This window comes from Rattus rattus, chromosome 2 (genome assembly GCF_011064425.1).
Source record: "Rattus rattus isolate New Zealand chromosome 2, Rrattus_CSIRO_v1, whole genome shotgun sequence".
In the NCBI taxonomy this organism is placed as follows: Eukaryota; Metazoa; Chordata; class Mammalia; order Rodentia; family Muridae; genus Rattus; species Rattus rattus.
The window spans coordinates 136582095-136726273 of record NC_046155.1 but is presented as its reverse complement, the minus strand read 5'-3'; the positions used below and the strand labels follow the sequence as shown (position 1 = coordinate 136726273).

At 45.4% G+C, this 144179-nt stretch overlaps 1 protein-coding gene and 1 pseudogene across 1 annotated transcript; both read left to right on the top strand.

Moving 5' to 3' along the window:
- The first annotated feature begins 28947 nt into the window (after positions 1 to 28947).
- Positions 28948 to 128847, top strand: Otud7a (OTU deubiquitinase 7A). Its single transcript, XM_032893474.1, is given in 13 exon segments — positions 28948 to 29043; positions 30184 to 30338; positions 63212 to 63394; positions 70357 to 70575; positions 102914 to 103015; positions 107205 to 107332; positions 107916 to 108031; positions 111712 to 111839; positions 113854 to 114003; positions 123017 to 123131; positions 123350 to 123434; positions 125680 to 126574; positions 126577 to 128847. Coding segments are annotated over 12 exon segments (2808 nt in total). The 5' UTR covers positions 28948 to 29043; positions 30184 to 30187; the 3' UTR covers positions 127113 to 128847.
- On the top strand, positions 88441 to 89266 carry LOC116894748 (annotated as a pseudogene).
- Positions 128848 to 144179: the final 15332 nt, after the last annotated feature.

Genomic DNA, 144179 nt, shown 5'->3' with positions numbered 1-144179 from the left:
GTTTCTAGTGCCTAAAGGAATAAAAATACAAATAATTAAATAAAAAAATAGTATAGATTGATCAGTAGTCTATGAAGTTCGCATGAAGTAAAAAGAGTTGTTAAGACAGTCTCAAGTCATCAGGATGGTGGCTATGCATGCCTGTGGCTGTCGTTTTCCCCCTTTTGTGTATTTATCTATTTATTTGAGCAAACTAGTTTGATCTGTTCGAAGACAGAGATGCTTGAACACTGAATGCTACTGGTGACTGATGTTTGTTTTCAACTGTAATAGGCCCATTTAAGCCCCGAAGCTGAAGCTCCCCAGCCGATCTGACTCACCAGGACTTGGGGTTTTCAGACTCTTCCCCTAACACTGTGATGGGGGCTGAAGGGCAGTGGCTCCTGTGTGGTTTCATTTACCTCTCCCTCGTTACTGCTATGGTTGCTTGGATTTAAGTTGTCTCTTAGTCATTTGAATTTCCTATAAATTGCACATTTGATTTTTTTATCAACCCGTGTGTCTTTTTTATTGGATATTTTATGTATTTACATTTCAAATGTTATCTCCTTTCCCAGTTTCCTCCCTCTCCCATCCCCCCTTCCCCTGCTTCTATGAGGATGCTCCTCCCCCTACCCACCTACTCCAACCTCAATGCCCTGGCATTCCCCTACACTGGGTAAATGAACCTCCACAGGACCAAGAGCTTCTCCTCCCATTGATGCCAGACAAGGCCATCCTCTGCTACATATGTGGCTGGAGCCATGGGTCCCTCCATGTGTACTCTTTGGTTGGTGGTTTAGTCCCAGGGAGTGTGGTGGGGTCTGGTTGGTTGATATTGTTGTTCTTTCTATGGGGTTGCAAACCCCTTCAGTTCCTTCAGTCCTTGCCCTAACTCCTCCACTGGGGTCCCCATGCTCGGTCTGATGGTTAGCTGCAATGGGGAGTGCCAGTCACATATTCTGAATCCAATCACTTCTTTACTATATAGTCTCAAAATTTTTCTCCCATTCTCTTACATAATAAAAATGTAAGTGTAAATGTAAATGTTACATGTTTTATATTTACATTTATACTTAAATTACATCTAAAATGTTGAGATTTGGCCATTTCCTGTATTAGAAGCCAGATAAATTCTGTACCATTTCCCCACATCTCAGTGCTTTAACATAGAGTATTAGTTAGGGTTTTATTGCTGTGAAGAGACAACATGGCCAAGGCAACTCTTATAAAGGAGAACATTTAATTGGGGCTGGCTTACAGTCTCAGAGGCTCAGTCCATTATTGTCATGGCAGGAAGCATGGTAGAATGCAGGCAGAAATGGCACTGGAGGACCTGAGAGTTCTACATCTTTATCTGCAGGCAGCCAGGAGGAAATGGGATGTGTTTCATACGGGGCATAGCTTGAGCATTTAAGACCTCAAAGCCCACTTCCACGGTGACAGACTTCTCTAACAAGGCCATATCTCCTCCGATAAGGCCACACCTCCTAATAGTGCCATTCTCTAAGGGCCTAGCATTCAAACACATGGGCTTATGGGCACCAAACCTATTCAAACCACCACATTCCACTCCCTGGCCCCTATTGGCTTGTAGCCATAACACATTACAAAGTACATTTAGTCCAACTTCACAAGTCCCCATAGTCTATCACAGTCTCAACAACGTTTAAAAGTTCAAAGTCTTTTCTGAGATTCATGTGCTCTCATCTATAATAACCTACAAAATCAAAGTCAAAAAGAAGATCACATACTTCCAACATATCATGACACAGGATATACATTACCACTCCAAAATGTAGGGAAAGTAGCACAGAAATACTGGACCAAACCAAGACCAAAAATCAGCTGGACAAACTCCAAATTTGGCATCTTGATGTTTGATGCCAAATCACTGTTCAGATCTCTAATTCATTTCATATTTGTTGACTGCAACACAATTCTTCTTCTTGGGCTGATGCTACCCCTATTAGCTGCTTTTCTTGGCTGGTATCCCATGGCTCTGGCATCTCTAGCTTCTTGGGGTCTCCAAGGCAATCCAGGCTTCACCTTCACAGCTTCTGGAACATTGCTTGTGCTGTTGCTATAACTCGTGGTGATCCCATGGTACTGACATCTCCAGAACGATGGGGTCTCCTGCTGCAACTGGGCTGTGCTTTCACCAATTGACTCTCTCCATGGTGCCATGCCTTAGCATCTTTGCATGACCGCTTCAGTCCTAGGACTTCATCTGACACTGAGACTGCCCTTTCTCTCCTGGTCTCACAATAAAACTCTCAGGCAAAAAAAAAAGCCTCAACTGTTCTCCATGACCCCTTAAAACCTTCAAAACCAGAACAGCCTGAGTGACGCTTACACATTACCAAATCTGTCTGGTACAATATTGGCCTTCACCCAGTGGCTTTTCTGGGTCTTCATGCAGGGATACCCCTCCTACACATCTGGCCTCAGAGACTTTCCTTAGTCATGGAGGGAGATCGCATAACCCCTTCTTCTGTCTTTGACTCTAAAGCCAGAGCTACATGGCTGACGCTGCCAAGTTCTGCTGCTTGTTAGGGCCAGAACATTTCCTGCTTATTCTGTTACATCTTCACCAGCTTTCTTCTTTAGTGATTTCCTTCACTGCTTAAGCTCAGCTGTTCCGGAACTTGCTCTGTAGAGCAGACTGACTAACCCATATCTGCCTGCCTCTGTCTCCTGAGTGATGGGATTAAAGGTGTACACCACCACACCTGGATCTAAGCTTTTTCTTTAATTCCTTTTCATTATAGATTTTGTAAGCATGATCACTATTCATGAAAGGCTTGTGTGGGCCGGGATCAAAAGCATGTGTCATCCCACCTCAAGATCCAGATCAAAAGCCCGTGTCTTCCAGCCTAAAGAAACAGATCAGGCGTGCCTTCCATTTCTGGATTGTAGTGCATTCCAGATGTAGTCAGACTGACAACTGAGAAAAGCCATCCCAGTCCATCACTTGTCAACTAAACACACTATCATACCTCCTTATATCCAAATGAAAACAGTAACGAGGTCATAATAATGCCTAACATCATAACTATCCCTCATACAACCATAAATGCATAAACAATAACCAGCTCATAATATCACCTAAAATTATATAACTATCTCCTGTACAACCACAAAAAAGTAGGAAATATAGAGTAGGTGGCACTACCCCTTGGGGGAACAAACTTTCCACAAGATGGAAGCTTAGCTGAATGGGATCTTGCCATGAGGTCACCACTCCCTTAATTCCATTTAATATCTTTAATCTGTTTATATACTTCAGCACAGGATTTAGCACCACTCCACTTCCTGATGCCTCTTTAACCCTTGAACCATACATTTTGATTTTTCTTTCTCAGTTTGCTCTGATCAAAAGGCTCTTCAAAAGAGTGAACCAAGAGCAGACTCTTTAATGGGCTGTTTTGAGATCCTTTACTAATAAAATTAATCTAAATCTCTTCACCTTAGTCTCAGGCAGACTCTTCAGACAAGGACAAAAAGCAGCTACATTCTTTACCATTTGTTGCAAAAGCAATCTCTAGGCAACATATTAAAATTCTTCTCCTCTAAACCTCTTAAGCCAGGCCCCCAAAGTTCAAACCACCCTAGCACTACTGTCTTCTGTGTTCCTACTAGTATGGCCCATTAAGCCCCACTTAAAGCATTCCACCACTTTCCTAATCCAAGGTCCCAGCATTTACATTCCTCCAAACAAAAGCATGCTCAGGCCTATCACAGCAATAACCCAATCCTGGATGCTAACTTCTTAATTAAAGTTTTATTGCTGTGAAGAGACACCATAACCAAAGCAACTCTTATAAAGGAAACATTTAATTGGGGCTGTCATACAGTTTCAGAGATTCAGTCCATTATCATCATGGTGGGAGATTTGACGTTGTGCAAGTGCTAGAAACAATGCTAGAGAAACTGAGAGTTCTACATCTTCATCCACAGGCAGCCAGAGGGACACTGGATATGTTTCCCACTTGGCATAGTTTGAGCTTTAAGACCTGAAAGCCCACCCCTATAATGACAAACTTCCTCTAACAAGGCCACACCTCTAACGTGCCACTCCCTATGGGCCAAGCATTCGAAAACATGAGTCTGTGGGAGCCAAAGCTATCCAAACCACACCTGCTATAACTCTGTATTCTTCCTCTGTTAACCCTGCGTGGTCAGAAGGGCTCCGTGCTCCACATGATTGCCTCGGTACCCCCTTTCTCCCTCCAGTGGCTCCACCCTGCCCTGTGTCCTCAGCCTTCTGCAGGATTCTGCCCACTAGCAAATGGGAAGACAGAGAAAAGCTGAGATCTGGGATGCAGTTAGGACCCAGACCAGGAAATGGCCACGTCTCCTTCTGGCTGCCTTCTTGGCATCTCTGTATCTCTCTGCATAAAACGTGAATGCTGTCCACTCATGAAGAGGCCCACAGTACACATCACTGACACTTGCAGTCTACTCTACCTTAAGGTCCCAAGCTTGCTCACCCATAGTCATCTTCTGACATACTTGTAGTTTTGTTTAACAAATAATAACAATAGACAAGAAACCGTTTTATTTCTTAATGAATCTCTATGGGACTTTTGAAATGTTTATTCATGAAAGATGGGCAACTCACTTTATGGATGAGTCTTCCTTTTGGGATTCCATGCACTTAAGATTCTCCACATCTGTCATTCTTTCAGTTAACAAAACTCTCATCCCCAAGTGACAGAATTCCCCAGCCTGTTTCACAGGACTGCCAGCACTTGATGCTGACACCAGGGAAGCTGTTCAAGGCTGTCACAGCTGCAGCATCTGGGTTTTCTTGACATTTTCCTCATAATCACAGGTTCATTTATCACATCTCTTCAAAGAGGGACAGAAAAAGGGAGGGTGCTATGTGTGTTTCTTTTGTTAAGAAAGCAAAATGTTTGTCACACAGAGTCCAGCAGGTTTCCTCTTGAATTTTAGGCATTCATGGGGAAAATGGCCATCTGAATGCTTTTAGAAAAACTGGTAGAGCATATCCAAATTGTCTTCATCAATTGCTAGCCATGATACATCACGTGATTGGGGGTGATGCAGCCAGGAACAAATGCAAGCAGGGTAATGAAGAGGAAAGTGGGCGGGTCTTAAGCGGTAGATCAAGCACATATGCCAGGATCATATAGCAGGTTTTCTCCCCTCGCGCATATATACATACACTCATTCAAGCACACGGACACACACCTCCTTCCTCTGGTCCTCCCCCGCTCCCCCTGCCATTGCTTTAGTCATTACGCTCCTATGTGAGACGGGAATTTAAGGAAGACTAATTGCTCCCAGGCGTGTCAGACCATTGACATCACAGCGCTACAGTCTCGCCTATAAAGTTCATCCCTGAGAACTATGCAGCTGAGTTATAATAAGCATCACCTAAAAATAACGTTGTTATGTTTGAAGGAAGTTACAACTTCCCATTGGACTCCTGTCATAGCTACCCTCAGATGCTTGGAACCCCATGGGCCGCAGGTTTGACATGTGCTCCCACTCTACTTTATTCCTCTATCAGAACTGTCTGGGAGCTTCTTGTTTATCCTTATACTTTATGAGCTGCTCCTCAATGGAAAGCTCCCATGACTGCATTCAAATGTAAGAAAAATCAGCATCCTTCAGAAATTGTCTCCTGTCCTCTGTTTAAGTTCTGTACCTCGGGGAAAGCATGTTGTTTTCTGAAAAAGAACAAAATAAATGTGTCTCTTGCTTTTTGTTGTGCTACCTTGCTTGATTCACAGACTATTTTGTTTTGGCTCCTATAAAATGGATTGTGCTTAAAATGCTTCAGTAACTAAATGGGGAGAAAAGTATTGATTTTTATGTCTTGGTCTTGTCCCAGCTATCTATTCCCTGTTTTCTGTTAGTCGTAAATTTCTCTGAATTGTAGTGGACCTACTAATGGTCTCATTATTAGTTCTGATCATTCTTATGAATTTAAATCTGTGCTCTTATTAGACAAAAGAAACTTACTTCTACCTCTTGATTTGTTTCAAGATGGTATCCAAGCAAATGACTTTTCATACCGCTTGAGATGATTGGATGATTTTCCCCAATTTCTGTTATATTTTGTCAGCATCAGAACTGTTTGTGCACTTGAGAGAGAAGAAATAGCAGAGAACTTAGTAAGATTTTTTTAAATGTGTTTTTCCATCATATGAGTCTGGAATGAGACCTCCCTGTGATGACTGTAGAATTTCTAGAAACTCCCTAGCACTTGAACCTGACCCTCAGCTCAGCAATCTCCTTCATTGAGGATCCAAGAGAAGAGGGTCCCCGTGGGTCCTGAGCCCTGCCACACCCAGGCTTCGCCTTGTCTTTGCATGTCTTTGTCTGCAGCTCAGATGCCTCTGCCTACCTTTCATTGGTAGCCCAGGTACATTTCTGAGTGACAGTTGTCTTGTTTTTTTTTTCTCACTGTTACTTCATTTCTAATTGTGACATCCAAAGCACTTTACTTTCATTTACCAATTATACCAAGGTTAAACATTTGTCATCACTGACTTGAAAGAATCAGGGTTTATATGAAAATCATAATAAAACCACAAATGCAGGTTAAGGTAAGTGCAGATGTTTGATGATACCAGGCTATGTCCAAATTTCATGTCCGTTTTCTCCTCATGCTTCACACGTCACAGTCCCAAGATAGAGTAGACTTGTGGGTATTAGTCCCTCACATGATGAAAGGACAAGAAGGAAACAACATGGGAGCAGGCTATACTGAACAGCCTGTCACATTCTGCCTGGCAAGTTGATGCTTCCTTATAGGACAGACTGGGTGACATCAGTTTCCTTCAAGTGGGCCATATTGCCAGCATAACTTCACTCAGGTTGGGATCTCAGGACTGAATGTGTTGCTGGCATTGACCACTCGTGATGCTTCCAGAGCTTAGAGTACTGTCTGTCTTCTCTGGAAGGCAGGGTGGTCCCTGGTCCCTGCTGAGTCATGACTCTGTCTGCAGTAGGCTGTAAGGTGGAGAGAGTGGGCAAGCTCCAGCACTGAGCAAGTACCTTCCCACCGCTTCGCTGGCCATGTCTGCATGGTTCACTCTCTTAACAAGTTCCTTAGCTTTCTCTCCTTCCCTAAAGCACATATGTCAGCTCCGTCTTAGAAACACTCACAACCCTTGGATACAGCCAAGGATACTTGCCTCGCCAGCACAGATGGCTGGTTCTGCCACTCTCCCACAGCCCTCATGGAAGCCCCTGGGATTGCAAGAGTTTATGTATTCTTGACTTTTACTCAAACATTCTAAGTTCTCCTCAGATTCTTTTCCTAGGCCATGGGTGTGGCTCCATGATAGAGCACATTTCTGGCTTGCATAGGGTACTGGGTGTGGCTTTCGGGCACCCAGAATGATAAAAATCAAAACAATGAAACCTGAGTTGGGGCTGGAAGTGGCTCAATGGTCAGATGTTCACCTAGTCTGTACAAAGCCCTGGCTCCCATCTCCAGGACCACCAAAAAAGACACACCCACAAAAATCTTATTTTAATTCTAATGCATAGAAATAAAGTTGTAGGTAATAGCATTATGCTTAATTCAGTCTAAGTTGAGTTGTGGTTATTTTCATTTCTACCCATCAGAATGGAGTAAGAACTTGAGTTTCAGAGGAAAGAGGATGTGCCTAGTCCTACAGCGACTGGATATGAGGGAGAGGGCGTAGTGGGGAGTGATACTCAGAGGAGGGCTTCCCCTTCTCAAAGAGAAGGAGAAGGTAGATTGGGAGGGACTTGTGTGAGGGAGTACCAGGAAGTGAGGATGTCAGAACTAAGCAGCGAGTCCCAAACAAATTACACCATACAGCAGGTCTCATATGGGAGGTTTATTGGGAGGGTGAAATAGAGACAACTTCTGGGAGAGGAAGGAGAGAAGAGAGGGGGGCAGGGAGAACAAGGCTTTTATTGGGCCAATGACGCATGCGCAAACAGACATGTGACCGAAGCCGTGGTGCATGAGCGACACAGAAGCGACAGACAGTGTCGTCTCTTGGGCCTCTAGAGATGACACGTCTCCTTGCCGATTCCCTCAAGAGCTGGCTGTAAAGATACCTAATTGTTGTGAAGCCAATTCTAGCTGTCCATGGATGTGCCTGATTGCCAACTGAGGAGGGGATGATATTGGGATATAAAGTGAATAAATGAATAATTAAAAGAAAAGAACTTGAGTTTAGGGTTTCCAGTCCCTTTTGTTCAATCCTTCATATTCATTTAGCATCTGGTATGACTAACTCTTGGTGATAAGACAGGTAAAATATGAGCCCTCCTTCCAAAAATGTTTGCACATGGGGGTTGGGGATTTAGCTCAGTGGTAGAGCGCTTGCCTAGGAAGCGCAAGGCCCTGGGTTCGGTCCCAAGCTCCGAAAAAAAGAAAAAAAAATGTTTGCACAGAGGACAAGGTAGGTCAGCTGGTGCGGCACCAGCTCAGTCACAGTGGAAGCTGTGGCAGAAGCCAGACCTGGGCTGTTGTTCCCTTTGTATCTTCAGCTAGGTACAAAGCAGAATAAAGTGACTGGACCAATCTCTAGCAGAGGGACCAACCTGCTTGGCAAGTTTGGTCGTAAGAAAAGCCCTTATTGAGGGCACAGTGGTCTAATTCAGACACATATTTCATACCTGTGTAATAGCTAGATTGCTTAGAAAATGAGACCACAGATCTTCCAGAGCAAGGGAGCTGCCAATATCTCAGAGCTAGCAGCCTCAAAGACCGCGGCAAAGCTCTGCCAAGGGTTTTCAAAGAAGTGACTATCTGGTAGGAAATCTACCCTAGAAGGTTAACCACAGCTGCAAGGGTGCGGGTCGTACACATCAGGACAGACAGCTTCATGCGCCTTAGCCTTCCTGAGAACACTTCCAGGTCCAGTCATTCCATCAGAATTAGTACCTATCATGCCTAGTGGGCTTTTTCTTTGGGGGGAGAAAATGGCTGGTATTCGTGTGAGTTCAAAGCAAGAAATGGATGTGTGTGTGTGTGTGTGTGTGTGTGTGTGTGTGTGTGTGATTCTATTATATATTCTAATTATATAAATACATATAAACATAAATACATATTTTGTATGTATGTATGTGTATGTATATGTATGTGTGTATGTATATGTATTGTGTCCACATGCATACCTGATGCTAGAGGAGGTCAGAAGAGGACATCAGATCCCCAGAACTTGAATTACAGAAGATTGTGAGTTGCCATGTAAAATGAACCTGAGTTTTCTAGAAAAATAGCCAGTCTTTTTAACCACGAGCCATCTCTCCAGACCCTCAAGATACACATTCAACTCAGGAAAACCAATACCTTTGTTTATAGAGTTGACACACATAATAGGGACAGGGAAGATATCTTTCGTAAATGCCTTGGCATAAAAACAACCAAAACAATATAAAAGGTAAATGTCAATTCATCCTATGGTAATGGAGCAGCTCAAATGTGCTATGGCCTACACATGTGCTTTTTTCGTAAGTAGAATTGTCAGTTGCATTAACGTTTTAAATACTTATAAACCATGGAACTATAAAAGGGATCTTTGTGATATCATCTTTAATCTATCATTACTTATGATTTTTAGACCTAAATCCATACACATCAAAGGACAGACAACTATAAATAAGATACTTTAATACATAGAGAAAATTAAACTCTGCAAGTTTGAACAAATGAATAGCGTACCTCTACCATTATCGAATCACACAGAACGGTTCTGCTGCCCAAAAATCCTCTTTGTTTTGTTCAATTCATTTCCCTCCTCTCAATTTAAATTTCTCAGTTACAAGGAGATAACACAAGGAAAGGGAGTGTATCAAAGCATAAAAATATTTTCAGTGCATATCAAAGAGGAAAGCTTTAAGTGATCTAGTAGATGAGCATAGAATAAAGACCTGAGCAGTGTTTAAAAGGAAGAGATGCACCAGAGAATCAGAAGGACACAGAAGATGAAACGATCTTTGCTCTGGTTGCATGAAAGATGCTCAGTTTCACCTGTAACGAGGTGTTTGAATAGAGAATAGAGTGAGAGAGTTCCATACCTATGAAATTCAGACTCATCCAGAGCAAAAGCACAAAGTTTAAAATATGACTGTATATCACACTATTTATTCGCCCAATAGGAGAATAAAAGATGAAGTTTAAGGATCCACTTAGAATTAAGGACAAGTCATGTGATTAAACTCAAAAATATAAGACAAGGAGGGACTAGAGCAGAGAGCACAAAATAGAAGTCATACTTCTTTGGATGTATATTAATTTTGAGATTCAACTAGTAATCCTTTGCTATTTTGTAAAACAATTCTACAAAATTAACTCTGAAAGTCTTTAGCCACAGAACGAAGCGACAGAAATCCTCAGCTTACTTTCTCTGTGGTGAAGTCACGTGGGGAGGATTACTCAGTTACATAAGAATACTTTGTCCACAGTATGATATCACAAAGATCATAGCAGTAAGGGCTATAAATAAGCACAAACTGCACACAGAGGGCAAGGGAGGACATTGAGTGTCTACTGTAGTGGGGAATTAGTTAAACCGCTTTGGCTCCCTGCGCTGAACCTGACCAAACGCTCTCTGGATTAGCGAATGAAAGATATTCATGCATGCACGCGTGCACGCACGCACCAACTAATTTTGATATGCCTTTACTAGCTCAATGGCCGTATATTTCTAATCCTCCCAGTGGCTAGCATACCTCCAGTATTCCTGGTTTAACACCTTCTAAATCTATGTTTTATCTTTGCTGCCCTTTCACCTTCTAGGCACCCCCCCCATAGGGCTACTTCCCCTTTCCACCTACATTTTAGATTATTTTTCTTCTGCAGTTCTTAAACCTGATCCCTCTTCCTCCAAGTCATGGCACTTCTCCTCTCCCTTCCCTCTCTCTCAGTCCCTTTCCCACACAATCTAAAAGTCCCGCCCTTCTCCCTGCCCAGTCAAAGGCCACATGGCAATTCTTTATTATCAGTCGAAGCCAGCTGGGGGCCAGGACCCTCAGGTCTGAAATCGAAGCTTTTGGGAGCCAAAATACGACAAAGCATTAGAACCTAATTCCAACAGTCAACTTCATCTCCTTCTACCCAAATCCTTTAAGAGAGGGACTCAAGCTAGACTAATGGCCAGCAAGGCCCAACAGCCCTTTTGTCTCCCTACCCCCTGACACACAAACTGTACTGGAGTTTCAGGGACATGCATGGCTATGTCTGGCCCTTTGGTGTTGGAGATTCGAATTTGAATTCTCAGGCTTGTACATGAGATACTTTTACCCACTGAGGCATCTCCCCAGCCCCTGTGATTGTGAAGTTCTGTAGAATTTGCAGGTTACATGGAATAACTGCGTAATATTCTGTCACTCTTGACGTTACTCAGAAATAAGGTTAGAGGTCAGCAAAGAAGGCCATATTTAAATAAATGAGATTAAGCGGAAATCCTGAAAGGGAAGGGATGGCTCATCAATTAAGAGGACTTGCTGATCTTACAGAGAACCAGTTCCAGTTCTCAGCACTCATAACCATCTACAACTCCCATTACAGGAGATCCAATGATCGTCTTCTGACCTCTGTGGTCACTACATACAAATGGTTTATAAATGCAAGCAGGCAAAGCACTCATACACGTATGAAATGCATCTTTAAAGAAAACACTGAAGTCTTCCATTTGAATTGGAAATATCAAGCAAACAAATTTTAATTAAATATATTTCCTAGCTGCACCCACTAAAAAGTCCTATAGACATTGACTAATCTAGCATCAGTTGGTGCACCAAGCTCTCAGACTGTGCTCTTCAAATCCATTCTCACAAGGCATATTTGTGTATACTATACAAAATGAAAAGCAAACCTACTCAGTGGACACGTCAAAATACCAGATTGCAGATCTGGGACAGTAGATGGGTAAGACAAACCTGAAACATCTCGTTACCTCCTGTCAGCCACACCAGAATCAAAACATTCCGACTCACAGCAGCACAGCCAACCTGAAGAGGTTTCACTGGCCAAAAGGAGGACAATTTGAACATCCATCAAAATGCTAACTGCATTTATTGAGTAGATTTAACTACATCAAGTGTATTCAGAACATGATGCAAAAATTAGGCTTTTTTTTCTCTGTGTAGTGCTGGTGGGGATCAACCTAACGTGTGCTAGGCGTGTCCTTAGAATGAGAAAGAAGGAGACGGAGGAGAAGGAAGGAGGAGGAAGGAGGAGGAGGAGAAGGAAAGAGGAAGAAGGAGGAGGAGAAAGAAGGAGGAGGGAGGAGGAGGAGGAGGAGGAGGAGGGAGGAGAGGAGGAGGAAGAGGAGGAGGAGGAGGGAGGAGGAGGAAGAGGGAGGAGGAGGAGGAGGAGGAGGAGGAGGAGGAGGAAGAGGAGGAGAAGAGGAGGAAGGGGAGGAGGAGGAGGGGAGGAGGAGGAGGAGAAGAGGAAGGAGAGGACGGGGGGAGGAGGAGGAGGGGAGGAGGAGGAAGAGGGAGGAGGGAGGAAGAGGAGGAGGAGGAGGAAGAGGAGGAGGAAGAGGAGGAGGAAGAGGAAGGGGAGGAAGAAGAGGAGGAGGAGGAGGAGGAGGAGGAAGAGGAGGAGGAGGAGGAGGAGGAGGAGGAGGAGGAAGAGAAAAAAAAACCAAAAAGTATTGTGGACAGTGAGGGAAGCTAGCAAAATCACTCAGCCGATGAAATAAAGTGAAAGCAGCTTAGCATGTGCCTTGCTTTTCATGCTTGAAGTCTATCACATACTGTCAAACAGCAGGCACTGGAAATTTCTCTTTAAGAAATCCAGCAAAGAGACTGAAGAGATAACTCAGTCAGTAGGGCCTCTGCTGTACTGCACAACCATGAAGACCTGAGTCTGGATCTCTAGCACCCAGGTAAAAATACAGATGTTGTAGTATGCCTTTAACTTCACCATTGATGCGGGTATGACACAGGCAAAGCTCAGAGGTTTGTTGGCCAGCCAGTATGGCTAAGTCGTTGAACTCTAGGTTCACAGAGACACAGTATCAAAATATAAAGTATAGTGCAATCCAGTTAAAGGAAAATACCCAAAGATCTTCCCAAGGCCTCAACACAAATGCACACTCTTGTGTGCACATGTGTGTGTGTGGGCACGGGCACACACACACACACACACACACACACACACACACACACACACACACACACAGGCAATATCCAGCTAATACATGAAGAGGGAATGACAGAATTACAGGCTTTACAAACAAACATGAAACGGGAACAGAGTGGCATGTGAGGCAATGACCCAGGCAATGGCTGGTCCCAAATTAGGATACTTGGGAGCAATTTAGGTCACTAATAGGAAAAGACAACACCAAAACATACCCATATTGAATGTTTATCTGACAGAGTCTTTGTAACCAATTGCTAACTTACAGGAAGTGCAAAGGCCACTAGACACATTAAGAACAATCAGGAAAACTCAGATGGTGGGAAACTCTCTAGGAAATATTAGGGTTTTTTTCCCAACAAACCATAAGAAAAAAAGATGAATTAAAACTTACAATTAAAATTAGTCAAACCAATCACAACCCATCATTCATTCTCAAATCCTGGCTCAAATAAGTGGGGAAACAGTTATAACACTTGAAATCACTGAGAATTTGCCCACTCTGGATCTTTTTAATTATTAGTCTCTTTTTTAAATTTTTTATTATATATTTCTTTACTTACATTTCAAAGGTTATTCCCCTTCCCAGTTTCCTGTCCATAAGCCCCCATTTCCCCCTCCCCGTCCCTCATATAGGTATTCCCCCTATACATCCCCTTATTGCCCTCCCCCATATTCCCCTGCACTGGGGGTCCAACCTAGGCAAGACCAAGGGCTTTCCCTTTCACTGGTGCCCCAACAAGGCTAATCTCTGCTACCTATGCAGTTGGAGCCCTGGGTCAGTCCATGTATAATCTTTCGGTAGTGGTTTAGTCCCTGGAAGCTCTGGTTGGTTGGCATTGTTGTTTTTATGGGGTTGCAAGCTCCTTCAACTCTTTCAATACTTCCTCTAATTCCCCCTAAGGGGGTCCTATTCTCAGTTTGGTGGTTTGCTGCTAGCATTGACCTCTGTATTGGACATGTGTCTCTGGATGTGTCTCTCGGGAGAGATCTATATCCAGTCCCTTTTGCATGCACTTTTTAGCTTCATTAATCTTATCTAGTTTTGGTGGCTGTAAATATATGGGCCACATGTGTGTCAAGCTCTGAATGGCCATTCCTTGAGTCGCTGCTCTAAACTTTGCTTCCATATCACCTCCTGTGGATATTTTCCTTCTTTTAAGAAGGAGTGGGAGCATCTGCATTTTGGTCATCCTTCTTCTTGAGCTTCTTGTGATCTGTAGATTGCATCTTGGGTAATTTGAGCTTCTTGGCTAATATCCACTTATCAATGAGTGCATACCAAGTGTGTTTTTCTGTGATTGAGTAACCTCACTCAGGATGATATTTTCTAATTCATTCCATTTGCCTATGAATTTCATGAAGTCATTGTTTTTGATAGCTGAATAATATTTCATTGTGTAGATGTACTACATTTTCTGTATCCATTCCTCTGTTGAAGGGCATCTGACTTCTTTCCAGACTTCTGGCTATTATAAATAAGGCTGCTATGAACATAATGAAGCATGTGTCTTTGTTGTATGTTGGAGCATGTGTTGGGTATCTGCTCAAGAGAGGTATAGCTGGGTCCTCAGGTAGTGTAATGTCCTATTTTCTGAGGAACCTCCAGACTGATTTCCAGAGTGGTTGTAGCAGTCCGCAGGTCCACCAACAATGGAGGAGTGTTCCTCTTTCTCCACATCCTGGCCAGCATCTGCTGTCACCTGAGTTTTTGATCTTAGCCATTCTCACTGGTGTGAGGTGAAATCTCAGGATTGTTTTGATTTGCATTTCCCTTATGACTAAAGATGCTGAACATTTCTTTAGGTGTTTCTCAGCCATTCGGCATTCCTCAGCTGTGAATTCTTTGTTTAGTTCTGAACCCCATTTTTTAATAGGGTTATTTGTCTCCCTGCAGTCTAACTTCTTGAGTTCTTTGTACATTTTGGATATAAGCCCTCTATCTGTTGTAGGATTGGTAAAGATCTTTTCCCAATCTGTTGGTTGCCGTTTTGTCCTAACCACAGTGTCCGTTGCCTTACAGAAGCTTTGTAGTTTTATGAAATCCCATTTGTCAATTCTTGATCTTAGAGCATAAGCCATTGGTGTTTTGTTCAGGAAATTTCCCCCAGTGCCTATGTGTTCGAGACTCTTCCCCACTTTTTCTTCTATTAGTTTGAGTGAATCTGGTTTGATGTGGAGGTCCTTGATCTACTTGGACTTAAGCATTTTACATGATGATAAGAATGGATCTATTTACATTCTTCTCCATGCTGACCTCCAGTTGAACCAGCACCATTTGTTGAAAATGCTCTTTCTTCCATTGGATGGTTTTAGTTCCTTTGTCAAAGCTCAAGTGGCTATAGGTGTGTGGGTTCATTTCTGGGTCTTCAATTCTATTCCACTGTTCTATCTGTCTGTCTCTGTACCAATACCATACAGTTTTTATGGCTATTGCTCTGTAACACTGCTTGAAGTCAGGGATGGTGATTCCCCCAGAAGTTCTTTTATTGTTGAGTATAGTTTTCACTATTCTGGATTTTTTGTTATTCCAAATGAATTTGCAAATTGCTCTTTCTATATCTATAAAGAATTGAGTAGGAATTTTGATGGGGATTGCATTGAATCTGTAGATTGCTTTTGGCAAAATGGCCATCTTTACTATATTAATCCTGCCAATCCATGAGCATGGAAGATCTTTCCATCTTCTGAGATCTTCCTCAATTTCTTTCTTCAGAGATTTGAAGTTCTTGTCATACAGATCTTTCACTTGCTTGGTTAAATTCTCACCAAGATATTTTATGTTATTTGGGACTATTGTGAAGGGTGCCATTTCCTTAATTTCTTTCTCAGCCTGTTTATCCTTTCAGCAGAGGAAGGCTACTGATTTGTTTAAGTTTATTTTATACTCCAACACTTTGCTGAAGTTGTTTATCAGGTTAAGTAGTTCTCTGGTGGAACTTTTGGGGTCATTAAGTACACTATCATACATTTGCAAATAGTGATATTTTGATTTCTTCCCTTCCAATTTGTATCCCTTTGACCTCTTTTCGCTGTCTGATTGCTCTGGCTAGGACATTGAGTACTATATTGAATAAGTAGGGAGAGAGTGGGCAGCCTTGTCTAGTCACTAATTTTACTGGGAATGCTTCAAGTTTCTCTCCATTTAGTTTGATGTTAGCTACTGGTTTGTTGTATAGTGCTTTTACTATGTATAGATATGGGCCTTGAATTCCTGACCTTTCCAGGACTTTTATCATGAAGGGGTGTTGAATTTTGTCAAATGCCTTCTCAGCATCTAATAAAATGACAATGTGGTTCTTATCTTTGAGTTTGTTTATACAGTGGATTACATTGATGGATTTTCGTATATTATACCATCCCTGTATCCCTGGGATGAAGCCTACTTGATTATGATGGATGATCATTTTGATGTGTTCTTGGATTCGCTTTGCAAGAATTTTATTGAGTATTTTTGCATCAATATTCATAAGGGAAATTGGTCTGAAGTTCTCTTTCTTTGTCTTCTACTCCTCTTGGGTTTATTTATTTCTTTTTGTTCTAGAGCTTTAAGGTGTGCTGTCAAGCTGCTGACATATGCTCTCTCCTGTTTCTTTTTGCAGGCAATCAGAGCTATGAGTTTTCCTCTTAGTACTGCTTTCATTGTGTCCCATAAGTTTGGGAATGTTGTATATTCATTTTTATTAAGTTCTAAGAAGTCTTTAATTTCTTTCTTTATTTCTTCCTTGACCAAGTTGTCATTGAGTAGAGCATTGTTCAACTTCCATGTATATGTTGGCTTTCTGTCATTATTGTTGTTATTGAAGACCAGTCTTAGTGCACAGTGATCTGATAGTATGCATGGGATTATTTCTATCTTCCTATATCTGTTGAGGCCTGTTTTGTGACTGATTATATGGTCAATTTTGGAGAAGGTCCCATGAGGTGCTGAGAAGAAGGTATATCCTTTTGTTTTAGGATGGAATGTTCTTTAAATATCTGTTAAATCCAATTGGTTCATAACTTCTGTTATTTTCTCTACATCTCTGTTTAATTTCTGTTTCCATGATCTGTCCATTGATGAGAGTGGAGTGTTGAAATCTCATACTATTATCTTGTGAGGTGCAATGTGTGCTTTGAGCTTTAGTAAGGTTTCTTTTATGAATATAGCTGCCTTTGCATTTGGAGAAAAGATATTTAGGATTGAGAGTTCATCTTGGTGGATTTTTCCTTTGATGAATATGAAGCATCCTTCCTTATCTTTTTTAATGACTCTTGGTTGAAAGTCAATTTTATTTGATATTAGAATGGCAACTCCAGCTTGTTTCTTTGGCCATTTTCTTGGAAAATTGTTTTCCAGCCATTTACTCTGAGGTAGTGCCTGTCTTTTTCTCTGAGGTGTGTTTCCTGCATGCAGCAAAATTCTGGGTCCTCTTTATGTATCCAGTCTATTAGTCTGTGTCTTTTGATTGGGGAATTGAGTCCATTGATGTTGAGAGATATTAAGGAATAGTGATTGTCACTTCCTGTTATTTTCGTTGTTAGGGGTGGAATTATGTTTGTTTGTCTCTCTTTTGGTTTCATTGCAAGGAAATTATATTCTTGCTTTCTGTATGGTGCAGTTTCTCTCCTTGTGTTGGAGTTTTCCATCTATTATCCTTCATAGGCCTGGATTTGTAGAAAGATATTGCGTAAGTTTGGTTTTGTCATGGAATATCTTGGTTTCTCCATCTATGTTAATTGAAAGTTTTGCTGGATACAGTAACCTGGGCTGGCATTTGTGTTCTCTTAGGGTATGTATGACATCTGTCCAGGATCTTCTGGCTTTCATACTCTATGGTGAGAAGTCTGGTGTGATTCTTATAAGTCTGCCTTTATATGTCACTTGACCTTTTTCCCTTACTGCTTTTAATATTCTTTCTTTGTTTTGTGCATTTGCTGTTTTAACTATTATGTGGCAGGAGGAATTTCTCTTCTGGTCCAATCTATTTGGAGTTCTGTAGGCTTCTTGTATGTTTACGGACATGTCTTTCTTTAGGTTAAGGAAGTTTTCTTCTATAATTTTGTTGACTATATTTACTGGTCCCTTAAGTTGGGAGTCTTCACTTTTATCTATAGCTATTATCCTTAGGTTTGATCTTCTCATTGTGTCCTGGATTTCCTGTATGTTTTGAGCTAGGACCTTTTTGCATTTTACATTATCTTTGACAGTTGTGTTAATGTTTTCTATGGTATTTTCTGCCCCTGAAATTCTCTCTTCTATCTCTTGTAGTCTATTTGTGATGCTTGTGTCTATGGTTCCTCATCTCTTCCTTTGGTTTTCTATATCCAGGGTTGTCTCCCTTTGTGCTTTCTTTATTGTTTCTATTTCCATTTTCAGTTCCTTCCCCTGTTTGGTTGTGTTTTCCTATAATTCTTTCAGTGATTTTTGTGTTTCCTCTCTAAAGGCTTCTACTTGTTTACTTGTGCTTTCCTGCATTTCTCTAAGTGAGTTCTTTATGTCTTTCTTAAAGTCCTCCATCACTATCAAAAAAAATGTGATTTCAAATCTAAATCTTGCTTTTCTGGTGTGTTTGGATATCCAGTCTTTTCTTTGCTGGGAGAACTGGGCTCTGATGATGCCAAGGAGTCTTGGTCTCTGTTGCTTCGTTTCCTGTGCTTGCCTCTAGCCACTGGGTTGTCTCTGGTGTTTGCTTGTCTTGTTGTTTTTGGGAGTGAGTTGGCCCTGCTGTAGGCCTCTGTGTCAGCACTCCTGTAGAACTGTTTTCCTGTTTTCTTTCAGCCTTTCCTGAGAACAGGTTTTCTGCTCTCAGCTGTGGCGGTGCTCCTGGAGACTGTCTTCCAGCTCTAGGCGTGGGCAGGAATCAAAGGGTCCTGCCCCTGACTGCTTGTGTAGGTCCTGGCACCACGTGGGCACAGTTGGCACTATGCAATTCCCTCTTGGGTATGGACTGTGGGCACAGGGTATGCTCCTCTGACCTCTCAGGAGTATCCACACTTCTGAGGTTCCAGCTCTCTCCCCTACGGGATTTGGGTGCTGGGAGCTGTTTGGCAGGATCAGTTTGGTCGTGGGCACAGACCAGAACCCCAGGTACTGGCAGCTGTCTGCTCCTATATCCCTCTGTCCAGAGGCACTGTACAGTTTCCCCTTGGACCAGGGATGTGGGCCGAGGTGTGCAGAGGTGGCAGTCTGCCCTGCGGCCTCGGGATGTCTGCACTCCTGGGTGGACCACTCTCTTCCCCACTGGATTTGGGTGCAGGGAACTGTGGGATGGTATCATTTCACTTCTGGGCAGAGCCAGGAACAGGAAGTACCCTGACCCAGAGGACTTCTGCCTTTGTGTTTCCTGAATCCACCAGGCAGGTCACTTGGTAGCAGAAAAGTGGGTCTCACCTCTGCTCTCAGCTGTGGCGGCACTCCTGGAGACTGTCTTCCAGCTCTAGCAATTATTAGTTTCTTAATTAGCATACAAAGTAAGGTCTTTCTTATGGTATTTCCATGCTACTTTGTTTTCGTTGGTCCACCTCACAATAGCCCCCATTGCACATAAATGATTCTTTTCAACCTCTCTCACTAAGACATGAGTCTACCCTCTCATGGTCTCACTTACAGCTCATAACATGCATGCATCCAGGATCTGTATATGAAAGAATTCATGTGATATTGGTTTTTCTGGTCTGGATTACTTTGACGAATAGAACGATCTCCTGCAATGTCATGATTTTGTCTTTACGCTGATTGAAATTCCCCTGTGCGTAGGCATCACATGTTCCTTATTCAGATGTTAGTAGATACCTAGGCTGATTTCTTTTCCTAGCATTAATGAGCACTAAAGCAAAAATATAAATATGCAAGTATCGTGATAGCACCTGAAGCTTGAGCGTGTTCCCAGGAATGGTATCACCTGGTATCCCAGCTGGATCACATGGTAGTTCTAGTTTTAATAACGTGAGAAACCTCAACACAGACAGTGATGTAGCATTTTGAGTTCCCAACTGTGTCTTCTGACTTCCTTCCCCCACATTATCTCCAGCATTTGCCACAACTTGTTTTCTTTCTTTTTTTTAATTTAATTTTTTTTACTTTATACCCCACTCACTCACCCCTCCCAGTCTCCTCTTCACACAATCAGTCCCCCATCTCCCCTCCCCTTCTCCTTTAAGTGGCTGTGGCCCCTCCTGGATAACCCCAAAAGCCTGACACTTCAAGTCTCTGCAAGGATAGGCCCTTCCTCTCCCACTAAGGCCAGACAAGGCAGCCCAGTTAGAAGAACAGATTCCACATACGGGCAACAGCTTTTGAGATAGCCCCTGTTCTAGTTATTTGGGACCCACAAGACGAAGCTGTACAAATTCTACAAATGAGCAGGGAGGCCTGTATTCAGCCTGGTATGTTCTTTGGTTGGTGGTTCAGACTCTGAGAGCCCCAACGGTCCAGGTTAGTTGACTCTGATGGTTTTCCTAACCCCTTTAGGCCACAATTCTTCCTCCTTTCTTTCATAAGAGTCCCCAAGCTCCTTCCACTGTTTGGCTATGGGTGTCTGTATCTATCTGAGTCAGCTGTGTGTGGAGCCTCTCAGAGGACAGCTTGCTCCTTTCTGCAAGCATAACGAGCATCATTAATAGTGTTAGGGAGTGGTGCTTGCCCATGGGATGGGTCTTAAGTTAGGCCGGTTATTCGTTGGCTATTCCCTCAGTTTCTGCTCCATCCCTCATGCCAGCATTTCTTGTAGACAAGATAAATTTGGGGTTGAAAGTTTTGTGGGTGGGTTGGTGTCTCTTTTACTCCACTCAGATTTCTGCCTGGCTATAGAAGGTGGCCTCTTCAGGTTCCATATACTCAGTCTAGTGAGTCACAGCTACATTGATTCTTGGGCACCTCCCTTATCCCATGTCTCTGTCTTGTCCTGGAGATGTACCCCACCTACCCTCCACCCCTTGTCGGTTGCAGATTTTCATGGCCATCTAGCCATCTCTCCTGTCCTTCTCCATGCCTGATCCTGAACGCCCCATTCCCTTCCTTATCCACCTCCTTTCCAGTTCCCCCCTTCCATCTGCCTGTTATGACTATCTTACCCCCCTGTGAGAGCCAAGATTCCTTGCTTAGGCTGCAAAGCTTCTGTAAGGCAAAGGACACTGTCAGTAGGACAGATTGACAGCCCACAGGTTGAGAAAGAATTTTCACGAACCCTATATCCGACAGAGGGCTAATATCCAAAATTTACAAAGAAGTCAAGACATTAGACACCAACAACCCAAATAATTCAATTTAATAATGGAATACAGAACTAAACAAAGAATTTTCAACAGAGGAATCTTGAATGACTGAGAAGCACTTAAAGAAAAGGCCATAGTCCTTAGTCTTCAGAGAAAAGCAAATCAAAACAACTATGAGGTCCCATCTTACCCATCAGAATGGCAAAGATCAAAGGCACAAGAGACAGCACATGATGGTGAGGGTGTGGAGCAAGGCTAATGCTTCTTCATTGCTGGTGGGAGTACAAACATGTACAACCACTTTGGAAATCAACTTGGAGACTTCTGAGAAAACTGGGAATAGTTCTACCTCTAGACCCAGCTATAACACTCCTGGGCATATACCCAAAAGATGCTCCAATATCCCACAAAGACACTGGCTCAGCTACGTTCATGACAGCTTCATTTGTGATAGCCAGAAACTGGAAACAACCTAGATGTCTCTCAACTGAAGAATGCATAAAGAAAATGTGGTATGTCTACACAGTGGAATGAATGCTATTCAGCTATTAAAAACAAAAACATCGTGAATTTTGCAGGCAAATGGATGGGACTTGAGAATATCATCCTATGTGAGGTAGCATAGTCCCAAAAGGACATGCATAGTATATACTCACTTCTAAGTGGATATTCCTTAAAATGCAGGTACCATGTTACACTCCACAGACCCAAAGGAGCTAAGCAAGAAGGTAGACCCGAGCAGGGAAGACTTAATGACAGCCACTGTGACAGGGGTGAGATGGAATCCCAAAAGTATCTTAATTTGCATTTCTCTGGTGGCTAAGGATGTTGAATACTTTTAAAAATATTCATTTGGGCCACTTGTGCGTTTTGCTTTTGAAAATAGTCTTCTCCATTCCTAAGCCCATTTATCAATTGGAATATTTAGGATTTTTGATGTTTGAATATGAAGTTCTTAAGTCTTCATTTTAACCATATTTCTGCAGTATAGATAACAAAGAGCTTCCCTGGACTGTGACTGTCCCACTCTGCTGATAGCTTTGTTACTGTGCAGAAACTTCTTTTTTTTTTTTAATTTTTTTTTTATTAACTTGAGTATTTCTTATATACATTTCGAGTGTTATTCTCTTTCCCGGTTTCCGGGCCAACATCCCCCTAATCCCTCCCCCTCCCCTTCTTTATGGGTGTTCCCCTCCCCATCCTCCCCCCATTGCCGCCCTCCCCCCCACAGTCTAGTTCACTGGGGGTTCAGTCTTAGCAGGACCCAGGGCTTCCCTTCCACTGGTGCTCTTACTAGGATATTCATTGCTACCTATGTGTCAGAGTCCAGGGTCAGTCCATGTATAGTCTTTTAGGTAGTGGCTTAGTCCCTGGAAGCTCTGGTTGCTTGGCATTGTTGTTCATATGGGGTCTTGAGCCCTTCAAGCTCTTTCCAGTCCTTTCAAGAAACTTCTTAATGCCAGGTGATTCCGTTTGCTAATGGTCTCGAGATTATTCCCTGCACGGTTGGAGACTTTTGCTGTGTCTGTGTGCTGAAGTATTTTCCCTGTGTTTTCCTCTGGCAGGCTCAACATTTCCAGGTTTCTGATCTGTTTGGAAATTGTTTCTATGCAAGCGAGAGACAGGGATCAAATCTTATTCTTTTGCATATGAATACAGAATTTTCCCGGCCTACTTGTTGAAGATTCTCTTTTGCTAGTGTGTTTTTCTTATACCTGTGACAAAAGTAGGTAGCTCTAACTGTGTGAGCCAATTTCCAGGACTTGTCTTCTATTTCCCTGTTTTTACACCAGAACCAAGGCATTTTGTCACTGTTGCTCTGTAGTATATATAATTTAACGCCAGGTATTATGGTAACCAGGACGTTTCTTTTTTTGGTTGTAAGGGACCTTTTATATTTTCATATGAATTTTATTAATTTTTCTAGTTCTATGGTGACTGTTAGAATTTTGATAGAACTGCATTGGTCTCTATTTTTTGGTAATATTGCCATTTTTATTATGGACAATTTGTTTATTTTTGAAATATTTTAATTTAGAAATAGAAAGCATGTTAGAAGGCTAGCAGGAAAGAGAACTACTAATTATATAGGTAAGTGTCTACTTCATGAGCTTCTCACAGCCTGGCTCATTCGCTGGTTCCCAGGATGAGGAAGTATTATGCCACCCACGATGATATTGTTTATTTACAGGGATGTGATATCAGTTTCTCATGAAAGCCATTGGATCCCATTATAGCGAATCCTATTGCTGTGGCCGTGGAAATTTCTTGGAATTCTCTCCTATCAGTTTTGGACATCTTTGAACCAGCCACCCTGAGTCCCTCACACACTGTAGATACTGCTCAACAACTGCGTCACCCGTTCCATGACTATCTGCAAGATGGTGATTCGAGATTGACACTTGTAGAATATCAGCTCTGCTAATCCATGAGCATGGAAAGTGTTCCCATTGGCTGGTCTGCCATTCAATTTATTTTCTTCAATGTCTTAAAGTTGTCACTGTGGAGGTTTTTCACCTCCTTGGCTAGAGTTGCTGTAATTTTTGAAGCTCCTGTGAAGGAGATTTTTTTTTCTGATTTCTATCTTGGCAACTTGCTGATGATTAGAAAATCTACTTATGTTTGTGTGTATGGTTTACATCTAGCTTCTTCACATAGTGTATGTATCTGAGAGTTTGATGGCATTCCTGGGCCCCTTAGCATATAGTGCCATGTTATATGCAGATATGAAACCCGTGACTTCTTCCTTTTCATTCCTTACCCGTTTGTTTCTCTCATTGCCCTAGCCAAGACTCAGCACTGAGCTGAAGGAGAATGGAGAGAGTGGGCACCCTGGTCTCATCCCAGCCTTCAGCAGTGCTCTCAGCTTTTCCTTAGTTAGTAAATGTTAGCCAGACGACTGTCACATGAGGGCTTTATTGTGATGACATATGTTCTTTCTAAACCTTGTCTATTATGGATGTTTATCATGAAAGCAGGTTAAACCTTGAGAAATGCCTTTTCTGCATGTGATTTCATGTGAGTTCTCCCCTTAGGTCTGCTTATGTGGCGTATTAACATTTGTTGGTTGGCATATGTTGAACCTACTTCTCATTCCTAGAATGAAGCCTATTTGATCATTGTGTATTATCTTCTAATGGTTTCTTAATTAAGTTTCGTGAGTACCTATTGAAAAACTTTGCTTCTATGTTAGCTAATCAGCTAAACTGGTTTGTAGGGTTTTGTTGTTGTTTTGTTTTTTCCTGATGTGTTTTTCTCTGGGTTTAGCTTGGCTCTCTAGACTGAGTTTGCAGTGGTCCTGTCTGTTTTGTGTCCTGTCTTCCTTTAAAGAGCATCAGGATGCAGGAGTGAGTCTGCGGGCCCTAGGCTTTGTGAGAAAGCTTCAACACCACTGCTTGTTGTGAGTCTATGTTGATTCTCTCTCTTTGATCCACTCTGGATAGATTGTATGTGTTAAAGAAGTTATCCATTTCTTCTAGATTTTCTGTCTTTTTGGAATATGTTTTCAAAGTGTCTCCAACAGCCTCTAGATTCTATCAGAACAACTTTATTTTTGTCTGTGATTTAATTACTTTGTGTCTTCTTTCTCTCTCAGTTTGGTTATGTAGCTAAGATTTGTCAGTCAGACTTACAGCCTTTTCAGGGAACTCTCTAATTGATTCTCTGTTTTGTTCTTTTAATCTGTTTCATCATTTCTGCTTTAATCTTTATTTCTTGCCATCTACTGCTTTGCATTTGGCTTCTTTAATTTTTCTAGTACCTTGAGTTGCATGATTAGATTATTTATTTGAGGTATTTTTGATTTTTTAATATGAGCATTTATGTCCAGAAACCTCCCTCTTAGAATTCTCTAATCTGTGTCTCAGAGGTTCTGGTCAGATGCTGTCATTTTTCTACCCTTAGCCTTGAAAATGTAGTACTGGGGCTATGCTTTAGAGTCTTTTATAAAATACTTATCTACTTGTAGATGAAATAATGCTAAAAGTTTCTTTTTCAAAATGATGTGGAAAGTGATATGGTTGAGCTTATGGAAGAAATAAGATTAGCTGTAAATTGATTACTTCCATAACTGAGTGGTCCATTGGTGTTTATCATATATCCTTTTGTCTGCTTTTATGCATATTTAATTTTTTCATTAAAAGATATTTTAGTTACTCTGTGTGTGTGTGTGTGTGTGTGTGTGTGTGTGTGTACAAATGTTCTATGAGATATATGTGGAGGTCAGAGGACAATGTAGAAAATGTCAGTTCCCTCCTTCTACCATGTTGTTCCCAGGTATCAAACTAAAGTTCTCAGCTTTAGCTGCATGCACAGAAACCTGTGTCATTGAACTTGTCCCACGTCCCAGGGACAGAACAGGCAGATGCCCTAAAGAGAATGTTGGCATCTGAGCTGAGATGCCATGTATCCTACTGTTTTAGTCAGAGTTTCTATTTCTGCACAAAACATCGTGACCAAGAAGCAAGATGGGGAGGAAAGGGTTTATTCAGCTCACACTTCCACATTGCTGTTCATCACCAAAGGAAGTCAGGACTGGAACCCAAGCAGGTCAGGAAGCAGGAGCTGATGCAGAGGCCATGGAGGGATGTTACTTACTGGCTTGCTTCCCCTGGCTTGGTCAGCTTGCTTTCTTACAGAAACCAGGACCACCAGCCCAGGGATGATACTATCCACAGTGGGTCCTCCCACCTTTGATCACTAATTGAGAAAATGCCTTACGGCTGGGTCTCATGGAGGCGTTTCCTCAAGGGAGGCTCCTTTCTCTGTGATAACTCGAGCTTGTGTCAAGTTGACACACAAAACCAGCCAGTGCACCTACCAGTGTCATCTGTGTGCCTGTGAGCCTCTCACCAGAACAGGTTCCTCCCTCGCAGAGTAGGATGGATTGAAACACGTGTGAGCCTTGTTGATGGTACTCTTCATAGAATGGATGTGTGCATATCACTTACAGAGCAGATCCTCAACAAAACACAGCTGTCTGGTTCAGTCCCATGTCACTAGTAGCAGTGATGGGGTGTGCTCATGAAACATCATTTTCTTTTGCCCTTTCAGCAATTTTGAGAGGCAGAGCTGCTCTTAGCCTCATTTTTCAGATCAAGAGAGCAAGGTTCTAGGGAGCCACTCACTTGCCCAAACCAGGCAGTTTAGATACAATGAAGGTTCCCAGCCGGTGAGCCATTGCCCCACCTCAGTGCTCCACCCAGTGCCTTTACCGACCCTGAAACTAAACTCCTCCCTGACTTCCCTAGCCCTTCCCTCCCTGCACTCTGCAAGTAATATCATCAGGAAGACCTACATGAATCCTGCTCCCACTAATTTGGTCAACCCTCACCTGAAGGTTGCAGCCTCTGAACATATTTCTGCAGGAGCAGGAATGTAAGTTCCTAGACTGCCTCCCAGCATCAGTCAGCAATTCTGGTTGAGTTCCAACACTGCCAGCCCCCACAGTCAAAGGCTCATGCCTGCCTTGAAAATGGTCCTCTCTTGTTCATCAGTATATATGTACTCATTTCTTTCTTTAAATAGTTGTGTGTGTGTGTGTGTGTGTGTGTATGTGTGTGTGTGTGTGTACTGTATTCGTATAATGGCCTGACCCCACACCCAACCCTCCCGTGCCACACTCAAATTCATGCCCTATTTTGTTTTATTTCATACATAAAATGTACCGTATTGTGTGTATACATTATATAAATGAATAAATATATAAACACAGCCTACTACAAGCCTAATACAAGCCACTTAGATTGCTTGTATCTATATCTTTTTAGGGCTGGCCACTTGATTTTTGGGTACTTCCTGGGAAAAAACTGATTCTTTCTCTCTCAGAAGTCATTAAAATGGCTGAAGTTATTCATTTAGAGGCAGACCTTGTGAGATTCCCTCAGCCTGCTTTGTCTTGCCAATGGTGCTGTCGTTGGCTCATCTTGTTTAAGCAGCCAGACTGTTGAGATTTCATGGGTGACACTTTCCCGTCATGTCTGGAAGGCACTATCTCGCAAGAGATGTCCTGATCTGGTTCTACAATCTTTCTGCCCCCTCCTCACCATGCTCCACAAGTCGTCATTTCAGGGGTTCTTGTTAGTCCCATAGATGTGAGGGGAAAGACCACTGACCCAAATCATAGCCAAATTAGTCAAAGCAAGCAGTTAATAAGCAAGTTTTTTGATTTGTGGACAAGGACTGGCTCTCCCCAATGGCAGGTCCCAAGAGATCAGTGTTGGACATGGGTAAGATAAGGGTTTTTGTAGTTCAGGAGTAAGGGTTTCAAACTGTGAGGCTTGGCGGGCAAATAGGCAGTGTGACAGGAGCAGAGCATAGCACACTGGTTATACAACCTCCTGAAACAAAGGCGTAGTTGCAAAGTGGTTAGGACAAGGTAGTTATAACAATGTGATCTTAATAACCTTTTGAAACAAAGGTGTGGTTGTTATTTGCTGGAATGGACAGTACAGAACCCTTTGTAGCTAAGGTTACAGGTAGAGCATAGCTCAATCATTGAGAAGCAAATTCAATCATAAACAGGAGTGAGTGTAGTTTAACTATGAAATGGCTTCAAGCCCAAGATGGAGGCAGGGTGGTTCATCATTCTGTTGGAAATACATTCTCTGGGGCGGGGCACATCGTGGTCAGTCGTTCTCTGCACTTCGGGCAGTTGCTAATGTCTATAATGGTCTCTATCTGCTGCAAAGAGAAGCTTCTTTGATAAGAGATGACAGCTACACTTATCTGTGGGCAAGTATAAGTATAAAGCAGTTGGAGACTATACGTGTTTAGGACAGTAGAAACTGGCAGTAGTAAGTTCCCCTCAATATTGTGTGACCTAAGCAGCCATGGTTAGTCATCTAGGTTTGTAGTATCAGGCAACAGTTTCCTAATACTGATATAATAGAATCCAATTACAGAGCTGTCGGTTACCGTCAAAGCATAAGTCCTACTCTTGTACCTTGGGATATTATAATATGCTGGTAGTAGTTGTGGTTCATAGGCATCACAACTAGGTACGACTATTGCTTGCATTCTTCCCTTGCATTTTCACCTTATTATAAAAACAATAGTCCTCAAGGAGGAGGCTTTAAGGTCATATACTGCTTAATACCTCCAAGTCTTACATCTGAAGTTCATAGTGGACATACCTTCAAATTCTGAGTCTACAATGGATATGAACTTTGATGAACTTATACTAAGTGAAATAACCTAATCATAAAAAGCTGAATACTATGGGTTTACTTATAGGAGTCAAATTCATAGAGGTGGGCAGTAAAGCAGAAGTTGCCATGTTCTGAGGAAAGTAGTAACTGGGAGCTGCTGTTTGGTGGGGCCGGTTTCCATTTAGGAAAATGAAATGTCCTGGAGGTGAAAGTGGATTGCGGCAGCCAGTGTCGCTGACTTATGCAGCTACAATGGTAGTTCGGATTAAGTGTATTGATCCAGAAATCACTAGCAAGGTTTACAATGGTTTTATCCCGTGAACATGATCCCAGGTGCTTGCCCAAAGAAAGTCAAGACCATTCTTTTCTGCCTGCATCCACTTGTGGGAGCTGGTGATCAGCTGGCCAGGAAGCGCCTGTGATAGCAACTGGCCTCACTTGAAATGCTCCTTGACAAAGAGCAAAGCACAGGAGAGGAGATACCATGCACTCATGCTCTCCTTTATCCCCAGGTGGCAGTGACAGAAGAGGAGACCATTGCGGCTGAAGCTGCGGTACATGAGGAGAAGGAAGAAGGAGTCTCCTAACTGGTGCCACATACATCAGGTCAACCCATGTCTTCACTTTCAGCCACACCAGTCAAATTGTACTCCCAACTGGGAGCCACACGCATACAAGACAGTACACATGGCTAACTCTGAGATTATGGTCTCCTGCCTGAGACCTCAGTCCCCACATCCTGGACAAAGGAGTGTGCATCTTCCCTTGTCACAGCAGTGAACACCCTGTCATAGCCAGCCACATAGGGCCAGTGTACCTGGCTCCAAAGAAGCAAAGCCTGCTCTCTGAAAACTCCCACTCCATTATTATAGGAAGAGAAGCAAAAGGTATTCATCACTAACACTGTAGTGTGTAAAAATAGCCACGTACTTGATCGTACAAAGTCGTGCACCATATGTCCTGGCATCAGTGAACATCCCATAAAGTCCCACATAGTGATAACTGTAATTCTGTGGATTCACAGTCTCTGCTACTCAACTCATTCATGTGCTTGGGGCTGACTTCCAATAAAACTTTATCTGTAAAAGCAAGGGCTGCGTTTGGCCCATCATCTACATGGTGCCGGAAGCATCTGTACTTTATCAGCCCTCACTGGCAACACAAGTAACTCCAAAGCCGCTTCCTCCAGGTGACACACACCCAAGGACTGCTTTCTCCAGCTGCTTCCAGCACCTGGGTTGTGTCCCCCACTGCTCACAGCTGTTCTGCTCAGAACATCCAGCATCCTGTGAATACAGTGGTATTGTCACTGTGAGTGTGAAGCCTCCAGGAGGCAGCAGACATTTTAACAGCCATCATGAATAAGTATGGAATTCCAGCCAGCCAGGACTGAACCCAGAGTCTCTCATAATAGCCAACAAATTAGCCTTCCGCATACTGGAAGAAGGAACAGTAGGTACCCAGTGCCCTGGTTCACAGAGCTGCAGAAGATCAATGCTTTACCTTTGATTTTAATGATGTAACGTCTTGTGTGTAAAGGAAGAGAATTATGCAAAGTCCAATTTGGAATAGGACAACAAAGGTGGTAGGGATTTCTCCTGCCTACTAGGCCTCTGAGGGTGTGGGTGTGGGTGTGTGTGTGTGTGTGTGTGTGTGTGTGTGTGTGTGTGTGTGTGTGTGTGTGTGTGTATACACACATATCTCTGGTCCATTGCATGGTGAGATCCCTTCTCTTGTTTCCTGCAGATGGATGGTCTCTAGCCTGCTTCCAAACCCGCCCTCGGCTGAGTGCTGGGCAGCACTTCTACATGATCCTATGACGCTTGATATGGACGCAGTCCTGTCAGACTTTGTTCGGTCCACGGGGGCAGAACCTGGTCTGGCCAGAGACCTGCTGGAAGGTATGTAGACTTCATTGTCCCCAAACCACCCATGTAGGCTTGGACATCTTTGAACAGGCATAGAAGGTAAGGTGGTCTGGCAAGGTCACTTGGACAGCACTTGCCCCTTGTGAAGTAAGACAGTGTTAATGTTGAGGATGCAGTTCTTTGACTTTGTTTGCTGTTATTTGGGGTAGGACATGGATTGCCAGCTGCTAATGTGCATACAGAGACGACAGTGTCAGCGAATGCTTCCAGAGAATGATTCTAACTAACAATAATCATCTTTAAGGACAATGTACTCAATGAAGTAGAAATTCTAGAACATTCAAGAATATGGTTCCCGTGGAAACTGTCTCTTCATATCTTTGTCTTAGCTGAGACACAAATATCTTCATCCAAAGTTATCAGTGAAAGAACCATCTAGTAGCCAGGAAATCAAAATGCACCTTCCAGCTTTTAAAGTACAGCTCTTATGACATAGAAAGCTTATGTCTGGTGTGCATGGGATATTTCTGCAGCCCTATTCAGCCATATTTATGAGACCAGAATTAACCTCGGTTCTTCCTTCTGGGATATGATGCTGTTAAAGCAAGGAAAATAAAAATCTGGCCATGGCCACTCAGGACACTCAAGCATGGGGAGCAGGGGCCTTGATCTTCCACAGCTAATCTGTCTTGGATGCATGTATTGCAGTTTGTGGACTTGGGAACCATCAAGCATTGTAAGCCACAGTGATTCTCAAGGTTATTTAGAGAAAACTAAATCACTCGTCATCTTCATGAACAAAGGTAGCCACTGAGAGTTGGAAGTTCTTGTTGGAGTACCAAGGGAATCTTAATGCAAAGTATCTTTGAGTTTTATTGCTGGGAAGAGACACCATGACCAAGGAAACTTAAGAGGAAAACATTTAATTGAGGCTTACAGTTTCAGAGGTTTAGTTGGGTTAGTCCATTATCATCATGGAAGGAAGTGTGGCAGATATGGTGTTGAGAGTTCGACATCTTGATATGCAGACAGCAGGAGACTGTATGCCACAGTGGCATAGCTTAAGCATAGGAGACCTCAAAGCCCGCCCCGACCGTGACATACTTCCTCCAACATGACCACACTCACTACAAGGCCACACCTCCTCACAGTGCCACTTGCTATGGTCCAAGTATTCAAACACATGGTCTTTGGAGGCCATACCTATTCAAACCACCATACAGGGTCTGAAAGTCCCCTCAGCCTCTCATAATTTTAACCCAGCTCATAATTTCAGCAATGTATGTGAGTAAAATGTGATGCTGGCTGCCCTGTCTCCATGTCATGTGAAGTCAGTCTCCTATACATCCCTGCTGCTTAGGCTACTACTGTAAGGAGCAGTCTAGAAATGAGCAGATTGGACCAGTGCTATAGGGCTGGTCCATGCCAGACTTCACTGCCTACCTCATGAGAAGTCATTTATTTTATTCCTTTATCCTTAGGGTTTTTTCTTTTTATGGATTTTTTATGTAAGTTTTCCCCAACTCACCTTTACAGGATGGTGGTGGCCAGGAGAAGGTACCCTAGAATCTGTGCAGGCGGCTCATGCTGCCATAGCCAGCGTCTTCATCTCATATCTCTTGTTTCCTCGGACACAGTCTAAGCACTATTACTCCTTTTCCATTTTTCTTCATTCTTTTTAAACTAAGATACATAGGAACTGGATTTTCCATGCTAATCTATACACTTTAGCATATGGTTGGATTCTGCGAGTATGCCTACTTTTGGACACAGGCTTTTCCTTGTGTTTCAACTGTGTTGTAATACTCAGGGCCTGCTATGGGAGGATAGCTGGGCTCTACTGGGAGCACAACGCCCTGGCTGTTGTTGATTGTGTTTTTATGCTAGTTTCTAAGCATTTGAGTTTAGGATGATTATAGGTGTAGGTGCTGGTTTCTGGATTTGGCTTTGTTGGGTGGGGGTTTTGTTCCTTGGTTTCTGTTTCCTCTCTGCATTTTTGAAAGTGTAATGGCTGTGTGTTGCCTGTTTTCCTGCCCTGCTGGTGTTGGAGACTGGGATACTGGGATGAGTTGGGGGAAGAAGGTTGAAGGAGAAAGTCTTTGTGATCCCTTGGTGATGAGATCAGAAAGGAAAGGGAGACCACAGGAGGTTTTCTACTACTGTGCTAGGCATGAGACTGGGAAGACTGGATCTCAGGAGCAGTAGAAGGGCTATGTATCAGCCTTCAGCCTACTTGTTGCCCTGAGAGGAGCAGCCCAAGGGTTAGCAATGGGTACCTGCTGGGGTTGGGGACTGGAACAAAGCAATTAGTAGGGGGAGAGAGGTTAGAAAGGAAGATCTGTGGGATCCACACAGGGTAGACTGCAACTGGTGTTCTGCTGCAGAAGTTGGAATGACACTGGGAAAGTTGGATTGGAGAACAGAAGGAAAAGAGTAAATATTTCTTCCAGGATGTATAGAGGTGGGGTGTTGTGTGTGTGTGTGTGTGTGTGTGTGTGTGTGTGTGTGTGTGTGTGTGTGTGTGTGTGTGTGTGTGTGTGAATAAGATTTGAATATTGCTTCTGATTAGGTAGTTTTCTTTCTTCTTCCCCAATCAGCTGACTATAATTTCCATAAAAGGTTGAATGGAAATGTGTATTGTGCCCCTAATCTCAGAGAAAGTGGTCAGACATTCACCTTAAGCAGAAAATGGCCTGGCCTGTAGGGTTTTGTATATGCTCTTAGTCCAGCAGAGGACATGCCAGAATTCATGCTGTGTTCTTTCAGATGTGCTCTCTGTGCTCTATGGAGCCATAGCAGTTTCTCCTTTCCGTTCACCTCCGCGATTGCACCACCTGCCCTCTCATAGTACTGCAGCCTTCCAGTGATTGTTTGTCTCCCTCCTCTGCTCTGGAGGACTAAATTGTTTCTAATGATGTCTTTATGTATTTAACACTTCTTTCATCCGTTTGTCAACCTCACATGAGCTAGAGTCCCCTGAGAAGAGGGAACTTCAGTTAAGGACATGTCACCCTCAGATTGCCCTGCAGGCAAGGCCGTGGGAATTTTCTTGACTTAGTGATTGGTGTGGAAGGGTCTAAACCACTGAGTAGTGCTGTCCCCAGGCAGGTTGTCCTTGTACAGAAACAAAAGCAAGCTGGGCAAGCCTAAGGAGCAAACCAGCAAATACACATTTTATTGAGAAATGTTTTGTCTATATTCATCAGAGATATTGACCTATAATTTCTTTTTTTTCAATTGAGTCTTTTCTGATCTGGGTTTCAGAGTAGTGCTGAATCAGGAAAGGAATTTGGGGATGTCCCTTCCTCATCTATTTTTCAGAATCATTTGAAGGATATTTGATGTTATCTCTTCTTTAACAGCTGGCAGAATTCTGCACTGAGTCCATCTGGCCTGGGCTTTTCTCAACTGGGAGAGTTTTAATTGCTGCTTCTATTTCACTGGTTGTTCTGGTCTACTTAAATTATTTACTTCATCTTGACTTAACTTTGTAGGTTGTGTATGTCTAGAACCCCTCTATTTCTTCTAGAGTTTGCAGTTTGCTAGAATATGATTTTTCTAAGTGTGTTCTTATGATTCTGCATTTCATCAGTGTCTGTTATAATAGCTCCATTGTACCTCTAATTTTATCAATTCTGATTTCTTCTCTTTTTCTTTTGATTGGTTTGGCTATTTTGTAAATCTTACCAGTCACTCCAAAATGCTAACACTTGGTTTCATTGTGCTTTTTGTCTTGTATTTTGTATTTTTCTTCATTTCTATTCTATTAATTTCAACCCGTATTTTGATTATCTCTCCCCACATACTTTTCTGGGTATTGTTCTTGTTTTTCTGGGATCTTTGCTGCATCATTAACTTGAGACCTCTCAAAGTTTTTGATATAGGCACATAACACTTTCCTCTTATGGCCACTTTCACTGTGCCCCATCAATCTTGGTATGTCTTCTTTTCATTCTTATTCGGAATTTTAAATTTCCTTCTGAATCTCTTCCTTCACCTGACTTTGAGTTAGTAGTGGGTTGTTTGAGTTTCCACGAATTTGTGTGTGTCCTTTCTTTTCTTTTGTTATCTTTATCTATCAATATTTAATACCTAGTTCTGAGACAGAATGCAGGATGTAATCTCAATTTTTCTATATTTGTATAGACTTACCTTGTGTAAATTGCCTGTTTTGGAGAACGTTGCATGGGCTGTCAAGAAAATATGTATGTCAGTGTTTTGATGGAATGTTCTGTAATGTGTTAGGTCCATTTGAATAATGTCATTTAACTGCATGGTTTTTCAGAAGACCTGACTATTATTGGGATTGATCTGTAGGGAGTTTTTTGTTTTGTTTTGTTTTGTTTTTGTGTTTTAAGATTGATTATATGTAAGTACACTGTAGCTATCTTCAGTCACACCAGAAGAGGGCAACAGATATCAATACAGATGGTTGTGAGCCACCATGTGGTTGCTGGGATTTGAAATCAAGACCTCTGAAAGAGCTGTAAGTGCTCTTTTTTTTTTTAAACAATTTTTATTGGATATTTGTATTTATATTTCAAATGTTATTCACTTTCCTGATTTCCCATCCATAAGCCCCCCTATCCTATCCTCCTCCCCTCCTTCTTCTGTAAGGGTGTTCCCCCTCCCCAATCACCCCCTTCCAGCCTCCTTGCCCTGACATTCCCCTACATTGGGCGGGGGGGCGTCTAGCCTTGGCAGGACCAAGGGCTTCTCCTTCCATTGGTGCCCAACAAGGCCATCCTCTGCTACATATGCAGCTGGAGCCAAGGGTCATTCACCTCTGTTTTTGACATGCTCTGTCTGAGCCTCTCAGGAGACAGCTATACCAGGCTCCTGTCAGCATGCACTTCTTAGTTTTATCAATCTTATCTGGTTTGGGTGGCTGTACATATATGGGCTATATACCTATGTGGGGCAGGCTCTGAATGGCCATTTCTTCAGTCTCTGCTCCAAACTTTGTCTCCATATCCCCTCCTATGAATATTTTTGTTCCCCCTTTTAAGGAGGACTGAAGCATCCTTGGTCATCCTTCTTCTTGAGCTTCATGTGCTCTGTGGATTGTATCTAGGGTAATTCAAGCATTTGGGCTAATATCCACTTATCAGTGAGTGCATACCATGTGTGTTTTTCTGTGATTGGGTTACCTCACTCAGGATGATATTTTCTAGTTCAATTCTATGAATTTCATGAAGTAATTGATTTCAATAGCTGAGTAGTACTCCATTGTGTAGATGTACCACATTTTCTGTATCCATTCCTCTGTTGAAGGGCATCTGGGTTCTTTCCAGATTCTGGCTATTATAAATAAGGCTGCTATGAACATAGTGGAGCACGTGTCTTTGTTGTATGTTGGGGCATCTTTTGGGTATATGCCCAGGAGAGGTACAGCTGGGTCCTCAGGTAGTGGAATGTCCAATATTCTGAGGAACCTCCAGAGTGGTTGTACCAATCAGTGCTCTTAACCACTGAGCCATCTCTCCAGCCCTGATCTGTGCTTTTAAGTCTAATAGTGTTTCTCTTATAAAATTACATGCACTTAGGTCTGGTATGTATATGCGTGTATATTATAATACACTATTCTCGAATTTTTCTTTTTCGAGGATACAATGGCCATCTTTGCCTCTTCTGGTTTGTTTCGGTTTGAAGTTAATTTTGTTGGACATTATAATGACCATAGGTGCTTATTTTCTTGGAATACCCTCATCCATCCTTTTGTCCCTAAGGTGGTGTGTGTAGTTGATCATGAGATGTTTATTGGAGGCAGCAAAAAGATGGAAACCATGTTCTAATGCAGTCTGATAGTCCTTGCCTCTCCATTAGGACTATTGAGACTATTAATATTAAGAGTTTTTGTTCACCAAGGTATATTAATTCCCTTAATTTGCTGCTTTTATGGAGTTCCATTAGACCTCTCTTGATTCAGTGTTCGGGAACTGATTATTCCTTGTCCTTTCTTGGATATGTGTATGTTTAGCAATATCTTCAGGCCTAAGTGTTCTTCCAATGTCCTCTCTAAAGCCAGCTTAGTAGTCACAAATTCCTTGAATCTGTTTCATCATGGGAAATTTTTCTTTCTTAATTATGACTGAGAGTTTTGCTAGTCTGGCATCTGTTGTTTTCTTTATAACTTGTTGAACACTGGTCCAGTCCTTTCTGGCTTTCGTGCTCTCTCTGTTGAAGTCTGCTGTGACTCTGATAGCCCTGCCATTGTACACGAGTTGCTCTTTCTTTCCTGATGCTTTTAATATTTGTTCTTTGTTCAGTGTATTTAGTATTTTGATTATTATATGGTATGGGTAGTTTCTTTTCTGGTCCTGTCTATTTGGTGTTCTGTATCTTCATAATCATCTCTTTTCTTAGATTATGGGATGGACTTTTTGGTTCTGTTTTTGTTTTTTAACTTTTTATTGATTCTTTGTGAATTTCCACATCATGCACTCCAATCCTTTCATATCTGCCTCCACCTTCACAACCTCCTCCACAAAAGAAAATAAAAAACAAAAATAAACAAAACATTTTTTGAAATCTTGTGGGAGCTGTAGTGTGTCACAGTGTGTCCCACATTGTACCCTTTTGTTCACACACTTTTACTTGGAAATGTTCATTGCAATGAGTCATTGGTCTGGTTTGAGGCCTCTGGTTTCTGGTACACCATCAATACTGAATGAGGACTCCTCTCAGATATCCTGTTATTGCCATGTGTCATGGAGATCCTGCAACTTTGGATCTTCAGAGCCTGCCCTTTTGCAAGTTCAGATATTGGGTTGGACCAACTCAAAGTCCTGGAACTGGGCCTGAGTGGTTGCTGAATTGGTCAGCCCACTATCTTTCTTACAGCCCTGCCACCAGGGCCAGCTCTACAGTGCTGCCCAGGCAAAGTGCAGGGCCTGCTCTCCTGAGTGTTATAACCAGTAAGGAACAGGGCCAGCTCACCCACTCTCGCCCTCACCATCTCACAGCAGATGAGTGGAGGGGCTCGTGCTCTTGGGACTGACTCACCCACACTCCCACCTCTAGGGCCCACTCTGCAGAGTGCAACAACCAGTAAGAAGTTGGACTAGCTCTCCAAATGCCTCAGCCAGTGAGAGGCAGGGCCAGCTCTCTAAAATGCCTCAGCCAGTAAGGAGCAGAGTCAGCTCTGCACAGCCCTTTGACATCAACATGGTCCCAGGAGGCAGCACAGACCAGGGTCATCCACATGGTCTTTAATGGTAATGTGGGCCACAGACATCGCTGTTGCATGGCCATGAACACAGACATGGCCCTCAGTGGCAGCACAGGCAGGGACTTTACCATGGCCTCAGGTGGCAGGGCAGGCTACTCACAACTGGGCTACTTCTCTTCACCCCTGGGTCTGTGATTCTACCTCTTTTCAAACTTCCTTTTCTCTTTCTCTCACATGGTTGCACATGAGAGTGGATCCCGACACAGGCAGGCCACACAGCTGGCAGGCCTCTGGGTATCTTCCCCTGTCCAAGCCACATGGCATGGTAGCAGATGGGCTGCTAGTGGAGGTTTTTTCCTATGTTTTTATAATTTATTATTTTAGTCAAAAAATACTATACAATATGTTGTGATCATTTTTCTTTCCACTTCCCCAGATCCTCCCTCTACCTCCCATATCTCCCACCCACCAATTTCTTCATACCACACCTCTGAAAAATGTCTTTTAAAATGCGTAAAAGACAAAAAATACCAACCACACACACATGCAAATATAAAAATTTTAAAATGGTGCCCAATCTGTGACAGCCAATTACTTCTGAGCATGAGGCCTGCTCAATAGTGTAGATGATAAGAAAACAACTTTCCCTTTCCCAGGAGATATCATTTATAATTAAATAGCTTTTTGGTTAGTGGTAGAGTTTTGTAAACCCTTCCCCCTCTCAGTTGTGGTATTTTGTATGGATTGGACCTGTGCGGGCCTTGTATGCTATCATAGACTCTGAACTCATATGCGAGCCATTCCTGTTGAAGATGCTGTTGTCTTGGAGCAACCACCAACCCTGGCTCTACCGTCTTTCTGCCTCCTCTTCCCCATAGATCCCTGAGCTTAAGGAAAAGTTTTATACAGCATATGATTTAGTACTAGATGTTCCAAAATATCTCACTGCACATTGTCTAGTTGTGGGCCTCTATGTTGATTCCTATCTATCATGAGAAGTATCTTTGATGAGGATTGAGTAATTCACTGACCTATGGTTATAGCAGTATGTCATTTCAAGTCATTCTATTGCTATGTTCCTTTAGCAGAATAATAATACGATGTTTCCCTATATGTCCCATGATCTATCGAATCTCAGGTTCTTGGCCATTTTGGCAGTGTCAGGAATGGGTTCCCCTTGTGGGATGGGCCTTAAATCCTGCATTATTTTTAAAGTGGTTGGTTGGTTCCATTACATGCCACTATTGTGCCAGCCAATATTGTAATCAGGTCACTGTTGGTCTCAGCGTTTGCAGCTCTGTGGTATTGCTGATTACTTTTCTCCTCTAATTGCATGCAAATAAAGCCAGCATATAACTGGGGGAAACAGTGTCCCAAATAGATATCTTATGCCCCCAAGTAAACCCTCCAATGAAAATAATGGCTTACACCTTGTTGAGTCATCTTTGAAAGGAGTCCCATAGAGAGCCCCCGCCCCAAGCATCATAAGCTATTCCCAATGCAATATGGTTCTGGTTATTCTCCATAACCTGATGGTAAGACCACCCCTGCTGAAGACTCAACTTCTTTATAATCAGTGGATCATGAAGAAACCAGACTGCTGCTTGGCTAGCAGCTTCGTCCCTACTAACTACCATTCATGGTGCCACGAGGTACTTTTCCTCATTGATCTTGTTGAAATATTTTCTACGGCTTTGACTTGGGTCTAACTTACTATTGAAAGGTTTGGCTTTTTCATAGTGTCCCAGAGTTTCTTTCATGTTTTTGTTCTTGGATTTGACATTTGTTTAGGATTTGACATTTCCTTGACAGAGATCCAATTCCTCTACCATGTCTTACAAATGGGATATGCTCTGTGCAATTTCATCCAATTCATTGTTACAGCTTTACTCTGGATTTTTTGTTTGAACCCCGCCCCCTTTTCCCATCATTTCAAGTTTTTATTCTGCTTTTTTCAGATATTCTATTTCTTTATTAAATTCTGTTTTATATCTTGAATTGTTTTTGCTATTTTATTAAACTGTCTGTGCTTTTGCATTTGGTAAAATTCAGAAAGCGAAGGGGCTAGAGAGATGGCTCAGAGGTTAAAAGCGCTGCCTGTTTTTCCAGAGGTCCTGAGTTTAATCCCCAGCAACCACATGGTGGCTCAGGATCATCTGTAATGGGACCTGATACTCTCTTCTGGCATGAGGGTGTACATGCAGATAGAGCACTCAAAATAAAGTAAATCTTTAAAAAGTCAGAATGCAGCATTTCTTTCTGGCGTTTCTTCACATCCTCCTTGAGTTCTTTGATCATGTTCATTATTGCTGTTGTGAAATCATCTTCTTGTATGCTATCTAAGTCATTTCCTCAAGTCGCATTAATTACTGTGTGACTTGAGCTGTTGTTGGAGACTTCTCTTGGTTATTCCTGTTTGTACTTTTGCAATGGGACGTAGACATCTAAAGTTAGGTTGTGAGTGTTGTTTCTTAGTAGAGACATTTTCTCTCTCTTTTGTTGAATGGGTGTTTGATATTCTGTTGTCTATAATCCCAACTTGTCAGGCTGCTACATGAGGTTTAAGGTTCACTCTTTGGGCAATACTGTGTCGATGTTCAAATGGAATTTCAGAAGTAGACCTGGCTAAGTTTGGCTAAATGAGTTTTGTAAGCCCAGGAGCAGATTTTCTGTAAAGTTAGAGAATTCCCAGAGTAATTCTTCAGAAATCTGGGCACATGGGTACTGGCAGTTACCCACATGAGTATGGGATTTTTTTCTACCTGAAAGGCAGCTGTGGGAACCATGGTCCTTAGATGGGTCATAGAAGTGGGTGGAGTTGTTGGAGTATGTCCTGGGCTAGAGATGAGAGCAAGGACACTCCTCAGGTGGATGGACCTTGTGGCACCAGTTAGGCTTCCCTACAAAGGGGTGCATATAGAGAGGGGTGCAGAAAGGCAAGACAACTACATGGTCATTAGGCAGCTTACAGAGGTGGATAAAGTTATTGGTTTGGGTCTAGTGCCGCTCCCTGAAGAGAGGAGGCTCTTGGGTTGAAGAGGTAGGTATAGTTAGCATTGGGAATCTTGTGTCTACCCAAAGAAAGAGCCAGATGTGTGCAATGGGATATGTGAAGTAGGTGGGCTAGCTGGAGTAGGGCCATGTGATAAGGGAAGTCTGAATCCCCCAGCTAGGGTTGCGGGTTAGGGAGATCTGGTGAGGATGGGGTGAGCAGCACAAGTTGAGCCTCCCTAACTGAGGAATGTATTCAGAATGGGACACAGAAAGGCAAGTGGGACATGTGGCCCCTAAGCAGGTTATAGGAGTAGCCAATTCAGCTTTCCAACTGCAGCCTCTGAATAAGCTAAAGAAGTAGTTGTCTTTCTCTTCCTGGAGTATCCTCCTTATTATAACGTCCTCCACATTCACCCATGCTGTCAGGAAATGCAGGATTTCATGTCTTATTGCCAAACAGTACTCTGGGGTGTGTGTCAGTATATCACATTTTCCCTATCTGCTCATCAATTGACAATGGGTAATTGATTACATTGTTTCTAGTTCTTCCTTGTGAATAGTGCCACGGTGAATATGAGGGTGCAGATGGCTCTTTGATATATTGATTTTGCTGCCTTTGAATACATGCCCTGTGGTGGGATTACTGAATCATATAGTGGCCATGTTTTTAATTTGCCAAGAACCCTCTGTGCTGTTTTCCATGGTGGTTATACTAATTTGCATGCCAGCTAACAATCTGAAAGGACTGTCATTCCCCTACATACCACACTGCTTTACTTACTTTATTTTATTTTATTTTAATAGCCATAATAGCATAATAAGATGATAGCTCACTGGGTTCGGGCTCGAGGTCATTTCCTGAGCCCCATAGCATCCCCTGCACTGCCTGATGTCCAGCTGCAGTTAAATAATGTGCATCAGAGTCACATGAAGATCGCAGGTCACGGCTTCTTCTCGATAAGTGAGGGTACCGTGGCTCCATATGCAGAGGGGTTCTTCTGGGCATCAGGGTATTTGGTGGTGCTGTAAAGGTTGAAATGTTCTTATAGGCAGGCCTCAGCGAGGTGTGTGCTGGGGAAACCTCCTTTCTGGAAGTTAGAAGGGCATCTGAAGAATCAAAGGAAGCTGTCGTGACAAAGCTGGACAGAGGGGACCTGGGCCTTCTCAGACTGCTATAACTTTTATAATTTATTTGTTTGTTTTTATATTAAAAGTTCAAAGGGGTAAAACCTGTCACAAGAATCACAGTAGTATACAAGAAGATCAGTTAAGATCAAGAGTGTTATTGTGGTACAGACTGTGGCTGAGAGTCAGGACTGGGACAAGACAAAGAGATAGAGACAGAGAAAGTCAACCAGGATCTGCCTCCAGATGGAAGGTGCCCCTGCCTGCCGGCTGCCACCTATCTCCTTTGTCCTTTACCAAGGACAAAGTCAGAACCAGTGACATTGTTCCCCCAAAGCCCTGGAACTCTGAGAAGTACATTTTCTGTTGGGACACCCGTGGCTAGATCATTTGTAAGCAATTCAGGTTTTCTCTGAGCTGTCATTCTGGAGTCAGGAAGGCCAAGAGTGTGGCACTGTGGCCTCTCCGTCCCTGGTTGAGGGTCTGAGAAGTGGCATGGCTGAAATAGGAAGGACACTAAGTACACCACGGTGGGAGAACATTGCACTTTGTAACAGCCTGTCCTGCTGACAACTTACCCAGTCCTTCCAGAGTGAGGCGTCCTTCCCGTGAGAAAGGTAGGGTGGAAAGATGAGCTGGCTGAGCCTCAGGAGATGGCTATACCAGGCTCCTGTCAGCCTGCACTTCTTAGCTTCACCCATCTTATCTAATTTTGGTGGCTGTATATGCATGGACCCCATGTGGGGCAGGCTCTGAATGGCCATTCCTTCAGTCTCTGCTCCAAACTCTGCCTCCCTATCCCATGCTATGAATATTTTTGTTCCCCTTTTTAAGAAGGAGTGAAGCATCCACACTTTGGTCAACCTTCTTGAGTTTCATGTGGTCCATGCATTGCATCTTGGGTAATTTGAGCATTTAGGCTAATATCCACTTATCAATGAGTACATACCATGTGTGTTTTTCTGTGATTGGGTGACCTTACTCAGGATGATATTTTCTAGTTCCATCCATTTGCCTATGAATTTCATGAAGTCATTGTTTTTGATAGCTGAGTAATATTCCATTGTGTAGATGTACCACATTTTCTGTATCCATTCCTCTGTTGAAGGGCATCTGTGTTCTTTCCAGCTTTAAGACTGCTATGAACATAGTGGAGCATGTGTCTTTGTTGTATGTTGGAACATCTTTTGGGTATATGCCCAAGAGAGGTACAGCTGGGTCCTCAGGTAGTGCAATGTCCAATTTTCTGAGGAACCTCCAGACTGATTTGCAGAGAGGTTGTTCCAGTTTGCAGTCCCACCAACAACGGAGGAATGTTCCTCTTTCTCCACATCCTCACCAGCATCTGCTGTGGCCTGAGTTTCCGATCTTAGCCATTCTGACTGGTGTGAGGTGAAATCTCAGGGTTGTTTTGATTTGCATTTCCCTGATGTCTAAAGATGTTAAACATTTCTTTAGGTGCTTCTCAGCCATTCGATATTCCTCAGCTGAGAATGTTTTGTTTATCTCTGTACCCCATTTTTAATAGGATTATTTGACTCTCTGGAGTCTAACTTCTTGAGTTCTTTGTATATTTTGGATATAAGGCCTCTATCTGTTGTAGGATTGGTAAAGATCTTTTCCCAATCTGTTGGTTGCCATTTTGTCCTAATGACAATGTCCTTTGCCTTAGAGAAACTTTGCAGTTTTATGAGGTCCCATTTGTCGATTCTTGATCTTAGAGCCTAAGCCATTAGTGTTCTGTTCAGGAAATTTTCCCCAGTGCCCATGTGTTCGAGATTCTTCCCCACTTTTTTCTATTAGAGTGTATCTTGTTTGATGTGGAGGTCCTTGAACCACTTGGACTTAAGCTTTGTACAGGGTGATAAGAACGGATCAATTTGCATTTTTCTACATGCTGACCTCCAGTTGAACCAGCACCATTTGTTGAAAATGCTGTCTTTTTTCCACCGGATGGTTTTAGTTCCTTTGACAAACATCAAATGACCATAGGTGTGTGGGTTCATTCCTGGGTCTTCAATTCTATTCTACTGGTCTATCTGCCTGTCTCTATACCAATACCATACAGTTTTTATGACTATTGCTCTGTAATACTGCTTTAGGTCAGGGATGGTGATTCCCCCAGAAGTTCTTTTATTGTTGAGTATAGTTTTCACTATCCTGGGTTTTTTGTTATTCCAAATGAATTTGCAAATTGCTCTTTTTATCTCTATGAAGAATTGAGTTGGAATTTTGATGGGGATTGCACTGAATCTGTAGATTGCTTTTGGTAAAATGGCCATTTTTACTATATTAACCCTGCCAATCCATGAGCATGGGAGGTCTTTCCATTTTCTGAGGTCTTTAATTTCTTTCTTCAGAGACTTGAAGTCCTTGTCATACAGATCTTTCACTTGCTTGGTTAGAGTCACACCAGGGTATTTTATGTTATTTGTGACTGTTGTGAAGGGTATCATTTCCCTAATTTCTTCCTCAGCCTTGTTATCCTTTGAGTAGGGGAAGGCTACTGATTTGTTTGAGTTAATTTTTTACCCCGCCACTTTGCTTAAGTCGTTTATCAGGTTTAGTAGTTCTCTGGTGGAACTTTTGGGGTCGCTTAAGTACACTACCATATCATCTGCAAATAGTGATATTTTGACTTCTTCCTTTCCAATTTGTATCCCTTTGTCCTCCTTTTGTTGTCTGATTGCTCTGGCTAGGACTTTGAGAACTATATTGAATAAGTAGGGAGAGAGTGGGCAGCCTTGTCTGATCCCTGATTTTAGTGGGATTACTTCAAGTTTCTTTCCATTTAGTTTGATGTTGGCTACTGGTTTGCTGTATATTGCTTTTACTATATTTAGGTATGGGCCTTAAATTCCTGATCTTCCCAGGACTTTTATCATGAAGGAGTGTTGAATTTTGTCAAATGCTTTCTCAGCATCTAATGAGATGATAATGTTTTTTCCTTTGAGTTTGTTTATATAGTGGATTAAGTTGATGGTTTTCCTTATATTAAACCATCCCTGCATCCCTGAGATGAGGCCTACTTGATCATGATGGATGATCCTTTTGATGTGTTCTTGGATTTGTTTTGTGAAAATTTTATTGAATATTTTTGCATTGATATTCATAAGGGAAATTGGTATTCATAAGGGAAATTGGTCTGCAGTTTTCTTTCTTTGTTGGGTCTTTGTGTGGTTTGGTTATAAGTGTCAGCGTGGCTTCATGGAAGGAATTGGGCAGTGTTTCTTCTGTTTCTATTTTGTGGAATAGTTTAGACAGTATTGGCATTCTATGAAGGTCTGATAGATTTCTCCACTGAACCCATCTGGTCCTGGGCTTTATTCGTTGGGAGACTTATAATAACTGCTTCTATTTCTTTAGGAGTTATAGGACTGTTTAGATGGTGTATCTCATCCTGATTTAACTTTGGTACCTGGTATCTGTCTAGAAAATTGTCCATTTCAGCCAGATTTTGAAATGGACAGATTTTGCAGTTTTGTTAAATGTAGGCTTTTGTAGTGGGATCTGATGATTTTTTTAATTTCTTCAGATTCAGTTATTATGTCTCCCTTTTCATTTCTGATTTTGTTAATTTGGATACTCTCTCTGTGTGCCCTCTGGTTAGTCTGTCTAACAGTTTATCTATCTTGTTGATTTTCTCAAAGATCCAGCTTTTAACTGGATCATCAGGAGTCCAGGCTGCTTTCTTAGGTATGGGTGAATAAGGAAGCAGGATGTGGCCCAGAAGTGGGGCCATACTAGAGAACCTCAAGGCCAATCTTTTGTAAGTTGCTAATAATCCTGTGGAAAGCATTTCAGTTAACCCATAGTGCCCTCCAACGTAGGTCAGAAACTCGGGTTCCAATTTTTTTTTATTCATTTAATTGGAAGTTTAAAAAAAAGAAGAAAAGAAAAAATAAAAACATTGTTAATGGTTGTTTCTATAGTACTCTTTATGAAAACTTTTGATTGACTTAACGTTGTAGCATTAGTGGGGGCATAGCTTGTCCTTCCGCATGTACTGTACAGATCAGGGTTATTAGCAATCTCACCCCTTCTTTCCTTGTGTCTGGGCCTTTGAGCTTCCTTCTTCTAGATGATCATAAAATATATAATAAGTGAGTTGTTACATCGAACCCTTTAAACATGCTATCATTTCTTTTCTCACAAATTATTAGTGAAAGAGAAGTTAGATTTCCCATTGGCTAGCTGGGGAAGGTGAGCTCCAGAGGCTCCAGGGTGAGGACAGAGAGCAGAGCCTGCCCACTGCCACCCACTCAGAACTAACAGCTGACCTCAGCTCAGACCAGCAAAGACTACACTCTGTCTACAGGAGCCATGGTACCCGCCCACTGGCTTCTGCGGCATCACAGCTCTTCACACATAGAGAGCCGCAAGCATATTTTCGATAATCACTGAAGGGATGGTTTATTAAACCCTTTTATAAGGTGGCTAATTAACCTTTATTTTTTCAAATGAAGCCATACTCCATAGACTGCAGAACTTCAAAAAATTAGAAGTGTGGCTAGCATCCATGTGCTAGACACTGTCTGGCCACGTTGCATATATTAGAAGTTAATTAAGAAGATTTTTGAAAGAAAGCCAAGCACATAGTTGCTAATGAAGCGCCCATCCCTACCTAAAGGGAAAGCAGCACTTGCAGTTCTGCAGCAACTGTGAAACTACCAGGTGTTCTGGCAACAAACCCCATGCCTTACCTTGGTCACTGTAGACAAGTACTCCTGAGCAAAGTGGCACGAACTCACTTAGGAAAACCAGTAATGGGAAATTAACATCACATGTGTCCTCTGAATGGTTTTCCAGAATTTTTGTGGAAAACAAAAAAAATGAAAGTGAATAAGTTAGATTTATATTCCTCAGAAAGAAGGGATGGAGAAGAAGCCAGGTATCTGCAGTCCCACCTAACTTGGTAGTCTGAGACAACAGGGTCACTTGGGCCTAGTAGTTCAAGGCCAGCCCAGGAGATACAGCAGCATCCCTGTCTCCTGTATTGAGCTACCCAGCTCACTGAAGTTTGTACTAATTGAAGTAACTAGATGAGCTAATCATTCAAAACTGAGAATTCTTCAGATCATCTATGAGGAAGTCTCTTTTCCTGGTTTCCTAAGCTTGAAAAACACATAATTTAGAAATCTGCTTCTGATTTATTTTCTTGGTCCAACTTACACAGAGGGAAAGCTGCTAATCACTTGATGGTCACAATGGCAGGTCACTTATGTTGGGCCCTTGAAAGTTTCCCCATGGTGTGGGAACAGCAGCTACTGACTGGGATCATTGTAAAAATGCTCCACGAGAAAGTGTGGGGGAGATGAAGGGAAGACCTTTTAGTAAAAGCCCCACTGTCTACCAGCTGTTTGCGGGATCCAGCTGGAGCAGAGCCACCTTGCTGCCCAGAGAGCATCTTAAAGGGCAGGCATAGAAAAGATGGACAGCTGTAGTGGAGGCTGAGGCCCCTGCCTGGGGACCCCTGAGTTTGAAAGAGCCCTACCATTCCACTAGGTACATAAGTGGCAGAGACTAAAGCCAGAGCCTTGTGCATACCAAGTGTGTGCCCTATCATTCAGCTCCATATCCAGGCCCAAGACTAGATGATTTTTAACCTAAGATGGCAAAGCAAAAATAGCTTCCCCATGACCAGACTTCTGAGACACTCCTCTGGCCTGGCCCCCATTCAAAACATGTTTTGGTTCGATAAAGGAACATATTCAAATACTCTTGAAACCTATCTACATCATGTGTGGTGTTTACTTTTGTGGCTGTAGTCAATTAAGTAGCTTTTATTTCCCTTATTTCCTTGCTTTTAGTGAAAGTTGTAACCCAAATACCATCACTGGCCTGCTTTCCCATCTTTTTTTTTTTTTTTTTTTTTTCTTTTTTTTTTTCGAGCTGGGGATCGAACCCAGGGCCTTATGCTTCCCTAGGCAAGGGCTCTACCACTGAGCTAAATCCCCAACCCCCTGCTTTCCCATCTTAAGAATGTCTGTCTCAACTTGGCTGCTTGAGGTTAAATGTTTCCTCCCTAGGAAGCCAACCACCACAGCTGGAAAGGTGGTAAATTCAGCAAAGTGTTTCCCTCACAACCACAGGGGCCTGAGTTGATCCTCATGTCCCACATTTAAAAACCAGTTATAGTAGTAATATATCCTAATAATCTCTGTACTAGGTAGGCAGAGACAGATGACCTGGAGCTCACTGGCCAACCAGCCTACCCTAACCAGTGAGCTTCAGCTCAGTGAGAGACTCTTCCTTAAAACACAGGTGCACAGCATCTGAGAATGCCCAATGTTCACCTCTGACTTACACATGCACTCACAGTCACACACACAGAGGAATGTATACAGAAAAAGTGGTACATCTACCCAATGGAGTACTACTCAGCAGAAACTGAAGGAACGGTCAGAGCCTGCCCCACATGTGGCCCATATGTGTGTATATGTATATGTGTGTGTACACACACACACACACACACACACACACACACACAGTCACCAAAACTAGATAAGATTAATGAAGCTAAGAAGTGTATGCTGACAGGAGCCGGATATAGCTGTCTCCTGAGAGACACAGCCAGAGCATGTCTGATACAGAGGCAAATGCTAGCAGCAAACCAGTGAACTGAGAATGGGATCCCCATTGGAGGAATTAGAGAAAGGATTGAAAGAGCTGAAGGGGCTTGCAACCCCATAAGAATATCAATGCCAACCAACCAGAGCTCCCAGGGACTAAACAACTACCCAAAGACTATACATGGACAGACCCATGGCTCCAACTACATATGTAGCAGTGGATGGCCTTGTTGGGCACCAATGGAAGGAGAATCCCTTGGTCCTGCCAAGGTTGGACCCCCCAGTGTAGGGGAATGTCAGGGCAGGGGTGGATGGGGAGGAGAACACCCTTATAGAAGAAGGGGAAAGGGATGGGATAGGGGGCTTATGTCTGGGACACGGAGAAAGGGAATAACATTTGAAATGTAAATAAAAAATATCCAATAAAATAAAAAAGAAGGAAGAGGGAGATGATGAGAATGAAGAAAAGGAGGAAGATGAAGATAATTACAATTAAGTTGGTTCTAGCACAATTTTTTTCTTGTCTATAAAGCATTTAACACCCCCACTCCCATACACAACTCATCCTTTTAAAGAAAAAAATCGAAAAGTAAGGTTGTGTAAGATTTGTTTTTAAACTGTGCGATGTCTTTTTTGTATAGTTAACACACTACCGATGTGTCTTTAGCTACCCTTGTCCTTGTGGTATTTTCAATGGCCACTAACCTTGCCTGGTACAGTCTGGAGATGTAAATTGTCATGGAAATTTAAAGCAGGTTCTTGTTGGTACACAGCACTAATTATATATGGGGACAGTAGTTTGGTGTTTGGTTTGGTTTGGTTTGGTTTGGTTTGGTTTGGTTTGGTTTGGTTTTTTGGGGGAGGGGGTTTTCATCTTCAGTTGCCTCTGATGCAGCTTATATGAAGATAATTGTTGTTCTGTTAACTGAATACCACTCTGTAATTGCAAAAAAAAAAAATTGCAGCTGTTTTGTTGACATTCTGGATGCTTCTAAGTAAATACAATTTTTTATTTAAAAAAGCTTGTTCACAAAGAGTGAAAAGTGAAAACTTGTAAGGCAACCTAGAATCGACCACAGCCTTACTGTGCAGCTGAAGGCTTCGGAGCTCTTGGCGTTTGCCTGTAAATATGCTTTGCTCTGTGCCTACAAAGAGACAGCCTCCCGCTGAAGTACTGACGGGTGAGATGATATGTGATGCATGCTGGGGCAGGTACATAGATGACAGCCGACGTGAAACAGGAGAAACCGTGAGTCAGTTCTTGTTAGAGCTGGGCTGTGGATTCCAGTGGAGCCATTGCAGTCTTGGAAAGATCCATGATAAAATGCCTAACGCCAGAACGACACCTGCCAGGAGGAGCATGGAAATGGATAAGCACACCTTAGTATATGCTATGGAGTACTCCTCAGCATTGAAAATAAATGACATCTCATTCTGAGCCAGAGTGAAGGTGTCAAGCAGTACTAATCCATTTAGCTGGTCCATGTTTTCCAGCACAAGGCTACCTGGTAGGCAAAAGTCTAAAGATGACTCCCAAGGTTCCTGTCCCCAGTACTGAGCCATATGCTGGCATAGGCACAGTGGTTCCCCTTGTCTGCATTTTTATTGTCCATATCAATGGCAGTTCAAAAATATTAAATTGTTGAAAATTCCAGGAAAATTCTAGTTGTTTCATCCCAACCAGGACATGAATCGTTCTTTTGTGTCTCACACATCATGGTATGAATGTGTTCACGTGACCTAGTAGTGACCCCAAAGCACAAGAGTAGAGATAGTGGCATCTGGGAGACAACAGAGAGACATGAAGCGCGTCCCGTGAGTAGAGAAGTAAAGGTTCCTGGCTTAGTAAGGAAGATGGAGGTTTCTCAGACCAGCTGTGAGGGGTCGGCATACCCACAGCTTCAGGCTTCTCCCACAGGTTTGGGGGACACATCTCCCTCGGAAGAAGAGGGGCTACTATAGTGACACAAGACGACTCTGGAATTAGGGTGATAATATTTTGGTTTTAACATAAATTACACCCTTATCTAGTGGACCCAAGGTAATGCCAGGGTTCTTAGAAGCAGATGAAGATGGCAGACACAGGGGAGGTAAGAGGACATGTGGTGTGACAGTGAAGCGACCCTCCATGGCTCCTTATCTATGGAGGAGGAACCACCAGCCTCGGATACGGCACATCCTCTAGAAGCTGAGCTTCACCGAGCTTCAGCTTGCACTGAAGCAGGAACTCAGTATCCCAGCCTCCTGAGATAGGGTCAGGCCTCAGAGCCGAGCCTCTTTTACCAGCATCCGGGAGGGACCACAATCCTGCGGACACCTGGACTTCAGCCCTGTGAGGCTTGGAACAAGGAGATTAACTGAAGCCTCTGGACAGCTGGCTTTCGGAATCATGAGAAAGTAAACGCATGTTGTGAGCCGCTCAGCAGCTGATAATACAGTAGGCAGGAGAAAATGACAGAAGGTCTGATGCGGAAGGGTCGTGGTGGCCATGCCGATAGGACGGCACTGTCCAGGTTGTACCTCTGCTAGTGGTGGACTAAGCAAGTCCAGCTGAGCACACAACTGAGCATTCAGTGTCCTACCAGCATTGAATCAAGGCTCAAGAAAATTAAATTAAGGAATGTCAGAACATTAACTTTACCAATGCAAACTGTCCAGTGTTCTATTGCCAAAATAAAATCCTGTATCCACAGTCCTACCCTGTGCACTCCAAGCACAGGCTGGCCTTCCAGGTCATCTACAGATGACATAACTTTGCAGGCCCATGGTATGGTCAGTCTTGCCAGTGTCTGAAAATGTAACATCCAAATGGCTACAGCACTCCCTTCCTCATCCAGGAGGCCCGAAGCCTGCAGTCACCTGTTATGGGCCTATTCAGTTGCTTCATTAACATTGCTCCTTGGGGGACACAGCCCTCTTGGTAAACACAGTCCTGGGAGAAAACACAGTTCTCCTGGGTAGACATGGTCTCCAGAGAAGAGTTGGGGGTCCCTTGGAAAGACATGGGGTCTCCTGGGTAGACGTTCACTCCTCGATGAATGGTCTCCAGGAGAGGAGCAGCATACTTGGTGGGCACAGCTTCCGAGGTACACATAGCCTCCTGAGTACACAGTCTCCAGGTAAATTCAGCCCCTGTACTGGTCACATCCCCCGTGATAGATAGAGCCTCCTGGATAGACACAGTTGGTAAATGTAGCCGCTTCTGTGGACACAGCCTCCTTGGTGGACACGGTCTCTCGAGAGGACTGTGCCCTCCCATTCCTTCCACAGCAGTTACACCACCTCTGCAACCTGCTGCTCCAAGCTCTCTCCTGGACAGGTGGGGAAGAGGGAACAATTGCAGCTGCCCCCAGATCCCACTTGATACTCGAGTGTGCCTTCAGTCTCCCAGCAGGATTTCTTTGATTCTGAACAAGCAGAAAATATCCTTAGAGCCCATCCGCCTTTCTGTTGTGTGGATGGGCTGACCACCCACGGACAGCTGCTAACTGTGCACTAGGCTTGTGGAGCCCTTGTGGGCTGGTCCTCTTCAAGGGGAGTCTTGGGCCCAGGCGTGAGGCTTGGACCCCAGTGGCCATCAGCAGCCTTCATTGCCTACCTTGTGATACGTGGACACTGTAGGAAGAGAGCTGGTAGGCTTCCAGGTGAAAACTGGATAGAAAGAGCTGTAAGGCGTTTCTTCCAAGTGACATATTAAGACGCCTCCTGGGGGCAAGCTTGGCAAGCATCCGAGACACATGAAGTGATTTATTTCTCGGATCTTCGGGATTTAGTGTGAGCTTACTGTAGTTTTTCAAGTCTGCCTGGGGAGTTTTAACTCAAACAATCTTAGCTGAACGGAATGTGTTCTTAAATCCCATGCAGGCTGGCAGCTTTGGATATACAGTAAGGACAGGCACTGCCCAAGGAGGGCCCTTGGCAGATACCCCTCCGAGGCCTCTGACAGCCTCAGCAGAGCTGCTCTCACTGTTCCATAGATCCAGATCCGTGCTGACAGCTGATTTCATTCTCTTAAGCTTTATAAGAATCGGCGTTTGGCTTGCTCACGAAGCACCAGTTGAAAATTAAAAGCCAGGAGGCCGGGTTTTGTTAGGCGGCCCTCCATCACTCACAGCAATACGAGGAGATCTGGAAAGAGGAAAGGCTCCTCTTGGCTCACAGTTGGGAGGTTCAGGGCAATCATTATTAGGTACCTTTGTTCTGGGCCTGTGGTAGAGCCTGGTCACATAGGCATGTCACAGAACAAAACTGACTGTCTCGCCAGCCAGGAAGCCCACACAGACGCAGACACGCTCACACACGCTCACACACACGCACACACACACACCCCTCCTCTGAGCATCATTAAGTATCCTAATTATGCCAGTTGAGTTAAAGACACTGATGCTGCTTCTGTTGCTGAACTCGGTGTGTAGCTGCAGGCTGGCTAAGAGGAGGTTGATTCAGCTCAGTGAGAAGAAGATTGAACCACAGGTTAATTACAGCTTTCTACTCCATGGCGTGCTGTTCCCACACACCCCCACCCGCACCCACCTCCACAGAGGGAGTTGTAGCGTAGCGTTGCCTGGACACCTGGGTGAACGGCAGAAGGGTGTGGCTGAGTAGGAGAGAGCCATTCCCTGAACTCACTCATTTGCCTTTGAAATAAAGTAATATTTTTTCCACCCATCTGAGACTTTAAAATAAAATTAGGTGTTTTATAAAGCTCTACCTGGGAGACTATCATTTTGGTCCTGCCGGCCTTGTGTGGTTTAGCTGATCCAAAGGTTGACTCTATGACCCCTTGCTTGGTTATTTCTTTGTTGGAGCATGAAATGCATTAGCACAAAAAATCTGCAACCTCCAAACTCAAATTTTCACATCTCTGATTCCTTTCGTGGTGCTTGGAGTCAGCGGCCTTCCACATGCTAAGCAAAGGCTCTGAGGCTGATCTACTCCTCCAGCCCTAAAGTTCCAGTTATCTTAAACACAGTCCAGACAAGCAGAGTTAACAACCTAGGCCATTGCTTCTCAACCTTCCTAATGCTGTCCCTTTAATACAGCTCCTCATGGTATGGTGACCCCCAACCATAAAATTATTCTGTTGCTCCTTCATAACTATAAACTTTGCTACTGTTATGAATTGTAGTATAAACATCTGTATACAAGGTACCTGATAGGCCAGGGAGCCTGCATGGATCTGCCCTAGGTCCTCTGCATACATGTTACAGTTCTGTAGCCTGGTACTTTTGTGAGACTCTAACAGTGGGGGTGGGGTTGTCTCTGACTCCTGTGCCTGCTTTTAGTATCCTCTTCTCCTTTCTCAGTTGCCTCATCCAGCCCTGATATGAGAGTGTGAGCCTAGTCTTTTCCCCCAATGTAATATCTTTATTGATTATTTGAGAATTTCACATAATATACCCTGATCTCACTCAGTTCCCAATCCTCCTAGGTCCACCCCCCTCCCCTACACCCTTGTGATGCCCCTCAAAAAAAGGAAGAAAGGAAAAATGAAAATAAGTACAATCGTGTTGACTCTATACTCATTGGAGCATGGTCAAATTCTCAGGGGCCAGCTCCTTAAAGAAAACTGAGTCCTTCCCCACCAGCCCCTCTTATGGCATGATTGGTTGGTATCCCTAGGATGTCTGCCCTTTTCTAAAGGGAAATGAAGGAATGGACCAGTGGGAGAGAGGAGGTGGGGAGGAGGGAATAAGAGGAGAGGAGGGAGAGGCAACTGTGGTTGGGATATAATATATGAGAGAAAAAGTAAATTTAAAAATAAGAGATTTGCTATGCAGCCCCTGTTATAACACACGGGTTGGGAACGTTAGAGCCTTTTACCTGGCCTGCTAACCTCACCCCAGGAACCGGTAAGACAGTTCTTAGCCTGGTGTTAGTTTGACTCCAAGCTCTCTGGCCTGGAGACTCTGCCTGTGAGTCTATGTCTACATCCTGTATATTGGCATATATGTACATACAGAAAGGAAAAGAGAGGGGAGCAGGATATGCTTATCACAGGGAATGGGAGGATTGGCACATGCAGTTACGGGGACTGTAGGGTCCCGTGATTTGCAGTCAGGAGGCTGGAGGCTCTCCCCTGCCAGGAGGGCTACATCCCTGCTAAGCATTTTTGTTCCACTCAGGTGAGAACTGGATGTGGCCCAGCCACCCTTGGAAGGCTTCCCTGCACCTACAGAGACCCTCACCCAGCGTCAGAGCTGTACCCAGGGTCACAGCCGAGGTGTGTCTGGCACCTTGTGGCAGAGTCAGGTCTGCAGGACAAATGAACTGTCGCAGCCCCTGGGTTCCTTTTCCAGTCTGTCTCTCCTGGGAGTCTTGTGCTTCTTCCCTTCTGAGGAGCAGCCGCCCTCTCCCTCAGGCCCCTGCTGTGCTTGCACCGGCCCGACTGTGGGCATCTTTCCAGAGAGTGCTTGTCTGCGAATCTCCAGGAACGCTTTGTGTTCTCCTGCCACCTAGTGGTCATGTCTGTATTTCCTTGCTCAGCCCCAGTCTCTCCAGGGCTGACACTTCCGTGCAATTCTCTGGGGAGGCTTTGCTAAACATCAGTCCCTTCTATGTGTTGCTCTCTTCACAGCCTTTCTCCTTCTCCTTGCTCTCAAATGACAGGTGTATAACCCCTATGCAGATTCCTTGTCCCTACACACACACACACTCACACACACACACACACACACACACACACACACACACACACACACACCCCTCAGCCGTCATTGGTCACACAGCTGTCCCCTGCATGCTCGGCCCCAGGTATTAGTTGATTACAAAGCACACAGTAGTTTTCGTTCGTTTTTATGTCATCAACACCCAGGAGTGTCTTCCTGTGCTAAGTGACCCAGGGCCAAATTCAAGCATAATACGCTTGTTTACATCCTTGCCTGTAGCGTTTGGCTATTTCTTTGGCTTCTATGAAAGTGTTTCTCCCTGCATTTGCACAGTCATGTAGACCAATTGTATTCTGAATGTGGAGAAGACAAACATGCAAAGACTTAAAATTATGCTATGCTTATAAGCCTGGGTGGGGATCTTAGGTATACTTTCTCAACATGGAAGTACATAGTACATAAGCACTTCACATTCATAAAACAATAAAGCAATCTGTGGAACTGTGTCGACAGAGATAGCATCTGCAATGTATATAATTCCAACCTGCCTTCCTCTTATTTAAGATACATAACCGAATTGAAACTTTTCATATCAAAATTATTTGTTTCTTTAGCATAAAATACACAAATTCAAGACTGGAGCAATGGCTCCGTGGTTAGAGTGCACATTCTAGCAGGAGACCTGAATTCCATTCCCAGCACCCGTGTCAGGCTCCTTACAACTGCCTGTGACGCCAGCCCCGGCAGGGACACCAGCGCTCAAGTGCTCAGACTCCTGCACATGCACACAATTGAAAATAAAGTGAGTCTTCCTATAGACCAGTTAATATACCAGTCATTAAGTTGTACTTCACATGGTTGCCAAATTGACAATTTCAGTACTTCCCTTAAAGATTGGCTCTAAATGCTTACCATCGCCATCCAGTGCTGAAATGTGTTCTCCGTTTCCTTTCTGTGTTATTTAATAAGCAATATAAAATGATTGAACTCACAGTTTCTTTTCTTTTGGTTTTTTCATTAAAGATAAAAACCAAACTGGGCATGGTTGCAGAACCAGTAATCCCAGTGCTTGGGAGGCTGAGGCAGAAGTTCAAGGTCAGCCAGAGCTACATTGCAAGACCCTGCCTTAGGAAAACATAAATAATGAAAAAGAAAATGAAAAGATTTGCTGTCCAGACAAACAAATCATGTCTATCAGACACATGGGCTTAAGCCCTGTGGATTTTCTTAACATCTGTGTGAGTTATTAGGAATAAAATGAGAAGATGAAGGTCACTCATCATCATGGGCTTTAGAGAGAATTCCAAGGAAATTTAAGTGTCCCTCAGTATGTGTGCATATGTACATGCATGTATTGTAGGCATACATTCAATATGTGTACATACACAGGAATTGGTATTGAGTGTCATATATTCGAGTCATTACTTACGTTGATGACATTCTGATTAATTCCATATGTTCTGGGTGTTTAGATGCAAACAACTGGTGTTTACCAAAAGCCACCCTTCTCCCTACGCACGCCCCTAGTACTCATTCCTCAGGCCCTTTGGACATCATGTGTCAACAGAATGGTAGAAAGAACAGCACAAACATTCCAGCCAGGCCTTGGCAGCCTGTATGGGGAGACATGGCCTAGGAAAGATAGCAGTGACCTACAGGAGAAAATATGCCCTCGAGTTCTTCCCTTCCTGGCTGAGTGGGCTGGTACGTTTTAGTTGACACACAATACCTGTGTGTGTGCATGCATGGATTCCTGGGTGACTGTGGAGCAGAGCCACTGCTAGCCTGGACTCCTGGGCTTAGCTGCCATGTGCAGAAGGAACTGACCTTTGGTCAATAAGCTAATGATAAGGGTGTGAGCTCTACTGATTACCACAGCTTAACTGACTGAGTTCATTATTTTTATTAAACACTAAGGCAGCTGCTAGGTCCTCTACTATGCATTGTAGTTGTTTAGTTTGGGGTTTCTGTGGGACTCCTAACAGTGGGAGTGGGGGTGTCTTTGATTCTTTGGCCTGCTCCTGCAACCCTCTTCCTCATACTGGGTTGCCTCCTCCAGCCATATATGGGGGTCTGTACCTTATTGGATCTTGTTATGCTGTGTTCAGTGGTTTCTCTTGGAGACATGCTCTTTTCTGAAAGGAAATGGAGGAGGAGTGGATCTGGGGGAGAGGGAAGGAAGGACAAGGGTAGGGAAATTGGGAGGCATGGAGAGGAGGCTACAGTAGAAATGTATGAGAGACAAATAAAACTACCAAGATGGCACCAAGTTATATGTAATGACATTATTACAGTATTACAGGTTTGGCTTTCGTTCTGTCAGTTGGAGTTTTGTTGTTACTGTTGTTTGTAGTGATGAGTATTGAACCCAGGGCCTTGCACAAGAGAGATGCATCTCCCAGTGTCACAGGGAGCTCGGTCAGGGCTGCCCGACCACTGATGGCTGTGATTCACAGGACGTGTCTCTGAATGCCTGCGACTCCCCACTCATCCAGCTCTCATGTAGGAAACACTGCTCTCTGTCACTGCAGGGCTGGCTGTTAAATACCACAGCCTTGTTCTCGCTCGATGGGTGTTTACGCTGCTCTCACTGTGTAAGAGCTAAGCGGAGACTTTCATTTAAATTCCAAGTGAACTCACTTGAAGAAATGGACATAGAAAAGCGCAAGCCAGTGGCTTCCTCCCACCACAGCAGCCCCACTGCCCAGTCTCTATTCTTCCTCCTCTTCCTCATGCCTTCTTTGTCCTTCTACATTGGGAAGAAAAAAGAACAGGATAGGTGGCCTCCCTCCTGGAGTAATGTCAGGATGAGCAGAAGCCATGTAACGCACCTAGCTTGAGTCTGCATATCCTTCCCTGAACATGTCCCTTCCCTTTTTCTCCTTGAGAGTCCACCCTCACCTTCATCTCCATTCTCACTGAGGAGGCCATCACAGACTGTCATACGTTTTGCTATAGTCCGCTCCTCGGCTCCAGACAGCCTCTGGTGTTTCTCTGGCACAGCCTCTGCTGCTTCGCCAAGTCATTTTTCCTACATGAACATTATCTTTCTAAACTGAAAAGCTTACTGTCTTAGTTTGGATTTTATTGCTACAAATAGGCAATAGTCACAGGAACCCTTATGAAAGAAAACATTCAATGGGGCTGGCTGAACAGATTCAGAGGTTCAGTCCATTATTGTCATGGCAGGAAGCATGACAGTGTGCAGGCAGGCATGGCGCTGGAGGAGCCAACAGTTCTACATCTTGATCTACAAGCTGTATCACTTGACTGTTGAGCATAGGGGACTTCAAGGCATGCCTCCAGAGTAACACCCTTCTTCCAACAAGGCCATGCCTCCTAATAGTGCCACGCCCTATGGGCCAAGCCTTCAAACACGTGAGTCTATGGGGGCCATATCTATTCAAACCACCACATTTATCAAATACCACTTTATCTAGAATGCCTTTGTTGCTCTTCTCCCATAGCCTCATCCTCCCACCTACAGCATCTGCCATCAGCCTTGCCCTCTCTCCCCCCTCCTCTTCCCAACACCCACTCCTTGTGACCTGCACAGCCCCAGCAGGGTGACTTGGCTACTAGGTTTGTCCCATGTGAGCTTCTACCCTGGCTCTTCACCAAGAGACTGCTCAGTCTTCTGGGTCTCAAGCTAAAGTGAGACTCTACCAGAGGCTTCTTGGATCATCCTCACAATCCTGGATAACCTCCCCTCTTAGGTATCCCAACGGACCCTGTGACCCTACATGGCACTCAGGTCCCACTGGAATTATCTGTCCTGACTTTCCCCCTTAGTACTTAAGAATGTATTAGACTGCAATAACAGGAGTATATAAGAGCTGATTGTGTATAATTATATGTACCCATACCTGTGTATGTGTGGCATTATGTGTATTTAAAATCAACAATTTTATGTATCTTTACACAGAGGTGACTGTATGTGTGCACACACATATAAATCATGGCCTTGCTTTACTTGTGTGACAGAGATGGACTGTGTAGCTGAGACTAGCCTAAAATACACTATGAAGCCCAGGCTGGCCTCATACTCATTATCCTCCTGCCTCAGCCTCAAGTCTGAGATTACAGGTGTGCAGTAACGTGCCCAGTAACAGAGATGAGTGATGGGCATTGGCAGTAGGTCATTCAGGCCCTCGTTTGTTAGTCTGTTTCTAGATGTTCCGGGATGCTGGACTTTCTTCGTGAGCACTCTCAGTTTGTTTGCAGGAAGGTCGCCCCTCCATACCCCACCATATTGGCATCCAAACTACTAGGAGTCAGGGAAAACCAGCATACAGCAGCCCTCCTCTTTAGCCTGGACACTTTCCAGTCAGAAGGAGGGCATGATCTCAAATGGTTTCCCTGGCCTGATCTGGCACTGTGAAATGAGTGTCGAGAAGTAAAGGAGGAGGTGCTGCACAGCAGAGAGGGCTGGGGCAGCCACATGACACAGAGGTGCTCGGAGGAGGGCAATAGGAGAAGAAGAGGCCAGCCAGAGAGTAAACAGAGGCTGGCCACATGGAATGGGGACAGGTGACTTTCTACTTGTCAATGTGGGTATCAGGGAAGTGGTGAAAAGTGCTGTGTCAGCAGAGTGACAAGACAAAAGCAAGTCACAGAGGATCATAGAGTGGACGGTGGGGTATGATGTGTATCTAGGACATTAAGTACTGTTTTTATATTTTAAGCTTCCCTGTTACAGTTACTAAGCAGAATATCAACATGGTCATTCAATTTCAAATGGACGGAACCAGCTAGTCTACAACCTGCTGGGAATCAGCTCGGACAGCCATTGGTATAATTTCCTTCTCTATGTTCCTATAAAAATCAACTGATCATATGCAGCAGATGTGCAGCTTGGGCTTCACATGGGTCCCCCAACAACTGGAGCTGGGCTGTCCCTGGCTGTGCTGCCTGACTGTGGATCCTGTTCCCCTAACTGGGCTGCCTGTCTGACCTCACTGGGAGAGGATGCCCCTAGTCCTGCAGTGACTTGATGTGTCTGGGTGGGTTGGTACCCAGGAGGAGCTTCCCCCTTGTCAGAGGAGAAGGGGGGCCTTATGAGAGGGGACTGCAGGAGGGAGCTACAGTTGAGATTTAAAATGAATAAATAATTATGTTAATGGAAAAAAGAAAAATATTTTCCAAAGAGGGAAAATTAGCTGATTAATTTTTATCAATATTGGTTAGGAAATGAGCTATTTCAGTTGACTCATATCTCTATTTGATAACTACACAGTTCAGCCAGTGCTCAGAATGCCTTCATGCTCTGCAGACAATTTGCCTGCACATGTTTTCCTTGGTTTGTTGGTTTTTGAAACTGACATACTTTGGAAATAAGCCTCTCGTGTCTCATAGGAGTTGTCAGCATACCCCAGGTAGGCATTTGTCCTGGCATTCCAATCCATTTGAGATCCGGGGGCTCTCGGAGGGTCTCTTGCTGCCTCGTGTCTGTGGAACAAAGTCCAGGATGGCAGAACAGCTTCAGCGTCTGACTGTCCTTCCCCCGGCTTGGTCTCTCTTTTCAAACCTGGTTGCTCTGGCTCGCTTCTCCAGATGAAGATATGTAAGAGGAGCTTCTCTGACAGGGCTCCTAGCTCGGGAGTAGAGTGACTGCCAAGCTTGTGAAGGTCCTGGGTTCTGTCCCCAGTGCTGCAAACAGATAATTAATTCATTAACCTTGCCTTATTCTGCACGCGTGTAATGCTGCTAGTTACAGGCTTCTACTCATGGTTCGGGGGTCATAGTAAATGTATAAGTATCTTGGGAAGCAATTATGACATTTAATCTCCCAAACAAAGAACATAATGAATGTAAACTCAACTCCCTAGTGTGCCGTTTCGAAATACTATGTAGCCTGGTGAGATAGACTGATGGGTATGTTTCCTACATTTAAGGATAGTCCTCTGTATTTTATCTTTGTGTTATATTTTATAAGTTATAAATGTATTTCATTAATACAATTGTGATATCCCTTTATGTTTTCTAATAGTTTCGTCATTACATAGAAAGGCTATATTTACTCAAGCTTGTTCATTTATCTCCAGTTTACTAGTCATGAAACGCTGTCTATGTCTGCTTTCACCATCCCTGTAAGGATGGAGGAGGGTACCCCACCCAGCCTCAGGGTGGAGTTCTCTCTGTGACGGTGAGCAGAAATGAGATGGCGTTCCTGAGACAGAGTTCTTCACTTGTGAGGGGGTGGAGGGAGCATTCCAGAATATCACGAAGTTTGCAGTGTGCCTGTTCATCCAGCTGGTGGCAAACAGGTTGTTTGCTGACATCTTAGAATCCAGCCTGCGGAACTGGAGTGTAGAACACCGGCTTAGTCTGTATGAGGCCCTGGGTTCCGTCCCCAGACTGTAGATCTGCCCACTTACAGCACTCTCGGCAATCACTTATGCCCGTGTGTTCAGGTCACAACCTTGTGGTAATCTCCCCCTTTTAATTTTTTAATTCCATATGTAATTCGTCCATGCCTAGAGCTTGCTTTGATTGAGCGTGCAAACACAGATGAGTGTTGCAGGAAGTCTGTTTGTGAATCAGGAGGCCCAGCACGTGGAAGTACCAGGTTAGTCCGGAAATAGAGGGATGAGAGGCATGGGAACAAGGGCCTTTCTTGTAGTTTCTGTGAGAAAGAGGGGACAGGGTACACAAGCATGTTTGGGATTGGCTAGTCTCAGTGTCAGCAGGCTCCAAGGGTAGAAGCCATGCTGAGTTGTAGGTGTCCTAGCATCGGCAGAGTGTAACAGCCCAGTGGAGGTAGGGTGTGCCATGGAGGTCTGCAGAGGGGAGCCCAACCTCTCCTCTCCAGGAGGCAGAACCTCACACACAGCCAACAGGGAACGGTGAACCCTCCTCTGTTGTGAATGGAGCCCAGCCAGGTTGCTTTCTTCATCTTATTTAATGGTTTAGGCTTGAATTCTGTGTTGTTATAAGGGCAGGATCATATTGGTGTTGGTGTTGGTGTTGGTGTTGGTGTTGGTGTTGGTGTTAGTATTGGTATTGATATTGTCTGTTGTTCGGTGGCCATTAAAACTAGCTTTGCTTTAGGTGTGAATTTTTTGTTTTTTGGCAGTGCCACATATTAAACCTAAGAATTTGGGCATGTTCCCCCAGTGTTTTGCCTGAGCTGCATCCACAGCTTCCACACACACACACTTTCTATTTTGAGGTAGTCTCAGGGAGCTACCCAGACTAACCTTCAACTCCCTTTTTATCCAGGCAGGCCTTGAACATGTAATCCTCCTGCCTCAGCCTACCAGGTAGCTGGGATATCAGACCTGCACCACCATGGGTCTCGGGTCTCTTACATACAACAGATATTCATTCTGTTTCCTCAAATGCTGTGTTAAGCCTACTCCCATGATGCTGTGGGAGACAGGATTGGTTGTATCAGGCATTCTACGAATATCAATCGGCATGTTTTCTTAAGCTTTTTATCTCAAAATTTCTTTCAAGTATTTAAAAAGCTTGCATCCACTTACCAATAGTTACTTTTATATCTGCTTTTTGTTCTCTCTTCTCTCTTTTCTTTAAACAGTTAAGTTCATTTCCTGTTGTATGTCTCAGTATTGCTCTATCCCTCCTCCTCTCCTCCCTCCCTCCTCTCTAATTTAGAACCCCTGAGTTCTCCAGCATAGATGGGCTCTTGAAGAGATCTTCCAGGCTGCATCATGTCATGGGAGGACTGTGTGTGACTGTGTGTGTATATATGTATGCCATGAGCATGTGTATATTTGTACATGTGTATACATGTGTCAATACATGTGTGTTTGTGTGTGTCTATATACATGTTTGTGAACATGTGTATTTTTGCATGTGTGTTCATGTGTGTGCATGTGCACAAGTGTTCTCATAAAGTTACCAGAATTCAGTTGTGAGGACTCCACACTAATGACCTAATGTATTTGTCTCCAAATGTTCCACCTCAGAACATTACTGTCAGATTAGGTTTCCACCCGCTTAGTACTTTGACATAGACCTGGGAAAGGGGACCATTTTCATTCCAGAGCCGCAGTCCCCAAAATCAGTATGTGGCATTGTGTGTAACGTCTCAGTAGTTCAGCCATGCTGCTGTTCCTCAAACCTGACCTGTAAGACTTCCCAGTTCCTTTTTAAGTTCTCAAACCAGTGCTCTGTTCCTGAATTTCCTCCTCTGGTACACCTCTCACTAAGCAGTACACTTGGTGGCCAATAGAGACATAATGTTTACAGAGGGTGTGTGTGTGTGTGTGTGTGTGTGTGTGTGTGTGTGTGTGTGTGTCTGTGTCTGTGTGTCTGTGTGTGTGTGAGAGCGCACACACGCACATGCGTATGTATGCTCTACGTTCAGACACTGCTCATCAACATGCTGACTGGCACCTTTTCTCCAGGAAAATCCTGGAGACATGGATTCCTCCATGTCTGTTATAATCTCTTGTCGATTCTCATCCACAGGTAAAAACTGGGACCTGACAGCTGCGCTAAGCGACTATGAGCAACTCCGACAGGTGCACACAGCCAACCTGCCACATGTGTTCAACGAAGGGAGGTGTGCCAAGCAGCCTGAGCGAGAGCTACCCCAGCCTGGGCACAAGGTGGAGCGGCCTTGCCTGCAGAGGCAGGACGATATTGCCCAAGGTACCAGGAAGGGGCTTGCCAGTGTGAAGAACAGTGTGGTCAACATCACCACGCGAGGCAACCCAACCCTCAGTGCCTTGCTTCTCACAGTAGGCTAAAGTGCAACATCTGTGGCCTCGTCTCCTCTGAAGTACAGGAGACTGTGACTGCAGCCTTTAGAGGCCAGTAGCCTGTTGGAGCTTCATTCCTGCTTTTTCTGACAGGCTTCTCTAGTCCTCCAGTTACTTCTCCAGCTTGTTCTCCGAGTCATTCAGTAGCAGATTCAGTGTTCTATGAGTTTATCTTTATTGTTCTTTTTCAGCATCAGACTAAGATACACTTATAACAGTGATTATATAAAAGGAAGCTTGAAGTTTTTGTCTCACCTCCTAGCTCTTGCTGTCTCACTAACCACTGATCAGCCAAGCCTATTTTCTTCTGCTGCTAAGCTTGCTCAAGATGCAAACACATAAGAGTCAAGGAGACGTGTAGTTTAGAAATCGCTTACTTTCCTGGGCAGTAAGGGCCAGTACATTCCCTTGGTTGCTACATTTTGTTACACTGTATATTCAGACCTTCTGTGTAAGTGACCACCCTGGTTCTTCTTGGAATTTTTGTTGCCATTTGTTTCCCTTGACTGCCCCCACACACATACACACATAATAAATATCCTGAGGTGGGTCTGTCCAAAGGCTCAGTGGGTAAGAACACTTGCTGCTCTTCCGGAAAGACCTGAATTCAATTCCCAGAACCCACCTGGCAGCTGACAACAATGTAAGTTCAGAGGATCTGGTGCACTATTCTGGCCTCATAGAGCACCAGGTACACATACATGCATGCAGGCAAAGCACTCATATGTGATTATAAAAATCTTTAAATAAATGCTTAGTCTTATACATCTCAGGCTGCTGCTTCCCTCCCCGCAGGCTGGTGCCGTGCAGTGAGCTTGTATGGTTTCCCACAAATGTCTTCCTGATGATGATTTTGCTCACTGCATGCAAACCCAGTGTTGTGCTCAGCTTCTGCCAGCTCTGCATGTGGCTATGGCTTTGCCTGGTTCCATATCTCGAAGGGTGGAGCCTGGGATCTTGTTTTAACTTTAATATTATGGCTTGCTTGCTCGGTGGCCTTCTCCTGTGCTGCATGCCTGTTTCCTCGTGTGGTTCATTTTTCCATCCATCAGTGAACTTTTTCTTATCAACTTATAAGAGGAAAGCACAGGATTTCTACCCATGCCCATGTGTATCTGGGTCACTTACCTTATGGCTTTGTGTGTTCAAAGAGTTTGCCATACAGCAATGTTAACATGATTAATGCCTCAGCGTATGTCCTCGTCTCTGGATTTGGAAATAAAATACATGGTTAATAAACCTTTTTCCTATTGTTTGGCAATTTAGTCCTCTGGTGTTTCCATCCATTTGAAAAATCCCTTATAAACAATAGCAAAGGCTCTATGCCGCTGTCTTCTGGAGAGAGTGCTACCTCCCTGGATAGCGATCAGATCACCTTTCCCCTCTGGACCAAATGCCATATTTTAAAGTTCCAGCCATTGCAAGATCTATTTGTGGACCCTGTGTGTGTAGCATGCAACTGTCTAGCTGTTCCCCTAGAGTCTCTCTGTTTCCTGTACGTTATTCTCTAATGCAAACCCCCTGCCTTTCCAAGCATGCTTACTACATTTATGTAGCTATGCTTCCATGTAACCCTTATTGCAATTCTAATTATAATTTAATGGGCTCCCATTTTTTCAAGTTGGCATGCTTCTTGTAGCCAATACTGTTGCTCTCCACATGTTTGTATTCTGCTAAGGCTAGACACTGGAGAAAGCAGGTCATTCTGTGCTTGCCTATCTTCCAAGCATCCAGATAAATACGCTGTTATCATCCCAGAGGAGTCATATCATCTAAGAGCACTTGCTATCTTGTTTACAGTTAGATATAATGATCTCTTGTTATTTGCCATTTTAATTAAAATATAATTATATCATTTCCCTCCTCCATCTAACCCATCTCATTTCTCTTCTCATTTCCCTTAAATTCATGGCCTCTTTTTTCTTTATTATTGATGTACACACACACACACACACACACACACACACACACACACAAATACATAAACACAACTGGCTAAGTATGTTTAGTATTGTTTATATATACATGATATCATGGCTGACCACTTAGTTTTGGATAACCTAAATTAAGGGGCCCATCCCTCCAGAGGAATAGTTCTCCTGTTCTGAGCATTGAATACAGAGAGTGTGTGTGTGTGTGTGTGTGTGTGTGTGTGTGTGTGTGTGTGTTACTTAGGCCTCATGTATACTAGAATTACAGCCCCAATTCCAAGTATAATTCTTGAAGGCAATTTACCGTGAGATTTTATTTTATCATCCAAAGCAATCTTTCTCAAGTGGGGATTTTAACCCATTTAGTTTACTTTAATATTTCATATCTATACCTCTCCTATGTATAGTGTATACCATATACACACTCTAACTATTTAAAAGTAGAAATACTTTATGTTGCATACTTCATTTGTCAAGCTTCTTATGTTTTTTTTTTCTTTCTGGATGATTGGGGTTCTTTTTTTCCTAATATTTAAAGGCTGTCTGTTCAACTTTTGGTCATCTGTCAATCCCCACTGTCCTTTTAATGCCCGTGTCTGTGTTTATGTTTTCTTTCTAAAATCTATAAGCACTTTACCTTACCCTAGGAACTGTGTGTGTCGCATGCTCCTAACCCCTCCCGCCTCCATGGCCCCACATTTCTGCTCTTTTCTGCTGCTTGTGTTTATTTAGGCAAAAGCTGGCTTCCTTACTTGTTCATCATGTGTGGTGACAGACATAGCTACAACCCCATTAGATCATAATGAAGCCAAACAAATTTTACCACCAAGCCATGCCATAAGACGTCGCTCAGGGTTTGGCTGATGCTGGTGGGAACAGACCTGCACTACTGGTTTCATGACAGTACAGTGTGTCATCATGTGTCCTCTTGTACATGGAAGCACCAATAATAATAATTGGTGCCAGCAGGAGTATCACCAGTCTGCATGTATTATTCCCTGTACTGTGTTTTCTATTGTTATCTTGCCAACCAAATGCTTTCCTGTAAGAGTCTGCCAGGTGACACTGGCTGCCACCTCAGCACTAACCCTGCCTCCTGGTGGCATAAAGAGGCCACACTGAAAGCCTGGGCTGGGCCACCCAGGTCTGTGTGAGGCCACTACAGGAAGTCACAGAGAGACACATTTCTCAGAAGGCATCTGTCCATTAAGAGTCAGGTAGCTACATTCATTTCCCTCTTGCAAAGAGAATGTTTCCCTTCAATTCTTACTTTTGCAGAAAACCTCTTAAGCCTTTAGTACCTGAAAAGGTTTGCACGACCTACTACAATTTTGTTAGTGGAACAGAACTCCCCAGCTCACATTGATTTCCTCGAATCTTCTATGACCTTCCTCGGTTGTCTCCTTGAAGCTCTTCACATCTTCTAAGAGACATGCTCACCCTGGTACTCTAACCTCCTTCTTCTTCCTGTGTGTTCCTGTGAGTCAGCACTTTCCCTCTCATTCCAAATTATTTCTTAGGATTTATTATTAGTGTTTCACGCTCCAATGTTCTCTGCATTTCTCTGAATACTTGGCTAGGTTCATTTATAAACTCAGTCTATTCGGCCTGATTCCTGTAATGTAAGGACTTTGTTTACTTTTTTATATGTGCCTGCCTTCCTCAGATGCTTCCTCCATTTTGCTGTGAGCACCTGGTGCTACCATTATCAACGCCTCAGACAAAATGCATCAGGAATGCCTCAGGCAAGAGGCAGGCAGCATGGGCTCTAGCTGGTCCCCAGCAGGGTGTGAAAGGGCTGCAAGCTGACCAGCCCTGAGTCTTTCACCTGTGTTTGACACACAACAGTTGCACATATTCATAGGGTGCTGTGGAGTTTCAGGACATAAGAACGATATGTAATAACCGCTGAGGGGCTAGCACGTCTGTCATCCCACGCAGTTTTCACTATTTGTCCAGAACACATTCAAAATGTTTATTCTGGTGACTTTGAAAAGTACAGTAAGTTGTGAACTGTGGTCACTGAGCTATGAAACATTAGGCTTTATTCCTCCTAGCCACGTTCCCAGGCACCAACCCCAGTTCCTCCCCTCCCACCTTTCGCGCCCTACTTTTTCACCCTGGCTCTACATAATCACTTTCTTTTGCCTCTGCCTGTGAGCCACATCTATGGATTTGCCTGGCTTATCTCACATAGGTTCCTCGGGTTCATCCGCACTGTCATAAGCGACACAATTTCATCCTTTTTATGAATTAGTCCCATTCCCTTCTACATACATGCTCATTTTTACCTATTCTGCTGACAGACACTGTGTTCCTTCTGTTCCTTAACTGTTGGGAATCACACTGTAGAGCATACGGGAGAACAGATATGTCACATGAATTCTCTTCTCTTTGGATACACATCCAATATTAGGATTACCGAGCTTTAAGTATTTAGACTTAGGCTTAACACTCCCCTTCCTTACAGTTGGGTTTCTCCTCAGGGAAACTTCCACAACTACTGTTATAAAAATTGCTTATTTCTAAGGGCAAACTCAAATTGTGGCCAGTGCCCAGCTACTGCATATTGGAGAAAGGAGGGGAAACAGTGCCTGTTGTTGTTGGAGTGCCTTGGTCATGATGTCAACGATATGAGCTATGTGCAAGACGCAATGGGGGGCATCTCCCAGTGACGGACAACCCAGACTTCCCATTCCATCTTTCTTATTCCTGATGGCCTCTGTGCTTTCATTTCTCTTTTTGATTTTCCTCAAAATATAATATAACCTAATCATATTGTTTCAGAATGAAATATAAGTGAATTGAAGCCATTCATTCTGAAGTATGCAATCTCTATACCTTTCTGTTCATTTGAATGGGAAAAATGGATGGGTTGTCAAGGCAAGCTTCTGCTTGCCGGTCTGTTTTGACAGAGTTGCATGAATGCCATTTCTGGCCGCTGATGTTACAAATGAGGCTATGTAGGAAGTCCCGCTCTGAGGAAGGCAATGGCTGCTATATTCCCTGCACCAATGATGCTAGCCTAAAATGAGGTGAACCACCTTAGGACTCAGGGTGTAACACTCGGGAGTTTGACACAGGATTCTGACCACAGTCTCACTCAAACACTAAGAGTCCTTTATCCCTAAAATGAATAAGAGGACTTCGGCTGTAAGAAGTCCCATCCACAAGCACTGACTCTGTAGTGACTGTCCCTACTTCAGATGCTCCAAAATTGTTGTTTAGGGCCAGTGTGCACCTGTAATCCCTGCACCTGAGGGCTGAGACAAGAGGAGGGTAAATCAAGGCCAGCCTTGGCTCTGTAAAAAAACACACTTCTTTTTATGTTAATGTTACCGATTAAACACTAGTCTCCTCTTTAAAGCATGTTTTACTGCACCAAGGGAACAGATGCATCCACTTTAGATTACCCAAGTTCCAATATACTTCAGACATCCTCCTCTGTGTTTCTCATTCTTTGGGCAGAAATTCCACAGAGAATAAAACAGAATAGACCATGGTACCAGAGATTTCTGGGACAAAAGAACATGCAGATGGACAGGAAGCATATACAACCTCCATCTGTGTGTCCCCAGGATGCCCGCATGGGAAATGCTCATCAGAGAAGCATAAATACCATAAACAAGTGTCTGGGAAGCCTGGCCACAGCAGAGCAACCTATGCAGGATGCTACTTGCTTTAAATTCATAAATGCATGAAAACAAAGATGGCCTCCCAGGTCCCACTCTGGAAGAGAAGGCAGCTCTGGGAGTGGAGTTAAATGGAGCTCAAGACCACAACAAGCCCTGTTGCTCTGTCAGTGGTCCCGCAACTCAGCTAAGGAAGAACCACACACCAGGTTTACTCCAGCAGCAGGCAGCCTGCAAGCTAGAAGATAAAAAGGCTGATGTGTGAAAGATGTGAATGTGAGCGTGTGTGTGTGTGTGTGTGTGTGTGTGTGTGTGTGGTATGCATTTGTGTTTCTATATGTGTAGAGTATAGTGTGCACATAGCTGTACCTGTGCATAGTGTATCCTGTGTATTCATGTTATATACTTACTTTGTAAATATTATATAGCATAAGCAGTATATGCGTATCCATGATTGTGCGTGTATAGCATGTACACAGTATATAGTACATTTCATGAGTATATGTTTGTCATATATGTATCCATATTTGTAGTATCCAGTACTCCAGTACATTTGTGTACCTGTGTATGTGTGTATATATGTATGCATATATGTGTGCATGTATGCATATATGTATTCATCTCTATGTAAACTATATAGTGTGTGCTTTGAATATGTGTTTAGAAATGAATGTATTGTCTAAAAATGTCATGTTGGGGCTCTAAAGATGCTTCAGTGGTTAAAGCACTTGTTGCCCTTGCAGAGGATTTCCCAGCTCCCACATGGTCGTTCACAACCATCCATACTCCAGTTTCAAGGGATCCAATGTGCTCTTCTGGCCCGCTCAGGCACCAAACACACACACATAGTACACATACATACATTCAGAGAAAATACACATAAAATGAATAAATCTAATTTTAAAAATAAGTAATGAAGTGTCCTGTGTATTTAAAGATATATTTACTAGTAGTTCTGTATAATGTGTGCACATATGTATGCAATGTGCATATTTACATGTAGGTGTGTATTTGTTTTGTACAATGTGTACATACATCACACTTATCTATTAGATATGTTTGCACATATGTGTGTTTACCATGTGTTCATACATGTATTACATGTGTATATGTGGAGGGATTTGTATGTTGTACATTCATAATGTATTTATCTATATCCATGTGATCTCATATGTGTGTGCATATGTGTGGGATATGCTGTGTGTACGCGAGGGCTCTAGCATGGCTGCATACACTCTCAGAGCCACATTTACATGGTCCCTGAGGCTCTCCTTTCTTCTCATCAGCAGAGAAGCGCCTTTCCCGGGGGATCTCCCATGCCAGCTCAGCCATCGTCTCCCTGGCCCGATCCCACGTGGCCAATGAATGCAACAATGAGCAGTTCCCACTGGAGATGCCCATCTACACATTCCAGCTGCCGGACCTGAGCGTGTACAGTGAGGACTTCAGGAGCTTCATCGAACGGGACCTGATTGAGCAGGCCACTATGGTAGCTCTGGAGCAAGCAGGTGAGTGTCGTCGACTACCTTCAGGTCCTGTTGCTTAGCACCCCTAGCCCCACTCACGCCCACCCCTGTGTAGCAGCCTGGTCCTCTTTCCCCGTTGAGCAGGAGGAAGATCGGGGTTCTTGGGATTTGCCATTGGAATTCACCATTTGTGCCAACCTACTCTAAAAATCATTGTCATGGAGCACTGGCTGGGTGTGGGCCCAGTGAGCAGGGGATGCTGGTGCCTCTCAGGTCATTTCCCTTCTTCCTGAATGCCATCTTTCCCTTGTAAATAGGCACTATTGCTTGGCCCTGCTTCTCTCTTCTGCATCCCTCATCCCCATGGGAGCTGAAGAAGAAGAAATATGGTTGAATTAGAAAAGCGGGAGAGCCTGTCACCTCCTATGTACATAGCAAGTCCTGTACCCAGACCAACAACTTCCCATCTGCAAAGGGGACAGCGCTGATGGCCAGGGGTAGCTCTGTGAAGGCAGGCATGTGTCACATTTTCTGACCGTCCCAGTCTTTCTGGCCTCCCAGTGGAGGAAACACAGACGTGGCTTGAGTCTCCTTGTGTCTCAGATGCCAGATGTGTTGTCCTCTTTGAGTTTTGCATGAATTCAGTTGACTCAAAGCAAATGTCTGGATAGATGTAAATTCTTCCTGAGACAAGGTAACACCATCATCATCACTTGCATTATAAACAATTGCAGAATTGAACATCAAAGGGCTTCTCAGATTTATATATGCAAAAGAGTATGTCCTTCCCAAGCACCTCCCAGGGGCTGCACTACCAGCATGTACTGAGAGCCAGTCCCCAGCAGTGGTTCCTGCTGCTTCTCAGGGAACAGCACTACAAGGCCTTCTGATTCCGACTTGGCATTCAGCCAGCCCTGCCATGCCAAGCCTCCATTTCCAGAGGCCTGACTATGGGGGTGACTTCTGGCAGCCTGTCCCAACAGAGAAGGGACGGAAACCTCATAGGTGTGATGTCTTAGCAGATAGCAGAAAAGGTGTTCTGCTGAGAGCTTCTGTCAGCAGTAGGCTACTAGGAAGTGGAATTCAGCTCTTGACCAAGATACAGTGAGCATTGTCACACATCTATATCTCAGAAAAAGATACGAGTGGGATCCACATGTGGATTGGACATTGGTAGTCAAGATGCTGGCATAAGAGAAGACTAATGAGATGGCAGGATTCAGAAAAGGGTACATGTACCAAGCAGTGTGCAGGGTTTAAGGACACCAAAGGATAGTGGCGTGCCAACTAGTAGCCTATTGAGGCCATTGCTACCCTTGTACCTTGCTCAGAGAGGAAGGATAAGTAATTTTGTGGAAAGAAACATGGCCTTGGGGAGAGAAGACGTCAGAGAAATAGACTCCAACCACAGTCTTCCTCCACCGTGCAGATTAGCCAGTACATCACACTGGCAGAAAGACAGTGCTCAGGTGACTGTGGACACGTCTGTTCAGGGCACACTCTGGTTGCAGAGCTGTGAGCACAAGCGTGGCAATGTAGGTCTTAAGGCAAAGAGAAAGCACACAGAGGGTGGATATCTTGGGCATTTTGGCCGGCTCACAGCTGCAATTGGGGAATTGTTCACTGGCACAAAAAGGGCTGAAGATCATGCTCTGAATAGGACCCATCACACCTCTGGCATCCTTCATATTGCAAACAGGACATGGTTGTGGAGCGGGCAAAGCAAAGTGGTCCCTGGGCCAATGCAGCATGACCTCACGCAGCCTGCCAACCGTCTGACTCCTCGGGACTTCTGTCCTCTGCCCTTAGTCAAGGGCTGCCACAAAACTCTCTCTGAATTCTGATTCTCCCAGCCCCAACACCTTTGAGTGAGGAATCCGCTGCAGCTCCTGCACCTTGGTTCTTACTATCCTACTGATGAGGGAGGTAGAGCTGAACCTTAAACACAGGTGACACGAGTTGAGGGGCCAATTCTCCCCAGCCCTATAATCCTGGGATTACAAACGAATTTCAACCCATGACTGGCTGACCTGGTCTTCACTGGCTAAATGAACCATCTGCGAGAGAAAGGGAAATGCTTTCCATGCGTTAGTAGCAGTCCTGCGGTTGAGAACTCAAGGATGCATCCTTTGTTCCACTGCGGGACCTTACCGTATCCACACATACCACTCAGAAGCGAAGAGTTTGGGAAGGCACAGCCCTCATCTGGGAGATGACTTCCACATGGACAAGGTGTCATAGGGTCCTTCAGTATATCTGTGGGCCAAAGGACAGAGACATGGCTATATAATCATGGTGTCTACAGACACAGGGGATTAGAGATAACATAGATATTGAAAATGCCTTAAAATTGGCACCACGCCTGCTCCCAATGGAGGATACCAGGACTGGAGGGGGTCTCCTGAGAAAGTCTGAGATTTGATGAAGGTGCCCAGGCTTTGAAATCGGCCTGCCCTGGCTCTGGTTTCCCATGAGCTGGTAGGGCTTGGTGAAAGTTGCTCAACCTTGCTGCACCTTTCACCTGAACATCACTTTAGTAGCAGCTGTCAAATGAAGACAGTCACCCCAGTTACACCTGGATATGCTGCCTCAAAATTCTTGTGCAGGTTAAAGTCTGTTTCCACAAAGCAAACAGATGAAACTCTACCCTGGAGCTGATCGTATTCTGGTATGGAAGAAAAGAGCCAGGCAATACATGTTAAATGAGTAGTGAGTGAGGGCTGCTCTAGAGATGCTAGGGGCCAAGGTAAGTGGGCATAGGTAGGAGGAAGGGGCCGGTACAAACCAGAGGGAAGAGGGAGCTTGGGAAGCGGACAGAACATACTATCCCAGGCTGGACGTAGTTCAAGAAGTAACAGGAGCTGTGTGCACAGGCACAGCAGAGGCTAAAGGAGTGGGGAAGACAGTCAAATGGATGAGATTCAGAGTCTAGGGAAGCACTCATGTTCTAGGGTCTTAACTGTAAGTGGAATATGCAGCCTCAAGAAGGTTTGGGGCAGGAGAGTAGCAGATCTTGATTAGCATCTCATGAATTCTGGGTATCTGCCAAGGATGGAGTGAGAAGTTGTAAAGAGGAAAATCGGGAAGAACGGGAAAGATGGGTGCTCTAGTAGATGATGGCAGCAATGGGAGGGGTGAGAAGTAGGTAGATAACAAAACGGAGTGTAAAACAAAACAAACCAGGGTGGGTTTCAGATCTGCAGGCCTTAATGAGGGAGTGGCTGGAGCTGTGATAGAAGACTTAAGTATGCCCAAGAAGGCTGCCTCTCTGTGTGAATAGGTGACATGCTGGCAGCAGACGGTAGTTAAGAGGCTTCGCTGTCAGGCAAAGCCCGAGATTCCTGTAAGGTTGCTGGAGAGTCAAACCAGTGACTCTGAGATTAGGGAGAGATCTAGGCTAAGAGAATCAACATGGGAGTTTATGGTGTATAGTAAAATTTGTGGAGCGGGTTAATCTCCGCAGGGAATCAAAGGATGGAGCCCCTGTCACCACTATGTGTAGGATGAGGATTCTGTATGATTCTGATGCAAAGACAAAACTAGTCTCCAGCTAGGGTTTTCCAGCACTGAGAGCCTATGAATGGGAGAAGAATCCAAAAATAGATGGAGAATGTACAATCTAATAAACTGAGAAAACCAGTGGCTAACAGCAGCAAAATTAAAAGGGAGGGAGCATGCCAAACAGGGAGGACCCATGATGCCATGAGCCATGTGCACTAGGAATTGCCCAGTGAGTTTGTCTGCGTTCTCTGCACTTCTATTATTTCTACATAAGTATAAGTGAGCTTTGTTTTGCTATAATGAAATACCTGGTTTAATCAGAATGCTAAAGTTAAAGGTTTGTTTTGACTTACCTTGGAGAACATCTCTGCCCATGCTCACGTGGTCCTTGTCTTAGTTACTTTTCCCATTGTTGCAGTTAAACATCCTGACAAAAGCAGTGTAAGAGAAAAGAGTGGTTTGATTTTAGCTCAGAGGTCTAAGGTTCTGTCTTTCATAGTCGGGACATCCCAGTACCTAAGCTCCAGGCAACAAGTCAAAATGTGTCCACACTCAGGGATCAGAGAGATGAACAAATAATTCAGCTAGCTTTCTTTTTATGCAGTCCAGGACCCAAGGCCAGGTTTAGGGTGTGTCTTGATGTCTTATCTCCCTCAATTAACCTAATGAAATTGTCCCCAGAGCCTAGCCTAATATGAATAATTTCATACAAGTATTCCTCCATGGAATTGCAGAATTCCTCTCGAGGGTGATAACAGATCCCATCAAGTTGTCATTCGCCTGTAATCATCACAACCCCTCCCTTTATCAGCTTGACACCCAAAGCTCACACCCTTAAGCCATTACCTTCTGTACCTTGCCCCCATAATCTCATGACCATCTTAAATAACAAGTAACGAAAATGCATGCAGTCCAATGTCTTTAAAATTTCCAACACTCTTTTTAAAGAAAACCCCGTCTCACCTAAGACTTAAGGCCGCCTCTTAGCTGTGTCTTCCTATAAAATCAAAAATAACTCATATATTTCCAGCATATAATACACAAGGTAAATAGCCCTATTTCAAGACAGAAGAATGGGGACATAGAAAGGAATGATCAGACCAAAGCACAACCAAAATACAGCAAGAAAAACACCGGATTCCACAGCTGTGCGGCTGTCTAGCAGCACCCCTCCAGCTCTGTTCCCTGTAGCATGTGTGTCCTTTCTCTTAGGCTGCCTTCACACCATCTTTCCTCAGAAGATGTCCTGACGTCCTGGCTTACAGTTCCAAGCTCTTCTATATCCCACTCAGGACAGGATCCATCACCCTAAGACCCATGGGCTCAGGCTTACCCAGAGCAGTGGCCTCAGTTCCTGTACCAGTTTTCTTAGTTATTTTTCTGTTTTTCATTGTTGTGAAGAAATATACAGCATCACAAAAGTGAGCTGTAGAAGAAAGGATTTGTTCTGGTGGAGATGTTGCACCTAGTCAAAAGAAAGAGCACAAGGTCACTACCTGCACAGAACCTCCAGGGACCTAAGACATGCAGACATGGAGCAAAGGACTGAGGTCCCGGAAAGCAACTCCCACAGAAGCATTTGAAGTGGTGTAAGAGGCCCTGGGTTGCGCTGTGCTCCTAAGATATGATGAGGAATCACAGGGACTCATGACAGGAGTTCCCCTGGCGTAAATAAATCCTCTTCATAAGGGATTGTCTGCTTCGTTTTCTTCCATGAAGTGCCTCAGTGGGTGACAGGCAGAACAGCATCTTACTTAAACTGTGTGATAAACATCGGGTGCAAATCGCCCATTGGTCGGTCCTGTCATCACGTGAATTTGAGGTACGTTGCTCAGCAAAGTCAGAACAAATGACCAAAGGCTCCACATGGCACATGGCCTCACTGGCCTTTGATGGTGTTCTTTTGTCACTGCCATCGCTGCAGGGGCTCAGGTGCTGAAGATTACCCCCATACCAGCTCGTGGGCCCCTTTGCCTGTTCTCAAGTGAATTAGTTATGTGAGGACACATGAATGGGAATGGGAATACTGAACCATGGACTCTTTGGGAAGCTCTCTAATTCCACTCCCTGTGTGAAGATTTCCCTTTCCAGGGTTTCAGGCAGATGCTAGAACAGCAGTGGCTGGCTCAACTTCTCCTAAGATGCTCCTGATTTACAGCCCCAAGAATTGGATCAACTGAGTAAGAGTCTGCTCTTTGGAAGTCAGCTTGAGTCAAGCCACTAGCCAAGCCACGGTCAGCCAGATGCTCTGGCTGGCTGCACCACCTGTAAATCCTATTCTACATTAAAAGTGTTTATTTTTACCCAGCAAGGAGAAAGGCAAATACTTTTGGCACCTTTCCAGTCTGTCATCCCCATGTCCTTCCCAATACCAAGTACTGGCAGAGAGCTGCAGGACAGAGTCACAAAGTCATAGGTGGGTAGGTGGGGTTCCAGAGCCCATCTCAGACCCCTTGTCCTGGAGGATCAAAGCTCAGGGACATAGGGCCCCCGGTGGGCAAGGCTACCCGCAACTCAGCATTGTGTCTCACCACAGTGAAGAGTCTTGCCACGGCCAGCAGAGTCGTCACCGTGACGGCCGAGCAGATGCTGAACATATTCCTGGTGCCCGTCTTCCCATCGCTGTCATGGAGGACAAGGAGCCCCAGACAGGCCAGTAAATGCAGGGACACTCAGAACCAGTTGAGAACATTGTCCTGCTCTGTCTCAGGGATCACTTTCCTTTGCAGGAAGCTCATGCTGGGAAGGTAGAGCCCACAGGCCAACTCAATAAGTAAAAGGGCCATGAAGGTTTCCACTGGGTTTCCTTGGCCTGGGCTGGTGGAGAAAGTCAACACCAGGAGAGAAAAGACAACAATGAGGACAGCAAGGGAAAGTAGGTGCATGGGTTGAAGATGGTACCTCTTGGAGGTATCGATGCAGTACAGGGAAGAACCCAGAAGGCTGGCAGCCATGAAGCTGGAGAACACAATGCCCAGTGGGGCCCCATGTGGGTCCAGAATGGGTGTCCAGAGGAAAAAAAATGAACATAACACTCTCAAACAGGACTTGTATGACACCCAGAGCAACACCCGGCAGTCAGACAAGAGGCAGCGCAGACCTCCAGCACAGGTCTTGGAGAAGGCACGCTGACGGTCATAATTCTCTCCCCAGTTTCAAAGGGTCAAGGCCCCAGCCAGAGCCAGAAGAGGGATGGCAGCCACATAGGGTGCTACAGGCTCCAGCCCCATCCAACTAGCCACAGCCTCGGCTGCCACACCTGCTACCACAGCCAGCACGTGGTTCCAGAAGGCGGCTCCGGCAAAGGTAGCTGGGATCCACTCAGCAGGGAAGTCATGCCTCCCACATGCTCATGGATGTACCAGGCCTCAAGGCTGAGAAGAGAGCATTAGACAGCTCACCAAGTGCTTGGCCTGCCAGCAGCACAAAGTAGTCTTGAGAGAGCTTGGTTATGCAACATAGAGTTAAGTGAGGGAGGAAAGGACACAGGACTTCTTACGACCCAGCCAGTCCACAACGGGGGAGGCCACTAGGCCGAAGAGGGCCGTGGAGGCAAGGCCACAGATGTAGAGGATAGCGATCTGACCCTCCAGGAAGTGGTAATGCTGATAGAGTTTATACAGGTAGGCGGCTTGGAGCCAGTCCGCAGCCAGGGCCAGAAAGTAGACTTGATAGAAGTCTAGTTGAAACTGAAAGGAGGGGTTGCTGCAAGCTCTTCCGGGGGGCCTGGCTCTGCATCTACAGCTCCAGGCCCAGCCAGGAGACCAGGAGACCCACAAAAGACAAACTGGCAGTCACCAGCATGGTGGGCCCCCGCCCCCGGACAACCTGCTGCTCTGGTCTGTGGGACTCCCTTTACACGTCCTGGCTCCAGGCTGCCAGGCCGCCCTTCCCACACTGGCTCCAGCTCCGTTCACGTTCCAGCAGCTCGCACGCCCCTCACAGCCTGCTTCCCGGAGCCAGGCTGGCTCGTGGCTACCGCCATGATAGCCCCGTCACATGACTAGTCCTATTCTACATATGTCTTTAGCAACAGCCAGGTCCACCCTGATCTTTGTGCAGCAATCAGGAGGTGTCTTTTGCCCTTATGAGTTTGGATGCTTCTCCATACACAGCTCTCCTTAGCTTCAAGGACACAGGCAAGAATTCTAGACACCACTTTAATACTACTGGGACAGGAATGGGAAGTAAATGGGCAGAATTGCTATTTGAATGTCTTTTTGGCCGAAGGGCACTGTATTCATTTCTGCTAGTTCATAATAACAAATTACTCCCACATTTAGCAGTCTGAAAACATGTTTACCATCTCATAGTTTCTGTCATTAGTCTGGTACATTTTAGCTAGGCCTGAGACTACACTTTTTCTCTGCAGACTGAAATTCTGAGGTCACTTGACCATGTCCTCATCCACTTCTAAGTTTCTGAACACAATTCAGTCCATTTATTGGGTGGCTTCTGTACATTCTGTTGTCTGGGAAAAAATAAATAAAAGTCCTCAAGTTTGGGGCTCAGCTGAACACGGGGGCAGACTGGTTTTTGTTAGGGGAGTTGTTTATGCCATAGACAGACAGCATGTTGGAGCTCTGAGGAGAGTTTAGACCTACAAAGCAGAGTGTGTGGGGAGAGGGTCCCTTCTCTTAGGTTTTCAGGGAAGGGAAAGGTTCTGAGCCACATGAGTAGTGTGTGGTACGTTCTTACAGTCAGGCTGCCTCTGATTTCTAAACAGAAGGACGTGAAAGGAGTTCTTGCATTTCGAGGAAGGAATGTGTGACCTTGAGGATGTAGGGGGATGGGGCAAAGGAACCGTTTATGTCATGTACGTCCATCACACCAGGTATGCCTCCAGGAACCCCAGATAGCTTAGAGTCTGGAAGCCTGGGGCTACACACAGTCAGCTATGAAGGAAGAGAAACACAAAGATGCACATGGGCAGATCCAGTCTAGGTGAACTTAATTCCTTAATTCCTAGAGCAGCGGTTCTCAACCTTCCCAATCTCTGCGACCCTTTAACACAATTCCTCATGTTGTGGTAAATCCCAGCCATAAAATTACTTTCATTACTACTTAACAACTGTAATTTTGCTAATGCTATGAACCGTGGTGTAAATATTTTTTAAGACATAGGTTTGCCAAAGGGGTCATGATGCATAGGATGAGAAGCCCTGTTACAGAGACTGCCTGAGAGGCCTAGGTGTATAAAAAAATGCCCTATGCATGACTCCCTGCCTGGGTCTGCACTTAGACAAGGATTCTCATGAAGCAAACTTACCGCTTGCAGATATACACACAAGAGACAACAGAAGGAAGCCCAGGATTCATGACAAGGTCTTCAGGGCCCATGGCAGATACAGTCTCACATGGTCTCAAGAGCTGAGGGACCTGAGAAAGTTGCCTTTTGTGGGTTTACTTGTCTAAGGTACTGAAGGACATTTGTTATAGAATGGGACAGCCAGAGCTGGTCTTACCACATCCTTCCATATCTCAGGATGCTGCCTTCTAGAACATTCTAGAGTTATTGGACATTAGAAGTGAGAACTGACTGGTTTAGTCAAAGACTACCTGGAAGACTGTCCTTGCCATCCAGCACTTTTCAAACTTGGATGGATGGATGGGTAGATGATGGATGGATGGATGGATGGATGGATGGATGGATGGATGATGGATGGATGGTGGATGGATGGATGGTGGATGGATGGATGGATGGAGGATGGATGCATGGATAGAGGATGGATGGATGAATGGAGGATGGATGGATGGTGGATGGATGGATGGTGGATGGATGGATGGAGGATGGACGGATGGGTGGATGATGGATGGATGGATGGATGGATGGATGGATGGATGGATGGATGGATAGAGATGGATGGATGGAGGATGGATGCATGGATAGTGGGTTGATGGATGAATGGAGGATGGATGGATGGATGGTGGATGGATGGATGGATGGATGGATGGAGGATGGATGGATGGGTAGATGATGGATGGATGGATGGATGGATAGAAGATGGATGGTGGATGGATGGATGGTTGGATGGATGGATGGATGGATGGATGGTAGATGCATGAATGTATGATGGATGTATGTATGATGGACAGATGGATGATGGTGGATGGATGTGGATGGATGGATGGAGGATGGATGGATTGGATGGATGGATGGATGGATGGATGGATGGATGGATGGATGGATGGAGGATGGATGCATGGATAGAGGATGGATGGATGAATGGAGGATGGATGGGTGGATGATGGATGGATGGATGGATGGATGGATGGATGGATGATGGATGGAAGATGGATGGATGGATGGATGGATGGATGGATGGATGGATGGATGGATGGATAGATGGATGGACAGAAAGATAGGTGTGGATATAGACATGGATATGCATACATACTGCTTACTTATTCAAGGCCAGCCAGACACTCCCTCCTGTCTCCCTCTCCCCCGTATGTTCTACTCTTCACTGTCTTGCTCCAAATCCCTCTCATTGCTGCTTTATCTGACCATTAGCCTCTCCTTAAGGAATTCACCCTGTTAGGTCAAGATAACCCAAGACCACACTTTGATCCACCCAGAATCAAGAACTGACTTCCCCAACGTCTCTTTACTTAGCCATGGATTGTAACTTAATCACATACAGTAGCATGAGGCCCATCCACCCTCAAGAGGAAGGGATTTCACCCGTGCACCTAGAGGTGAAATCTTGGGTCTACTTTAGAGATTTGCCTGCCACATATAAAGTGTTTTTTTTTCTTTTTTTGTAGATAACTAAATATCACAGTGAGATATTAAATCGTATTGTATATTTGGGATCAAAAGAATTTTGCTAGTTTCCTGATTGTTCCACTTTTAACCACTCTATTTGAATTGGCACGCTATAGTGTGCAGCAGCTGCAGACAATGCATATGTTTGGTTTCTAGTCTCTTTCCAATAATTTCAAGCTTCAAGCTTCCCCTGTATCCTCTGAGGAAGCTAGACCCTTTTGCAAGTGACAATCAAAGCTGAGACCCTCAGGGGTGGGATAGCCACAGTAACATCTGTGCTTTTGGTAGCAGCACCCAACGCATGCTGGAGGCACATGCAGGACTCTTATACACACGTGCAGTAAATTAACTGCTAGTTCCCACTTCAGTCACACACCAGATCCAAAATGGCCGCCACCTGACAAAGAGGAAAGAACCTCTGAGAGTACAGGCATCTACCTGTGCCTCCCCAACCTGCCGAATGGTGATCTGAAGAGACCCAGATCTGCATGCCCCCAGCCCTCTGTGTCACACTTTCTAAACCATCACTGTCTCCTCAGGGTTCTCCTCAGGGTTCTCTGTTAAATATTCCATTCCAAATATGAGTTATGCAATTACTTTCCATAAATGAATAAATCACCAATGGCCGAGGAAATTCCCAAAGGAATGATCTCCAAGGGCCAGATATAAAAGTATTCAGTGAGGTCAGGATCCCAGGGTGAGACAGTGCAGACTGAGCTGAGAAGACTGGTCTGACAAGGGCAGTGAGCAGAGGGAAGCCGTTTTAGGGTTTTGCCCCTTGTAAACTGTCTTCCTGTTTGAGCAGTGGGGTGGTTTTATTTACTCCGTGACATTACAGGAAAGCTTTTGGCCTACAGCAGTTGACTATGGAGGGTTCTGGTTCCGGACTCTGTTCTGTCCCATTGACTCACCTGTCTCTGGAATATAATGACTTTAAACTTAGAAGTCCTAGGCTGTATAGTCCAGGGCAGATTCTCACAAGTGCTGATCTCTGTTAGTTTCCTCCTTCTGCCTTATATGTTCATCATAGTTCGTTTTCTAACGTTCTAAGATACTTTCTTAATTCATTAACCCGTATCCTATTGTAAGTGTTTAAGGTTAGTGATTTTCTCCTTACTGTAGTTATCCCATGAGTTTTGACAAATAATATTTTTATCTTATAATCCAAAACATTTTCTGCTTTTCATTTTCATTTCTTTTTTGATCCATGGGTTATTTTGTAAGACGGCTGTAGGCCTGTAACTTCTATCCATTTTTGTGTGTTGAGATGTGTTCCTTCTACTCCTCATCTTTTCATGGATTTTTATATGAAGGATGTTGGATTTTGTCAAAAGCCTTTTCTGCATCTGTTGAGATGATCTTATGATTTCTGTCCATTTATGTGATATGCTACATTTATCGATTTCTGATAGTTGAAGTTTGCATCTCTAGAATGTGAGATTTCCTATGTCTCTTCTGCCTCTCTCTCTCTCTCTCTCTCTCTCTCTCTCTCTCTCTCTCTCTCTCTCTCTCTCTCTCCCTCCCTCCCTCCTCCCTCCCTCCACCCCGCATGTGTGTGCACATGCAAATGTGCGAGTGTGTGTTCACACATGCAGTGCTCAAGCTCAGGCCATCAGGCTTTCACAGCAAGTGCTTTTACCTTCTCAGCCATCCTGCTGACCCATGAGATGGTTTCCATTATTCATATTATGGTCAGAGAGGATTATCTGTATTATATGAAATGTGTGGATCTTTCCTTATTGTCCAAAGACGATTAGCTTGTTAAAAATATATTCTTTATTTATTATTTTACCTGTATGACTGTATCCATGAGTTTGTTTGTTTGCTGGGATATATGCACAAGTTGCATGCAGACATGAGGGGGATGCTGAATGCATGAATTATCAGCAGTACAGTCACATAAGCAAGACTGGGGTAATGACAACACTAGTGGACCTGCCAGTGTGACAGGGAAATGATTGCGGGGCCCCACCATAGATGTAGAGTGGTGGTGATCAACAGCTTCTGAGGGAGAAGTCACTGGAGGTTTTAAGTCACTTCTTCATCTCCATGTTTGTTAAGGCTGTTTACCCCCTTGGGTTTGACTGTGGCAGGTCATATGCACTAGAAGTTCATCCATTTCTTTTCAGTGTTTTAGATCAGTGGATTATACATTTTAAGGTATGCCTGATTCTCTGAATGTCATTGGCATTTCTTGCAATGTCTTCCTTTCCATCTCTAATTTTACTAGTTGGGTTTTTTCTCTTTTTCCTTTCGTTAGTTTGACTAAGGATTTGTCTATCTTGTTAGTCTTTCAAAGAATCACCTCTCTGCTTCTTTTCTTTTTCTTTATTTTTTTTCTTTCAGTTAAAACAATGTTTTAACTTTAAATATATTTTGATCTTATTCTTCCCCTCCCCCATGTCCTTCCAGATCCTTTCCACCTCCCTACCCACCCAACTTCAGGTTCTTTCTCAAAAACAAAATACAACAACAAACCCCCCAAAACCAAGAAAGCAAAGTAAAACACCAGCCAAAAAGAAAAAAAAGGCACTGAACTGCAACCGAATAAAAGCACATACACATACACACACACACACACACACACACACACACAGGTACAACACACACACACAAACACACACACAGGTACACACACACACATAAACATACACACACACATACACACAGGTACACACACACACACAAACACACACAGGTACAACACACACACACAAACACACACACAGGTACACACACACATAAACATACACACACACATACACACAGGTACACACACACACAAACACACACAGGTACAACACACACACACAAACACACACACAGGTACACACACACATACACATACACACACACAGGTACACACACACATACACACAGGTACACACACACATACACACACAGGTACACACATACACACACACACACACATCTGTGGAGTCTATTATTTGTCATTATGTGTTGGTCACCTACTCCTGAACATGAGGCCTGTCCGGGAGTGGCTGATATACCCATTGTCCTCTACTGGAGAAAACTGCTTTTCCTTCTCCCAGCAGGTATACATGACATTTCAGTTGTTAACCTTTTCCTTAGTGGCTAGATTTTCATTCATTGGTTTACCCACTTTAAAGACATAACAAAATAAAATATAATAAGATAGGATAAAGATTACCACACTGAAGTTGGACAAGATAAATCAAGAGATGGAAGTGAGTCAGAGAAGGCACAAGAATCAGAGACCACTTGTTTGCACACTCGGGAATCCCGTGAAAACATTAAACTGGAAACTAGCATGGACGTGCAGAGGACCTGTGCAGGTCTGTGAGGTCTGTGCGGGTCTGTGAGGTCTGTGCGGGTCTGTGAGGTCTGTGCGGGTCTGTGCAGGTCTGTGCAGGTCTGTGAGGTCTGTGAGGTCTGTGCAGGTCTGTGAGGTCCCAGGCGCACTGCTTCAGTCTCTGTGAGTTTATGTCAGCTTTGATCACATGGGTTTTCCTGGTGCCCTCCTGCCCCTCTGGCTCTCACACTCTCTCTGCCTCCTCTTCCACAGGATTCCCTCAGGAGCTGAGGTAGGCATTTGATGCAGACATCCCACTTAGAGCTGAGTACCCAGGGTTTCTCACCCTCTGTGTAACGTCTGGGTGTGAGTCTCTGTATTTGTTTTCATCTGCTGCGGAAGGAAACTTCTCTGATGATGGCTGAACAAAGAGCTAATCTATGAGTGTAGCAGAATATCCCTAGGAACCATTTTATCACTGCATTTTTTCTCTTCTGTTAGACCAGTCATTCAGTATTACCCTAGGACCCTGAGCTATCTCGTCTCCAGGTCTTGGCTACCCAGGCAGTGTTGGGAATGGACTCCGGCTCATGGAGTGGACCGAAGTCAGATCAGCTATTGGTTGGTTACTGCGTAAGCTTTGTGCCACCGTTACAAGTTGCACACCATTGCAGACAAGGGTCTGTGGCTGAGTGTGTGTTAGCTTTTCTCTTTGATAGCATACAGAGTACCGTTCTGTGTCAGGCAGTAGAATATGGAGGTGAAGGCTCTACGTAGGCACCAGCTCTAAGTCTCCATGTTCAATGAGCTGTGTGGGTGCTGTCTTCAGCATGGGCTGCCATTGTGGAGAGCAGCCTGTAGTTTTGGAAACTGCCTAGGTTTTGGGGGATTTCGGTGGGAATCCTTTGGCCAACAACTCACTTAGATGTAATCCAATCCCCATACTGGAAGTTTTGATAACAGATGGCAAGTTGGAGCTCTATCTCCCCCATTATTTGGAAATTTCATTTAGATTGCCTTCATATATGTCTGTGTTTTAGGAAGTGTCTACTGTGTTAGATTTTTATACTACACCCTCATATGCCCTTTAATTTTAGCCGTCTCTCCCCATATCCCCTCTCACAGCTTCCTCACTCCTGCCCTCAGCCACTTGATCCTCCCATTCCAGCCCCCCACCTTCCATCCATATCTATGTATTCTATTTCCCTTTCCTAAGGAGGTCTATATATGTTCCCTCTAGGCCCTTACACTATATCTACCTTCTATTGGGGGTGTTTGCTTATTTGTTTATTTGTTTGTTTGTTTGTTTGTGATGAGGTCTCTCTATGTAGCCCTGTTTGTCCTGGAACTCACTATGTAGATCAAGCTGGCCTCATACTGCCTCTGCCTCCCAAGTGCTGTGCTTAAAGGAGTGTGCCACCATGCCTGGCACCAACTCTGGTTCATTGATTTTTTTCTATTATTTTCTTCATTTCAGTTTCATTCATTTCAGTCCTGATTTTAACTATTCCTTTGCATTCATTGATTTTAGTCTTATTGTTTTCCAAGGCCCTGAGGTATATTATTAAGTTATTTATCTAAGACCTCTGGTTTTGTTAATGAAAGCATGTGCAGCCGTTAACTGCTTTCATTGTATCCCATCAATTTGAGCATGTTGTGTTCCGTTTCAGTCAGTTCTAGGAATTATTTTTGTTTCCTTCAATAACCTTTTCATTATTCAATTGTGTGTTGTTTGATTTTCATGAGTTTGAGTTTGTGTGTGTTCTATGCCTTCTCTTGCTTTTCATTTCTTGAGTTTGTTATTGTTCGGTTTGTTTGCTTATTCCACAGTGGTCACATAGAACAATAGAAATTAACCCGGTTTTCCTGAGGTTGTTAACACCTACATTTTGGGCTAACATGTGACCTATGTTAGAGGAACCTCCACGAGCTTCTGAGAAGACTGTTTGGGTAGAATGTTATTTAGGTGTCTGTGAAGTCCATTTGATGTCTGGTGTCATTTAATGCAGATGTTTCCCTATTAATTGTTGGGATAATCTGTCTGTCATTGAGAATGAGACAGTTCAGTTAACCACTGTTACTGTTCTGGAATTGGTGTATGGCCTTATATCTAACAATATTTGCTTTGTGGAATCGGTATGCTCATATTTGGTGGCTATATGTTTTGAATTATAATATCTTCTTGGTGATTCATTCCCTTAATCAGTACAAAGTATCTTTATCTCTTCTGGCTGATTTTGGTGTGATCTCTGTTTTGTCAGATATTTGAACAGTGACACTTGCACTCCACTTGCTTGGAGTGCCTTTTCCATCCTTTAACCCTAAGATAGTGTCTAATTTGATGGTGAGGTGAATCTCATGGAGGCAACAGATAGATAGATCCTGTTTTTCAATCCATTCTTTTAGTCTGTGTCTTTTGATTGGAGAACTGAGACCATTGCTCTTCATAGTTATTGAAATGAGGGTATCAGGGCCTGTCATTTGATGATCTTATAGTGTTTGGTTTTCTTCTATCCTTAATTTACTTAATTACTTTTCTATCTGGATGTTAGTCAGTTACGTCCACAAGCTTTGTACATATGGCACTAGCACATTTCGCTGGTCAATCATCACTGAAGATCAAAGAAAGGTTTGTAGCAGGGTTCGTGTTTACCTTTCTCCTTTGGCAGCATGCACAGTACTCTCCAATACCAGGAACATTCATCCATATGTGTGAACACTCTAGGCAGACACCAGTTCCACTTCTCTATGTTCAATGAGTTATGTAAGTGTTAGTTTTAGCAATAGGGTCTTAACATCAGTTTATAGAAATCAATAGCATGGACGATAACCTGGATTGCTCAGGATTTCCCATGGGGCCCCTTTGACCAACAAATCAGTTATATGTAACCCATTTCCTATACTGGAAGCTTCATTTGGACGTGAGAGACATCCAGTTAGAGCTCAATCTCCTCCAATATTTGGCAATTTATTTAGATGTATACCTGTACTCATAGATGTATACATTTTAGGAAGCTTCTACTGTATTAAGTTTCCATGTGACTCCTCAAATAACCCTTCATTTTAGCTGTCCCTCTCTGTATTCCTTCCCTCACCTCCCTTCTCCCTCTCCCTGTTTCAGCATCCTGCTCCTAGCCCGTCCATCCATCCATGACCATTCATTCTTTCCCCTTCCTAGGGGATCCATCCCTTCTCACTAGTCCTTTACTCTATACATAACCTTTGTGGTTATACAAATTATAGCTTTTGCTTATCAAAGATTTAATAGCTAACAACCACATATACTCAATTATGGACCGTATTTGTCTTTCTGGGTCTGGGATACTTCACTCAGGAGTATTTTTTCTAGATCCATCCATTTACTTGTGAATTTTATCATTTAATTTTTTTAAAGGCTGAGTAATGCAGCATCATGTAAATATACCACATTTTCTTTATCTGTTTACTTGTTGACAGACATCTAGGATGTTTCCAATTCTAGGTATTATAATAGGGCAGAAATGAAGATGGTTATGCAAGTGTCTTTGTAGTAAGATGAAGTGTCCTTTGGGTATCTACCCGAGTGCTAAGTGTAGTGGATTCTGAGGTAGACAGATTCCCATCTTCCTGAGGGACGTTCACACTAATTCCCATAGTGGTTATACCACCAATGGATGAATGTTCTCCTTACTCCACATCCTCACAAACATGAGCTGTAATTTGTTTTATTGATCTTGGCCACTCTGACTTGTGTAAGAGGACATCTCAAAGTACTTTTGATTGGCTGAATTTTCAAAATTTTCAATTTCTTCCTGAATATTTCAGCCACATTGACGACTTTCTTTGTACACGTTCTTACTCACATCCTGAATTGAAAGCCTGCTTTATTCAGTTGCCTGTTCCCGTTTCAGATGTTGATGCTTTTACAAGTATGCATTTGAATTCTTTGGCATTTTAACCATGTTGCTATCCCTGGAGGCACAAGCTAAGTATTTACAATCTTTCAATGTTGTCACGTTTCTTCGCTTTCTCAGGTGTCTTGTGTGTGGCCGTGCTGCAGTTTGCAAAGCTGTTGCTTTGAGTGGCTGTTCCTTTTGTTTGGGGATCTTAGTGTACACCCTACAGTTGAGGATCTAACCCCCAATACCACTCAGAGAAGAGAACAAGCTGTTGTAACAGCAACACCCTTGATCCAAGCATACCATATAAATGCACTTAGCACTAATTTAGACCATTAAATAAGCAACCAATAACTACAGAAGAAAATGGCAAAAATTGTGTGGTCTGTACTGTAAAGTAAATTATGGTAAAATTAAAAATTAGTAAAAGAATAAAGTAAAAAAGGGAGCATGGAAAGGTGTCAGAAAAGAAAAGGATCTCTCTCCTCCAGCCAAGCAAGATGCTCAAAGGAAAGAAGGCCAAGGGGAAGAAGGTGGCCCCAGCCCCCGCTGTGGTCAAGAAATAAGAAGCCAAAAAGGTGGTCAATCCTTTGTTTGGGAAAAGGTCTAAGAACTTCAGCATTGGGCAGGACATCCAGCCCAAAAGAGATCTCACGCGCTTCGTCAAATGGCCCCGCTACACCAGGCTGCAGCGGCAAAGAGCCATCCTCTATAAGTGGCTCAAAGTACTTCCTGCTATCAACCAGTTCACCCAGGCCCTGGACAGGCAGACAGCAACTCAGCTGCTTAAGCTCGCCCACAAGTACAGGCCAGAGACAAAGCAGGAGGAGGAGCAAAGGCTGCTGACCCGTGCTGAGAAGACAGCTGCTGGCAAAGGGGATGTCTCGACTAAGAGACCACCTGTCCTCCGAGCAGGGGTCAATACAGTCACCACCTCAGTGGAGAACAAGAAGGCTCAGCTGGTGGTGATTGCCCATGATGTAGACCCACTGAGCCGGTGGTTTTCCTGCCTGCCCTTTGTCGAAAGATGGGGGTGCCCTACTGCATCATCAAGGGAAAGGCCAGGCTGGGGCACCTGGTCCACAGGAGGACATGCACTGCTGTTGCCTTCACACAGATTAACTCGGAAGACAAGGGTGCTCTGGCTAAGCTGGTGGAAGCTGTTAGGACCAATTATAATGACAGATACGATGAGATCCGCCGCCACTGGGGAGCAACGTCCTGGGTCCTAAGTCTGTGGCTCGCATTGCCAAGCTGGAAGGGGCAAAGGCTAAAGAACTCGCCACTAAGCTGGGCTACATGTACACTTAAAGTTTTCTGTACATAAATATAATTACAAAATTTAAAAAAAAGGAAAAGGATGCTAAAGAAAACTGTTCTGAGAAACAAAAGAAAAAACAAGATTAGAAAATCTGAGTACACAATGAAGAAGAATGTATAGGTTCAATTAAATAGCAATGAGAAAAATAAAGTTACTATGCTACTGAGTTATGCTAAAGTGAGAAGGTGAGGTGTAGAGGGAAAGACACCAAGTATTGGCACAACTCCCTGGGTCCTCCAAAGTGGGCGCTTAGTTCGGGGGCATCGACTGAGATTGCAGACTCTTGTCTTTCTGGCCAGCTAAGCTGGTCCCTGGTGTAAAGTAGTGCAGTGTCACGTGCCTGCCCAAACTGTTTCTCCTTGGGGGGTTTTCATTCTTTTACGTACCCAGAAGCTCCGCTGGATACAGTTGGCTTTGCGGTCTGTGGGGTAAGCTTGCTGCCTTCCCACACCTCTGCCTGGCTACTGTCACAGCCAGAGCAGGTCTCCCAAGCACACCGGAAGGAGGAAGCAAGCACGGCTCTGGAATCTGCACGGTTTAGAGGAGTAGGCTCCTTGCTTTGAAAACCTGCTCAGCATGAAGCACCACGTAAGAAGCCTGCAAGTCAAATTACTCCTCTGGAGCTTCAGCATTCTCAGAGATTCCGGATGGGCTACTGACCGACCTCCAACTCAGGGCTATCCCATACCATCATCCTCCTCAAGTAATAGTGGAGAGTAGGGCTTCTAACCCCCATCCACTTCACGGTTTCAGCCAAACCTCCTGCCACCCGAACTCAGTGAGTCTGTGACCAGCCCTCTCCATAACTACCTCCTACAGCTGTCAGTCACATGGGACTGCGGCAGGTGATCCCAGGCTCGGTGGCTTGTGGCTGTGCCTTCTTATCTGGACCCCCAAGGAGAGCTTAGCCTTAAATAATAGTTTTCTCAAAATAATAAAAGGCTACAGCCCTCCAAGACTTGGAGGGTGACAAAATAGATCTCCTTGACTGCCACCACAACACACAGCAGTCTCTGTGTTAGTCACATGAGAGGAGAGCCTCCTCTGGGCTCATAGTTCCAGCCGTCATGGCAGTGGCAATGTGGATTTGTGGCAGTGGATCATGTGGTGGAGGAGGGGCCTCATATCTTTGCAGGTCTTTGGCGTCAATCAGAACTGATGCTGCCCACAGAGACCAATTTCCGCTAGCTGGGCCATGCATTAAAATGTTTCCGCAGCCTCTCAAAATTGTACTACTGGCTGGGGACAGGTTATTCAAAACCTAGCCTGAGGGGAGCTCTTCACACTCTAGCCCCACTCCCACCTGGTGGAAAGCTTTTAAGAACTATGTCTCAGTCATGTAGCTATCGCTGTCCACCTTAATACCTTGATATGAGGTCCCTCGCTGAACTGGAAACCTGGCATTATGGCTAGCCAGCAAGATCCCAGGACCTGCCTCTCTCTGCCCCTCAGTGCTGGAGTCTTGATGATGATAGGCTGCACAGCCATGCTGGCTTTTTTCCCATAGATGCTGGGCATTCAAACCCAGGTTCTCAAGCTTGCAGAGTAAGTGCATCCAAGTAGATAAGACCATCATTCATCCCAATCTTCCTGGGCTGAGCTGTGTCTCCTGCTAGCATGTACAAGATATTTATTCACTGTGGGCCTCAGTTTCCTTCTCTGTGAAAAAGGAAGAGACAGAGAGGATGTGGCAATACCCGCAGTGGGCTAGGTCCTCTACGTAGATCATTAATCAAGAAAATGCCCCCACAGACTTGCCTAAGGGCCAAACTGCTGGAGGCAGGTCCTCGGTTGAAGCTCCCTCTCTCAAGTGACTGGAATGTGTATCAAGTTAACGAACTCTAAACAGCACACTCCATTCCCATCCCTCTACCACTGCTTATGGACTGCTGCCGGGATCCCTGCACCGTAGATACTATTTAAGACATTGGTTGGGATGCCTACATTCAGATTAAATGTGTCAGTTATTATGCCTTTCTTACAACGAATCTTACCATTCTTTTTTAATTTGTAGTTTTAATATCCCCCAGCCTGGAACTTTATAAAGAGGCTTTTAAAAGTCAAGTGAGACAGATTGCTATTACACAGCCTAGAGAAAAAGTTACTAAGTGATTGACTGTTAATTTCCACTCATGTCTCCAACAGGCCATCAATGGATACTGTTAATTCAGGCCCCTAGTTGTGTTTTTCATTGAGCTTCAGTAGGATGATTTGCAGGTGGTAAGACCATGCCCATTGTTAGCAGAAGCATTAGCATCTTCACAGCCATTTCATTTTGTAGTGTGCATTTTACCACATGTAATACCTATTTCATTTACAGTTAAAGGCAAAGTTAGTGTGTTCCAATAAAACACATCATTAAAACAGAATTACTGAATATTAACCAGGCAGCACTGGGGAGCAGATCAGAGACCAGTTTAAACAAGAGTGCTGGCAAGCTTATTATATTAAACTTTGTTAGCATGCTGGCTCTAAACCGAATATGCTTTTGAGAACCTTAATTTACAACTGAGCTGAGCCTTCACCTTCATATCTCAGTGTTTTTATTTTGAAAGCATTGACACCTTTTGTTCAAATCAGTTGTGTTTCTCTGTCAGACGAGAAATGAAGGCTAAGGAATCAGTGACCTGTGGCTGTCCTGCGCTTGCTAGAATTAGTCTCTTTTTTGGCTACAGATTTTTGGGCGTTTGTTTGTTTTCCATTTTTGAGGCAGAGACTCACTTTGTTACCCCAGGCTGATATAGAACTCTCACTGTGTAACCCTGGCTGGCCTCAAACTCAAGGAAGTCCTCGGGACTCACTCTCAAGTGCTGGGATGTCACATGGGAGCCAGCATACATGGCTTATTCCCTTAAAAAATGTCAACTGAAATGTTTCCGACAATTTTTTGGAATATCTATATTAAATATCATTCAAGGGAAATTCACAAACAGTTGAAAGCCCTGAGGGGTGACTAAGTATTGTACTTTATCCCCCAAGTAAAATATAATACAATTAACACAACATATAATGATGTATATGAGTAGCTTTATATAATATTAGAAACTTGATGTATAAATAATTCAAATTCATATGCATACATGCAAACATACATAAACATAAAAACTATATGTATAGATACATGAGCATATGTCCACTTGGTTCATAAACTTGGACAACTTTAATATCCAAGAAGCAGCTTATAAGTGATGTTTGTGTCACTTACATGGCACATACAAACCATTGTCGGATGATCTGGGACATTCTCTTGAAAAGCTGTTAAGTGCAAATGCACTCTATGTAAATGGAACAGTCACCCACAGCAATATCTTAGTGACAGTGCCCACCTCACTCCCGTGTAGCTCACCTCATCTCACTGCTTTCCTTTTGCACCCTCATTTGGCTGACGTTTTCTAGGAGCTTCCCAAGAATGAGTGAATGGAGATATCTTGACCCAGATTCGTGTGCAAAGACAGGCTGAGGTCACAGCTCTTGTTGATCATCCAAAATGCTATCCCAGACCTATCAGCAAATGGTCTGTGGAGAAGTCATGCTGCTGGAGCTATTCTGTACAAATCCTATTTTCATTTCTCTGGAGTAAAGACCAGGGTGAACTGCTGAACTATATGGTTGCTACGGTTTCAGTGTGTCCTCTAAGAGATAACATGCTGGAAGCTTGGGGCCTAGTGTTGCGAGGTAGCAGGTGTAACTTTAAGGCATAATGTCTAAGAAAATGTGTTTTTTTCATTTGGGGGCACTACTCTCAAAAGGGATTAATATAGTGACTATGGGTCCCTGGCTATCTCCCATGATAATCAGTCATTATAAAAGAATGATCCTGACCCCAGAATTCTTCAGGATTCCCGTCTCAGTATGTGACAGCTCTGTTCCTCTCACATGTGTTCCTACCATGATGTCATCCAGCCATGAGGCCTTGAAATAAATCTATCTGATCCTGAACTTGCAGCCTCAAAAGTTTGTGTCCTGCAAGATTTGCATGCCAACATGTCATCATGGGTTAGAGAGAGACTCCTGAGGCGCCACCACTCTCTGAGGAACAGTTGGCAGTTAAAGGTGACTGAGGCAAGGGGATGTCACTTTGTTCGATGGTATAGCCACTGGTAAGTTCCCCAAGTACCAGTAAATAACTCTTTGCCCATGCTCATGCAAGCAACACTACACACATATATCCACACCTACACACACTCACATGCATACACACGCATGCGCGCGCACACACACACACACACACACACACACACACACACACCAAAGCTAAAGAGGAACTTGTTGAGAAGAAGGAGGATCTCAATAGGAGACAGAGGAGAATGAGAGAGGGAGATGGGGATAAAAAAATGACCAAAATTTATATTATATATAATATATATGTATAGTATATAATGTGCATATGTAATGAATGTGTGTGTGTTTGTCCATGAAACTGTCAAGAATGAAAATATGCATGCTCAATAGAGCTCTTTGGTTTGTTTCCAGCCTCAGATAATTTGTTATAGTCAAAGCAAATAGGCTAATATAAATTCACTAGAGGCATACCCCACGGACATCATTAAGTGTTGATTATTTCAGAAACAAACCCTCTGATATGTTAGCAACTGTCTTTACTGAGAAGAAAGGCTGCTCTGAGTGATTCTGTGCATGCGTCCGTTTTCATTTCTCTCGGGGAAATACCCAAGAATAGAATTTTTGAATCATGTGGCATACATAAACTTAGGTTTGTTAGTGATTGCCAAAAGGTTTTGCAACATCACGATGCCATTTCCACTTTTGGCTGTGACGTACATGAAGTCTAGTCGCCGTGTGTCTCCACTTTCGCTGTGACAGACTGTCTGCAGGGTGTGAAGCACTGGCTTCCTGCAGTTTGAATCTGTGGTATTTGATGGCTATCGATGTTGAGGGCCTTTCTGTGTTCTCTTTGGCCATCTGTAACTCCTCTATGATCAAACTCTTGTTAAGTCGTGTGCCCATAGCTATTAGGTTGTTTTCTCTGTCCATCTTCAGCTCCTCTTAGATGCATGTCCCCTCACTTGGCAGTGATACCTTTGAGTAGACATTTTATTTCAATAAAATCAAGCATACTATTTTGTTCTTTGACAATAATATTCGGTTCCATTTTTTCCTAGGACATATTGCAGTTTTAGCTTTTTATTTGGGACTCTGAATCTTTGTAAATTTTAGTTTGATGGTTACAGCTCTGATTTAGTTCAAATTGATTTCTGCTTATGGTGCAAAGACCACGTTGAAGGTCTTTCCCCATGTATCCATTAATGCTCACACCACTTGTGTGAATCTAATTTCATTCCTCTATTGATAGTCCACACAGCTCTGTAGAAAATTGCTTGGCCATCACCGTGGGTCTGTTTGGTCTTCACATTTGTTCCATTGATTTGTCTTCTTAACGCAAGTCTACATTATCATGATTACTGTTTCTTCATAATAAGTTACATAACCAGGGATGTAAGTATTCAGATTATCTTTTTCTTTCAGATTTTATTAGTTAGTCACTTTTCTAAAATAGTTTTTCACTTGCACACTTAATTGCACACTTATGCATGCAGTGTGTTTTGCTCAAGTCCACCCCCACTTCCTCCTCTGCAACACCCCCACCCCACCACCATTTCTCCCTCCCAAGTATATTTACTCTTTCTTAACTCACTGGATCTAGCTAGTGTAGAAAGTACGCACCTGGCTACACAGCCATCCACTGTAGCATGGGGAGCCCATCCAGGGACACATCCCTGAAGGAAACTGACTCTCCTTCCCTCAGCAGCCAGTGGCTGCCAAAAGCTCCTCAGCTAGCGGCGACACTGGTGATTGCCCCGTCCATGCAGGCTTTCTGACTGACCTGATCTTGTGCAAGTCTCCTACAGGCAGCTGAGGCTACTGTGAATTCTTATGTACAGAGGGCCTGCCTGTCAAGAAGACACTGGTTCTCCGCAGCCCTCCACAACTTCTGACTCTTTTATAATCTTTCTTCTCCCTTCCATGATGATCCCTGAACTGCAGGTCTGATACAGGTTCCTATTTAGGGATGAGAATTCCACGAGATCTTATTCTCTGTACTTGACAAGTTGCTCTATTAAGGCCCAATCTATTGGGAAAAGAAGACAGAGGCTTCTCCGATGAGGGTTAAGATCTGTGCCAATCTATGGGTATAAAGATAAGTATTTAGAGGACAGTTTGATACTATGTCCATTTAGCAGAATATAGAGGGTTCTACTTTAAGATCTAAGTCCAGTTAAAAATACCAGCTATGTGTTCTGCCTCGTGGAGTGGGCCTCACATCCGATCAGAATGTGGCTGGCCACTCCCATCGCACTCCTGCCACTCTCACATCCACAGGCATGACTTGGCAGGCGTCCTCATGGTGGCCTATAGTGTTCACAGTCAGTAGGGCTAATAATGACTTTTCCCCACAGTAGCCTCTGTCACACATTCTGGAATTATGAAAGTTAGCCAATAATATGGACAAAGCCTCCAGATCAGTACCAGCTTGGTGTCTCCATTGTCCAATGACCCAAGTACATGCAGTGGTGTCTTCAGCAATGGTATCTTGCTGTCAAGTTTTTTTTTTTTTTTTTTTTTTGGTTCTTTTTTTTTCGGAGCTGGGGCCCGAACCCAGGGCCTTGCGCTTCCTTGGCAAGCGCTCTACCACTGAGCTAAATCCCCAACCCCAGCTGTCAAGTTCTTATGGGTAACCAAGAGCAATGTCAGTAGCCTCTATTGTTCTGGGAATCTGTCAGACCTCCCCTACAGATATGTACTTAAGTGTTTATGTTTCGAAGTTCACTATTGGAATTTTTTGTTAATTTTTGTATCCCGTGGTTTGCTAAACTTGAATGTTTTTTAGGTCAAGAAGTTTTTGTAGATTCCTAGGTATTTTCTCTATAAAACCATTCTTCCAGTAATAAACTCAGCCTCACTCTTTGATTCCCTGTACTTTGTCCTTTTACCTCTCACAGGCCTGGCCTGGCTCCAGCCTTAGCTGGGGTTGAGTGTTGTTTCCTGCCTGTCTCTAGGAAGAGTGCAGGGCGCTCCTCTCTGGAGTTAGCATACCCTACCACGAGGCCTCCTTGTTCCCTTTTGCTTTTCCCTTTCATTTTGCTGTTGAAGACAGTTTGTCTCAGTCCAAGGTCTAGAGTTGGTGTCACCCAGCGCTCCCTCCCGAGGCTCCATGCAGGACACACTGGCCTTACCTCACCCTTCCAATGCTCTCCTCTGCTTGGAGCATCTTGCCTCTAATGCTCACAGCTTTCCTGTGCGCTTTGGCATGATTTGCTTTGCATTGATATTTCTCATGTTTACAAACCTTCTAAACTTTATATATCCAATGTGGAAACGTTCTGAACATTATATTTGCTCCAATATTTTATTTAATCTATTTCTTCTGCTTGTTTTTTTAACTCTATCCAAGTTACTTCAAAGTCTCTGTCAGGTGATTCAAAATCTAGATAACTTGTGTGGCTTTTTCTTTAACCTCGTTTTAAGCCTGGAAGGTTGATCGTTTATGTGGCTAGTGATGGTTTTACTGGCATCTAGATATCATGCAGATAAAGTTGAAGGCTGGAAATAGTGTTACATTTCTCTAGAGAGGCCCACCCTTCCTTCTGGAGGCTGATCCCATAACTCCAGTCAGGGAGCACTGAGTCGAAACTGGCTTGCAGTCCCAGAAGGCTCCATCCACTTCAAGTTCATGCCTGCTCTGCCAATATTTTCTACTCATCCTGTTACATTTTCTCAGCTTTTCTTCCCCAACGGGTATTGAATTCAGTATCTTATGACATGTCTGAAAAAGTCAGCTTTGCATCAAGAACTCTGCCTGCAGCTGATAGCTACATCTGCCTGGTTTCATGCATACTGACAGAAGACCTGAGAAGAGCGTGTGTGTGTGTGTGTGTGTGTGTGTGTGTGTGTGTGTGTGTGTGTGTGTGTGTGTGTGTGTGTGTAAAGCTGATGACAGTGGTTGTACAAGAATTACTCAAGGGATGGATGGAAATATTTTATAGTAGTGAGGATGGGGCGTATATGGCGTATCTGGATTTAGTAGTAGACATTTCATTATCTTGTTGCGTAGTAAATTTCATACCATATATTTCTTTTCTTGAGTCTGACCATTTGTTTGGGTGCTGTGGGTCCAGATGTTTGCATTTTATTAGAGGGCTTAGGTTTGCCAGTGTTAAACAGGAAGCCAGTGAGTGTGTTGTGGTGGAGTACAACATGGATTAGTTATGAAGGATGTGATAATGTGGTCAGGGTTGGTTGGTTGGACCGTAACTGCAGCGCTGTTTCCTGAAAAGGTCAGCATCAGGGAGGGAGTGCCAAGAGCCCTGATCTAGATCTACTAGAACATCCTAGTCCTGCATCCCCACCCTCACCCCCACGCCATGACAGCGGTCAGATGTGTATGGCACACAGTGGCCACCTCTGCATAAGAACTATCTTAGAGCCCTCGATCCTGTGTCCCCCAAGATGGTGGGAATGATGCCATGTGCACTTGCTGAGGGTGCAGGTGACCATGGTGGCATCTGAGAGGTAGGTGTAGGCACTGCAGGCCACTCAATACCAGTCAGCCTCCTCATAGAACAAACGTTGAGGGTGCACTTCAATATGAGTGACCCAGACATTAGATCCGAGGTCTGCCACAGAATTTAGCCTACTAGGGCGTAGCTTTTCACCTGCAGAGGAATTGCTGTCTCATTGACAGCAGCTCAAGCATCACCACAAAGAGAAGCAGCGTCATCAAGGAAATGTTAGCCAGATGACAGGAACATCAGAGGTTGGATGGCTAGGCCCATTGTTCTGTGGAGTTAATATCAGAGAAGAGCTCCCAAAGCCCAGCGGAGACCACGAGGTTGCAGCTCAGCAGAGGCATCAGTGAGCCAAGCCCAGCACTTAGGAGACTGTGCTGCGAGAATCACCCAGTAAACAGTTCTACACTGGGCAGCAGCATGGAAATAGTCTCCTCAAACAGAGTCAGCCTCCACTTTCCATATAATCCCAAAATGCCTCTGGAAGCCAGTTAGTAGTAGTCTTGAATGTTCCATTTCCATTTGACAAGTAATAGGCCAAGGGTCACTCACAAATAATCATGACATAAGTATATACAAAGTATTTAACAGAGTGAACCCATCCATACATTTCAGCAATGTCAGATTTATTCCAGTGATACGAATTGAATTACTACCAGAAATAATTCACTTTCAGTCTCCTGCTTAGAAAAATCACTGGAAAGGCTAAGGGTGGATCTGTCTGCCTCGCCCAGTGAAAACACAGACAGTCAGAATCTTACTCCTACAGGCTGCCAAACCTTCTGAGATGCTGAGATTCAGACAAAGAAGTTTCCCACAGGCAAATCTCTGAGAGGCAAGCCCATCTGCACCGCCTCATCCCTAGAAGCAACTGCAAAATCTACAGGGGGAGGAAGTTTAGCAAGACTCTGGGTCCCTTAGGCACGATGTGACTTTACTTGTAAAGGGCAAAGGGCTTTTCACTAAATACTTGGCTGCACACTGGGTGAGAGGCTGACAGCCTGACCAGAAAGACTGGTCAGGAAGTGGAGTGGGGGCAGGGTTTAGAACCATAGAGAGAGCTGTTAGCAAAGCAAGTCCTTGTAAAGAGGGATGCTGTCTGCTCTGTGGAAAGGGAAGCTTGGCTCACCAAAGGAAATGAAATCTCTGTCCCCTTCTCTTTTCCCCACTTCTCTCTTCCTGTCTCCCTCCTCCTTTGTCTCCCCCTCCCCCCTCTTTTTTCCCTCCCCCCTCCCCTCAGTTTCTTTCTCTCTTGGTGTGTGTATCTCTGTCTCTCTGTATATCTCTGTATGTCTCTGTCTCTCAGCACAGGTTTTAGCAGCTCATTATAAGTGCAAAAGCATTAGGTTTACTAAACTCCAGGTCTCTCAGCAGTAACACAGACCACTCACTGAGAGAAGTGTCCATCTAAGCCTGCCTTCTCCCCATCCCTGTGAGATCTGGGGGCAAGAAGATCCAGCATTGAAATGATGCTCCTGTGCTGTGAATAATAAAGTCATTTGTCTCTGATCTAGGAGCCTTTATCCTGTGCCCAAGAAACTATGCGGGCTGGCTGTGTATATTTTCAGTGTTCAAGGTGATGTTTCATGTACATATATATTGTGAAATGACTACCATAGTTATGTTCCTTAGATAGAATGCCCACCGCCTCTAACAGTGGCCATTTGTGGTGAGAGTGAGCATATTTAAGATCTTCTCATAGCAGACTGTGAGTGTGCAATACGGTTTCATTAACTATGGGAGCCAGGCCGTAGTAGATCTCCAGAACTTACTCATCCTGAATCACTATTAGGGTGTTCAGTTCATTCACATTTAACATAAGCGCCAACATATATTTGGTTTTAATGTATTGCTGTTTAAATCTAAATCTGTTATCTTGCCTTTTTGTTGTATTAGCAAACCCCCTCCTTTGGAATTACTTGAGGCTGTGGGTTTTTTATTATTCTGTCTTCCCTTCCACTATGCTGATAGTTTGGAATAATGTTACAGGTTAGAAAATGTGCCTTTCAGGACACATGAAACTCAAGAAGGATGACTAAAATGCAGATGCTTCACTCCTTCTTTAAAAGGGGAACAAGAATACCCTTGGGAGGGAATAGGGAGGCAAAGGTTAGAACAGAGGCAAAGGAACACCCATTCAGAGCCTGCCCCTCATGTGGCCCATACATATGCAGCCACCAAACTAGATAAGATGGATGAAGCAAAGAAGTGCAGGCTGACAGGAACCAGATGTAGATCGATCCTGAGAGACACAGCCAGAATACAGCAAATACATAGGCGAATGCCAGCAACAAACCACTGAACTGAGAATGGGATCCCCATTGAAGGAATCAGAGAAAGAACTGGAAGAGCTTGAAGGGGCCTCGAGACCCCATATGAACAACAATGCCAAGCAACCAGAGCTTCCAGGGACTAAGCCACTACCTAAAGACTATACATGGACTGACCCTGGACTCTGACCTCATAGGTAGCAATGAATATCCTAGTAAGAGCACCAGTGGAAGGGGAAGCCCTGGGTCCTGCTAAGACTGAACCCCCAGTGAACATGATTGTTGGGGGGAGGGTGGTAATGGGGGAAGGATGGGTTAGGGGGATGTTGGCCCGGAAATTGGGAAAGGGAATAACATTTGAAATGTAAATAAGAAATACTCAAGTTAATAAAGATGGAGAAAAAAGAAAATATGCCTTTGAGTTACTGCCCTTTAAGTTAGTACTTTGACCATCTGCTGCCCAGTAGAAGGCCTGAGACTTCACCTCACATATACAGACTGCTACAGTCAATGCTGTAGCTGACATAGACTTCATCTCACATATACAGACTGCTACAGTCAATGCTGTAGCTGGCATTTACATTTGCTGTAGCTTCACATATAATGTAGTCCCTAAGGGATGTTGCTAATTATACATTAATCGCTATTCACTTACATTTATCAACATACTTGTCTTTCAAATTTCTTTATTCCATTTACATACTCTGCTTCTACCCAGGGTCATTTTTCCTGCCATAATTAATACTCATGCTGCTGCTCTAATGATAATCAATTATCTCCTCCAGTTTTTCTGAGGGACAGAGTTCCCTATCTTAGATCATTTCTTTTCTGTAAGAAACCATACTGTGAAAATGCTTTTAGCGTGTCAGTGTGGAGGGAATCCACATGCTCAGTATGTGGAGAGCTTCCTTTTGTCACTGTGGTGCCTCCCTGAGTATTTAGAGCTTTAACCTCTCCTCAACATTTTGCCCTCTCCAGCCTACCAGAGTGCTGAACAGGGTACTAGATCTATGTCTAAGTCAGTTCTGCGTTGTAATAATTGCTGTTGCATTTTTATCGTGATTATCATGTATCATTGCTAGTATGTAGAAATACAATTGATTTGTAAAATATTGATCTTATATCCCACGACCTTTACAAAATAATTATAGTATTCCACAATTTCCTTCGGATTTTCACTGGGAAGATGCATGATTCAAAGGTCCACACAATGGTAAGAGTGGGCAACCTGGGCTTCCCCTCATTTAAGAGAAAAGCACCCATGCTGTCACCATTCAGAATGCTCCATGGACTTTGCAGGTGCTCCTGTCAAGTGCAGGCTGTCCTCCCCATTGCCTGAGGTGACTCTTTGCAGGTGCTCCTGTCACGTGCAGGCTGTCCTCCCCATTGCCTGAGGTGACTCTTTGCAGGTGCTCCTGTCAAGTGCAGGCTGTCCTCCCCATTGCTGGAGGTGACTCTTTGCAGGTGCTCCTGTCAAGTGCAGGCTGTCCTCCCCATTGCCTGAGGTGACTCTTTGCAGGTGCTCCTGTCAAGTGCAGGCTGTCCTCCCCATTGCCTGAGGTGACTCTTTACAGGTGCTCCTGTCAAGTGCAGGCTGTCCTCCCCATTGCTGGAGGTGACTCTTTACAGGTGCTCCTGTCAAGTGCAGGCTGTCCTCCCCGTTGCCTGAGGTGACTCTTTACAGGTGCTCCTGTCAAGTGCAGGCTGTCCTCCCCGTTGCTGGAGGTGACTCTTTGCAGGTGCTCCTGTCAAGTGCAGGCTGTCCTCCCCATTGCTGGAGGTGACTCTTTACAGGTGCTCCTGTCAAGTGCAGGCTGTCCTCCCCATTGCCTGAGGTGACTCTTTACAGGTGCTCCTGTCAAGTGCAGGCTGTCCTCCCCATTGCCTGAGGTGACTCTTTACAGGTGCTCCTGTCAAGTGCAGGCCGTCCTCCCCATTGCTGGAGGTGACTCTTTACAGGTGCTCCTGTCAAGTGCAGGCTGTCCTCCCCGTTGCTGGAGGTGACTCTTGGTTTTTATTAGATTATTTTTCTCCATTCATATTACAATTATTTGAACTGCTTCTTCTGTGGTTTATTAGAGTGGGCTATATTAATTAATCAATTTTTAGGTATTAAGCCAACTTCTTATCCTTCACATGGTCTCTCTGTGTCATTCTTGGTGTCTGTTTCTGAGGACTGTTTACATTTTGAAAATTTTACTGTATATTTATGTGATTTCTGCCTATGCATTCTCCATCTGGTTTTAGCGTCAATGCATATATTGTATAGTATTAGTAGGTAGGTAGGTAGGTAGGTAGGTAGGTAGGTAGGTAGGTAGGTAGGTTGGTTAGTTAGTTGAAATGAGATCTCACTAGGTAACTCAGACTGGCCCCAAATATGCAGTCCTCCTACCTCAAACTGTGCACTGATTACAAGCTTATGCCGACCTTGCCTAACTAGGATTGGTCTGACTGCAAGAGGGTTCATTCTCCCTGAAGCTTGTTCTGCGGTTACCGGGTATACACTATCTTAGAAAAACTCACTGATAGAGACTAACTTAAGGTGGCATACGTGTCTTACCTGCTTCTGTGTCCCTTATTCTCCACCACCCATCTGGTTGTCTTAAATACTCTACAGACACTAAGAAAACTGTGGAGCTTTTGGTCTCAGGAAAAGAAAAGCTTATTTTGCCCCAACCCCAACCCATTTTTCTCCTTATGGTTTGAGAAAAAGAAATCTTTCGTGCACACACACACACACACACACACACACACACACACACACACACACACACCTCCTGCACGCACACATGCCTGTTCTCTACGTAAAGAGCATCTGTTCTAAAATGGACTTCCTTTCCAGGTCGCCTGAACTGGTGGTCTACTGTGTGCACCAGCTGTAAAAGGCTTCTTCCCTTGGCCACAACAGGGGATGGGAACTGCCTCTTACATGCCGCCTCGCTAGGTAAGCACCCGGGCACCAGCAGAGGCCAGGAGGGCTCTGGATCTGTCTGACACACAGGATGGCAGATGCCTGTGACATCCTGGCCGTTCTGGTCTGGCTAGGTTGGTGATGAGACAGAACAGTGTGGGGTAAATACCTGTCTTTCTAGGAGGCCTTGAGCAGGAACTTCTAGGACAGCAGGTAGAGAGGGTAGCCTGGGCAATCTAAGAGGACTTCCTGGATGATGCTGTATCTTTACTGAAACATAAAAGAGTAGAAGACACTGAAAGCAGGAGACAACCCAGACAAAGCACAAAGGCAGAGATCACAGGGTGTTCAGAGGCAGAGCTATGCAGGGTAAGGCTCCAGCGGGAAGACCTGGGAGCAATGTGTGCAGCAGGATAGTCGGGAGCTGCCTGTAGGCAGCAATAGATGCCGGGTGTAGGTATACTCAGGCAATCAGAGTCAGATGGACAGCATATGATTTGCTCCCTTCCCCAGGGAGCTGCATCAGCAGATACATAGGTATGGTTGGCAATACTAGATAACTCACGGTCATGCTGGACTTTCTGGAATCTCTGTCAGCCCCTCTGGGACCAGTCTTCCATGCACAGGATTGACTCCATGTGACAGGCAAGTCTAGATTTGTACCAGGGGTCTAGACATCAGGCCCAGGGCTCTTCCTTGATCTGTGTCAAGGGAACAGGACCCCTGGATAAGAATATGACCCTCATTAGGCCAGATATCCTCCCAGTTAAACGAGACCTGACCAAGGGCCAGGCCCATGCCTTATTTAGAACATAGTGGCGACTGCGAGTACAAGAAAGGCTAAGGGGACACTGAAAAGGGTTCTGAGCATCACAGCGTGCCTCAGCCTATGACCCAGAAGCCTCAAGACCTACAGTAAGTCCACAGGTTTGGTGGCAGAAATGGGAAAGACAAGGGCATTCAGTTCCTGCTTCCTCCCCACAACAGGGCCAGCAATTCAGCCATTGCCATTAGACCAGCTGTGGTGCTGCATACCTTTGATCCCCGCACTAGGGAGCAGATCACTGTGGGTTCAAGCCTAGCCTGCTCTACACAGTGAGTTCCTGGACAGCCAGGGCTACACAGAGACCTGTCCCCCAAAAAAATTGACCAAAGCAATGGCTGCCAAGAAATGGACTCAGTCTTCCCAAGGGATGTGTTCCCTAGTAGACAACCTGGTCCCAAAGTGCCAGCCCTAAACATAGACACATGAGCAGCACTGAGTGAACGTATCAGGTGATGTCTATACATATCTATGTGCGCATGCAACAATAGAAAAGGTAAGAGGAGTGAGGGAGGGAGACATGGAGGAGTCGGAAGGAGGAGAGCGAGGGGGAAAGGATGTAAATACATCACTCATGTGAAATTCTCAAAAAATACAAAAACCCTCAAAATTTAAAGACATTATTTAATTAAAATCATTACTCAAAAGTTCCACAGCTCCTCAAAACTAACATGTAGGGACTGAGCGTTCAATCACCTGAACTCATGAGAAAATCACATACAGACCCTGACAGGAGCCCCTGTTTTGCCTGTTAAAGCACTTTCAAGCCTGCACTGGAGTTAATTACACTGAGACTTGTAGTTTCCAAAGGCAATTGACAGTGTGAATTATGTATGAATTATGGAACCCTTGAAATGCAGCCACTACCAGTGGAAGCACTACGTAACTCTAAAATAACATACACTTCGAAGGCATCATGTAGAAAACAAAACATAAAATATCTTATTTATTCTTAATGATTGTATACTGAAAATGATGTTTTGATATGTTGAACTACACAAGATTTGTTACTAAAACTCAAAACAAAACCATTCTTTTTTTAAAAAAAATATTAATCACTTTGTTATAATGATCTCACAAATAAACATTTTTAAAAAATCACACAGCTAGATTAAGGCAGCTACTCAAATATTGTGCAGCTCAAACTCTTTGTATCTCAGAAAATGACTCTGGGGAGCTTTACATTTTCACTGTCAACTACGTGTTTATGGAGTTATCTACCACAAAGAAAAGAAACTATGACAAAGGTGAAGGGAGGGAGGGAGGAAGACTGAAGGGAAGAAAACAGAAAGATTTCCTTCTGCAGCTGGCATGACAAAACCATCCCAGCCCCTACCGCCCCCACCCCAGTGCAGCTAAGCTAACAGCCCCTCTACCAACCTGGCTCTCGCCTTCTGTCAAATGAAATCATAGTCCTATTATGTTCACACCCAAACCCAACATTTCCTACTTAATCTTTTCAACACGTCTTTTTAATTTTAATTACAAATAATAATTATACATATTTATGGAGAACGACCATCTTAAAATCCCATTAAGAGTTTCCTGTTTCCTGTGCCTTTTTTCTCCAAGAATGTGATTCGGTTGTTGGATCTTATAGTTAGAACACTCAATACAAACTGTTTTCCTAGTACGTTTTACTTTATTCGTATAAAACCTGGAGAACAGATCATACAGGCATCCTCTTCTAAAAGTTCCTCTGCAGCCTTGGTGTCCACGGGTCCTTTGTCCCAGCACAGGCTGGGTATGCCTAATCTGAAATTCCAAAATCTGCAAAGTTTGGAGCATCAACGTGAAACCATGAGTGGGAAATTCCACACATAAACATTTATGTACAAAATCACTTAAAATGTAACAAATTATCTTCAGGCCTGTGAACAAAGTACACAGGCAACACCAATGAACTTTATATGTTAAACTTTCATTTTATCCCCAAGGTCTCTGTGTATGTCAATATCCCAAAATCAGAAGCTCTCCTGACCTCAGGCGTATTTGAAAAGTGGTACTCAACCTGAACTGGCTTTGCAATTTGGACTGACACAGCAAAAAGCCATACATCCAGGACTACCCAAAGCGTCTATGATAGGACGGGTACTGTGGGGACACCTGCTGACTAGGCCTGACACTGAGCAGAGTAATTGGGCACACATAGAAACACCAATGCCTGGGAAGAAGAGTCTGCTTTGCCTGCCAACTCAACTCCCTCCTTCATCCCTTTGAGTCTCAGGGAACATCAACATCACACCATATTGAATGCCCCTGTCACACTGTCCTCTCCCTGCTTTGTCTCTCCTTGTGTTATGAACACTGTACATTATATGCTCGTTTAATAGCTACCTCACTTATAAGTTGCCTATAATATATGCTGTCAGACTGTAGGAAGTTTGTTGTGCCATGAGTATTCTCAGCACCTATAATGTATGGAGGGACGAGGGGTGGGCGGTAGAGAGGTGAGTGGGCAAGTCGATGGACAGATGATGAGGAGATGGATAGACAAATAGGTGAATGGGTGGGTGGGCAAGTGGGTGAATGGATGGATGGTAGAGAAGTAGGTAGGTGGGCACATGGTATAAGGGTGAGAGCATGAATAGATGGAAAGTTAAGTGAGCAGATGGAAGGAAGGAAGGACAGATGGGCAGATGCACAGATGGGCAGATGGATGGATGGGAAGTTAAGTAGGGAGGTAGGTAGATGGATGAATAGTGGAACAGTGAGAAAGTGAGTTGATATATGGATAGATTCTCCTTTTTCCCCTGTAGCTATATGGCTGTAGCTCATTCCAATGCTCTTCTCAGTGGCCAAGTGCCTTGACCATGCCCCAGCCATGCACAGTATGTGCTCAGGGATATATGATTCATTTTTTCAGTCCCTCAACATCTAACAAAACGGAGTCCCTCTCCCTGGGAAATCCCTATAATGTCCCAAACATGTGCACTGTTACCAACTGATACTTCTTCCCAGAGAGCTGAGATGTCCTATGGTAGGACTTCACACATCATCTCTAGTAGGCCTTAGAGAAACCGGGATACCATCCAGATGTCTGGGAGGACGTGTCACCAACTTGTCCCCAGAGGCGCTTTCACCCAAACACAGGACAAATGTTCACAGTGGTAAACCTTGGGTCCCAGAGAGGCAGCACCCACCCTTTAGCTGCTGTTTTTTTGTTGGGACAGGAAGTGTCACTTGGTTCATATATCTAAGCCCGCTCGGAAGCATACACACGGGGTCGGGGACGACTCCAAATCCATGGTAAGACTAAACAGCTTCCTGATAGGTTAGTTGCTGCCTCTGCACCCATGTGGGAGGTCAGCCTGTTGGACTGTGACCCCTGAGTTTCCTGTAGCTCATCTCTTCCTCATGTCCCTTCCTCCTTTGCCCCTCATGGGCTCCCTGCTACAGGAATGTGGGGCTTTCATGACCGGGACCTGGTTTTGCGGAAAGCTCTCTACACCATGATGAGGACGGGTGCCGAGCGGGAAGCTCTAAAGCGGAGGTGGAGGTGGCAGCAGACACAGCAGAACAAGGAGGTTGGTATCTCTCCCTGCAGGAGGCAGGATCCACATCAGGTGCAGAGCGCCCTTACGACAGCCAGCCCAGGTGGACGGCAGCGTGTTCCCACTCACACCCCCATGCTGCTGTGGCTAGGAACACTGCCTTCCTTCACAGGGCCCCAGCATGGAAATGAGCTATAGAGTCATGTATTGTTCTGTGAAGCGCTTGACACTCTCAATCCAGAGGAAATCTCAGTGGCCCCAACCCATGGCGACATTAGTACTTTCCTCCACTAGGAAAAGAATCTGCCTACCTTTAGGGTAAAATGGTATGATGGCTCTTTAAACTGCTCATCGGTCGGCCTCAGCCAGGTTCACTCATTCTCACATACATGCAGGAATGACCTTGATGATCGGAGGACCCCCAGCAGCTCTGAAATCAGGGCTGGAATTTCTGAAAATGCATGCAGTGACATCAGGGGACACTTGCACATATGTCCAGTCTGGGTCCTAATGAGGCTTAGGCCAACCTGGGTGGCTTGATGCTGCTGCCTCTGTGGGGGAGGAGTGAGGGAAGATGACAGAGGCTGCCTCCTGAACCAGCTTCCCTTCGCGCCAGTCAGGGCTGGTGTACACTGAGGAGGAGTGGGAGCGAGAGTGGACAGAGCTGCTAAAACTGGCCTCCAGCGAGCCTCGCACACACTTCAGCAAGAACGGCAGCGGCACGGGTGGTGGGTGAGTGCTACCCTGCTCTCCATGGGTCTTCCAAGAGGCCTGGCCACCCAGGGCCTCAAAGAGCTTGGGAGAAAGGGAAGTGGCCTTGCATGCTAGCCAGGTAGACAGGGAGAGTTCATTGTAAATCAGGCTGCATGGGAGGGGAAGGAAGGGGGGGGAGGGGAGGGGAGGCTGGACACACGTACCCAGGCTCAATACGCATGACCTCATGAGAGCTGCCAGTCTGTCTCCCTCAGGTTCACCATACAAGCAAACAGTAGTAGGTAGAGGACTCAGGACATGGCCAGGCCTGGAGGTAGCCTGTGTCAGTGGATGTTGCCACAAGAGTCATTGCCTCTCAGGGCTATGAAGACGTAGCTGACGTTTGTGGAATTTTTCCTTAATCTTTAGTTTGTGGTTTCAAGTCATGCTGAAGGCAAGAGATCATCAAACCACCCCAGTGCTTCCCAAATGGATTCTACAGATATTACGTGTGCTCCTAGCACAAAGGCCTTGTGTGTGCATCCAGGAATAGCTTGACCATGCAGGTCAGCTCCAGATCCCACTGTGGGAATGAAGAGCAGGTGACCAACAGTAGCACTGTGGAACTTTGGGCCATGAGGTTTCAGAAGAAGCATGCTTTCATTGTTTTGCTCCTCTGTCCTGAAGGAAAGGTATCACTCCCAGAAAAGGTCTCTGACACCAAGAACACAGACGTGCATGTGTCCTGGCCAGCCTCCCCTTCGTCTTCTGAGGCATCCTCTGTGCTCTAACACCCCGCCACAGTGAGCCTGCTGCCTTCTGGGCCTAACCCTCTTGAGGTTCCAGCTGGAGGACAAGTTCCAGCAGAGCCCACAGTAGCACCGTCTAGAACTGTGTCCCTATGTGAGACCCTTCAGTACAGAAACCCATAATTCCACGGGCTGCTTGTTGCTTTGTTGTAGTGAGATACCGTGTCAGCACCAGGAGTCCAGGTGGGCTGAAGACTCCAGTCCTAGAACACAGCTCTTACCTGTTCCATGCCCTTCCAGTCCAGTGTCTCCTTCACTGTGCGATTTCACACCTGCCAAGGAGAAAATAAATGTCAGACAGCTGCCACAGGACCAAATCTCTTCTGGTGAAGCACAGGGGGAGGAAAAGAGTGATAACAATACAGGAGATAGTCTGTTTTCCATTGTTATAACAAATTACCTGAAATCAGGCACCTCTGAAGAAAAAACGTGTATTGTTTAGGGAATAAAAAAGGGTGCGTACAATTGTTACAGTGCTTCCACCTCAGTCGAGTCTTTGGACGTGGAGCCTACAGATGTAGAGACATGCATGGTCTGTGTGGGGGAAGGTGTGAGTGTATGAGCATTCCATGTGTCCAGGCGCATGGCTGCATGCAGAAGCCCAATGTAAATGCCTGGGTCTTCCTCCGTGGCCACCTCTTCATTTACTGAGGTAAGTTCTCTCTGTGCACCTGGAGCTTACCGATTTGGTTCGTCCTAGCTTAGCTAGTCAGCTGCCCTGGGAATCCCATCTCTGCACCACAGGTGCTGGGACTGCAGGCAGCCTCCACACCTGCCTGATTTTTTTTTTTTTTTTGCCTCGGTTCCAAGGATCCTAACTCTGACACTCACACTTGCACAAGTCATCTCTCCAGCCAGAGCTATTTGTTTAAAGCAATATTATGTTTTAAACATTCTTCCAGTCTCTTAAAAAAACAAAAACAAAAATGAAAAAACTCAACTCTATCTTCAAGCCATTAGGTAGACAAAGCAGGGTGTCTGCAGTGGGAAGGAAGGTGGGGAGAACACAAAGACCGTAGCAAGTGCCAGGGCCAAACAGGGTGAAGAGGGAAACTTAAGGGTTGGCAGTGTCGGGGATGGCAGCAGAGATGGGCGACTGCGTACAGGCCAGGAGGCAGGTCAAATGCTAAGATGGTGAGATCCTTCCAGGTACTTCCCACTGTGGAGCAGGCAGTTGTGAGTAGCATGAACTTCGTCAGGATTACACAGAGTTGAATGTGGCAGTGAATCATGGCATGTCCTGTGGCAGCTGTGATTCACACATAGGACAGTAAGTAGTGTGTATGAGTGTGTCAGTGTCTGTGTGTGTCTGTGTGCATATGTGTGTGTTTGTGTGCATATGTGTGTGTCTGTGCGCATATGTGTGTGTCTGTGTGTGTCTATGTGTGTGTCTCTGTGTGTGTGTCTGTGTGTGTATGTGTCTGTGTGCATGCGTGTATTTGTGTGTGTGTGTGTGTGTGTGTGTGTGTGTGTGTGTGTGTGTGTATGATTTTGGTCCATCTTCTTGTGCCAGGGAAAAATGAGGTGATTCAAAAAATGACCAGGAGAAGTCACTAAGACACAGACCAAGCTGAAGTAAGCAACAATGGCCAAGTCAGTGTGTTTGAGCACCACAGCATCACAAACGTATCGTCAACCATTTAATGCAAGTACGAAACCAGAAATCCACAGTGCTGCCAACAGGCTTGGGAAGGAATGGAGATGTGCAGAGGTTCCAAGCTCCCCTGTGGAACTCATGTTGATGGTGTAGGGGGCCTGAGCAGATCAAAAGGCTGTGTCTGGAAGAAGAGCCAAGGCCCCACCACTGTAGCAGGACAACCTGCGTATTGCACCACCTGAGAAGACAAGTCCAGACCCTCGTCTAACGTCATGGTCAGGCAATGGAGAGAGCCAGACGGGGAACGCTCCACAAGACTCCTGGCCTGTGGCTGTGTCTCAGAAGTGTCGCAGTTGTCGAAATACGGACAGCGTTGCAGACTGAGGGGCACCAAGTAGACCTCAGCAGAAAGCATCTCACGACCCCGAGCTGGATTCTGTATCGTGAAGGCATTGGCGGGACCACTATGGGCAGACCTGGTGGGCAGATGTTAGCTCTTCGCTCTGGTGGCTGTGTCCTGGTGTGTCAAATGTGGCTCTGTAAACAAGGAGCACTCTGACCCCTCTCAAAGTAAAGAAGCGGCAGGCTGGAGAATAACTTTTAGGTGGTTCTATGTGAGTTTTTGTGACTTCTGACTGTTGCCACATTTTCAACTCTAAAGTTTGTTGGCCATCAAAGAAAAAGGCAAAAAAGGAAGAAAAAGAAAAAAAGAAAAACATAATGCAACATCGGATCTCTCCCAAAGGTGCATTTCTTAGGATTTATAGCCCGGAGCAGCTCTTTCCCAGCCATCCCAGCCCCCATGGCCACCCTTGTTCCCTTGATGTCTTCAAAGAACTGATTCCTGGAGCCCCAGGATATGGAAAGCCAAGGATTTATTGCCTCCTGCTGTACACTGTCATCATGTGTAGGAGACTTACACAAGGTCCCATCATCTAAGAGTTCCGGTTCTCTTCCCTTGGAGGGTGGCCCTGTTGTTGAGGGACATCTAGGTCACAGCCTTCAGCCCCAGTGTCTCACAGCCTGAATTACTCTACCCCTGAGGTCAGGCAGGAACTTAGACCCAGGGTAGGGAGGATGTGAGCGTGAGGCTGCACATTCGACCCTCTCCTGCCCCCAGGGTAGAATCCAGGCAGCCTTCGCATGATCTCTCCCCCGGAACTGTTCCTAGAAGGGTCCTCAGATTTTGGTAGGTAGGGTCAGTGTTTGGGGGTGCTTAGTCCCTACACAGACCCTTCCCTGCCTCACCTCACCTAATCTGGCCCCCACCTCAGTCCAATCTCATGACAAGACTGCTCTATTGTGTTCTCTAGGGTGGACAACTCTGAGGACCCTGTGTATGAAAGCCTGGAAGAGTTCCACGTCTTCGTCCTAGCCCACATACTGCGGAGACCCATCGTGGTGGTGGCAGACACCATGCTAAGAGACTCCGGTGGAGAAGGTAGGATCCTCGAGGAGCCATAGTTAATGGTGGCCCAGAAAGGGTGACACCTACCTCACAGTCATCTTGTCCCTCTGAGACATACACGAAGATAGCATTATTTCATTGTGTCTTCTTCCTCTGAGGCAGCAGCAATTGTTCCTGGCCACCTGCCCTGCATGACACCATGAGGTCACAAGAAATCACAGATCCCTCCCAAAGCCCCAGGCCGTGTTACAGAGGTTCTGCAGGATGGAACATTAGAGGGGAAAGGGGGGAAGTGAAGTGCAGAGGCTCGGGTGGGTGGTGAAGAATCTTCAGGGAAGCCAAGCTCCTGCCATGTGTTCTCTGAGCGTGCGTGGCTCCTCCTTGAACGCCCTGCCTTCAGCAGCCTTCCACCGTCTTCCCCAGATGGGTGAGCGCACTGAAGCTCAGGCTGACAGGACAGTAGCCCGAGACAGGGCATGTACCTCATGTGCCATCCATAAGCCTGAAGCTGCTGGGAGTCAAAAGAGCTATAGTAAGAGTGCCTGGGGTGCCATAGGGCCCTGAGGTGTCAGAAAAGATGGGGAGCCAGGAAAGCCGTCCCCAGATCCTGTCGCACGTGGCAGACCCCACTCTCAGCACTCTCCACAATGTGGTTCACTTTCCAGTCTCCTTGGAAAGCACCAGAGCAATCCAGTTCCCCTCGCTGCCATTTCTTCTTGTCAGTCAGTTTTAAGATGACACTGTCCACAACATCTCTTTACTACAGCATTCAAGTGAACAGGTTTCCTTCACATCTCACCAGCTCCACTGAATTTCTAATCTGTCATCATATAGCAGAAGTCGTGAACCTATCTCCCAGAGTCCTACCATCAGTTTTCATGCCAGAGAAAAACCAGCATCACCATGGCTTTTATGAGGGTAGAGGCTAGCGAGACACGCCTCCTACTAGCACTACTCTCTTCCCTGGGGCCAGAGCCAGCAGCCCTCTGCAGCCTGTCCTTGCTTCCTCTTCCTTACGATTCTCAAAGCAGGATCCTTGTATGGGCAGAATCATCCTGCCCAGTACAGACTGAGTGACGGAGGCAGGGAAATGAAGAGATCCTCAGAGAAGATTCTGAAGCCCCAGTGCTCTGCAGCAAGGAGGGCACGATCCCCACTCTGAGGCCAAAAGCAATATTCTTCACATTAAAACCCCAGCTGCTAGGCTTGGGGCATGACTCCTTGGGTCAACTGCTTGCATAGCATACAGGAAGCCCTACTTCCATCTCAGTGCTACATAAAATAGGCGTGGTGGTACATGCCTGTAATGCCAGCACTCAGGGAGGCCAAGTCAAGAGAACTGCAAGTTCAAGGCCATCCTCTCCACATAGTGAGTAGGGGCTACATGAGATCCTGTTTCGGTGGAGAACAAGAGAAAATGGCTACTGCTGTTCACAGGGGTGGTTTTCAGGCTCCTCTTCTCCTGTTTCTCATAAGAAAATGAAAAAAATCACACGAAGATGCAGTCTCCACTCTCGTATTATACCTGATCTATAGTACCAGTGCTCTCTGCCCTGACCCTTTGTGTTCCATAAAACTTGTTTTTAAGATACACACCAGGCAGGGTTGGGGATTTAGCTCAGTGGTAGAGCGCTTGCCTAGCATGCGCAAGGCCCTGAGTTCGGTCCCCAGCTCTGAAAAAAAAACAAAAAAAAAAAAAAAAGATACACACCAGGCACACTCAGGAAATAAAGGTCCTGCCTGGTGCGTGGGCATTTCAGTGATACCAGAAGAGGAAGGGCAGCATGGACTTCTAGACAAGCAAGTGGGGGATATCACCAACCATCCTGGGCATGGTCTTAGCTCTAACCCTACCACTCTGTTTAACTATGGTATGGCTCTCAGGAGCAGGCTATCCAGACAGATCACCATGGAAACTTCCGGTCCTAGCCCTGAGCACTAATTCTGCTTCCCCATCTCCTCTCCCCTCCACCAACCCTCCCCTCCCTTCCTCTGTACTCCCTGCCCCACTCTCGCCCTCCACCTCTACCCATGTCTGTGTCTATAGCATTTGCACCCATCCCGTTTGGAGGGATCTACCTGCCCTTGGAGGTGCCTCCCAACAGGTGCCACTGCTCACCCCTGGTTCTGGCTTACGATCAAGCGCACTTCTCAGCCCTAGTGTCCATGGAACAGAGAGACCAACAACGAGAACAAGGTTTGTCCAGCTCCCGAGACACAGTGGGGTAAGGTGCTGTAGGGGGCGGGGGCACTGGAGATGTGGTGTATGTGGACAACTGCCTACAGCCCTTGCACTGAGGGGATCAGCCATGGACTCTGCAGAGCCATGGTCAGGTGTCTGCAGATGTGCAGGGGGTAATGGTCCATCTCAACCACTTTGGAAATGAGTGACGACACTGCCTATATGTGGCTGTTGGCTTCTGTCGCGGGCATATATAAATTCTCCATGTTTTAATTAACATCAACTGACACATAAAATCAAGCCTACCATGTTGTATTTCAGTGTACATGCTCTGTAGTACTCTGATCAGGGGAAACATGCCTGTCCCCTCCAGTATTCATCACTTCTTCATGTTGAAAGTGTTCAAAATCCTTGCTTCTAGCCTTTTCAAATACATGCTGTCTGTGTCCTTAGAGGATTTTTAACTCTAAAACTAATTATCACTAATGCTCTGAATGGGTTTTTATATAGATGCAATCCACCCTAGATAGGAACAAATTCCCTTCAGAATTTGTGCAAGCTGCGGCCCAGCACTTCATTTGCAAATAGTTTTATTGGAACACGGCCAAACTCATCCCCTGACACTTTGCTATGTCTGCTTTGCAATGGGGTAGCAAAGTGTGTGTAACCTGCTGGCCTCTGACTTTAATTTATTAGCACTGTTCATGCCCACTCCCGCTGTAGTCAGCTTTTGAACCAAGAGAGTCAACAGTCCCTTTCAGATCACCTATTTCAGCACGGCCGCGCAGACTGGACCAGCGCCACCTGCTGCACAGTGCATACTGTGCACTGTCAGTAAACCGCAGCGGGGCGTATTTATAGTCAGCGTGCTGCCACTGCTGGCAAAGAGGACTTACCTATGAAAGACATGTGAGTCTCTGAGTGGGAAGAACAAGGCTTTATTATTGCCACTCTTGTTTTTAGTACAGACTGAGATTTTCCCACAGGGGACTGGAGGCCAAGGAGACAGCATGTGTTTTAGGGTTCTTGCCCTTGGATATGGTTCTAGGAAATTCCAAGCGGGTGGTCCAGGGCTTCCACAAGCAGGAAGCACGGGGTGTCCATACTGACCCTTTACACAGAGCCTCTATGTCCTGCCCCTTCCTCTGGACAGCTGGCAAGGTGGGATACAGAGAGTGGGACACAGTCCTGGGCCCTCCCGCCTCCAGCCCTGCAGCACATACTTCTACATCTGCTCCTGCCTGACGGTCAGTCAGTCAGAAGGTCTACGGGATGGAATCTCAATCCAGGGAGTTGAAAGAGCCCTTGCCCCCTCCCCAGAAGCCAGATCAAACCCAAGATCACACACAAGTGTAGCCAGAAATGGTCCAGACAGCCAGGGTAGCACTGCTTATCACTCACTCATTGCCGCTGACCACCAAGCGATACTCTCCATCATTAAAGCCTGAGAGGAAGAGTGCTTTACCCTGTCTCTGCTTCCAGTGACCGATGAGTGGATGTCATGCCTTCTAAAGGGGGACACTTGCCCTCCAATGGCAGCTGCCCAATGATTGGGTAGTGTGCGAGCGCTAGAGAGGGCCCTGAGGAAGTGGTGTCTCAGGAGAGCATAGACATGGACTCACACAGCATTTTGACCTGGTGATGTAGGAGTTTTCAGTGTTAGAGGAGGGGACAAGGGCTACGTCACCCCACAAAGGTGAAGGAGTGTGTGACGTGATTGCTGAGATGTCCCTCCTGAATACAAGCCGCTGGGCTACACCGAAGGCCAGAAACCCTGGAGCGTCCTGATGCCCTTCCCTGGAGCATCAGGTCAGGCGCTGGGAGAGGAAATAAGGTTGGCACCGGGCAGCTTCAGACTTCGGGGGGAGGCCTGCAGATGGTCAGGTTTACAATTTGCTTATTGCAATAGTCAGTCAACACAGAGAAGAACTTCACCAAGAGCAGCTGACAACCTTGTCTCTTAGACACTACACACATTAGTAAAAATGAGGCACCAGAGATCTGGGAGAGCCAGTAAGTGCACAAGCAGCTTGTCAGCCACATCACTTTTTTAAAAAGATTTATTGATTTTATATATGTGAAGACACTATAGCTGTCTTCAGACCTTCCAGAAGAGGGCATCAGATCCCATTACAAATGTGTGCCACCATGTAGGTGCTGGGAATTGAACTCAGGTCCTCTGGAAGAGCAATGTTCTTAACCACTGAGCCATCTCTCCAGCCCCATCAGCTACATTTGATGTGCAACCCAGGGTAAAAACAAATATTAATCTGTGTTTTAGTATTTCCCCAGGCCAATAAGTTAGGACTTTTTTTTTTCAATGCTGGGGTCCAAACCGAGGGCCATGTTCTACCACTGAGCCATGCCTCCAGCCCTGATCGCATGCCTTTAACCTCCAGTTGTGGTAATTTCCCATGGGTCTGAGGCATTGGTCCCTGACATGGCTGAGTCCACTCATTAAGAACTTTGTCCTTTATACATTCCTTCATGGCTTCCTCACCTCCCCACACCCCACCGCCACCTGATGGAGAAAGAGGAGGCAGGCTGAGGGTCCTAGGGCTTTTAGTTTACAGCCCAGGCTGTTGTGTTTTGGCACACTTGACTCTTGGCCCACAAACTTCACAAAAGATTGAAAGGAGGCCAGAGCCTGTGGGTGAACTTAATGGCTAAAAGGCTCTACACCCGATTGCATACCTGGAGCAAACCCTTGAGAAACACTCAATCTGCCTGTACCTTGACCTTGGATTTCTAGCCTCTGGGACTAAGAAGAAAATTTCAGTTGTTCACCAGCCACCTAGTCTATGGTGTTCTGCCACAACAGCTCAAGCTAGTGGCACTGGACACCATTCAGAAATGAAAGGATCTGTGCTGCTAAAGATGCCCTCAGGTGAAGGGAGGAGGCCGCCTTAAAGACAGTCCTGAGCTCCTGGCTCCTAAAAGCTGGTGGCACCACTTGTACCTGCATAGGGTGTCCTCAGTGCATGCCCTAGTTGAATGATGCTGGCCAAATGTGCCATCTACCAGATACCTGGACGTAGCAACCAGGGTCTTCAGAGAGCAGCAGCACGGCCCTCTCAGGAAGCCTGTGAGGCATCTGGGAGTCTGCACCTGCTGACTGCTCAGGAGAGGATGGGTAGGGCTTAAAGGAGAGGCTGGCACTGGGCACACTCCTCTTCGCCTAGCTTTCTAAGCCCACAGCCAGTTCACTCCACATAGGCGGCAGCTGCTGGTATCTCTTCAGGCTTATGTTGTGTTTCTGGGCTAGTGGGACTTAGGGTAGGGCACACACCAAGGAAGTGGCAGATAGTCTGTCAGCTACTAAGACAAGGGTGGCCAAGTGTCCAGCAAACATGTTTGGCCTTTCTCCTTTCGTGGTGGTTAGCATGGTAGAACACTCCCCCCATCCCCAGCTCACCTGTGGGCCCCATTACCCTCATTCAGCTATAGTCTGAAAATAGTAAATGGAAAATTCCAAAACTCAAATGAGACCACACTCACATTGCTTTTATTTCAATATATCTTCTACTGTTCTATTTCATTCGTTATTGCTGTGAATTTCTTACTGTGACTAATTTACAAATTCAACTCCGTCCTTGGTATGGTCACATAGGAAAGAATACAGTCTGTGAGAGGGTGGGCACCATTGCTCAGGCATCCACGTGCCCAAAAGATGTAGGTACGGGGGCTACTGCATTTGCTGTGTGCACTTGGAAGCAATTTATTTGCACATGACCGTGTGGAGAACTGGTCCAGTTGTTGTCATATAATGGTCCTCCTCTTTGTACCCATGTTTCCAAACTTCTTTGTCTGGTATTGGGTAGCTTCCCCAGCTCTTTGTATTAGGGAGTGTCTTTTAAACACCTATATCTTTAGATTCGTTATGGAATTAGTGTAGTGGTGCAAGCTACCTTTCCTCGTTTTGCTTTAGTCCCAATCTAGCAATAATTATCCTTGACAGTGTTAACTGTCTGTATTTAATTATCTGAAGAGTAAGGACGAGTGGTAACCACCATCTTGCTAATCTTTTCTCCTTGCTTTGCCTGCTCCTTTATTTTCCTTCCATGTCTTATTTTAGATTAATTGTACTTAGTAACTCTATTTGCCCAGGTGATTTACCTACCAATATTTCATTACTAGCAGTTTATCCAGGGTTTACAGATAGAATCTTTAAGGCGATTCTATTTTCAAGGGATACTATCTATGTCCAGAGTTGAGGGGAAACTGTACCCCAGAATCCTCTCACTCTCGGCTCCACACATTACCCCTGCCCCTCCCGTCCCCCCCCCCCGCCCCCACATCCACCCAGCGCTCGAGATCCAGTTCTGCTCTCATGGCTGCAGAGGTTTGGCTCTCAGAATTACTAAAAGGAAGAGAAAAGGGAAATGACCTCCCCTTCTTTATCCCATTCCCATCCCTAACTTTAAGTCATTGCTGGAGACACCTTCCTTCTCCTCCTGAGACTTTAACACTGCCCAGTGCGGGGCAGCAGGCAGGTAACTGGCTCCTTCCGGTTTGGAAAAGCTTTTGGATCACCTTCGTCTCAGAGTTTTGCTGGAGTCAGAATTAGCAGCTTTTCTTGCATCCCTTTAAAGATGCCACTGTTATTTTTTGCTTTATCTGTTTACCATTCAACTGTAGGCTCCAAATCTTACTCTTTTCTCTGTATCTAACGACTCTTTCCTCTGTGCCTGTGCTCTCCGGGTTTTAATTGGCTGTAGGGAGGGATGTATCTGTTGTCACATTGCTGCTCAAATTGTCCTGGTGATGATTTCATGGCTTTCGTGATCTGCGTTGGAGTGGGTTTGCTTGGTGTGCATGCGTGCGTGTGTGTGTGCGCGCGCGCGCGTGCGCGTGCATGCCTGCCTGCGTGTTTTGACATTTTCTCTGCCTTGCTCTCAGTTCTCTGGAGTAACACTACACAATCTTAAGTTGTCTGTCACTGACCTGCAGTTTTGGGGTACTCTGCCTCCTGCCCAACCTTTTGAACTTTGTATTGCAGCTTGGCTGATTGTGACTGGTCAGTCTTGATGTTCATGGAATCTTTACTTGGCTATAAATCTCTCAAAGCTGTTCTTCATTTCAGTTTTAGTTTGTCGTTTCAGTTTAGTTTTTCGTTTTTTTTCTGTTTTTGTTTTTTTTTTTACTGTTATTGTTTTATTTCTAGCTCTTCTCTTTGATACTTAATTTCTTCTCTCTAAAATCAGGTATCAAATCCTGCATGTGCCCATGGTGTTATAGATGGATAGTTTATAACATCAACCAGTATCTTACGTTCCATCCCCAATAGTCACAACACCTCTGCTGGGTCTAGGTTGGTACCTCTTGTGGGTTTGGGTACCCACTAGGGGTATTGGGATGCAGACAAAGGGGAGTGGGCTGCACTTGCTTTAACACTGCAAAGTGATATGAGATGTGTGTATAAATGTGGTAGTGTTGTGTCTTTTTAGAGAATCAGCCCCTTTACCGTTGTCTCTGGTATCATAATGACTTTCATAAAGCAGGTAAGGCACAAGAAACAAAGTGGTATCTTTAAAGACTGAAAGAAAAACTCTCAAATTCTTTATCTAGTAAAATAGCTCGACAACATGCAGGAGGCATGCCGTCTCAAACCAAAGAGAACAACGTCACACCTGCACACCAGCGTTAAAATCTTGTCAACACATTAGAGTGTTCCTTTGTTTTGTTTTGTTTTACTGAAAGTCATTTTCTAAGACAGGAAAGACAGAGGAAATCACTTCATTCCTGGAAACAGGCACACTTTTTTTCTTTAATTTAGTGTGCATGCTGAAATCTGTGAGGACACACGGGGAGGTCACCCCCAACTGGGAGTACCTGCTTAGGCATAGTAGCATAGAGCACTGTGCTAACCATACCTCCATACCTGTGTTTGTGGCCTGAACTCTGCAATGTAAGCTCCTGCTCCTTAGTGGAGAGAAGACAGCAAGCTCTGCAGAGAACGAGGTGAAGGGTGCACCCGTGTACTTGTGCCTGTGGGAACCAAAGGTCAATATTGTGTCTTCCTCAGTCACTTTGTCCCTTATATTTTGAGACATGGTCTGTTGCTGACTTAGCCTAACTGGCTGTCCAGCAAGACAGGTCCTCCCGTCTCCATCTCCCCAGCCCTGAGATTACAGGCACGAATTTTTGCACCTAGCCTTTAATAGGTCCTGGGTTTTGAACCTCATGTTTGCAAGGCAGAGAGTTTACCACTGAGCCATTCCTCTAGCTCCTCACCCATCCTTTTTGTGACCACCATGCTCAGTCCTATAGACGGGAGCGGTTTCCTAATTCTCCTTTCTGGAGGAAGAGACTATATAACTTCACTGCTTGCATTTCTCTTTCATGCGTGTGACACATTTAGCTAAGTTCTTCCTAATGGGGTCGAGTCAACCCCTCCCAGTTGTCTCTTGTCTTCCCTCAGAGGCATTTTTCTTTCCTTAGAATCAGAGACACTTAGACTGGCTGAGCCGTCCATTCAGGGATAGGCTAAAGACATGCTGAAGATTTGCAGCTTTCTCATTGTAATGGCAAACACCTCAAGCAGAAATATCCATTGTTTCATAAAATGAAAGTTCCAAATCTTCATGGGCTAGTTGGAGATGCTGTGGTAAGTAGGCTTACAGGCTAAAAGTAAGAGTTCTTTCCAAAGCAAACCAATTCTCAGGCCTATTTTGGAAGCTGTTGCTATTATTGACATTTGCCACCAGGGGGCGCCCTACCAGGCCGCCATTTATTTGCCTGGGTAAAGCAGATGTTCAACAGAGGATTTCCCATGTACAAAGAGACAGCCTGTTTTTGAGGTGTCCCTGGCCTTTCCGTTCCTCGGCCCTCAAACAGGCAGCAGCTCATACTCTAAAGATCAGGTGTGAGTGTATGTCTCCAGCCCCGGACTTAGGGCCTATTCTTCTCCCCAAGACCTGAGTTGACAGACTGTCAGGCTCTTTCTAGTAGCCAGCTCTGGAATCTTCAGGTGTGTTTCAGTTGTCTTCTCAGAGTGGACAGGCCGGGAACCAGTCCGGGCTATCTGCTGAGGGTCAGAATCCCCAGGCACACTGTAACGGGGAGGTGAGAAGGCTGGGATGGCCCAGTTTAGGTAATTTATCAGAAACCAAACAAAACCATAGTGGCTGACAACATACAGATTGGGCCCCCAAGTACACAAAGCCTGCACTGGAGTTCTGAGTAGCAGACAGTTCTTCTCCAAGTGGGGCTCAAGCGCCTGCTCCTGACGTCTTGTACTTCTTCGCAGGAGACATGGGCAGAGAGGGGGAAGTCCTCTCAGCCTAGCCATATTGCCCTGAACTTACCACATTACTTTTCTCACAGCCTGTGCATTCAGCTAAGCAAACCCCTCTGCAGCCCACTCCCTTGCTACGAGGAAGGAGAGTGTAGTCACAGCAGGCAGGCGTTTCCCCAACCAACTCTGCCCCATGAAGGGGAAGAGAGCCTAGGACACCCAAATTATACCGACAGGAACTATTCCTGACAAGTTATTATTGTCTATAACAATTTTGATTTCAAGATCTACAGGGATGCACATTTACAATGTCATCCTCCATCCTGATTCAGGGCCCTTGCATTGGCCCTCTCTATGCAGTACAGAGCCCTAGGGGGCACAGTTCTACTGAGTCCGGGATGCAGTGTTGGTAAGGATCACTCTGCTGCCCCCAGCCACTAGTGGGAAGGCACACTAAAGCCTCAGTGTTTGTGCTGACCCATAGGACAGGCTGACCTCTGCCTTGGAAAGGAAAGCGACATCAAGGCTGAAGCTGAGAGGCCCCTGCCCCTTCCTCCCATCTGACCTCACCTAAACTGCTCTATCCCTGGCCACACACAAGGAAGATCCCTACGCTGGCTGATAATCAGCAAAAGTGCCTTTCTTCTGTTTGTGGTAGAGGTGGGAAGAAAGAGGGAGGGAGCAGTTTGCACTCATCTCTTTAGAGACACTAGAGGGCAGCATTGAGTCGTATTCAATTTCTCAACTTTGCTGTATTGGCGCCTGGATTTTCTGTGTTTTGTTTGCCTTTTTGTTCTTACCATGGCACTGCTAGTGTGAATCATAGGCTATGGGCAAGCAGAGGAACAAAGCAGCTGCCAGAGGCTCTGGGCTGGGCTTCTCTGCTGTGGTGAGACTCCAGAGGGGTGAAGCATACTAAATGGAGTGACACAAAGGAGACTGGTACTCATTAGGAAGGTGGGATTTGGAAACCACCTCCACACTTCTTCCTGATCTTTACCCTTGGCAACACCCTTAGAAGGCAGATATGACATTAAAGATTCCACTTGCTGGGTATCGGGGACCCCCTCAGGAACGTCTGTCAGATCTCAGGACACCCACCCACGCTGATCTCTGAGGCTGGAGTGCTTATGTCCAGATGCTTTGTGGGGAACCAACTCCTCTGAGAAATAATAGGCCAGGTCCCCCACCTAATCATCTCCACAGAAGGCCCCCCTTTTAAAGAGGCCTCCCCTGTACTCATCACCAGACGCTTTTGTTTGAGCCTGCAGCCTGGTCCCACAGGTGAGCTCCCTGTGGAAGGGTCAGGGGAATCTGCAGCCCCCACCTGCAGTCTTGCCACAGTAGAGCCCTGCACACAGGTCTCCTGACTTGCAAACTCTGCCCTTCCCTGAGGTGAAATGGAGGCAAAGGTGGCCTTCCACGGCTCACCACACCCGCCTGGGTCTTTCCTTGGAAATAGCAGAAGCAGCCATAGCTTTCTCTCATCCTGACGCAGAGAGATGCCTGCCCTCTAACAGAAAGAGATCCAGACAGTCCAGGTGATGCCTCCACCTGCTTGCTCCTTGCCTACATAATAGAAAATTGTTAATGTGTTCGAGTTTGGAGCCTGTGGTCTTAACACTCGTGGTATGCAAGCTTTGAGTCGACCTTCTGTCTCCACTGGGTTACCTGCCCTGGGACAGCTATTTTTGAATTTCTCTTCCAGAGCTCTGAGCTCTGCTGGTGTGCCCAAGCCTCCTGGCAGACGGTGAGCTGCCTGTCACCGCGTGGCTCTCTCTTCTGTTTCAGCTGTGATCCCTCTGACGGATTCGGAACACAAGCTGCTGCCCTTGCACTTTGCGGTGGACCCGGGAAAGGACTGGGAGTGGGGAAAAGATGACAACGACAATGCCCGGCTAGCCAAGTAAGACCTGCCTCTCAGTCCAGTCCTGACCCCGACACCCTGCGGGAGGGTGATGGTGACGGGACTCTTGTTGGGGTTTGGGGGACTAAAGGGCAGGGAGAGGAAAGGTTGCACGCACGCGCAGGCGAGTGAGCTCCTGTCACCTCCGGAGCTAAACTTTTCATTGAGTGTTTTTTGTTTGTTTTTGTTTGTTTGTTTTTTGTTTTTTGTTTTGTCAGCCTCATCCTGTCCCTAGAAGCCAAGCTGAACCTTTTACACAGCTACATGAATGTGACGTGGATCCGCATCCCCTCTGAGACCCGGGTGAGCCTCCAGTGCACAAAACCTTGATCCTGTGACCGGACGGGCAGCAGCCACTCAGCGCTGTAGCGGGCAATCCTATACCTCCCTCCCGAATGTCCCCACCGGGCGTAGCGCTCAGCTCCACGACTCCGGGAGGTCCCACCCCTTCATGACCCAGGACTCGACCTAGCTACTCTGGCTCCTAGTCCAAACACTTCCTGTTGGTGCGAGGCACCGGCTCGCGCAAGCGTGTTAGCCCCCCCCCTCCATTTTACACAGCAGGAGAGGAATAAACACACCCACTCACAAATCAAACCGTAGGCAAGTCATAACACAAAACTATCTCTACTGAGATCGGAACAAAATGTGCCGCGGCAGAGTGGAATTAATTATAACTGTGTGTGGATCCTTAGAAAATCTAGGGAACCAACAGCGCAAGTCCTCAGAGCGCGCCCCTCCCCTCCCCGAGGCGGAGGTGGCCTCTGGTGGAGCTGCAGAAGGCGGAGAGCTGCCGACCCATCCCGGGGGTGGGAGGGGGGTTGCCCCTGCTTGCAGATGCTGAGAGATTCTTTTTAAGTGTGTGACTGATGTTTTCATAATCTTGGGAGGGAACTCCCAGGGGAAGGGATTTGTGAAAATTGCTTGCAAATAATTGCTCCTCCCTGACATCCGTTTACTTAAGTATCCAGCGGATTCAAAGTACTGAAAGGAGCGATCCCGCTGACGGTTCCTGCCCCACTGTACCGGTTGCTCACTTCCGCTTCACCTGGACATCATCCAAGTAGGGCGCCCCCAAGTGGCTCTGATTTGCCATGTTCCTGGGGGCACAAGAGACAGCCAGTCAGTGGCAGTCTTGCCTCTCAGATGCTGGAAGATGTCACTGTGCCCCAGCATGATGTTCTGTAGCACCTACGTGGTATGCAACGGCAGCAACCCTAGATCCATAATCAGTTCCTTCCGGCTAGGCAAATCTTTGCCCTACAAAAAGCAGGATGCTCGGCCAGACCTTGGCGACCTCCATATCAAGTACAAAGCTCAGCAGACAACCCCACTGCTAAAGGGCACACAGTCTAGGCTCCTGGTTTACTGGGACCCCGTTCCCTGTTTCAGCCTTGAAGCTTGCACCCTTTAGTGTCCTTAGCAAGCCAAGTGGAAGGAGGGATTTCTGCCTGGGAAGTGCTCAGCACAATTCTGCCAGCCTTATACTGACCTAGCCACAGAGGCTCATCCCTCTGGAACCTGCTTGAGCAGAGGACAAAAATAAAGTGAAAAGCAATGGCTTCTCCCTTCTCTAAAGACCGGAAAAGCCTGCTTAGGCATGTACTAGTTCCTGACACACCCTGATGCTGGCATAAAAGATGCTGCCTTCCCAAAGATTCTCCTCACCAGGAAGGTCCCTCTTTGGAGAACCTATGGCAGCTGGCTACCCAGCATGCCCTCCTCCCAAGCCTTCTAAGGCTTGCCGCCTGTCCCAGAGAATGGCCTGGCCATGTTCTACATAGTCTCCTCCCTGGCTGCACCCAAGTAGTGTCGTCCGGGTTATTCGCCATGGCATTCCTTCACTAGTGCCCTCCCCACATCCTCACTGGACGCCATTTCCAGCATCCTTCTCGGCTTAGCATTCCACATTTGTAGTTAGAGAAGGGAACCCCTGAAGTAACTTGTCATAGCTGGATAAAGGGAGTGGTGGATCCAAGATGAAGAATGGGGTTTAGGGGAAGATGTGTAGCCCCTGCTTGGAATAAGGAGAGAAACATCTGTGTGGGAGAGATGTTGTCTTACTTGCTGGCCTCTGCCTTTACATGGAGACCTGGAACCTGTTTCTAAGTAGTGTGGCCATGGAGGAAGGCCAGAGTGTGTGGACTTAGTGTTTCTCTACAAAACACTGAGGCTCTGGAATGCCACACCAGCTAGGTTATGGGCATTCTGCCTCTATTCATCAGGATTCTAGACTTTCAGGTATCTACGAATTCCAGGAGAAAATTCATGCATCCTCCCTCAAAGGATGGCACTGAAGGTCCCTCCCAGAGCATTCTGCCAACATCTGCAAGCCTGTGTTCCACCCTTGCAACAGACCAGGGCTCAATGGGCTCCTATTCCATAAACACCCGTCCCTCTCTGATAGACAACTCCCCAACCCCGACAGCAGCAGAGTCCTAACAAAGAAGCTCCAGTATCCCAGTCTCCGCTCCACCTGTGTTCTTGAGGCCTACATAGGGTCAGCTTTTCTGTAACCTCCTTCCTTTCCTGCCTTCCCTCTCCACAGGCTCCCCTTGCACAGCCAGAGTCTCCAACGGCCTCGGCAGGGGAGGATGTACAGTCCCTGGCGGAGTCGCTGGACTCGGACCGCGATTCTGTGTGCAGCAATTCCAACAGCAATAACGGCAAGAATGGTAAGGACAAGGAGAAGGAGAAACAGCGCAAGGACAAGGACAAGACTCGCGCGGACTCCGTGGCCAACAAGCTGGGCAGCTTCAGCAAGACGCTGGGCATCAAGCTGAAGAAGAACATGGGCGGGCTGGGCGGCCTGGTGCACGGAAAGATGGGTCGTGCCAACTCTGCCAATGGCAAAAACGGCGACAGCACCGAGCGCAGCAAGGAGAAAAAATCCAAGTCGCGCAAGGGCAGCAAAGAAGAATCGGGAGCATCAGCTAGCACCTCGCCGTCGGAGAAGACCACGCCGTCGCCCACGGACAAGGCGGCAGGAGCATCGCCCGCCGACAAGGGCAGCGGGTCAAGGAGCGACGCCTGGAAGTACAGCACGGACGTAAAGCTGAGCCTCAACATCCTGCGCGCCGCCATGCAAGGCGAGCGCAAATTCATCTTCGCCGGCCTGCTGCTCACCAGCCACCGGCACCAGTTCCACGAAGAGATGATCGGCTACTACCTGACCAGCGCGCAGGAGCGCTTTAGCGCGGAGCAAGAACAGCGGCGGCGGGACGCCGCGGCCGCGGCCGCCGCAGCCAACGCCAACGCCAACGCCACGGCCAAGCGGCCGGCGCGCAGGCCAGAGGCAGAAGGTGTGCCAGGCCCGGAGCGCGCCTCGCCAGGCCCGCCAGCCGCGCCGCCCACGCAGCTGGTGCTCAAGCTCAAGGAGCAGCCCAGCCCCGGGACTGGAGCGAGCGCACGGGCGACTCGTGCGGCGGGCGGCGCGGCGTCTCCGGTCTGAGCGGCGGCGCACGGCGCGCAGCTCCCGGCATTGGCGGACCGACTCCCGGCCGCAGCCCACCCGCGCCCACGCCGGCGCGCCAGAGCGTCATCCACGTGCAGGCGGCAGCCCGGGACGAGGCGTGCGCGCCGACTGTGGGCGCGCTGCGGCCGTGCGCCACGTACCCGCAGCAGAACCGCTCTCTGTGGTCGCAGAGCTACAGCCCAGCGCGCAGCGCACTGCGCACGGTCAACACGGTGGAGTCGCTGGCGCCCGACGGAGCGGACGCCCCGGGGCCCGCGGAGCACAAGTCGCAGACCTACAGCAACGGCTTCGGCGCAGCCCGCGACGGGCTGGAGTTCGCCGACGCCGACGCGCCGGCCGCGCGCTCGAACGCTGAGTGCGGTCGCGGAGGCCCCGGGCCCGCGCAGCGGCGCTGCCAGCGGGAGAACTGCGCGTTCTACGGGCGCGCGGAGACCGAGCACTTCTGCTCCTACTGCTACCGAGAGGAGCTGCGGCGGCGGCGCGAGGCGCGCGCTGCGCGACCCTGAGGCGCCCAGGACTGCTTTTCCATCCTGTGGGTCTTTTTTTACTTGCTCTGGTCAGCCGAAGGGCCGGCGCCTCCTCAGTCAGTGCCGTGTACGTGTTTGGTCAAACGTTCCTAATGGTGCCTGAACCTACACTGATGCCACTCAGGTAGTAGACGGATAGGAAACAAGTCATACTGTTGGAAGTGGGTGTGCTAGCCTAGCATCTGCCTCGTACCTGTGGAAACTCAATAGCCATTGCAAGAGTATTTTTGTTCCTCTATACGAGAAATAAAGAAAATCGCAGCCCTTTGTTTTTAGAAGGGAGTGTTTTACATGCTTTTTTTTTCCTAACCTAGGGACTGACCTCTTCCAAGTAGCGGTCACTTGCGTGCGGTTGATAGCACGCAGGGTGTAGAAGCAAACACGCAGCCCGCCTGAGGTGGAGCTTCCTCTGCTGCTCCTACCTGCTTCCCACCTGGGTTCCTGGAGACCTCCAGCAGGCACCTTGCTACCCGCTGACGCTGGCCCCTTAGGACTCCCCACCTCCATTTCATAAGCAAACCCTCCTTCCACACACCACACCACACCACCCCCCCACACCACCCCCGGCTCCAACAACATTCACACTGCCATCCAAGCTGCGGGCGACCACAGAATGGGCACCGGACAACCTACCTCTCAGGGCATGGTGAGGTGTAGCGATCGCTCTCAGTGCCGGGCAGCTCAGGTGACAGGGGCTTCCCAGAGACACTTGGGGTGTAAGAAAGCAGGGTCCTGAACTCACAATCGGATCGGCCCACCTATGCGCCAACATGATAGGCTGGTCATGTCTCCTTTGAAGACACATGTACAGTGCACTGTCGCTGGAGGGCCCCTTAGGAGGTGTGATCACATCCGTGCCCCAAAGGAAGGGACAGAATTGACCCCTTGGTCACTGTGTCAGCCCCCATTGGGCTGCTTTGAACCCAGCCTAGCCTCCTTCCATAGTGTAGGGGCTGAGAGAGGCCGGGAGGGAAGGAAACCACCCCTACCCCACCTGCCTCTGTCAGGGTTCAGCCAGGTTAAAGGGCTCTCTGCTGGTGGAGACCCTTCCCAGAGCGGCCCTGCTCCTGGCTCCATGCCACATTGAGGGAGCAGCCAAGTCTCCGAGCAGTCTCCTCTTTGGTGCCTCCTACATTTCTTGAGGAAAATTTAAAAAATAATGTGTCCTTAGCTACCCTGTTTTGAGCAGCAATATGCAGCCTCTTCCTTCCAAGATTACCTCTGCAGACCACTGTTCTTGGCCAAGGACACTGAGGAGCTAGTCCTCTCGAAAGAGCTAGCGAGCTTGCTTCCAGGAAATATGGATAAGATGGGTGAAATCCTCACTAACAAAACAATACTTTTATAGCCGTGAGAGCTTTAGACTAACCAGCCCCGAATAGCCCTAGAAGAAGAGAAAGCACCTGCTTATCCTCAGAAAGTACAGGAGAGGGGTTACACCGTCACTGGAGCCAGCTCGTGCAAGGATGCTTCATCCCGTGACATCCAGAGCAGCAAAAGCAAAAAATAAAAATTTTCAAAAGATGGGGAGGGATCTTTTTTTTTTTTTACTTGTTTGGAAAATTATAATAAAACAACTGAGTATCTCCTGTGAGTAATTTCTTTTTTGTTTTTAATTATTCCACAGCCTGAGGAATCTTCCGTAATGTATTCAAGTTTTTGCATAAAGTGGTTCCTTAAATCAAAGTTATTTATTAAATAGAATCTTTAAGAAGTTCTTTTCAAAGTCTTACTTTTCGTGCTGAACACGATACTATAAATGTGTGGTAATTACTAATATTCATATTCCTGATAGTACTGGGGTTTCTTTTTTAACTTAGGAGGAAAAAAAAGTAGTTCTCAAAAAAAAAAATCTCTCGCTGAGAGGGTTTGTGGCAGCTTTGGGGGTGGGGAACAGTTTCTTTTAAACAGGACACCTGAGCAGCTGCTTCACCCACCAAAGCTGTAGGTCACAGAGTCCAGCACAGTGACCTACTCTGTCTCTTCTCTCAGAGCAACCTGACTAACGCTCCCATTCAGAAGCCCAGTCCTTATACGCTGGAGGGAGAAATTCGTGTTTGTCTTTCTCATACTGTGATGTTAAAACAGCTAGCTATACAAATCCTTTATCTTTTTCATGCGCTCTGCCGGAAAAAAAATAAATAATAAATAAATAAATAGGGTAGGTTGAGAATTAATGCAGCTTGCTGTCATAGAGGAAACCCTCCCAAACAGGACAGTGGCTGTGTGCTCTTGAGGCATGATCGTAGACTCCATTCTCCTTCGTAGCCAGGTTACTTCTCCCTCCGTCTTGTGATGAATGTGCCATGCAGAAGGACCAAGGGCATACCCAGAATGTAGCCCTACTATTCCAGCCAAATAAAGGGCCCGGTCCCCCTCAGTTTGTTCTCATTGGACTAGAGAAGGTGGAGCACCAGCTGGGAGCCCAATCCAAACAGCCCCTGTGTTTAAGAATAGCCATTGCCTTCTGTGAGAAATCCAGCTTCTGTGCAGTATTAAAACAGGGTAAGTGAGAAGGGCCGTGCGATGTGAACGTGTGGTTTCTGTGCACGCAAAACCGGCTTCGGGATGCCGGAAAGAACCGGCTACCGCATTCCCGGGCCAGGCTTAGTGAGTGGAGACAGGATGGGCTACGTTTGCTAAGAGCCCTCCTTGGCTTGGCAGCCCTTTATGGGGCAAGGAAGAGGAGAACGGCAAACCCAGCTGCTGCGTTGAGAGACACTGCCCGTACCAGTGGTGAGGAGGGTTCCCCATCGGATCTGCCCGGACTTTCTGACAGGGATGGGTATCTCTAAGCAACAGCAAATGTTCAAAAGAATCCCAGGCATTTCTAACCCCCCGTGGAGATTGTTTCAGAAGTTTACTTCACATTTCCTTCACAAGCCTTGCCTGGGAATGGATGAACAAGAGACGTAGTTTTTCAGTCTATTCTGTTTGTAGATGTTATGTGCTGTTGCATTCAAGTTTGACAAGCCAACGTTAAGTGGTACTGTAGAAATTATCTTTATATGATTCTGAGAAGGCGCCACAGAGCAATATCTTGCACCCTTAATTTCACAGAGTTGTTCCTTAGAAGAGGTGGGCAGGGCTACACCATGTGATTGTGGAGTATCTGTGCTTTTATGTGGACCCTCTGAAACTGGGACTGTGTAAATGTTTTCTTCTTTTAAACTGAGCAGTCGGTTTGCTTTGCTTTGGTTTGGTGTGGTGTGGTTTGGTGTGGTGTGGTTTGGTTTGGTGTGGTTCGGTTCGGTCTGGTTTGGTTTTTGTTTTTCCTGTGTATGGGTTCGTGGTGCTGCAACCATTCCTATTAATGAAATCTCTGTCACTAAGTAACTGTGCCCCCTTGCCAGTCAGTAAAACCTATTGTTTTACCAAGTTAACGTTTTCCAAAATCCCTTAACTTAGAGATTCTGGTAGCTTTTTGTCCTAAGTAGCTCACCATGACAGAAGGTGAAAGCTTTCATACCAGTGTGGGCCTCAGGGCATGGGGTCCCCCACCCCCACCCCACCCGTGCAGTCCCCCACCCAATTCTCTGGAGCCAGCTGGTAAGACAAGGCTCTTCTTTAGCAACCATAAGTTTATTTTGCAAACTCTTCTAACTGTAAAAACAGACCTTCCCCACCAAAATATATTCCACATTGAAAACAACAACAAAGAAGCAAACAAGCAAACAAGGAGAGGGTCAGGACTGTAGATATCAGTGTTGGGAAATTTGTGGAGAAAAAAAACAAAAGAGAAGAAGAGGAGGAGGAGGAGGAGGAGGAAGAAGAAGAGGAAGAGGAAGAGGAAGAAGAAGAAGAAGAAGAAGAAGAAGAAGAAGAAGAAGAAGAAGAAGAAGAAGAAGAAGAAGAAGAAGAAGAAGACTGTGACAGTTGTGTGAGAGTCTTTATTGTTTATGTAGAGACAGAAGGCACCTACCTCCTGTTTGAGGTTTCTTTGTGACATGCTCTGCCCTTGTGAGGACGTTTTTATTCTCAAACCCTGTGGTAATGTCCCAGGGCTTCTAGTAAGTTAGAAAGGACTTTGGTGTCTGAGTGAGCCAGCTCTGACCTTAACTGCCTTGAGATAGGGGACTGTGAGCTCCAGCTGACAGTCTCTCCGGTTCTTGGCCCCCGAAGAGACACACTGTGAAAAATCCAGATGTGGCCACTACTCCTAGCATCGGGAAGCAGGCAGACCCTTCCCAAAAACTTTAAAGTAGCAGCCATCAAGACCACTGAGTACCCTGCTGTCTTTGCTAATGTCAACGATCCATATGGATATAGATCTTCAGGGCAGTGACCTCAGTTTCCTCCTTGTTGTCTTCAGATCCTGCCTATTGCCCAGGTTTACTGGGCAGCACCAGTTCTGTTGACCCAAGGCCTGGTTCTGAAGTGTTACCTTGTTCTAACAGGACCAGGTCCAAGGAAATTCATCGTAAAGGCCATATACTCCACAGCGATGCTGGGAGTGTCTAACCCCAGACAGACCTGCACTGTGAGAAATGCCTCTAAGGAAGACAAGACTCTCACGACAGCTCCCAACACAGACAAGACAATCTGTGAGAGAGCTCCCAACACGGGGTGAGACAGATCAGTACTGCACAGGCTTTCCCTGAAGACCCAGCCTAACCCCCAGCCCACGGCCAGCAGAGAAGAGTGAGGGGTCACCCAACAGAGATGCCGGGGCATCTGCAGGAATGCATAATCTGTACGGATATGCACTGTGTGATTACAAGACAAGCACAGCAGCCGTTATCGCCAGCCAGTAATGTGGCTATTTCTAATAAGCTCGCAAAACTTTAAAAACAAAGCTCACAAATCCTACGTTTGTATCTATGAAGTGACGCACACCGCTATACCTTTATCCTCCAAAGAGCAGCTCAAGGATGTGCATGTGCATGCATCTAACCCATCCAGCGTAAGGTGAAAAATACTAGTTGGTTTTAAGGATGAATATACATGGAAATTGCCCAGACCAAAGCAACCCGGTGATACATTGGAAATGAGCAGTGAAATCGTCTCTGTTCAGAATCTCTTTCTGCATTCTGAAGGATGGCTTTCCATGACAATTCATTTTCCCTAACATAGTAAAAGCCGAGACCTTACAAACCCTGCCCAGTCCAATTATGTTCTTGGCCCGAGACTGGGCCGTCAACAGTGGTCAGGCACCCTCTGGCCCCAGGGCCTTTGCACGTTATTTCTTCTGTCCATCATAGCCTGCTCAGCTTTGCTTCACCACCACCCTCCAGCAAGGCCTTCTCCAACGTTGTTACTTAAGAGTCTAACATATCCCACCCTTCATACCATGGCCAGCTTCCTCTCCCAGTCACTGACCACTGTGTGTATTAACCACTCATTTACTCACTATGCCACAGACCCCAGGCCCCTGTAGAACGTAAGCTCCATGTAAGCAGGACTTCTCATGTGTCTTGTTCACTGCTGTGTTCTGGTGCCTATAGAGGTGCCCGGCACACTCCAAGCACTCGGTAAAATACATACTGGTTAAAAAAAAGAAATAAGATCACTAGTTTGATATGACACCATAAAATGCTGGTTTCATCCTTCACCGAGTCCTGGTTTTTCTCCTTCCCTTACATCTGAAAACTGTAGACTGGTTAGGAATGCATATTTCCTAGCTCGTCAAGACTGGAGATGCCAAGTTACTAGAAATGATAACGTATCACTGATAGCATCTGTGGTCACCATCCATCTCTGAGAGGCTCCTGTGGCCAGCCCTTCCTCATAGTGTGCTCTGCTGTTTGCAGGGGACACTTTGGGTCAAACAGGGGTGAGATCAGTCCATATTGGGCAGCTGATAGGAGATGTGCTGTGGAGAGCCCCATCATACCTATGATGTCATTGGTAACCCCAACCATTCCAAAGAAGCTTTTCTAGTTGGTTCCTAGGTATCTTTATGTCCTTCCTATCCTAGACACAGTGGCACAGGTCTCCTAGCCCAGATGAAGGATCTATTCTCCAGTCACCAAAATGCAGGTTAGTGGAAGGAAAGTAACTGATTACTCTGGTGATCTGGGGCAGGGGTGGGAGACAAGACCCCTGGGACTCAATGGGTTCAACATGGCTGTGCACTGGAAGGGCAGAGCCAAGCCACACACACCTCCATGGGCACATGGGCATGGGGATGTCCTGCTCTGACAGGTGACCTCACCTACCTAGGGGGCTGCTGCCCCCGAGCCTGCTCCCTCTACCAGGTATTTTCACAGCTACCTAACCACACTGTTTACTTCCTGGTCCTTTGGCCAAATTCATTCTCCTCTAAGAATCACTGGCAAATACTGTTACAAGCTGCCCATTGGACCTTTACCCTCTTGTGGCTGCGTCCTCTTTAACCCTCTTCTGTGGTTCTTGCCTTCATCTCCTGGATGCCATACTTTAGGGTTCCTCTTGGGTGTGACCCTCATAAATCCCTCTACATCTGTCTGGCTGTGCGAATGGGCCCATACTTGAATTGCCAAACATATAGTATTTACTTCATTGCTGCCCAAACAGCTTGGGCCCCTGCTCCTGCCAAGACACAAAGAGAAAGTGGCTTCCCAGAGGATATTGGGCTCCTTGGCAAGTGCCTAGGAGCTTCCCAGCTCTCAGCCTCTGTATGAGCACATCGAGGTCAAATTATGACTTGGCAGGGAGAGAGTGGAGCAGTTGGTCAGCACTCACGACCCAAGCTGTTGTGTAGGCGTGAGCGTACAAAACAGACCAGCCATGTCTAAGACCCCAGTGCACAGAGACCAACCTTCCTCCAACAGAGCCAGTATGCAGTCCACGGAGCTCGGCTCTGCCACAACCCCAGGTGGCACACACTGGACCCTCAGTGACATAAATAAAGGAACACTTAGGAGCAGAAAGCAGGCTCAACTGAGTCCAAGCAGGGACTAAGCTTGGTGACCCATCACTGCCTCATCTACAGAGCCTGCACCCCACCCATCTTCATTTTTAACCAATTAGCCTCCTTGTGACTGGGGGCGTTGAAGCTGATGATAACCAAGGACTTCCTTTCCCTGTATTTGCCTAGTTCCTTTAAAAGGCCATTTAACCTTGGAAAATCTCTCTCGCTCCCTCTCTCTCTCTCTCTCTCTCTCTCTCTCTCTCTCTTTCCTCCTCCTCCTCCCTCCCTCCCTCCCTCTCCTGTGACTGACTTGGGGATGAAATAGATTGCTTTGCTTTCTGTCTATTTCGTTACCTTGGGCAAAGGAAAACACTACGTCAAAAATGGGTCATAAATCATCATGTTTCGACCACGTTGTTCAAAAACCCTTTCTTCCCACATGTGAGTGTTTATGCTAAGTCTATACAAGTCTTCTTTTCTGTCTGGTCCATTGTTGGTGGAGAAACCCATTGTAAGAGCTGTCTAAGGTGATGGGGTCATTCCTTTGTAAAGTACTGAAGCCCTGAACCAATTTTTGCAATATGTAGTAGACCTTGCTTTCATTTTGGAAAACTTCCAGTAACAACTACTGCACTTTTTATAGAAAAACAGTATTTAATTTCTTTCTTTTATGAAAGATTATTTCAAGTAAAAATAGCTCTGTAACCCATGTGACATGGTTTCTCCATTACTTGATACAGAGAAGTTTTGATGCCTAAACAATAAAATGAACATGTTTGTAAAGCATGAGTTGACCTACTTACTTGCTCACCCATTCCTATGTACCTGACAAGAGGCCATCAGAACAAATCATCACGAAGCCCAGGAGATGGCTCAGTAGAAGCACTTGCTTCTTAGCAGGATGACCCGCGTTCCAACCCTGGAACCCATGTGAAGGTAGGAGAGAGCCAATTCCAAAACACTGTCCTCTAAGCTCCAAGTGCCTGCCAGTGCAGGAAGGCACGCACACACGATATAATAATAGCAATGACAATAATAATACAAAACAGATTTTTAAAAGTCTTCGTGGCCTAACAGAAGCTTGAGATGGGCATGTGCATGCACCAGGTTAAAGGGGAAAGTGTTTTTCCCTTTAGATGAAATGTGAATCCCAGGATTACTTTTTGCAAATGCTCAGGACATGCCTTACATGGATGAAGACTGAAGAGGTCCTTGACATGTAATCAATCACGAGGGGCTGTGAGGCTAAACAAAAAGATACGGCTGCACGCATGACAGAATTTGGTTTGTGCTTTTCTGATTTCCACAGAGTAGAACTAAAGAAATGTCCTTCCCTCCTTGGAAAGAGGACAGAGTCCTGGACCTCTCTCAGGCACAGAATTCAGATACAGCCATGCGTCCAGTGCCCATTGTATGTTGTGCCCCGTGCTCAGCACTGGGGCAGTGATGGAGGTTGTGGTGACCTCTCCTCCCCTACCTTGACTGAATGGCCCCACAGGGTATGACGCACCCTGCCCATGGTGAGATCCAGTCTATACAACAGCTTTGAGTGAGAAATCAAAAGCTTCTTCATCTTATAGATGAGAATAATGGAGTTTGGCACAGCAAGTTACAGAGTGAGGATTTGAACCTAGATCTGTCTGTTATAAGGATGTGTGCTCTCAGGGCACTCTGCCAGTCCACAGGAGCTAGGCCCCTGCCTGATAGGAACTGCCAATCCAGGAAAGCTGCCCAGAGATCCTCATCTGACTTCCATGAGCCAGGAGGGTGAATTAGTACAAATGGAAGAGTATTAGAATGATCTAGGCTAGCCTGTAGGGTTCTCTTACACAAGAGCCTATTTACCCCAGGTCCAGTTGAGGCCAGTAAGCTCCCATCGTGTCTGGTTCTGACAGTCTCCCACACTAAGATATACAAGAGTCTTCTCAGTTCCTCTGGCTGGCAGAAAGTCCCACACCAGAAGGCTGGCTTCTCACTGGAAATCCAGAAAGGTGCTTAAAAGGTCACAGAACTGGGGGAGGCACTAGCTAACTAATCCTGGCGCTCAGTTTCTATTTTGAACACACACACACACACACACACACACACACAGAGAGAGGGGGAGAGAGAGAGAGAGAGAGAGAGAGAGAGAGAGAGAGAGAGAGAGAGATCTTAACCATGCCACAAAATACATATATCATTTGAAAAACAAAGATGCCTCAGGGAGCTGGAGAGATGGCTCAGTGGTTAAGAGTGACTTAAGACTGTGCTCTTCCACAAGACCTAGTTCAGTTCCCAGCACCCGTGTTGGTTACCTTATAATTGCCTGTAACTCTAAAGTTAGGGGATTGGACGCCCTCTCCTTGCAGACACATACGTGTGTGTGCACGCGTACACACACACACACACATACATACATACACACACACACACACACACACACACACACACACACACACATCAATAAAAATAAACCCTTTTAGAGAAAAGGATGTCTCGGCTACTTTAAAGAGGGATTTTAATAGGGAGAACCAGTCAAGCTAATGTGAGAAGACTGAAAACAAAAACAGGGAGCAGAGGTTACAGAGAAAAGCCCTCAGGAGGCAGCTTTAGCTCGATGACAAAGCATTTGCCTAGTGTGTGAGACCCTGAGTTCAGTCCCTCTTTCCACACAAGCAAAAAGGAGGGGGGCTCTACAGAGTAGGGGACCCATACCTGTGGGACAGGAGAGGAGCCCTGCTCAGCAAGGGCTCTAACCTACGGGTCCCAGAAGACACAGCTCACAGCACTGGGCTCTGGTATGTGAGCACAAGTTGTTGATAATCTCTGAAAGATTCTTCTATATGGAGGGAGCAAACTGGAACAAATTGCAGCTGGAGAGGGAAGAGGCGTTGCTAGGACAACGGTGACAGAAAGTGAAACGAGCCCTCTGTGTGTGTCTTGCCACATACCCACAGTGTGCACAGTGCACAGTTGTCCCCATGTCGGAAGGGCTGGTTTCAGCACGCCCTCGAATATGCCACAGATGTTCGAATCCTTTATATAAAGTGACAGTGTTTACACAGAGCCTTTGCACATCTTCCACAGCCTTTAAATCACTAGACTTATAGGGCTTGATACTAAATAATGTTATATGTTGTCATTATATGTAAGTACTTAGTAATGCTATATTCCACACAGTGTGCAGAAGAGCCACTCAAGAACATGTCTGATCATGGAGATATTTTTCATCAGAATATTTGATCCATGTATACTGAGGTTTCAGCAGGCAAATATGGAGCTGTAGATTTGCAGGCATATGTGTCCTACACACACATACAGAGAGAAAGACAGAGAGAGAAACAGAGATAGAGTAAGAGACAGAGAGAGGAGAAGAAGAAGTAGATGAAGAAGGAAAAGTAGAAGAAGAAAAGAAGAAGAAGAGGAGGAGAAGGAAGAAGAGGAGGAGGAGGAGAAGGAGGAGGAGAAGGAGGAGGAGGAGGAGAAGGAGGAGGAGGAGGAGGAGGAGGAGGAGGAGGAGGAGGAGGAAGAAGAAGAAGAAGAAGAAGAAGAAGAAGGAGGAGGAGAGGAGGAGGAGGAGGAGGAGGAGGAGGAGGAGGAGGAGGAGGAGGAGGAGGAGGAGGAGACGAAATAATGCCTCTTTTATAGCTCCTTGGATCCTGGAAATCATCCCTACATTCCCTATTCTATAACTCTCCCATGTTTCCTTTGTTCTTATTGCTCTCTTTCCTGATTGCTGATCTAGACTTTCGTTCCTGAAGAATGTGAGTCTTCCAAGGCCATTTGTTGGATGCCAGTTTGCTATTAACTTTTATGCAGGGACATGGACTTCGTTGAAGCTTCTCCTAAGAAGGTCCTGGGTTCCATGCATTATCCCCCTGGTCCCACTATCCCACTATTTTCTTTTAAAAAAAAAAAACTAGTTTTCTTTAATAAAGGATTCAGTTCCACAAACAGTAGAGTAATGAATGACTTTATTTGTGTTGATTCAGTGGCTTGCAAAGTCTCCAAGAGTCTCAGCTTCCATCTTCCTGCTGGAAGATTCCAGAAGGGACTTAGGCAGGAGAGGAAGGCACAGTCTTTCATTTAGGAGTCATAACAACAATGAGAGCTACTCACCAGGCCACCTCATGTCCCACAGGCATGTCATGGGAACTGATGGCTGATTCTAGCCCTAACTTGCATACTTTAAGACACAACCTTACCCCTCAGACCCCTATCCTCCTGGCACCATGACTAAACTGTAGACAAGGAACCAGCCTAATCAGACCAGCTACATCTACACAGATGAAATAGGCTTGCAAGGTTAATGACAAGGAATTACAGTAACAGATGAACATACAGGAAAGTATGGGGATACATCTTCCAGATATCTTGAAGCTTTTGGAGGCATGTTTAAAAAGAAGCCTGTGTGAGGAGGCACTTGAGACTCAGGGGCATGGGCAGCCTACTCTATGACATCACCCGCCATCCTCATTGCTTAAGCAGAAATGTATAAATAGAGCCCATGGTTGCAGGGGCAGAGAATATCACTTACAAGGCAACACACAGATCTCCTTTCCACAGCCAGCTTACAGGCCCTGACTACTGTGCCTCCATCACCTCACGGCTGATTATGGGGACGGGGGATCCCTTCTAAAATGGAGGGTGCTGTAATTTGAACCTGGAATGCCTCCCAGAAGTCTGCATAGTCTGCTTAGTCCACAGTTTGCTCTGTCAGAAATGGACTAGAAGTTAGACTGCTAGAGGTACCATTGGAAAGGAGGGAGGCTACAATCTTCACCTCTTGTGTCTTTCCAACCATGAAGTGAGCGACTGCACCAGAGTCCACCATGATGCTTCTCTCCACACTCCAGGGCAACTCGACCAATCCGTAAGAGAAGGCAGCTTCCAAAGCTGGGTCCAAACCACCTCTTCTTGTATTTGTTTGTTTTTTTTTTTTTTTTTTTTTCGGGCTGGGATTGAACCCAGGACCTTTAAGCTTCCTAGGCAAGCGCCTACCACTGAGCCAAATCCCCAACCCCTGTTTGTTTCTTTATTTGACAGTACTGAGCTACAGGTCCAGCCCAAACCTCTTCTGTTTATGAATCAGTGACCTTGGGTATGTAACAGAAGCAGAAGTTGACCGATGCTAAAGGAATATGGTTTCTCTGCCTGGGAAGATGTGCCCTGGATTCAGGCTTACCTGCTTGTCGTGTTTCTTCCATCAACAACCATGGAGGTCGTCCAGGGCCTTGTCTGATTGACATTGCTTTGCTTCTGGGTTATGTTTGTTTTATAGCAGCAGGAGGATGCATACCCCCCAATGACCCTGAGAGGGCATCAACACTGTAGGTTGAAAGCAGAAGGCAGAGGTTCATTCTTCTGACTGTTTTTCAGTCCAGAAAATACTAATCAGTTGTTTTAAATGGTCTGGTAGGACCTTTTCCTTCCCTGCAGCTCAGAGCTGCAATGTTCTCCACTAAGACTCTCCTCAACTGGAACCCAGATGTCGCAGGGAGCCATTTGAAAGTGTGCTCCCTTGTCTCAGTTAGGGTTTTACTGCTGTGAAGAGACAACATGACCACACTGATGCTTCTAAAGGAAAATATTTAGTTGGGGCTAGCTTCTGCTTACAGAGGTTTAATTCCATTATCGTCATGGCAGGAAACATGCCAGCCTTCAGGCAGACATGGTGCTGAAGGAGCCAAGAGCTCTACATCTTGATCCAAAGGCAACAGAAGGGGACTGAATCCCAAAGGCAGCCAGGAGAAGGCTACTTGCACACTGGGCAGAGGGTAAGCATACGACGCCTCAAAGCTCACCCCCACAGTAGCACACTTCCTCCAACAAGGCCACACCTCCTCCAACAAGGCCACACCTCCTCCAATAAGGCCACACCTCCTCCAACAAGGCCATACCTCCTCCAACAAGACCACACCTACTCCAACAAGGCCACACCTACTCCAACACGGCCACACCTACTCCAACAAGGGCCACAGTCCATGGGCCAAGCAATGAAACACATGAGTCTATGCGGGTCAATTCAAACCACCACATTCCACTCCCTGGCCTCCATAGGCTTGTAGCCATAGCGTAATGCAAACTGCATTTAGTCCAACTTCAGAAGTCCCCATAGTCTATCACAGTCTCAACAATGTTTAAAAGACCAAAGTTCAAAGTCTTTTCTGAGATTAATGCACTCTCTTGACTGTAATCGCTTACAAAATCAAAATAAAAAAGCAGATCACATACTTCAACATATCATGGCACAGATATACATTACCATCTCAAAACGTAGAGAAGAGGGGTTGGGGATTTAGCTCAGTGGTAGAGCGCTTGCCTAGGAAGCGCAAGGCCCTGGGTTCGGTCCCCAGCTCCGAAAAAAAACCAAAAAAAAAAAAAAAAAAAAAAAAAACGTAGAGAAGGAGTACAGTGAGGAAACACTGGACCAAAGCAAAACTGAAAACCAGCTGGGCAATGTCCAAACTCTGCCTCTCCATGTCTTACGTCAAAATGCTCTTCAGATCTCCAACTTCTTTGTTGACTACAACACACTTCTTTCTCTTGGGCTGGTCCCACTCTTATTTTAGTAGATCTCCTCAGCAGGCTCTGGTATCTCTAACATCCTGAGGTCTCCAAGGCAATATACACTTCACCTTCGCAGCTTCACACAGTAGCTTCTCTAGGCCTCCACAAAGGAGCAACCCTGGCACACATCTGGCCTCAGCAGCTTTCCTTACCTGTCCAGGGAGATTCCATAATGCTTTCTATTCTTGATTCTACAGTCAGAGCCATGTGGCCAAAGCTGCCAAGTTCTGCTGCTTGCTAGGGTGGAACATGGACCCTCTGTTCTATTACATCTTCACCAGCTTTCTGTTTTTGATGATTTCCTTCACTGCCTAAGCTTGGCTGTCCTGAAACTTGCTCTGCAGACTGACCTTGAACTCAGAGATCCATAAGCCTCTGTCTCCTGAATGCTGGGATTAAAGGCTAGTCCTGCCATACCTGGGCCTAAGCTTTTCTTTATTTCCTTTTCACAAGATGAAAGCCTAGCTGGGTGGGATCTTGCCCCAAGGTCACCACTCCCTTAATTTCATTTAGTGTCTTTAATCTGTTTATGACCTTGAACACAAGATTTAGCTCCACTCCACTTCCTGGTGCCTCTTTAACCCTTGAACCATATGTTTTATATTTTTTTCTATCTAAGCTTGCTACATTTAATCAAAATGTTCTTCATAAGAGTAAGCCAGAAGACAGAGTCTATGTTAGGCTGTTTTGAGATTTACTTTGTCAATACAATTAATCTAAATCTCTTCACTTTAGCCTCAGGCATACTCTTTAGACAAGGACAAAATATAGCCACACTGTTCACCAAAATATCACAAGAATGATCTCTAGACGACATACTAAAATTCTTCTCCTTTGAAATTTCTTGAGCCAGTCCCCCAAAGCTCAAGTCACCCTCAGCACTAACGTCTTCCATGTCCCTGCTAGTGTGGCCCATTAAGCCCCACTTAAAGCAGTCCATTGCTTTTCCTAATCCAAAGTCCCTAAACCCACATCCATCCAAACAAAAGCATGGTCAGATCTATCACAATACCCCCACTCCTGATACCACCTTCTGTCTTAGTGTTTTAATGCTGTGAAGAGACAACATGACCACAGCAATTCTTATACAGAAAAACACTTAATTGGGGCTGGCTTACAGTTTCAGAGTTTTAGTCTATTATCTTCATGGAGGGAAGCACAGCAGCCTGCAGACAGACATGGTGCTCAAAGAGCCAAGAGCTCTACATCTCGATTTGAAGGCAGCAGAAGGGGACCATGGGCCACAGGAAGACAGGAGGAGACTACACACTTAGCAGAGTTTGAGCATAGGAGACTTTGAAACCTGCTCCTATAGTGACACACTTCCTCCAACAAGGACACAACTCCTAATAGTGCCAACACCCATGCCCCATGAGCCAAACATTCAAACACATGAGTCTGTGGGAGCCAAACCTATTGAAGCCACCACACCACCTGGTACCTACCTGCCTGTCAGGACTGCCAAGGGTGGAGATGTAGACTGAGGGAGATGAAGCAACATGGCTCTGCTCCAGGGCCTGAGCCACCTGCTCATACACACACACTGGCATGGCCTTTTGGCCTTTCTCAAGCTAAGATTTGCATATGTTGTCTGAATCTGACAGCAGGTTCTAGCTGCAGGTGATCAGGCAGAGAAAATGCTGGACCCTTTCGGATCAAGGACACCCAGACACAGTCATTAATATCTAGCAGGCTTGGGGGCTGAGGACCAAGGAGAAACCATGGATCAGCGACCCAGAACACTACATAGCTTAATAGAAACTGAGGGACAGTGAGTGAAGAGGCTCAGGAGGCTGCAGTGAGGCACCCAGAGTGGGAGCTGCAGATGCCCCTCAAGATCTCCTCCACTGGAGACCTCTGTGCCACTTGGACACCAAATGCAGAGGGGGCCAAACCTTCTGTGTGAAGCCAACAGGTGTAAACAGCGAAATGTCCCAGCTGGGCTCCCACCCTCTGCTCTTGGGTGGTTGGAGAGGTATAGCCAGCCCACTTGCTGGAAAAAAAGAACATTTTTGCTTCCAGGGGCACGTTACTGCTCTTAATTGGGGTCTGGGAAGCCCTGCATTTTAGTAAGAAAACCAAAAAGTCTCATAAAATGATTTTTTTCTTTTTCCTTAAATTGAGTCTTAGGGAGTTAACTGCCTTTTATTTCTTATCTGATGCTTTAGGCTGGCAAAAACTAAATAAATAAATAAAAATAAAAGTTGCTAAAGTCACGTAAGGTGTGAATTTTCTAGTTTTTCCTTTGGATTTGCTGTTAATTATAAATCTGTTAGTTTAAGCCTATATTCTTGCAATACTAAGTACATTAATTCTGCCCTTCACTCACAAACCAGTTTGAACCCAAAGATGATATTTATGTTGGGCAGAAGCAGAAAACTACCTTCTGCCCCATAAGAGGTGGGTCCCATGCTGGGTCTGAGGCTGTTGCTTGACTTCCTGGTGAGACATGAGAAAATTCTATTCACCACAGACCGGGCACTGACAATAGACCAAAGAAAGAATTCGCTCAGTTCTAACTTAATAAGCCAGTGTGGGTTTCTTGGGGTTATTACAAGAACCTGGGTGACTGAAAAGCAGCGACATCACAGAAAAACCTATCCCTGGCAGGAAGCGCAGCAACCCAGACAGCCTCCTCTCCCAGCGATTGTTCCTGCTTCTATAACCATGGCTGGAGCCTTGTGACTCATTGCAGGAGTTTCATGCCTCTCGGAGGCTTTATTTAGGAGCTTCCCTCCTGCCAGGAATGAATGTCTCAGTTCAGAGAAAATAGCTAAAAAGCAGGATCTAGGGAAGTATCTTAGACACCTTAGATTCCAAGAATGCCAAAAAGTTCATAGTGGGGCTTTAAAGTTTGGGGTTCGGGCAGTGAGAGAAAAACTCTTTAAATTGTCTCCAACTATGTGACAGCATTCTTCTCCACTCAAACCAAGTATCTTGACTAGTTTGTGGGTTCTGTGGCTCTCCACTGATGCTCCTATAACCCCAAATTCAGAACCTACTATGCTGCACTCACAACAGTGAATCGGAAGAATGAGCTTAACACTTTATCATCACACAGAGCCCGGAAGTTCCTTACCCCCTGCAGCCCGAGAGCATGTGGAGGGAGTACCCGATCCATGGATCCATGCGTTCCTAGCATCCACTCATAACTCCAGAAGCAACTTCTTTAAGAACAATCAACTCCCTTGGTTAGAATTTTTTAGGTTTGTTGCATTTAGTTTTGATTTGGTGCTAGAGTATTAAAGATTCTTTTTTTTAAGTCGGGAAAAGTGGCTTATACCTTGGCTCCCAACACTAGGGAGTCTGGAGAATGACGATTTTGAATTTAGGGCTAGCCTGTACTACATAGCCAGCTCCATATCAGCATGGGCTAAGAGACTCTTGTCTATAGGAAAGATTCGTAAAGGATCCCTTTCCAAAGTGCTTTACCACTGCCATCAGGAGAACATTCCAGGATGGAAGGAAGGGAGGAGGAAGGGGGGGAGGGAAGAAGAAGGGGGAGAGACGAAGAGAGAAGGCTTCATTAAAAATAAGTATCTAACTCCTTACGGAAATAGCATCGTGAATAGCACGATGACAGCTAACTCACGCACTTATATTACCCCCGCTTTCCTTTCCCTCAAAAAGTAAAGAAGTTTGAGCTCTTCCTTTTATGACTCTCA